A 144,179-nucleotide genomic window follows, 5' to 3' on the forward strand; every position below is an offset into this window, starting at 1 on the left:
CTCCTCCCACTTCTCTCATCCCCTAGTCATTCTGCCGATGAACAAGGAACAGTAGAAGAAAGACCGGGTGAAAAGGTGCCAGAAGAATAAATTAACAAATGCCGCACTAAAAAACACATGCGGGAGCTGTGGACTCTTTCCATCTGAAAAAAAGAAAATTATCAGGTAAGGATCATTTAAGTTTTTGTTAATAAATGTAAAGAATCCACAGCTGCATTCATTACTTTTGGGAAAACAATACCCAAGCTATAGAGGACACTGAATGCAAAAACAGGAGGGTATAAAAGGTGGCCCATTCTGAGGGCACCAGGCCTGAAAAAAATACAACCCAAAAAAGCCCTGCTTCATCCAAAGCCAAGAAAAAAACTAGAAGGAAAAGATTGCCAAAGGAGGACAACCAGCCCCCCAAGAGGGATAGTATTGATAAGGATAGAGACCCTGCCCATAAGACAGGGAGCCAAGGCGGAACCAAGAAACTCAAGGACCCGTCAATGACGAACACGAAAGACCCCTTAAAAGCCAGCGTGCTAGCACACAATCAAGGCGCTATAGTGACAGCTGTGCAACAGCAACCTACCGCATGCTAGGGAGGAAGCCAACCGCAGGATACATCAGTAGGCTGTCCCAAGGGAAACCGTAACGCCCCAAAAAGCCTCTGCTTTCAGGAAAACTGGCCATGTTTAAAACAGAGCAGCCAGACAGAACAAGGGCAAACCCAAGTACCCTGAAACTGGAACACCCGGAACCCGCCCTAGGAGCATAAAGGTCCAGAAGCAACAGACAGCAGGGGTCCACAAGAGAAAATGCTGAGTAGAAAAACTCGACAACTGGATGATCCAGGACTAGAAGTCCGAGCCCCACAATTGTTAGGATACAACAAAATTCCAGGAAATCTCCAGAGTAACCCATATAAGAGGAAGATTCCCTTGCAAGTCCTGACCCAAAGGGATGAGCCCACCCCTTACAGGAGCCCAACACTCTAAAAGAGCTAAAGCCTCACAAGGCCATATAAAGACTCTAGAGCTGTACAAGCATACATCCAAGAACAAGGAGGGGTAGACAAAGGCACCAGAACAGAGCCTAGTCTCAACATCAACTCAGATATAAAATCAGAGGGCAGGAAAAACATGGATAAAAATGCCACAAATAGATGGCAATACCTGAACCATGTGAGTGTGGAAAGTCCACTATGAACTCTTCTACCCAGGAAGAGATGCAGAGCATACCCAATTCCAGGAAGGGAACCCTAAAGGGAGCCCAGAGAGACCACACAGTGAAACATCCATATCAGGGAACAACCACTCTTGAAGGGAAAACCGGGTCCCCAGAGGAAGACCAAACCCACAAGGATAACGGACATAGTCCAAAAGGTCTCAATGAAGAGAGGAATAATAAAGGAACAAGTCCCAGATAAGACAATTTTCCTAGCTTCCGACAAGGAAAACCACCCTACCTGCGGGAAGGAGGTGCTAAACCCTCCAACCTTCTAACCACATGGGAAGGAAAACTCTAGTTCCCAAGAACATCGGGAGCAACAGAGAGTGACGCAGCAGAAATACACTGACCCAGTCACCCGAAAATGGCTATTAAGGTCCGAAACAATCCCGTGAGCCACACGGACCCGCAAGTCCTCTTTGGAATGCTTAGCTGAAACAGATAAAATAAAATAATAAGAAAGACAAATAATATTATGAGCAGTCGGCACCTCAACCTGACTAGGCAGGGAGACAGTGCCACATGTTTGAATAAGCGGCTAAAAAGGACTGAACCAATCCCGTGAATCACACGGACCCGCAAGTCTTATTCAGAGTGCTTAGCTGAAAACTTGTAAGAGAAAATGACAAGAAACACAAATATTGTGAGCACTCAGCGCCTCAACCTGACCAGCCAGGTAGAACCAGCGTCATGTGTCTGAATAAGCCTCGAGACAGACGACCTGACCCAAACAGGACCAGCCTGCAACCAGGGCCATAACTGTCAAGCTGTCTAAATCCATCCTCAGGGAGAGAGGAAGAAAAACAGACAAACATGGGATGAACATGTCCCTAGCAGCTTCCTTAGGAGTATGCATCGAGCATCGATCCCAGATAGAGTTCCCAAAGGAAACTTATAATGAAAATAAAAATCATCCTAGCCCGATAAAATAAAATGAAAGGCAACCCGAACGGTAACGCCCAAGAAAAAACAGAAATACCCCAAAATACCCGCAGGACCAGCCAAACAGAAACTCTGTTCTTCCAATAAAACTGGGAAGGATCTCGAAAACAAGACTATAAGGAGAGAATGTCATTCCCTCATGTCTGATGAGATGAGCCATTTGAAGTAGAAGACTAAGGAATCCCGTAGCTGTTACGGATGGGGTCTCCTAACAACTCAAAAATGTGTCTGAGTAGAACACGGAGGCGAGCTAGTCTGTAAAGAAAACCACAACACTCAGGATTAGCCACACCCGCAGGGAACTGTACATGCCCTCCCCTGACCTGGAGACCCAGGGACGATAGGGCACAAGCACAATCGCAGACAAACATCAGGACTTTGTAAGCAAGGTAAATAGTACTGAATAGAAGATACCAAACTACACTCTAACAACTATCTCCTGAAGTGGATAGTTAAAAACTTAAACTAAAAAACCTTACAGAGTGAGCGCTAATAAATATCAGCTAAAGGTAAATATGGAATAATTGACATAATCACTGCTTGCTAAATTCAACGTATACAACAGTATTTAATCGGTTCTTTTAAAACCTGTTTAAAACCTATTTGCTACAAAAGGCAGTATTTAAAACACAAGTTATTTTATCTTCTAAAAATACAATCATAAAATCACAATACATATAGGATAACAGTATAGAGTGTGCACTCTTAAAAACATGTAAAACTAAAAAAAAGGGTGGGTCTTTCCTCTGTGGTTTAAATTAAGTGGGGCTGTAGCCACAACTAAGTAATGTTCCTTATTGGAGAATCGCAAAAAGATATGGCTCACGTTTATACTTGCACTGTGTTTTAGCATCCGACACTTTAACCTCTTAAGGACATATGACGGAATTTTTCCGTCATAAAGCAATTGAGCAAACTGAAAGCTGTGTCCTTAAAGGGTTAAACTCTCCTGTATGCAGCTTGTTGTCTGTGTTTTCTGTTACCTCTTTCCCCATGTTCCTTTATGCAGTCAGAATCTCCTTAGGACTGAAATGTTACTGTGTTAGCAGCTTTTTTCATCCGGTCCCTAATTGAGTAGGTGATCCGGTCTGTAATCACAGTTTAGGGGTCATTCCAGAAAGACACAATAGTTTTCTTTAAGCAGTATTCTTTCTTTTTTGCAGTCTTGGAGTCTCTAGCACTGTTAAACTAGTGCCTTAAAGGAGTTCAATCAGAATGTTGTTTTTTGCTCCTTGTAGCTCCTTGTAACAAACAGTAGGCCAGATTACGAGTTTTGCGTTATGAGGGGTGCGGTGCTAACCCGGCGTTAAAAGGCAAGAAGTGAGCGTAGAGCAAAATTGAGCTCCATACCACACTCCCATACCAGCGCTGCATAGACATCAATGGGGAGAGCCGGCTGAGAAAAAGTCTAACACCTGCAAAAAAGCAGCGTAAAGCTCCGTAATGCAGCCTCATTGATTCCTATGGGGAAGCTAAATTTATGTTTACACCTAACATGAACCCCAAGTCTAAACATTCCTAATCTTACACTTATTAACCCCTAATCTGCCGCCCCCGACATCGCCAACACCTGCATTATAATTATTAACCCCTAATCTGCCGCCCCCGACATCGCCAACACCTGCATTATAATTATTAACCACTAATCTGCCGCTCCGGACACCGCCGCCACCTACATTATACTTATTAACCCCTAATCTGCCGCCCCCGACATCGCCAACACCTGCATTATAATTATTAACCACTAATCTGCCGCTCCGGACACCGCCGACACCTACATTATACTTATTAACCACTAATCTGCCGCCCCCGACATCGCCAACACCTGCATTATAATTATTAACCCCTAATCTGCCGCCCCCGACATCGCCAACACCTGCATTATAATTATTAACCCCTAATCTGCCGCTCCGGACACCGCCGCCACCTACATTATACTTATTAACCCCTAATCTGCCGCCCCCGACATCGCCAACACCTGCATTATACTTATTAACCCCTAATCTGCCGCTCCGGACACCGCCGCCACCTACATTATACTTATTAACCCCTAATCTGCCGCCCCCGACATCGCCAACACCTGCATTATAATTATTAACCACTAATCTGCCGCTCCGGACACCGCCGACACCTACATTATACTTATTAACCCCTAATCTGCCGCCCCCGACATCGCCAACACCTGCATTATAATTATTAACCACTAATCTGCCGCTCCGGACACCGCCGACACCTACATTATACTTATTAACCCCTAATCTGCCGCCCCCGACATCGCCAACACCTGCATTATAATTATTAACCACTAATCTGCCGCTCCGGACACCGCCGCCACCTACATTATACTTATTAACCCCTAATCTGCCGCCCCCGACATCGCCAACACCTGCATTATACTTATTAACCCCTAATCTGCCGCTCCGGACACCGCCGCCACCTACATTATACTTATTAACCCCTAATCTGCCGCCCCCGACATCGCCAACACCTGCATTATAATTATTAACCACTAATCTGCCGCTCCGGACACCGCCGACACCTACATTATACTTATTAACCCCTAATCTGCCGCCCCCGACATCGCCAACACCTGCATTATACTTATTAACCACTAATCTGCCGCTCCGGACACCGCCGACACCTACATTATACTTATTAACCCCTAATCTGCCGCCCCCGACATCGCCAACACCTGCATTATAATTATTAACCACTAATCTGCCGCTCCGGACACCGCCGCCACCTACATTATACTTATTAACCCCTAATCTGCCGCCCCCGACATCGCCAACACCTGCATTATAATTATTAACCACTAATCTGCCGCTCCGGACACCGCCGCCACCTACATTATACTTATTAACCCCTAATCTGCCGCCCCCGACATCGCCAACACCTGCATTATACTTATTAACCCCTAATCTGCCGCTCCGGACACCGCCGCCACCTACATTATACTTATTAACCCCTAATCTGCCGCCCCCGACATCGCCAACACCTGCATTATAATTATTAACCACTAATCTGCCGCTCCGGACACCGCCGACACCTACATTATACTTATTAACCCCTAATCTGCCGCCCCCGACATCGCCAACACCTGCATTATAATTATTAACCACTAATCTGCCGCTCCGGACACCGCCGACACCTACATTATACTTATTAACCCCTAATCTGCCGCCCCCGACATCGCCAACACCTGCATTATAATTATTAACCACTAATCTGCCGCTCCGGACACCGCCGACACCTACATTATACTTATTAACCACTAATCTGCCGCCCCCGACATCGCCAACACCTGCATTATAATTATTAACCACTAATCTGCCGCTCCGGACACCGCCGACACCTACATTATACTTATTAACCCCTAATCTGCCGCCCCCGACATCGCCAACACCTGCATTATACTTATTAACCCCTAATCTGCTGCCCACAACATCGCCGATACCTACAATCAGCGCACTCTACATTGTTATCCTATTTAAATTGTGACTTTATGATTGTATTTTTAGAAGATAAAATAACTTGTGTTTTAAATACTGCCTTTTTTAGCAAATAGGTTTTAAACAGGTTTTAAAAGAACCAATTAAATACTGTTGTATACGTTGAATTTAGCAAGCAGTGATTGTGTCAATTATTCCAAACATCAGGACTTTGTAGACGAGCAATCGCCAGAAGTATATGAAAGCAAAAACTTGCCGTTACCTCCGGGGGGAACAATCCACCCACCAAGGTGGAATAGACATAACCTGGGTTACCCGCATGTGTAGTAGTAGGGAGCGGCAGGAAACTCGCCTCCTGGAGTACAGGGCCCCCCCCAAGGCAGATGGCTCAGCAGTCCCTTGAATCCCCGAGCCCGAGGAACAAGGTGCTCTAGTACGGCCTACAGAACATAACTGACTGACCTGAGTCAATGGGGCCAATTCGCATTCTTCACAGGACAAAGAATCTGAATCAGAAAGTTGAACAATCTCAACATCAGAATCCTCCATAACTGGATAAAGAATACCAAAAGATGGACTATCTAAAAAAAAAATTAAACGGCACCTGACACCCACAATGGCTGGGGCACTCACCACCTCCTATGAACCAGACACCAGCGGACCAGATTTCTCCGTCGCCACAGAGTCAGGAATGCGGAAATCGGAAACCAAAATTTAAACACGCCTGGTCACAAGGTGAACCATACAGTCCAACCGCAAGGTCGCGTCACTTCGAAAGGCCGTTATGTTCCAAAAAGCCATGAGCCCAGTTAACACTACACAGAAGCAGGATGAATCACATAAACATTATTAAAAACTCCTGTTCAATAATCCCCCTCAGGAGATATTAACCCTTGATTCCAAGATTAGAAGTCCGACAAACGCAGATTGCGGAGTTGTTAATATGAGTCGAGATGGTTTTGCAGAAAGACTCTCCCTGCATCTCTGGACTCTAACTTTCTTCCAAGCCCTCAATGAGAGACTGACAGGACTACTTAAAACTCCCATCCCATGTCGAAGAGTACTACCCTCCATAAGAGACAAAAACAAACTTCTGACACTTCTCTGCCAACCTCCTGGGACGAAAGACAATTAATGACTGGGGGATGAGGGAAGTGGGAGGAGTATTTAAGCCTTTGGCTGGGGTGTCTTTGCCTCCTCCTGATGGCCAGGTTCTTAATTCCCAAAAGTAATGAATGCAGCTGTGGACTCTTTCCATTTATGAAGAAAAAGTGTATTATTATAATTGTTGGTTATGCAAAACTGGGGAATGGGTCATAAAAGGATTATCTATCTTTTTAAATAAAAATTAAATAAAAATTCTGGTGTTGACTGTCCCTTTAACATGTTTTTTTCCAGTATGTTTAGGATCTACAGGAATTTTTTATTTCTTATAAAATAAGTTAGTTGTGGACTTATCTGCAAATTTCTTTAAAATCTGTCTTTCAGATTTTTGTTTTAGATATAGTCTAAGCCTAATATTTAAGAGATTTGCCATTCTTGAGAACCTTGTGTTTAATATTTTAAATTCAGTTTTGAACCTATTAACAGTTTAGACATTCAGCTTATTTGAAAGTGATTGTTTATTGCAATATTTCTCCACAGGAGAATTGTGGGAATCCTTATCTTATTTTAAAAGAGGATAAGGTATTTTCTTCCCTTTACAAATTTAAAATACTCTCTAAAATTTGACTCATCCTGCATAAGATTTTAGAAATCTTTTTTCCCCACATTTATTTATTAATTTCGAGGTCTTCAGTTATCTTAACTTGTTCGTTAGAGTTCTTTACTTAAGTATGGCTTTATTGGAAGTAGGACCATTTAATTTGACTCATCCTGCATAAGATTTTAGAAATCTTTTTTCCCCACATTTATTTATTAATTTCGAGGTCTTCAGTTATCTTAACTTGTTCGTTAGAGTTCTTTACTTAAGTATGGCTTTATTGGAAGTAGGACCATTTTAGAGTCCATTCTACTAGATTAGTTTCATTTGCGATATTTTTAGGCCGGAAAGTTCTTTACTTAGTGGCTCATTAATAAGTGTCTGCTTTAATCTTATCGCCTCACTTTTTATCGTGGACACAGCTCGGGTATTAGATCTCAGGAGTAACGGCTTGTGGACTCACCACCTTATGACTAATTTATTTCATGGTAGCGAGAGTCCACAAGACCCACCCTCATTTTTTTCAATTGGTGGCAATTTTTAGTATTCACTTCATTTACCCTGCTTTGTCCTTTCTTACTTTTCTCAGCTATACGTTATACAAGGCTACCAGAGCGGTTGGAGTGATTACAAGCTTGTGGAAAGTTGGGATTCTTTTCCTCCTAGTGGTCAGGAGTAATGTCTTGGCAACTCAACACCATGAAACACTTTATAAAGGTACGCATACATCTTATCTTGTTTATTCTATAACCATTGTGGATTTCAACCATTTGAAAATAGCGGCATTTGTACAAAGTAATTGTAAGATATACAAGTGAGTGCTAGCGGTAGCTTTCTCTAAATAAGCTAGATGTGGTGAAAAGGTTTTGTCTTTAAAAATATACAGAGAAATAGCAGGTTTATTAAACTTGTACTTCCAATGCAGGGAAGAGTAGCCGCAGTTTTTAAACTGTTCTCTGTAAATGTACCATATTTATTGTGATTATTATGCAAGTGTCTAATACAGATAGTTTGCTCAAAATTGAGTATATATAAATATAAATAATCCAAAGTAGAAAGTATCCCAGAGGCAAAGTTCCGTAAATAAAAAGTATATCTTTATTTTGTCATAACGTAAAACATTCCACGAGGGTCTTCAGTATATTCAGTAAAACAGCAATAGTACTTCACAAGCACTGAACGTTAACATGTTTTGTCTGAAAAGCCGTAATCATAACTAAAACAGAACCTATGTGAAACCTATTTAAAGGAATTACTTGAGGCTGATTGGCCATTTGTGAGCCAATGTCTGCATGTTGAACTGAAAGGGTAAGATTAACCCTATGTTTACTCTAATAGTTGTTAATCATTAATCAGTTCTGCCTATTACCAAAATGAATGTTAAATGTAACATAAAAAAAATAATATAAATTATTAAATATATTAACATAACATGCAAAGCAAAATACTAAAGTTAATGTAAACACATATACATATATATATTTTATAATCATTATATTTAAAACTTTGGCAGGGGGTATCTATGTGTGTGTGTATGTATGTATGTATATGTGTATATATATATATATGTATATATATATACGTCCCAAATTACAATCCATTGTCTACATAAAAGAAAAACACTCATATGGAATGAAACCAAAATTATGGAAAATATTGGTCCTCAGGCATAGAAACATAGAAATGAATGGAAAAATATGTGTGTGTAAACAATGAGCATATAAAGGTCAATATGGTAACAAATGATGTAGATACTATTAAGTATAATTTTATATTATTATCTCCAAAAACATTGCACAGAAGCATTACCATTAGCTCAAAAGGGCTATACTGTATACTTCATCAGTTAATATATATATATATATATATATATATATATACACACACACAGCAGGTATTGGCAGGTGCACTCTCACTAACACTTTAGTTCCAAATGCCAGGGTGCTAGAATATGGTGTAGAATATGGAAATCAGGAGACAGCACTCACTGGTCTTGACAATACTGGATTTATTCAGTGACGTTTCGGGGAATACACCCAGGGGTCTGATGAAGGGGTGTATTCCCCGAAACGTCACTGAATAAATCCAGTATTGTCAAGACCAGTGAGTGCTGTCTCCTGATTTCCATATATATATAGGTTTGTTTCTTAGAACCCAAGTAAATACTTCTTGTTATCCATATCAGATTATACATATAGATAATTAATATAATAAAATATAATATTCGGTAAATATACCAAAGTATAATTGACACATACTGTTAATTCAGAGTGGTAATTCTGAAATCATTACACGATAGATGTAGGGCTAGATAAGAACAAGAGCAAAAAGTAGAACGTGTTTGTTTATTTCCAATAATCGATGAGAGCATACTCAGAATTCAAACCCCTGGGTACTCTGGTTTGTAATTTTAAAACCCAGAACATTTCTCTTTTACCCAGTGCTTTATTTCTATCTCCACCTCTAGGAGGGGATTTTGCTCTATTGCCTGCCACCTAAACGTGTCATTCTTTTTGGAGTGTACATATTTAAAATGTTTAACCAGGGGAGTAGTTGCCTCTCCTATCTTAATAGTTGAGAGATGGTTACGTATCCTTGTATTCACATCATTGGTAGTAAGTTCAATATATTGTATAGTCTCCCCATTACACTTGCATCCATTTCTCCCCCTGCAGCTAGTCTCCTTATTTCACTTGCATCCATTTCTCCCCCTGCAGCTAGTCTCCTTATTATACTTGCATCCATTTCCCCCCCTGCAGCTAGTCTCCTTATTACACTTGCATCCATTTCTCCCCCTGCAGCTAGTCTCCTTATTACACTTGCATCCATTTCACCCCCTGCAGCTAGTCTCCCCATTACACTTGCATCCATTTCTCCCCCTGCAGCTAGTCTCCCCATTACACTTGCATCCATTTCTCCCCCTGCAGCTAGTCTCCTTATTACACTTGCCTGTGCTCTAACAGCAATTAACTGTGCCCACTTACCACTCTTCATTCAGGAAAGGAATCAATGTCTCTTGGCTTCCAGAGAACCAGAGAGTGTCAGTGACACGGTGAGGTAGTAGCCAATCGCTGATCTGGAAAAGCGATATTCTCAGCTATGGAAGTGTGTGATAACTCCCTTAACCCTGGGAAGCCTGGATAATAGATAATCCAAGTAGAAAGTATCCCAGAGGCAAAGTTCCGTAAATAAAAAGTATATCTTTATTTTCTCATAACGTAAAACATTCCACGAGGGTCTTCAGTATATTCAGTAAAACAGCAACAGTACTTCACAAGCACTGAACGTTAACATGTTTTGTCTGAAAAGCCGTAATCATAACTAAAACAGAACCTATGTGAAACCTATTTAAAGGAATTACTTGAGGCTGATTGGCCATTTGTGAGCCAATGTCTGCAGGTTGAACTGAAAGGGTAAGATTAACCCTATATTTACTCTAATAGTTGTTAATCATTAATCAGTTCTGCCTATTACCAAAATAAATGTTAAATGTAACATAAAAAATATAAATTATTAAATATATTAACATAACATGCAAAGCAAAATACTAAAGTTAATGTAAACACATATGTGAACATATATATTTTATAATCATTCTAATATTTTAAACTTTGGCAGGGGGTATATATATATATATATATATATATCCCAAATTACAATCCATGATCTACATAAAAGAACCACCCCTGGGTTCTCTGGTTTGTAATTTGAAAACCCAGTGATTTATTTCTATCTCCACCTCTAGGGGGGATTTTGACCTGCTCTTTTGCCTATCTAAAAGTGTCATTCTTTTTAACCAGGGGAGTAGTTGCCTCTCCTATCTTAATAGTTGAGAGATGGTTACGTATCCTTGTATTCACATCATTGGTAGTAAGAACAATATATTGTAGATGGCATTCAGTACAAACAATCTGGTAGACGACATAGGACGTACAGTTAAGGCAAGAGGTGATTTGAAAATCTTCACCAATAACTTCTGAACAAAAAGTGTCAGATGATGCAAAACTCACATTGTCCGTATCTTCTCCTGCCACATCTGTACATCCCCCTACATCTCAACCATGAGCTAGTCTCCCCATTACACTTGCATCCATTTCACCCCCCTGCAGCTAGTCTTCCCATTACACTTGCATCCATTTCATCCCCTGAAGCTAGTATCCCCATTACACTTGCATCCATTTCACCCCCTGAAGCTAGTATCCCCATTACACTTGCATCCATTTCACCCCCTGCAGCTTGTGTAATGGGGATACTAGCTTCAGGGGGTGAAATGAATGCAAGTGTAATAAGGAGACTAGCTGCAGGGGGGTAAAATGGATGCAAGTGTAATGGGGAGACTAGCTGCAGGGGGTGAAATGGATGCTAGTGTAATGGGGAGACTAGCTGCAGGAGGTGAAATGGATGCAAGTGTAATAAGGAGACTAGCTGCAGGGGAGAGAAATGGATGCTTGTGTAATGAGACTAGCTGCAGGGGGTGAAATGGATGCAAGTGTAATAAGGAGACTAGCTGCAGGGCGTGAAATAGATGCAAATAAAATATCACTACCTCGCAGACTTGGAACACCTGCAAGATTTAGGGGGTGCTAGAGTATATAATGGACCACTACTAAATCCCTAGGGAGGCTCCAATTCTGCAAATTGGATTGACAGACCGGACACACTAGTCTGGGCTACAAAATGTTTTGCAGCAATCATACAGGACTAGCAGGTTCTTCATTAGATTACACAGGATCAGGCTGAATAACCAATAGGAACAAAAGTGAGCACATGGGGTAACCCTATTACAAAATGCATCATAAAAACAGGTGTTAATCATTGTAATGGTTTTCAAATATTCAATTTTATTTACGTAATCTTTTCCAGTTGGTAAAACCACTTCAGGGGTGGGGAGGAATTCTGCCAATATCTTCCAGTTGGTGACACGTAAATCCAGTGTAAGCAGAAACCAGCTTTTATATAAATTTATAGGATGCTTTCTATTGTGGGGGGGGTCTGACTCAGTTATGTAAAGAAGTATTGCTGCTGTCTCTGGAGATGCGCGTGTAATTTATAGATTATATATTTACATGCTGGGTTTTGTACAAAAGATAAGATGCAGTTTTGTTAAAAAAAAAGTTTATTTTCCTTTGGATCAGACTGACAGATGGTAAATGGAGACAAATTGCGCAGACACGGCAAATGAATATACGGAGCACAGGCAGGAAGGGATCATATGGACTCGGCACATAAAGTGAACAGATGTAGCATTGTGCAGATCATGTTCAAGTGTTCCATATCAGAGGCTTCAGTGCAGTTCCATTATTGTCTCCTGTAGACCAGTGAGTCAGTGTTCTGTTAGCAGCATACTTTAGTATCCCGGACGACAATTCCTATGGGGGGAAAATAAATATTCTTTAATTTACATTTGTCATTATCACCTATGACATTCACTTTACACAATGAACTGATGGGATATGCTAAATAGACGATTCCTAATGATTAGTTTGTGGAGAACTTTTGGATTAGTTTTAGTGGTAAATTACAGAAACAGGCAAAACATTTTTTCTTTTTCCCCCCCAGAGTATGAAAGATTAAGGTAGATCCAGAACAATTAGACAATGAAGAAAGCTACAGACTATGCCTTATGGTCAAGTTGTACTTACCTTAGTCCTGAGCTACACAGGGATGTCTGTATTTGGCTGCACCGTTTTCATCTGAATAGAAAATAAATACAAATAAGAAGCAGAGAATGTGCCCATCCTATAGCATCTCAGCTGTGTCAGACAATATAGGTTAGAGGCATAAAACCCCAAATTTGTCTCTTGATTAAGATAGAACATATATTTATTTATTTTTATTTTAAACAACTTTCCAATGTACTTCCATGAACAAATTTTACAGGGATATAAGCTCAGGAGTGAGCACGTGTCTGCAGCACTATGTCAGCGGTTTTATATAGATGACAGGAAATAGTGCTGCCATGTGCATGATATAACTATCTAGGTATCTCTTCAACAAAGAAAAGAATGAAGCAAATTTGAGTCAGACAGAATAAACATTTTAAAAGGTTTCCAAGAACTGAGTTTCATGACCCTTTAAGGCACCGTCACATGAACAGGTCTATGTAAATAACCTTACTGTGCTAACTGAGGAATCAAACACTTTCTGTAGAACTACACAATCTAACGGTTGAGCACGATGCAGGAGGATATCAATTTGCTTACCTGATACATTTATTTATTTCCGGATACAGTGAGTCCACGGAATCATCAATTACTGTTGAGAATATCACTCCTGGCCAGCAGGAGGAGGCAAAGAGCACCACACTTCCCTTCCCACAACTCCCAGTCATTCGACCGAAGGTAATGGAGGGGAAAAAAAAAAAAAAAAAAGGAATGCAAAAGGTGTAGAGGTGCCTGAGGTTAAGGTTAAAAATAACGGTCTTAAAATAAAGTGTGGCCCGTGGACTCCCCGTATCCGGAAATAAATTTATCAGGTAAGCATAAATTTTGTTTTCTTTCCTAAGATATGGCGAGTCCATGGAATTACTGTTGGGAACCAATACCCAAGCTAGAGGATACCGATTAGGGAGGGACAAAACAGGTAACCTAAACAGAAGGCTCCATCGCTTGAAGAACTTTTCCTCCAAAAGAAACCTTGTTTGAGGCATAAAAAATTCAAATTGATAAAAGTTGGAAAAAGTATGCAAAGAAGACTGTTGTAGCCTTGCAAAACCGATCAACAGAAGCCTCATCTGTGAAAGCCCAAGAAGAAGAGACAGCCCTCGTCCAAATTCATCACACACACACACACACGTTACTCAAGAGATAAGAATGAGGACAGAGGGAACAATAAAATTCCCCAACAATAGTTCCACTTAGGATAGATAACCGCCTTATCCTGAAATAAGAAAGCGAATCATACTGCAATGCCCGAGAGTACCTAACCTCTCCAAGCAGAAGATATACAAAAAAAAAAAAAAAAAGAAAAATTCCAAGATAAAAATTTAAAAATCTTTGGAATGCTATGGCTCAAACTGAGCCTGCAGCAAAACCTTAAAATCCAAGGTTAAAAGCTCCAAGAGGAGCAACAGACTTAAACACAGGCCTGATACTTACCAGGGTCTGACAAAATGATTACACATCTGGCACATCCGCCAGACACTTGTGTAAAAGGATAACGCAGAAATCTGACCCTTCAGAAAACTGACTGGCCGTCCTCCAGACCTTCCAGGAAAAAAGTGCAAAACCCCTAGAAATCCTGACCCTACTTCCAAGAGTAGTCCTGGGATTCACAACAATCAGGGAATTCGCCATACCTTATGGTAAAAAAAAAAAAAAAAAAAAAAAAGTTACCAGTAGCAGGCTTATGAGCCTGAATGATAGGCTCAATGATTGATTCATAAAAAATATTTAGACTTAACTAAGCATTCAATCTCCAAGCAGAAAGCCTCAGAGAAAATCAAAGTTGGATGAAAGAATGGACCCTGAATTAGAAGGTCCTTTCACTGGAACAACCACCAAGATGGAAGAAATACATCTCTGCTAGGTCTGTATACCAGATTCTGCAAAAATACAGAACTATCAAAATACCAATGCTCAATCCCATTTGATACGAACAATGACTCATGGACAAAGAGTAAACTGAGGAACAGGGATATCAGACTGAAATCCCAAGAAAACGCCATTGTATTTAACAGAGCAGCCTGCTGATCTCTTGACCTTTAACATAACTTGAGATCTTGGCGTACTGCCATCTCCAAATCCAGCAGGGTTAACCTGGAGACCACCTCCGGAAAAATCTGACTTCTCAAGAAGAGATGAAATTGTTCAACTAAAACCTGAAAAGCCAGATAAGGCGACTGCTCTCCCCCTAACCATTTGGATTTGAGAGTGATCTTCAATGCTCTGATGGCATGGTTTCAGACTCCTCCCAAGTCCATAGTCACCAACCCAACAGGCTAGCGACCGTGGACACTATTACTTAGGAAGGTTTCCGGAAGCATGTGACACCCGAGACAGATGTTCCTGAGAAAACCAAAAGATTCTGGAGAATGTGGCAATGATCCCACTACCTCTCGCAAGTTAAGTGAGCGTTCTACACTCATTTCACTCTCTGATCCACAGGGAAGAATCTCATGTCGACAGATCAAGATCCATCCTCCGAGACAGAGCCACAAGGCCTCCGCTCCACTATCTGAACTGCGTAACAGTAGACTCTCAGAAGGAATTGAGCAAAGGAATGATGTCCAATGAAGCAACTATCATACCAATTACCTCCATACATTGAGCCACTGAAGGGCTAAACAGTAGAGAGCAAAAAAAGGAGGAAAGAATCCTCTAGTTTGACCTCTGTCAAAAATAATTTTCAGAGATAGCGAAAACGAATATGGTCCATAAGAAAACCAACCCTGTAGCTGGAACAAGGGAACTCACTTTAGATTCACTTCCATCCGTGGAATGAAGAAAAAAAAAAACACAAAACAATAATAATATCTCTGTATGAGAGTTGGCTTGTTGAATAGATGGTGCCTGAACCTGAAACCCGATCACTGGCAATATAGCCCCCTCTGAGAGCTATGGTAAGGCCAAAGTGAAGAGCCACACACTGAAAGTGTTTGTTCAAGTTCCTGAGTTTTGCCTTTCTGTCATTCACTTCCTCCAGGTCTATTAACTGTCCCTCTTGGACCAAAGGAAGAATGGAACAACTGGTTTCCATTTTGAAGGACAGCACCCTGAAAACTTGTTGTGACACTTAGATCTATCATAGGATAAAACGTCAGTTAAGGCCATGCAAGAATAACTCACAGCATCCAGAGGGATTCAAACTCAACCGCCAGGCTGAGAAGCTTTGAAGCCGCTGGTTTATCTAGTGGTTAGCTTAGCAAAGTCCTTTTTCGGGAACCACGAATGAAAAGAATTCTAGACCCCGTTACCTTATAGGAACTGTAACTATCCCTCACAGGGAAGAGGTCCCAAACTCACATTAAAAAAAAAAAAAAAAAAAAAAGCCTCACTTATCTGGCCTGCAGATAAAATTGAGGAGGAACCTGCCTCTGGGAGGAAGGTATGAATTCTATGGAGACAACCTGAGATACTATGTCTGCAGTCAGACATCTCGTATCCATGCTTGAAGACAGATTCCGCCCCCACCTGGACCAATCCCGAATTGGGGGCAAACTCCATTTGGTCTATTCTTCTCGTCTTGAGGAAGAAAAGACCCTTAAAAAAAAAAAAAAAAAAAAAAAAAAAAGACACAGAACCCAAAACTTTTCTTTCGTGATTCAGACCAAGCATGCAATTTTAAGCAACTTTCTAATTTACTCCTATTAAATTTTCTTCATTCTCTTGGTATCTTTATTTGAAATGCAAGAATACAAGTTTAGATGCCGGCCCATTTTTGGTGAACCTGGGTTGTTCTTGCTGATTGGTGAATAAATTCATCCACCAATAAAAAAAAAAAAAAAATTAAATAAAAAAAAAAAAAAAAAAAAAAGGCTGTCCAGAGTGCTGAACCCCCCCCAAAAAAATCTAGATGCCTTCTTTTTCAAATAAAGATAAAGAAAACCAAGAGAAAAAAAAAAAAATAGTATTAGTTGCATGCTCTGAATCACAAAAGAAAAAACAAAATTTGGGTTCAGTGTCCCTTTAACCTGAAATATCAGAAATATTCCTGACAAATCAGGACCGAACAAGGTCTTACCCTTGTAAGGAAGTGTCAGAAGCTTGGGCTCAGAGGAAAATTCCACTGACCAAGAATATAGCCACCACGTCCCACGGGCTAGCACAGCGAATCCCGAGATCTTTGCTCCCAGCTTAAAAACTTGTATAGTAGCATTAGAAATAAAAGAATTGGCTTAAGAGCCCTGATTCTGTTCAGGATCACCTCCATAGGAGTCCGTACTAAATTGGATCAAACAAAGCATCGCACAAATAAGATGCCGCACTTGACAGTGGGGGAAAAAAAAACAAAAAAAAAACAACTTCCCTATAAGCAGTCAGCTTAGTCCGTAGATCCTGAAAAGAACAGCTATCCTCACTAGGAATCGTCGTTCTTAGGCAGAGTGGAAAAGCCCTACTACTTTAGGCACTGTGCACCATGATATTTAATGGAGATAGCAACAGGAAACATCTTTCCAAGCAAAGGAGACTGGGAAAAAGGGAATCTGACTTCCCCCAATCCTGTTAAAAATCTCCTAACACTGTCAGGAACAGGAAAAACCTCCACAGAGAATCCAAGTATTTACAAAGTTCACTAGATTCTCTAGGGTTGACAACATACGTATCGGAGCCACTCCAAATTAGCCAAAACCTCCTTTAACCATACACAAAAGGTGTTCAAGATTAAATCTGAAGAATACTACAGCATCAGATGAAGGAATTATACTGTCTGAATCTGAGATTTTACCCTCAGAGGCTACCGACGTATCCTCCTCATCAAACCTATGAGGAAGGGAACCCAAGTATCAGCAGGCAGACCAGAAACCTCACTATTAAAGTCTCTAATTTTCCTCTTGCGATTTCCCCTTTAGAAAAGATAAAGCAGATAATGCCACAGATACCTCTGAAGATAGCCGAGCATAAATTTCTGCAGGCAATTAAACTCCTCCAGGAGATTAAGAACCACAGTGCACTGCATGTGACGCCATAGCGGCTTGGGACATTCAAGGAGAAAACTGCGGCATTGCCTGAACAGCATCATCCTGGGAGACATGAGGCTCAAAGTGCAACAAGCAATGTGTACATTAAATAGCATTGTTTATATAAACAGCACAGAATGACAGAACAAATAAATTGTCTAAAATGATGTCCGAGGAACAGGCTCTTAAAGTATTTATTCTAAAATAAAGGACTTAAATGTTTTGTCCTCAAGAGTCTAAAAGGTAATCGCCCTGTTCCAGAACCAGGCCAAATGAATGTTAACACGAAACAAAGTGGTATCTAACATTCTTATAAATTTAAGTGATGAAACGTTTTAACATAGGTTTCAGTGTTAATGTGCCATATAATTAAACAATGTTCTCTGTAACAAAGTACAAAACCACATTTTCATAGAAATAGAGAGACATCACCCGAACGCTGCTCCGTTCTCATACCAGAGAGCAAAGCGGAGTTAAATACATAAAAACATGGAACGCCCAAAATGGCGCCGCTCCGCTGTGAAGGAGGCGGGACAGACACACACTGGGCAAGGAAATGAAGCAGCAATGGTTGCAGGATGAATTAGGGCAAACCAGCTCCCGTTACATACCAAATTAAAAGTAAACAACCCATACAAGAAACATCTAAAAAAAAAAAAAAAAAGTGCATCCTCTTAACAGACTCCGTGCAGGAACACTGAAAAGCTGCCATACTGCACGAATGCATTAAATGGCATTGGAGTAAGTGCAGCTAAAACTAACAAAATAAAGTAAGATTTTACTATAAACATGTTGAAATGAATTTTAAAAAAAAACTAAATGTTTGAGCCCACATAAAAGGTTAACCCCTCCCTTGCCGTGAAGAGGTTCAACCTTAAAGGACCAGTCAACACAGTAGATTTGCATAATCAACAAATGCAAGATAAGACAATGCAATAGCACTTAGTCTAAACTTCAAATGACTACTCAATTTTTTCTGACAATTTTACAAGTTATGTCTTTTTCCACTCCCCCTGTACCATGTGACAGCCATCAGCCAATTACAAATGCATACACACTTATTCTTGCACATGCTCAGTAGGAGCTGGTGACTCAAAAAGTTTAAATATAAAAAGACTGTGCATATTTAGTTAATGGAAGTAAATTGGAATGTTTAAAATTGCATGCTCTGATTAATGAAAGTTTAATTTTGATTGAGTGTCCCTTTAAGTCTCCATGTCACATAACCTTGTAGTGCCTGCCCCTGCCATTAAACATCCTTACCCAAGGATGCAGGGTCCCACATTTAGTACAGAGGGTCTTTAACCCCTTCAGTGCCAGGCTCCTCCCAGAAGACAAAAAGGCACTTACCTGCATATCCAGCTGTCCGGCAGGAGGACAGACCACTCGGCATGAGAGGATACCACTCCTCACAGAGACCTGTGTAAGAACAGAGTAAGCCTACTCTGACTTTCTATACTAGGGCAGCAACACGTTGGGAAAACGCAGTGAGGCCCACCCCACAAGTTTCTAACCTGCTCGAAAGCCACCACTGCCCTACTGAAGAGACTAACAAGGAGTATGGCTAGACTCCAATTTGAAAGGAAAGATCAGAGCAAACCTACTCTGGCTTTCAAAATAACAAAATCTTGATTTAAGAGAAAAATCTTCAGACACCAAAACTTCACCTCCTCCTTGCACTGAAGGCAAAGAGAATGACTAGGGGTTGCGGAAAGGGAAGTGATAATTAACTGTTTGTCTGTGGTGCTCTTTGCCTCCTCCTGCTGGCCAGGGGTAATATTGCCAACAGTAATTGATGATTCCGTGGACTCACCATATTTTAGGAAAGAAATAGGTTTAGTGCAGAACTACACAACCTTATGGTTGTGCAACATGCAGGAGGATATAGGTGTGAGGTTGCATATGGTACTTTATATCTAGCTTATTGGCAATTACATAAGGTATGATGGATTTTATTATTTTTACCTGGCTCATAGTAATCATACACCAAGACTGTAGCTTCTTGCACATTGAGGACACGATTACCCATCTCGACCTTCAAGGACATGGAGATCGGCTGCTTAGAAACCTGAGAGAGTTGTTAAAAGGAAAAAGACGTTAGAGTGATCCAATGAGTTGGTTTCCTGTTCTTCAGTGAACTACTTTCTCTTAACCTTCACAGACTAGAGAAAGTAGTGCATGGGACTAAGGGGGTAATAGCAGAATAGCACACAGGTGTAATACCCCACTTGTTTATTCACAGTAAAACCTAAAGAGGCCAAAAAGCTTTAGATATTTGGATCAGTCTTTATTCAGCATCAATGAGCAGACCCCAGGGCTACAAAGAGCTAGGCATTCATCTGGGGTTTGTATGGGAAACACACTGTCCTTACTGGTCATTAAAGTAATAAAATATAATCTGCCTGAAGATTTTCATCTCTAAACAAACCAAATGGCTTTATCATGAAACTATAAAATCAAGGCATGACCAGAGAACTGCAAACGTCTGTGTGCAGTAAGATCAACCTGTTCTGTCTGAAACAGACTATTACGAGGTCAACATGAGAGCGTTGCACCAAACTAGCAAAGTACTTCCCAAAAATACAAATGTTTGTGGGGGGGGGGGGGGGGGGGGAAGAGAGAAACACACAGGGAGGTGCAGCAGCTTTACAGGTTTAAGACTACAGAGAAGAGTTTGTACACGTCTCACTCACAGAGTTCAGGTACAGGATCACATGACCATTCTGAGATTCAGTTTTGGAGACCACTTTGGAATTCACCAGCTGTGAATAGAAAACAAAAAGAAATTATATATTCTCAGCTCTGTGTTAGACCCTGCAGCACTGAGCTAATTGTGTCAAGTCTGATCTACTTTTCTTACAATTACAGAGATTAATTTGGCTCTGAAGAACGGACTCCGTTTAAGGTGTCATCTTCATACATTGTTACATTTTGTGTCACTGGAGATTTGGTTAGTGAGCCTATCATGGTAATGACCTAGGGAAAGTCTATAGCTGTTGGGATACATATAATGGATATCACAGAAGGTGTATAGAGAGAGACATACTGATGCACCTTTGCCCAATGCCTCTTTCTACAGAGACATGCAGCAAGTAGCACTTACTTCTCTGAGAGAGGAGTAGTCTGGGGTGTATCCAGACTGCATTTTAAGGTCAATAATCGCCATGTTTGATTGTTCTCTACTTCCTTGATAGCTGGAAATGGAGGGGTGAAAATGTACAAGTCAGGAAAATAACTTAAGTATAAATGGCAGAAAGCAGCTTTACATGTAACAGAAAATTGTGGCAATTTAATTCACTTTTAGAGATCGAAGACAAAAACCACAGATGAGCACACTGTATACTAGAGATACATTTACTTCATACCTGACGGAGATGCCAATAGTAAAAGTATACGCCACACCGTTTACACAACTCTCAGCGGATGAGTTTACAGATAAGGAGAAGGCAGCGTTTTGTTGGGACACAGGGAGGTAGTATCTCAAAGTGCTCTGCAGAGAGAGGAGGAAGAGGAGCTGGTACCAAAGTACAAACACAGTAACCAATAGAGCGCATGCTGTAGGATCTAGTTTGTAAAATTCTGCTACATGCTGTAGGATCTAGTTTGTAAAATTCTGCTACATGCTGTAGGATCTAGTTTGTAAAGTTCTGCTACATGCTGTAGGATCTAGTTTGTAAAATTCTGCTACATGCTGTAGGATCTAGTTTGTAAAATTCTGCTACATGCTGTAGGATCTAGTTTGTAAAGTTCTGTTACATTCTGTAGGATCTAGTTTGCAAAATTGTTACATTCTGTAGGATCTAGTTTGTAAAGTTCTGTTACATTCTGTAGGATCTAGTAGAGACCCTAGAATCCCCATCAGTAAAATAACCCTGCAGCAGGTGATTCAGCGCTGAATGTGACATGATTACCTGCACCAAGCAGCATCCGTTCCCACTGACATCAACACTATACTCCCCAGGGACGGTAGGTAAGGGCTGTCTTTGGACCAGCAGCCTGTTGTCCTGATTCAGAGATAGCTGGTAAAGCTGACCATTTCCTTGTTTCACAATCACATTGTGCTGAGCATTGGGGGTAAATATGAGTGCAGCGTAAGCAGAGAGAGCCTGTAGCGCCACTGTTGTGTCCTGAAAGGGAAAGGGGTTAATAGTTTAATGACCCCATCTGGTTTGATGTTGTACAAAGCATGATCTGATAGACACATCCTGTCCTGAGTCTCAGCTGCACTAACATATTGTACAATAAAGTGATGATGGTTCTAGCCAGAGTCTCTATCATACGCCTTACATGACACCGATAGAGTAAACCCGGAACATATCGCTAAGCTACCCCAGTTCATTCACGTTAGTCAGGCCCAGTTATAAAAGAAAAACTCCCAATCTTAAGGATATTTACAGGAGACTATTTTCCTTTTTATCAGCAGTAGGAATTTACAACTGAGCTCCATTTCCTACTATAAGTTTGTCTGTTCTGATGCATTGAGAGATAGGCATATTGTATTACCGTCACATACAAATGGCCTCAGTGCCTGTAGGAATGATCCAATTTACAGGGGGAACCATCATCTAGATCTGAACACAGAAGCATTTGGGCTTTATCTGCTCCTTAATTACCTGTGTGGTCCGGAACCCTCCATATGAATTCTGTTGCCGGACAAGCCACAATGCTACTGTAGCCATATAGGTCAGATCAGCTTCAAGGACATTGGGTCCCTTGGCGACGCTGAGCAGGACATATGAAGACATTTCCACTTCCAGTGGTGTGAACCAGGAGGAGAAGTAAGGAGAAGCTTGTCTGTCTGGCCTCTCCCAGTGCACAGCGCCCGCTGCAGAGGAAAATAATGTAAACATAACACCAAACTAGAGTAGTGCATTTGTTTTTAAAATCCTATATTGCTTCCTTCTTGGTTGGTGTATGTGGCAGTTTATAACTTTTTTTACATTTTGTTAAAACGTGACAGTATTGAGCCATGTTTGTAACTATGGAATTAATAAAATTGTCTTCCTGTACTCTGTATTCATGCAAAGCTTAGTTCTGGGAAGCTTTTTGTATTTAGGCTTTCTGGACTTTTAGAACTTGCTGTTCAAAGGGTCAGGTGAGGTCAGGTTACCTTGAGTGACAGCCTTTTGTTTCAGTATGTTCAGCAGGTTGTCCCTCTCATTTGACTTCTCAGCCAATGTGAAGACGTAAAGCATCATGGTCTGGATATAGGTGCTCTGTTCGGACTTTGAGGCTTCCACCACACATGCCAGGGCACCTTCCAACATGGTCTTCTGCAACAAGAAAATAGACCGGGAATGCTGTCAAAGAGTCAGCCAGGCAACATATGGATATGTAAATGGCATTTGCAGCTTTCATTTCAGGTGGTGAGGCAGCGTCCTCTGTCTCCAACAGTTGGAGCCGTCTCCTGAATGACCACAGCCTTACCCTTAAACAGTCAGCAATTATTTACTAGCCTCATTATCAGATATATCTGCATCTGTCTGATTCACCACTCTTGAGGCCAGGAAGAAAAAAAAAAAAAAAAAAAAAAAAATACACCCCCCCAATAACTACTGCAGCTTGATCTCACTTACCCCAGAGCTGTAGTCAGACTCCAGCAGAGCAATAGTGAGCAGTATTGTATAGATCAGGTCATCTTCCTTGTCTCCCTGTGAAACAAAAAGTTTTAAAAAAGTGGCAATATGTTAGTTATCCTTTACTTTTTTCTTAATTAGATGCAGAAAAGTCTGAATTAAGAATCTGTCAAGATATGCATTGTGGGCAGTGAATGTAAAGCAGAAATGTATGTACTGTAGTTGCCCTCTAAAGGGGACATGCACAGAAAATCTGAAATAGTCGACATGAACCCAATACTTTTATTGTAAGGACATTTAACTGCAAAAATAAAATGCTCAAATTCATTAGAGTATGTAATATGAGCACTATTGTCCTTGCTAGTTGTGAATTAAGCTATGCATTTCACACATTTGCAGACTTTAAAGTCCCACTTAGGAATGCAAGATATTGAAGCTCTTGAGCAGGAAACAGTAGTGAGACAATTAGGAACAGCATGCACATGCATCAGCAGCTGTGTACCGCTAAGGAGACTCCATGGCCAAGAGAGGTAAACAGTCACTTTAGAAAGTTAAAACCTAATTTTTTGACCACTACATTTGTTGGAAGGGGGGGGGGGGGGAGAAGGGGGGCTGGAGTACATTACTTCAGTAGCATTAAAGACAGAAGACTAAAATTGCTTTCCTGTTACATTTAATACTGTAGTTGGTATAAAAAGTATGAGGAAACCACTTTCTGTATAAAATAGCTGGAACTGCACTCCATTGTTCTGAAGACCATGCCCATTTAAATATACTGAGTTTGGCTTTTGTATATAGAGATAAGATAAGTGTGTCGGATTTTCCTTCAATCGTTAGACCTGAAACGGTCATTTTAGTTGGTTTTGCTCATTTAAAAAACACCTATTTCAATTGTACAAATAAATCCTAAAAAGGAGCAAAAGTCTTAATATTCTGCAGCTCAAACAAGTCATCAGCAACAGGAGGGAACATTTTCAGTAATATTTTTCAACAAAAAATATGTGTCCCCCCCCCCCAATAACTAGGTTTTCAGCTGTAATGTAACCAACTCCTTTGCAGTTCCTGGACCACTCTGTAGCATATAGTTGTAATCATTTTACCTGCGGCATAAACAGGTCCCCTCTTCTCTTGAAGCAGCCGGTTTCCAATGTCTGGAGCTCGGACAGATAGAGCAGAGTTTGCTCTTGGACGTTCTTGTCAATATAAATAAACTTCTTGGCTCTTTCAAAGATCTTGAAGGTGTTTGCTGTGAGTCTGGAGCAAAAAACCATCAATATGAATCTTGTCAGACCTGCAAACCCTGATCACATCACCCACTGTTTAGAACCCCAATTGCTTCACATATGTCTAAGGAACAATGTGCAGCCCATTCACTGCAAGATGAACTGGCCCAGTTTACATAGGATCAAAAAAAATATATTGAATTTCTAAATCTATGCTTTACACAACAGGAACCTCATATTTCCTTGCATACAATGTTATGAGGCATTCTTTATGCTCAAATAGTAAACGTTAAGGTTTCACTGGAAGAATTTTTATTCATGAATCCCAGAAGTTCATGAGTAAAGGATTTATGACAGATCAGAGTGGTATTTGGCATCTTAGTGAACTTTAATTTAGGCTCATGTTGCCAAAAGCAAACAAATGCTTGAACAGTTCTATGTCTTATATAACCATTAAACGCATAACCCATAAGCTTCCTAGATAACAGTTCTCACCAGTTCTATGTCTTATATAACCATTAAACGCATAACCCATAAGCTTCCTAGATAACAGTTCTCACCAGTTCTATGTCTTATATAACCATTAAACGCATAACCCATAAGCTTCCTAGATAACAGCTCTCACCAGTTCTATGTCTTATATAACCATTAAACGCATAACCCATAAGCTTCCTAGATAACAGCTCTCACCAGTTCTATGTCTTATATAACCATTAAACGCATAACCCGTAAGCTTCCTAGATAACAGTTCTCACCAGTTCTATGTCTTATATAACCATTAAACGCATAACCCATAAGCTTCCTAGATAACAGTTCTCACCAGTTCTATGTCTTATATAACCATTAAACGCATAACCCATAAGCTTCCTAGATAACAGCTCTCACCAGTTCTATGTCTTATATAACCATTAAATGCATAACCCATAAGCTTCCTAGATAACATTTCTCACCAGTTCTATGTCTTATATAACCATTAAACGCATAACCCATAAGCTTCCTAGATAACAGCTCTCACCAGTTCTATGTCTTATATAACCATTAAACGCATAACCCATAAGCTTCCTAGATAACAGCTCTCACCAGTTCTATGTCTTATATAACCATTAAACGCATAACCCATAAGCTTCCTAGATAACAGCTCTCACCAGTTCTATGTCTTATATAACCATTAAACGCATAACCCATAAGCTTCCTAGATAACAGCTCTCACCAGTTCCATGTCTTATATAACCATTAAACACATAACCCATAAGCTTCCTAGATAACATTTCTCACCAGTTCTATGTCTTATATAACCATTAAACGCATAACCCATAAGCTTCCTAGATAACAGCTCTCACCAGTTCTATGTCTTATATAACCATTAAACGCATAACCCGGAGCAGATCTCATTCAGTCCTATAGACAGCTTCCTAGATAACATTTCTCACCCAGAATTTGCTTGTTGACCAATTCCAGCAAAGGTGACATAACCGTTGTTCCAGCGAAATCCTAATTGCCGTATATATCCTGAAATAAGAGCAAAAGATTTGTAAAAACTGCAGCTCCTGCTCAGAGAGCAAAAAGGGCAGCTGTGAGCTACTGTGCAAGGAACAGTAACGATCTAGGTCAGTGATGGCAAACAATGGCCCTTCAGATGTTTCATAACTACATTTCCCATGAGGCTTAGGCTATTTGCAGTACAGTTGAGCATCATGGGAAATTCAGTTCTGAAACATCTGGAGTGCAAAGGTTTCCCATCAGTGACCTAGGTCTATCTTAAATCACAGTACATACTAGTAAGACCGGAAACCCAGAAAAAAAAAAAAATTATATATATATATATAACTGTTCTCACAGATACAGTAAAAAAAATAAAATAAAATAAATAAATAGATGGTATTATGAAGCAAGCAACAAGGTTGTTAGACTGAGGAATTACATAGTGCAACAAGTGGATTTTACATGGAACCAAAATAAGTTATGGAGCTAAACTGCTGTATTCTGTATATAGTGAGATCTAGCAGAACGTAAACAAAAAGGCAGAGAGGGAAGAATTATGCTGGTCAGGTGTGAGGAACAATATTGACAGACATTTGCTGGTAACTTATACAGATCTATAGAGAAGCCTATAGCTGGGTATAATGGGTCCTGCTCACCCTCTGCAAGGAATCGCTTTCCTTTCTCAAGTATCTCAGGGGTCAGCTGTCCTGTGGCGTTGAGATATTCCAGCACATATACAATGGTTGCTATACGGGCAAGGTTCTGCTCAGCACAACCGTGTGGCATCTGGATGAGATTCTCAAGATTCTGTAATGGGAGACCCAGAGGGTCGGCTGCAAGAAGGAAAAGGTGAAATGGTTGAGAAAAGCACAGGATGAGTGCTCAGATAGCGCTGGTGTTGTGGGGTGACTTCCTATTGAGAAGAGGTCAGTGATGGCTGTATGTGGGGGAGGCAGAGGTGATATTGGGTAGGTGACACGTTTGATTCTGTAGGGTTTACATACTGGAATAAATGCACTTACGCACAACGGTGACAAAAGCCAATTGGGAATCTGGCACTGCACTTTCTGGAGCAGATAAGGTTATTGGCGTCTGGGAGTTTGAGTCTGAAGAAAAATAAAAAATATTTTGTTTTATATAAAGTAAAAACACAGTTCTTAATCATTCCCCAGCAATAGCCCCAAAGCAAAATAAGAACTGCCTTACTTATTGGAACTTGTGGCCCCACAAGATTGACCCCGGATTGCCTTTCTAAACATGCACATTAGGGTCAGCTAAACACAGCCACTAATCAGGCCTCAGCTACTAACCTTGTACACAGATCAGGTTGCTGCTAGTGGCTTCTTTCTTGATCCCCTCAGGCTGAGAGAGAGAAGGGAGAAACCACAAACACTTGATTAATGCTTGCTCATACACTGTAATGTGTGTACATTTATATTAATTATGAGTGCCCCTGGGTATTCTAATTGAGAAATAAAATGTCACCTCTACAAGAAGTTTCTGTATCACGGTGTCCTTGCGGGATGGCTGGGAAGAGTCACTGGGGCCATCACATGTTGCTCCAATGTGAGAGGTCTCAGCACTCAGCTTTAAAGTGACATCACCTGTGAATGTAATTAAAGATGAGGAGGGAAAAAAAAAAAAAAAAAAAACGACAACAGGCACAGTAGAGATCCAGTGGATGATAGACAGAGCCACAGGACACATGAGGCTGGCACAGTAAAAGATTCAGTGGAGGACTGAGCAGCAGGACACACATGAGACTGGCACAGTAGAGATCTAGTGAAGGACAGACAGAGTTGCAGGACACATGAGACTGGCACAGTAAAAGATTCAGTGGAGGACTGAGCAGCAGGACACATGAGACTGGCACAGTAGAGATCTAGTGAAGGACAGACAGAGCTGCAGGACACATGAGACTGGCACAGTAGAGATCTAGTGAAGGACAGACAGAGCAGGACACATGAGACTGGCACAGTAGAGATCTAGTGAAGGACAGACAGAGTTGCAGGACACATGAGACTGGCACAGCATGTTAGCTGAGATGAGCACCTATTTTCTTAGGAACCAGATTCCAGGTGTAAGAGGCTCTCTCTCTGGGACAAATGCAGACATCCTGTGGCACATCCTGGGGCTCGGCATCAAAGTCAGGTGAACTTTCCATGGTCACATGAACCTGCATAGAGCACAAGTTTGTGAGGAGAATGAGCCAAGGATGGTTCTTGTTTTTGGGGTGCACTAATTTGACTACAAAGTTACATATTGAGGCCCGTCTGTACTTTTATCTTCTCACCTATTCATAGCATTTTTATATATTAACTCACCCTGCAGCTCTTCATCTTGCGCACAGCTCTGACATTGCATATAAGGCACTAGCTAGCAATTTCAGGGCAGCTGTGAAATTTAGGGGCTTCAGTGATTATACGCTGCATAGCAGCTTCCAGGACCCACTAGATCAGCAGAGCGCATATCAAGCGTGTGTACATTTTGGTGGTTGTAAAAAGAGCACTACACAGGGAAATGCAAGCAGTATACACCGTGCTACATAGTGAGATGTCAGCATTATATACGCTAATACCGAGTGAGAGGTCAGCAGTTTACACGGTACTACAAAAGGAAGATGTCAGCAGTAAGCACAGCACTGGTTACCTTGATGCACTGCACCAGGTAGTTTGGTACAAAGGCTCTGAGTACCAGGGTCTCTCCTCTGACAATGGAATAAGGCAAAGATAATTCCACAAAGAATGGCAAGAAGGATGTGAATTTTGCTGGATCTGGGATCATCCCAAACCCTTCCTTATCAGATACACAGAACATGGAGCCTTCCCAGGAAGTTATAGAGTCAGGTACCACCAGTGTTACACTACCGGTGCCGTCCGAGCTGTGAGAGAGGAAATGTAACATTATGTCAGGTGAGGTGTAAGTACGTTATTGACAGCTAATATCAACTAACACACATGTACACAATCATATTTAGCTAGTGACACATGTACACAATCATGTTTAGTAAGACATGAAAATAAAAAAAATAAATAAAAAGAATTGTGTTTCATGACCCTTTAACTGTGGCATATCAGGACATTTTTTATTGTTGGTTTCAACTTATTCCCTCCAAAAAAACAAAAAAAAACAAAAAAAAAAACAAAAAAAAAAACACACAACCACACACACCACAAGAAAACGTGCAGTTGTGCAAATTTTTTTAAATAAAAATGGTGAAATAAAGAAGCAAACTTATGTTACATCACTGCTCTATCAGGGGGTACAACATGGAACCACACATGCTTTCTGCATTGAACCCTGATCATCACAAACTGTACAGCCTCAGAAGTCTATGCATTTATCTGTGTGTGATAATGTCAGGACAAATTTCAGTGTGGCCCCTCATATCAGGGGTTACACAGCCTGACAACATATTACCGGTACTACAGATATTTAATAAGTTAACCCTACCAAGTGACTAGGAATTATATTTCTCCTGAACATTATTAGTTTCAACTCACGCAGCTGACGACGTCCCCCAAAACCAAATATCTGAGAAATTTTTCCGAACAGTTTCAATAGAGCCACCACCTCCACCTGCTACGGAACCTAGTCTGTCAGCTGACAGCAAAAAAAGAGAAAGATTGATTTAGATTTAGTCTGTGAAGGACAATAAATGATCACAAAAAATGTCAGAAGTCTTTTTTTACAATGTCCCTTAACTCCTCTAAATTGCACAGTTAATATTCTGAGAATATCCAGTCAGTTGTGCATACACAGAAAACACAGCAACTGCACTGTCTGGACTGGGTACCCAGTGCAGGTCACATGCTGTCAGTAAATCTGCACACAGCTGTCAAACACCCAGGTTTATAGACAATCATTTAATGACTGCTGGGTCCCACCAAGTGTAAGTCATACAATAGAATACAATTACACTCACCCCCATCTTTTGAGATTTCTATTTATTCTTTCATCAAAACAGGCTTAATTTTAATGTGACTGCCATAAAGTGAGCTCAATATGTAAAATAAAGTAAACATGGTGCATTATCCTGAGCCATATACAGCTATTAGACCTAGATAATCAAGCCATTGAATAAATCAGCACACATTGGTCTCCACTTTAGCCACACTCCTAGGCCAGGTGAGACACAGTGGCGGGGTTGACATCTTACTCTCCCCCTCCTGCTCCTATCAGTACCGATCCCCATTTCCATCTCTTCTTCCTTTGAAGTCCACTGCATTCGCCTTTTCTCGCCCCTCTCTCGCAGAGTAGCAGTTATCTATCACCCCCCCCCTGGACCAACCTCCCAATTCCTTGACAACTTTTCTGCCTGGCTTCCTTACTTTCTCTCTACAAATACACCTGCTCTAATCTTAGGGGGACTTCAACATCCCCATTGACATACCATCTGCCCTGCTGCACTCTAAACTTCTCACCCATCAACTCCTTCGGCTTCTCAATCCACCCTATTCCTTACCCACCACGATGGACACTCGATTGATCTGGTATTCTATCTCTGCTCTCTCTGATGTTGCCTGTCGCCCATTTCCCATTTCATACCACCATCTGCTTACCTTTAATCCTAATATAGATGCTAAACCTACTTCCCCCTCTCGCCCCCGCACCAGTAGAAATCTGCACACTGTGTACCCTCCAATTGTATTCAAATACGCCTCTCCCCCACTTCCACGATATCCTGCCCTGACCTTGCTATAACTATACTCTCTCCGCTGCACTTGACACTCTCGCTCTGCCCCAACCTTGCAAAGCCCCACGTCGTCAGCTCCAGACCTGGCACTCCCAACAAACACGCCACCTACAAAAATGCTCCCGCACTGCTGAACGTGCCTGGAGGAAATCTAGCTCTGAACCGAATTTCATGCACTATAAGTTAATTCTTTACTCTTACACCTCTGCCTTTCACCTAGCTAAGCAAACCTACTTCTCTTCTATCCACTCACTCCTCAAACCCTAAAAGACTCTTCTCTACCCACCTTCACAACGTCCCTCATCTGTATTCAGTGCTCAAGACCTTTCTGACTATTTTTTCAATAAAACACTTGCAATCCGAGGAAACATCCCAACACAAACCTGCAATCTCCCAACTCCGCTCCCAGTCACCCCCTCTGCACCATCCTCCCAACCAGAGTGAAGTTGCTTCCCTTTTGTCTTCCTCACACCTCACTACCTGCCCACTTGACCCTATTCTGTCGCATCTAATACCTTCTCTGTCTCCTACTCTCACTCACATATTCAACCTATCCCTTTCTACGGGCTAATTTTCTGCCTCCTTCAAACATGCAAAGTTCACCCCCATCCTCAAAACCCTCCCTTGGCCCTAACTCCCCTGCAAACTACCGCCCCATATCATTGCTCCCACTAGCTTCAATCGCCTAACCCACTTCCTGTCCTCCAACTAATTGCTCGACCCCCTGCAATCTGGCTTCCGTCCCCAACACTCAACTGAGACTGCACTCACCAAGGTTAGTAATGATCTTTCTGCTAAAAACAAAGGCTACTACTCTATACTCATCTTACTTGACCTCTCTGCTGCCTTTGACACCGTTGACCATCCCCTTCTCCTATGGACTCTCAGCTCTCTTTGTCTCTCTGACACTGCCCTCTCCTGGATTCACTCTTATCTCTCTAACAGAGCCTTCTCCGTCTCTTGCTGGTGACAACTCCTTTCTATTGCCTCTGTCTGTTGGAGTACCTCAAGGCTCTGTCCTGGGTCCTCTACTCTTCTCTATTTACACCTCTTCACTGGGTATTCTTAACAGCTATGGCTTCAGCTATCACCTCTATGCCGATACCCAGATCTACCTTTACCCTCCTGCACTTACATCAGCGACTGCTTATCTGGCATTTCCTCCTGGATGGCCTCTCCCCGCCTAAAAATAAACATGTCCAAGACCAAACTACTTCCAATTCCCCCCCTCTAACTACTCCAGTTTCTAATTTTTCCACCACTGTTGGCGGCACCACTATCTCCCCATGTCCACTGCTTCAGAATCACGCTTGACTCAAATCTGTCCTTCATTCTCCACATCCAACTGCTCTCTTCATCCTGCTGCAACCACCAAATATCTCCAAAATTCATCCCTGGTAATTTCCCGACTTGACTACTGTAACAACTTACTAATTGGCCTCCCTCTCTCCCCTCCATCCTAAATGCATCTGCCAGGCTAATCCACCTCTCTCGACTGTTTCTGCTGCACCTCTGAGTCCCTTCACTTGCTCCCCATTCACAGCAGAATTAAATTCAAAATTCTCACCCTGACCTACAAAGCCCTCACCAACGCTGCCCCATCCTACCTGTCCTCACTCAACAAATACTCCTACTCACCCCCTAAGATCCATCAATGACTTGCTTCTTGCGTCCTCTACCATCACCTCATGTTAGACTACAGGACTTCTCTCGTGCTGCACCAACCCTCTGGAACACACTTCCTCGAGCTGTCAGACTTGCCCCTAACTTCTCCTCCTTTAAATGTTCCCTAAAGACCTTTCTGTTCAGGGAAGATTATCACCCGACTTATTAAACTAACGTCACTTAACACAGTTGCCCTCTATCTCCTAACTAATATTCTCACCTTTGCAGTCCCCACCTCTTGTTTCCCATCCTCTTACCCATCTAGAATGTAAATTCCCACGAGAATAGGGCCCTCAATCCCCACTGTATTAGTTTGTAAAATTGTCTTTTATCGTATTGTTTAATAATAATACTAATAATACTAATAAGAGATTTTGGAAATGTTTCAGTCTTTCATAAATTTAGCCAAAGACCCTCTAAATAGATTAATCCACAATGTTTTTTGCTTCAGATACATGGAGCAGCACTTCGTTGGCGCTAGTTTACCAACCATTTTATGAAGGATTGTGGGTGCTTATTACCCCTTGTGCAGCAACAAATAATTTCAGGTGAACCCTTAACGAATATTCAGAAAAAAATTGAATCAGAATCTTTTATTTCCTGAACTATTTTGGTATTTAAGAAATACTGAATATTCATTAAATTTACATTCATTCCTTACTGAAGATGTCTGATCACGGCAGAGCACAAATTAAATGCCTTGGCCAAGTATACTTTTGTGCCGTCTTGGGATACATTCTATGGGCTCTTCTAATCAGTTTGCTAAACATACTAGCTAGAGCTGCCCTCTATGGCATTGCAGGTTTCCCTGGATGTTTTAACATTTGCAGCTTATAGTGTTTTGCCACCATAACAAGTTTCCTAATAAATTTGCAAAAGTGCATGGACCCTTAGTGTTTATATCATAAAACAGGATTAAAAGATTACTGTAAAATATTGTTGTGAAACTAGATCAGATTTTTAATGACTAACAAGGTGGAGCAGAACAAGCATTTGTTTGTACAACTTTAAACATAAGTCATGGATTCAACTCAATTGCACCAGACCTGGAAGGACCAGTTCACTAGCTGGGAAAGTTGTCTGTGCCTCACTTGATAAATATCCCCCTAATTATTAAACATGCACAACAATGGTGTATTTTTATGTAGTAACCCCACATTACCTGCATTTCATACATGTGAGGCAATTACTAGACAGCTGACAGCGTTCTGAGCTCTTAACCAACTGCTCTCGTCTTTACTCCTAACGAATGAGCATACAACTACTACTCATAAGCCATTTAAGAAGCTATCAAAGTTACAACATACTCTGACTTCGCCATTTCCCCTACAGGAATTCACCAGTATAAAATCTTGCTCACTGATCTTTAAGGGATGAGAGCAGAGCGTAGTGTCATTTACAGAAAGTACTTTACAGGATTGTCCTCTTATGCTTATTTAGATCTGCACCCATTCTATGTAATGCCTCTCTGTGCTCGGTTAGACTTGCATCCAGCATTCCCTAAAGACACATCTGTTCAGAGTTACGTACAACCTACACTAAAATTTACAAAGTATAAGGTTACATCCCTGGGGGGGCACAAGTGCAGTGACACTTAGCACTAGCCTATGGAAATCACAAACAGTAGCTGACTTTAGCAACACAGAAAAGGTTTAAGGGACAACACTTGCCATGTCCCGGCAGAGGTCAAAGTCACCCAGACTAGATCAGTAACTTGCATTTAACCCAAGAGTAACAAAGTGCAAATTGAAATGTGCAGAAAGCACTGTTGGTTAGGCAGAATCAGCGAGAGCTGTGTGTGAATGGAGCAGATGTAAATTACACAAATAAAACTATTACAATTTTCTTTGAAGAGGAAAATGCAATAAAAACCATCTTTTAGAGGGTGGGGGTCATCTTGTAAATTGTCAGAGGGGAGACCTACAACTTTGAAAACTCTTGACTCCAACTGGATTCTCAGATTTCAGCAACTTTCTTTCTCTCCTATAGATCACCTTGTGCCAAGGCGCTACACAGCTTTCCACCCCATTTCACTTGTGCAATAGTAACTGTAGCATAACCTCACACACAAACATCCTTCAGTTTCCTCTTTTAGGGCATCACATGCTCAGTGGGGGGGGGGGGGGGGTAAAGGAAGAACTATACAAAGCTAATACAAACTAATAATGAAGTGGAAGCACAAAGTAGTATCAACTATAATGTGATTGATAATGTCAGTGAGCTGTATCAGCAATAACAGTTCTAAATAAGCCCTCTATATAGTACATATGTACTATATGGAGGGCTTATTTATGATTTTAATTAGGATTTTTATATGAAATACACCCATTTGCATATGGCATCTATCTGACTTCATTTATACCACTTATTAGGAAAGAACTGATATTGCTGATACAGCTCTGACATCAATCACATTACAGTTGATACTACTTTGTGCTGACTTCCACGTCTCTATTAGTTTGTATAGCGCTTCCTTTACCTATACCTCTCGATCCTGCTTTGACCCTACAGTACCTGAGAGGAACCTTTGGTTTAGGGAACATACAATAACCCAGTACAGGAAGTATAAATCTTAGTCTCAGTCTAAGGACCTTTATTATCCTAGAGGTGTGTGCGCTAGCTCCTTGCCCTAAAAACTCTTCATAAAGTGTAGTGTGTTCTGGATGAACTTACAGGCTGAAGATTCTAAAGCAATCTCCTTAAGTAATGGTCTAACGTCTTGATCTTCCATTCCACAAACCACAGGCTTCCTCAGTCTGGTCTCAGTCCCAAAAACTAAACCGATTGCCTAAAAAATAAATAAAGTGGTTTTATTCCATCCATTTTATGCACCTACTAAATGCTCAGGATTTACATACACATTTTTATAAACAAGAGTATTGCAGTAATAATTAGACTAACATTATATAGTAAGAGACAATCTTTCACTTGTTTTACTATATAATGTTAGTCCAAATTAAATAAAAAAGGCAATACTAGTTAGAGATATGTTTATTGCATGTGACCATGAGGTCCATATTCCCCAGCACTCACTTTGATTTTGCTGTATGAGTCTCCTTCATTCCAGCTGCTCACTGGAACATAGTAATGTCCATTATAAAACACTTGTTTGTTGGGATCATCACAGGGGGGTGCAGGGTCCTCCAAATTAACCCCACCGACATAGTACCCATAGAGGGAGGTGTAACGCATGGAGTTGTAAATCTGTAATGACATTAGTGTGACATGATTTGCTATGCCAGGCTGACTAAATCTTGTAACACACACAGCACCGTACTACTATTTATCACGTGCTTGTATGTGGGTCACAATACACATTTGGAAGAACGTGCACACAAGACGGTATGTTTTGCATATCCTATCATTCTAAAAAGGTTCCGTCAGAACCCCGATATTAACGTATTGTTAGTATGAATTTCTTCTCACCAGTATGGGGGGTGACTTCTAACAATTAGGTTCTTTAGACGTTGTCATGTTAAAGAATCTTAGTTTGAAAGTGGCTTTTCTCTTTCTTTGTGGGTCTGAAACATACTTAGCAATATAAAGCGTAAAAAAGACCAAGAGATTAAAGTGGGATTTGTACACCCTTAGAGAGGCTGGGGTTTGGTAACTGGGTGATTATTTCATTTATATGACCATCAAATGATCAGTATACATAAAAATAAGTCAATTTATATTCTCAAATTCTGTCTCTTGGTATCTTTCAACAAAAAAAAAAATGAATGTGCGCACGTGTCTGGAACACAATATGGCAGCACTATTTCCGGTCATGTAGTGCTCTAGATGCCTACCTAGTTCTCTCTTCAACAAAGAATACCATGAGAAAAACAAACCACCACTAGATCTACCATAAAGAGCGTCTTTTTAAGCTTAGCATGCAGCAGATTGTCAGTGTCTGTTTAAGCTTAGCATGAGGCAGATTGTCAGTGTCTGTTTAACCCCTTAACGACCAAGGATGTACGCCACACGTCCTCAAAAAAAATACAGTTAATGACCGAGGACGTGTGGCGTACGTCCTTGGTCTGGAAAGCAGCTGGAAGCGATCCTGCTCACTTCCAGCTGCTTTCCGGTTATTGCAGTGATGCCTCAACATCGAGGCATCCTGCAATAACCCCCCTTGGCCATCCGATGCAGAGAGAGCCACTCTGTGGCCCTCTCTGTACCGGACATCGATGGCCGGTTTCGTTGGTGGGTGGGAGGCCATCGATGGGCCGTATGATGTGGAGGGGGGCGGGATCGTGGGCGGGAACGCCGGGTGCGCGCGCGTGCACGGGGGTAGGAAGCGGGTGGGAACCGCTACACTGCAGAAAAATGATGGGAGAAAAGTGGCAGTGATTGCCAAATATATTTAAATATATGTAGATCTGAGAGATCTGGGAGGGGTGGTGGGTTGGTCTTTTGGGGGGGCAAGCTACACTACAGAAAATTATTTTAAAAAAAAATAATAAAACATGTTTTACTATAAACTGGGTACTGGCAGACAGCTGCCAGTACCAAAGATGGCTACTAATAAGTTAGAGGGGGATGGGTAAAGAGCTTTTTGGGGGGTATCAGGGAGGTTGTGGGCTAAGGGGGGATCCTCCAGAGCAGCATATGTAAATATGCCTTTTTTTTTATTTAATTTTTTTATCAAGGATAGCTTTTTTTTTTTAGTACTGGCAGACTTTCTGCCAGTACTTAACATGGCGGGGACAATTGTGGGGTGGGGGAGGGAAGAGAGCTGTTTGGGAGGGATCAGGGGGTGTAATGTGTCAGGTGGGAGGCTGATCTCTACACTAAAGCTAAAATTAACCCTGCAAGCTCCTTACATGCTACCTAATTAACCCCTTCACTGCTAGCCATAATACACGTGTGATGCGCAGTGGCATTTAGCGGCCTTCTAATTACCAAAAAGCAACGCCAAAGCCATGTATGTCTGCTATTTCTCAACAAAGGGGATCCCAGAGAAGCATTTACAACCATTTGTGCCATAATTGCACAAGCTGTTTGTAAATGATTTCAGTGAGAAACCTAAAATTGGGAAAAATTTTACTTTTTTTTTTTTTTTATTTAATCGCATTTGGCGTTGAAATGGTGGCATGAAATATACCAAAATGGGCCTAGATCAATACTTAGGGTTGTCTACTACACTACAATAAAGCTAAAATTAACCCTACAAGCTCCCTACATGCTCCCTAATTAACCCCTTCATTGCTGGGCATAATGCATGTGTGGTGCGCAGTGGCATTTAGCGGCCTTCTAATTACCAAAAAGCAACACCAAATCCATATATGTCTGCTATTTATGAAAAAAGGGGATTCCAGAGAAGCATTTACAATCATTTGTGCCATAATTGCACGAGCTGTTTGTAAATAAATTCAGTGAGAAACCTAAAGTTTATAACAAAATGTGTGAAAAAGTGAACATTTTTTTTTATTTGATCGCATTTAGCGGTAAAATGGTGGCATGAAATATACCAAAATGGGCCTAGATCAATACTTTGGGATGTCTTCTAAAAAAAAAATATATACATGTCAATGGCTATTCAGGGATTCCTGAAAGATATCAGTGTTCTAATGTAACTAGCGCTAAGTTTGAAAAAAAGTGGTTTGGAAATAGCAAAGTGCTACTTGTATTTATGGCCCTATAACTTGCAAAAAAAGCAAAGAACATGTAAACATTGGGTATTTCTAAACTCAGGACAAAATTTAGAAACTATTTAGCATGAGTGTTTTTTGGTGGTTGCAGATATGTAACAGATTTTGGGGGTCAAAGTTAGAAAAAGTGTGTTTTTTTTCCCATTTTTTCCTCATATTTTATATTTTTTTTATAGTAAATTATAAGATATGATGAAAATAATGGTATCTTAAGAAAGTCCATTTAATGGCGAGAAAAACGGTATATAATATGTGTGGGTACAGTAAATGAGTAAGAGGAAAATTACAGCTAAACACAAACACTGCAGAAATGTAAAAATAGCCTTGGTCCCAAACGGTCAGAAAATGGAAAAGTGCTGTGGTCATTAAGGGGTTAAGCTTAGCATGAGGCAGATTGTCAGTGTCTGTTTAAGCTTAGCATGCGGCAGATTGTCAGTGTCTGTTTAAGCTTAGCATGAGGCAGATTGTCAGTGTCTGTTTAAGCTTAGCATGCGGCAGATTGTCAGTGTCTGTTTAAGCTTAGCATGAGGCAGATTGTCAGTGTCTGTTTAAGCTTAGCATGAGGCAGATTGTCAGTGTCTGTTTAAGCTTAGCATGAGGCAGATTGTCAGTGTCTTTTTAAGCTTAGCATGAGGCAGATTGTCAGTGTCTTTTTAAGCTTAGCATGAGGCAGATTGTCAGTGTCTTTTTAAGCTTAGCATGAGGCAGATTGTCAGTGTCTGTTTAAGCTTAGCATGCGGCAGATTGTCAGTGTCTGTTTAAGCTTAGCATGAGGCAGATTGTCAGTGTCTTTTTAAGCTTAGCATGAGGCAGATTGTCAGTGTCTGTTTAAGCTTAGCATGCGGCAGATTGTCAGTGTCTTTTTAAGCTTAGCATGCGGCAGATTGTCAGTGTCTTTTTAAGCTTAGCATGAGGCAGATTGTCAGTGTCTGTTTAAGCTTAGCATGCGGCAGATTGTCAGTGTCTGTTTAAGCTTAGCATGCGGCAGATTGTCAGTGTCTGTTTAAGCTTAGCATGCGGCAGATTGTCAGTGTCTTTTTAAGCTTAGCATGCGGCAGATTGTCAGTGTCTGTTTAAGCTTAGCATGAGGCAGATTGTCAGTGTCTGTTTAAGCTTAGCATGCGGCAGATTGTCAGTGTCTGTTTAAGCTTAGCATGCGGCAGATTGTCAGTGTCTTTTTAAGCTTAGCATGCGGCAGATTATCAGTGTCTGTTTAAGCTTAGCATGAGGCAGATTGTCAGTGTCTTTTTAAGCTTAGCATGAGGCAGATTGTCAGTGTCTTTTTAAGCTTAGCATGAGGCAGATTGTCAGTGTCTGTTTAAGCTTAGCATGAGGCAGATTGTCAGTGTCTGTTTAAGCTTAGCATGCGGCAGATTGTCAGTGTCTGTTTAAGCTTAGCATGCGGCAGATTGTCAGTGTCTGTTTAAGCTTAGCATGAGGCAGATTGTCAGTGTCTTTTTAAGCTTAGCATGAGGCAGATTGTCAGTGTCTTTTTAAGCTTAGCATGAGGCAGATTGTCAGTGTCTGTTTAAGCTTAGCATGAGGCAGATTGTCAGTGTCTGTTTAAGCTTAGCATGAGGCAGATTGTCAGTGTCTGTTTAAGCTTAGCATGCGGCAGATTGTCAGTGTCTGTTTAAGCTTAGCATGCGGCAGATTGTCAGTGTCTTTTTAAGCTTAGCATGAGGCAGATTGTCAGTGTCTTTTTAAGCTTAGCATGAGGCAGATTGTCAGTGTCTTTTTAAGCTTAGCATGCGGCAGATTGTCAGTGTCTGTTTAAGCTTAGCATGAGGCAGATTGTCAGTGTCTGTTTAAGCTTAGCATGAGGCAGATTGTCAGTGTCTGTTTAAGCTTAGCATGCGGCAGATTGTCAGTGTCTGTTTAAGCTTAGCATGCGGCAGATTGTCAGTGTCTGTTTAAGCTTAGCATGAGGCAGATTGTCAGTGTCTGTTTAAGCTTAGCATGCAGCAGATTGTCAGTGTCTGTTTAAGCTTAGCATGCGGCAGATTGTCAGTGTCTGTTTAAGCTTAGCATGCGGCAGATTGTCAGTGTCTGTTTAAGCTTAGCATGCGGCAGATTGTCAGTGTCATTAAACCCAAAAAAATTCTCACGATTCAGAAAGAGAATAAAATTTTAAACATTCCAATTTACTTCGATTATCTAATTTGCTGAAATCTTTAGATATCCTTTGTTAAAGAAATAGCAATGCACATTGGTGAGCCAATCACATGAGGCATATGTGCAGCCACCAATCAGAAGCTACTGAGCCTATCTAGATATGCTTTTCAGGAAAGAATATTAAGAGAATGAAGCAAATTAGAAAGTTGTTTAAAATGGTATTCTCTATCTGAATCATGAAAGAAAAAATGTGGGTTTAATGTCCCTTTAAGCTTAGCATGAGGCAGATTGTCAGTGTCTGTTTAAGCTTAGCATGCGGCAGATTGTCAGTGTCTGTTTAAGCTTAGCATGAGGCAGATTGTCAGTGTCTGTTTAAGCTTAGCATGAGGCAGATTGTCAGTGTCTGTTTAAGCTTAGCATGAAGCAGATTGTCAGTGTCTTTTTAAGCTTAGCATGAGGCAGATTGTCAGTGTCTGTTTAAGCTTAGCATGCGGCAGATTGTCAGTGTCTGTTTAAGCTTAGCATGAAGCAGATTGTCAGTGTCTGTTTAAGCTTAGCATGAAGCAGATTGTCAGTGTCTGTTTAAGCTTAGCATGAGGCAGATTGTCAGTGTCTGTTTAAGCTTAGCATGAGGCAGTTTGTCAGTGGCTTTTTCAAGGCTACAGAGTGAAGTCAGATCTAGCACTTGTCACCAGGATTGATAAGTCACATGACCCATGACATTTAGCAGTTGGTATGATCATGCTCGCTCCATTAACATTTATATGGTGGTTGTAAATCTTTTGGAGAACAATTCCAGCATTGACCGTTTTACACAGAGCTAGCAAAGCTTTGGATTGGGCGAGCCAGCACTTATTACCATACTGAAACCGTGCTGTACTAGGTCTCGTTCTGAGGTGTCCATTGTGGATCGTTTATGATGATCACTACATATTGCTATGAACTTGAACGTTTGTATTTTTGGAGCTTTGCACATAGTTGTTTAAGTACAGATATAATGCAACTAATACCAATTACATACATACTTTGTTTCTAACAAAACACTGAACAGGAAGAACACTGTAGAGGAGTTGACAGCGAGTGCCAATATTTTCCAACAATTTTTACTTACTGGAGCATATTTTTTTACAAATAGCTCCTTCACATTTATAATTATGATTTTTGTATCCCCACCTATGCTGAACTTAATTACTGGTAACAAATAAAAACATGCAAAAGTTTTAAATAAAATAATGATAGTGGGGCTGTGAAAGGGGTACTAGAATGTTAGTTTTTCACTCATCTCTTAAGTTTAAACTTTAAGTAAACAGTAATAAAGATAAGGAGAGCTTGGTTTAAATAATTAGATAAGATATTCAAGATCAGCCTATTGTATCAGGTTATGGGTTCATTTAGCAGAAACAGCTATTTCATATACAAAAATATACCCAAATGAACCATTTTCCATACCATTTAAAGGTTTGCAGCTGGCATAGACAAGTAATTGAAAACACAAGAAATCTATTTTATACTACACAGTCCCATTAACAGGATAATATTGGGGTGGAGTACAATCATATGGGTAGCTTAGCTACATTACCGACTCTCTAAACCAAATTTAGCTTGTGGAACCAGAAGATTACCCGTACAGTAGAGATTACCTGTGGTTACCAGTACTGACTAAAGACTTTACAGTAGATTAGCCGTGGTTACCAGTACAGATTATCTGGAGTGGTCAGTAGGGATTACCTGCAGTTATCAGTACTCACACTTTCTGCAGTAAACGGCTCATAGGGTCTGAGAAGTCGGAGGCTCTCGTCAATAACTCTGAATGCGCAGAGAGATTCAGGAGCCGCAGAGAACAGCAGGTCTACATTTGAGGAAGGAGCTCCTTGTTCTTCAGAGAAATTCAAAGAAACCTAAGAAGAAGAAAAAAAGAAAGAAAATGGAGTTTAACCCATCATCTCTTTAGCAATCTGGATGAGAAAGTTTAGGCGTCATTAGTTATTGGATGTAGCAATTCTTCAGCATTTACTATCAAGTCTAGGTTTGGAATAAGCAGTGTAACCCCACCAAGATCTTCAATTGTAATACAACAACTTTTATTAGAGTTTTTTCTAATGCGAACGTCAGATATTGAGAGAAGGATTTGTCTTTCAGCATAGAGATGGTTCTAGGGGGATGCCAAGTACTCTTTACTGTAGCATCCACAAACTTGCCAACCACACAGATTATAGGGTGCCGATTTTCTATTGCACTAAGCAATAAGTCAGTTAAATAAAGATAGAAGCAGGTATTTCACTGAGGAAGTTCACATCTGTACTTCCGGATTCCTTACTATTTAGCTTTAGAACACTTTTGCACCACACGTTGTCAGGATTCTCTCAATAAGTTGCCAGAACTGCCAAGTACTCAGGTATAAAAAGGTCACTAAATGTGTTGGGCAATACCTGACAGATTGCTATATGGTATTGCACAATATTAATCCCCTTAATTGGTCAACACTCCATAAAAAGTACATTTAAATGATGGCCATATCAAACCTTACACTTAATACAGCTCACAGCATGTCCCATCTTACCAGATTTCTGAAACAGGTCTCTATGTTCAGGCTCACAGTTTCCACAATAATCTCTTTCTCCAAAATGCTGTATATGATGATGGTAGCGCTGGGGGCCATGTCTGAGCTTACGGAAAGGTCAATAGTCACTGTGCCGTTCCTACCTGTAGCGAGAGCAGAATCATGTCAGACCCTGGACTTGTGGCTACTTCCTGTATACTGCACAACAGAGCCTGTATATAAGAATGAAATACTCACTGCCGCTCACGTCAACATCCTTCTGACCATTTGCAACAATCTCTGACCTTGCCATAACCTGAAGGGATGAGGGAGAAGTTAATCACAGTTATGGTGACTGTACAATTCTCATGCACTATTTATATATAACTATAGCAGTGTTTCCCAACCATGGTCCTCTAGTACCCCCAAAAGTCCTGGTTTTCATTATAGCTGAACTAAAGCACAGGTGAAATAATCAGCTGATGGGTGAGAGCGGGTTAGTAACCATGGTTACTGATCAGCCGATTACTTCACCTGTGCACTGGTTCAGCTATAATGAAAACCAGGCCTGTTGGGGTACTTGAGGACTGCGGTTGGGAAACAGTGAGCTAGAGGGGAAAAAAATTAGGGATTCTGGTAGAAAAATGTTAAAGCAAAGATCTGAAGCCTTAAACCAGATTCTGATGTCTCAAACAGAAGTAATGGGCTAAATTAGTTTATATCAAATTACTTCTAGAGCAAGTGAGAAGATGATCCCAGAACCCTCAGACAGCTCTACACCACAAGGTCTCCTAGTGATAGGGACAGATGTGGCTCCAGGATAAACCAACTGTAACTAAGTAACAGACTTTACTACTACAACATGTGAGTCTGTATGTAGCAGTTTAACAACAATCTGTGTATAATTATATAATAATTATGTGCGTTTGCATTAGCACCTTGGATCTAAGGATTTAGGAAACAAAACAGGGTTATTACAGGACATATTAAAAGGGACAGTATACACTCATTTTCATATAATTGCATGTAAGAGACACTACTATAAAAAATAAGATGCAGATACGGTTATAAAAATCCAGTATAAAAATGTTTAAAAACTTACTTAGAAGATCAGTTTAGCTCTGTTGAAAAGGCAGCTGGAAAGCCCACTGCAAGTGGGAAATAAGACACTCCCCCCTCCCCCTTTTGCATATGAAAAGACCCTTTACACAAACAGAAGGAAGCTGGAGTAGGTATACATCGGTATTCTCATAAAACTTTGGGGCTTGGTTAGGAGTCTAAAAATCAGAGCAATGTTATTTAAAAATAAGCAAAACTATACATTTATGCAAAAAAAAAAAAAAGTGTATAATGTCCCTTTAAGTTTACCAGTGGCTGCTGATAAGTTGTATTGAAGGCTACAGATACTTTATACCCCTCTATGTCCTACAGATAAAAATTCCTGTTCGTATTCCATCCCATCATCTCCACCCCCTACCCACTCACCAGGTAGTAGAAGGTGGCTTTAGTTGCCTCTGCGCCAACCCCTTCAGCGGTCAGAATGTATTTAACATCAATGCTGTAGCTCTGCCCACACTTCAGACGCTCTTTGGGGGGCTGTCCCTGCACGAAGCTCCCACTCTGGGAATAGAATCTCTGGACTGTGAATTCAGCTGTAGGATAGTCAGGGTAGTCTCTCCAGGATGGGTAATAGCATTGGTCAGGATTCAGATAATTAGCCTGTGGGACAGACAATTTGTATAAACGCAGAGCAACAAGACTGTATAGACGTTATGTCTACTGCTGTTTCACATGACTAACCAGCTGCAGTATGGCCAGACCTAAATGGTTTCATGCACAGAGGTATAACATTAAATGTATAAAGGCTGTAGGTAGTAAACAATGGGTCCTTTCGGTCACTTGGGGCTAGTTTCCAGAGCCAGTTGTAGGCTTTTATTAATAATTTTAGACCAACTTTGGAACATTATACTAAAATGTACTATTCACAATGTCAACTTTTGCACAAAACACAAAGATATGATATGCTGAAATGTAGTAAAAAAAAAAAAAAAAAACTTATCTGCAGCATAGGAAGTCTGCAAGAGACTTCTCACTATCATTTACTATACATGTACTTTAAACAATATTACTATAGCTACAAATACATAAAGGTGTATTTTTTATCATACTCTAAGCAAATAATTGTGTACTTAGTAGCTGTTTTGCATGAGCACATTACTCTGTATAAAGAGCTGCCATAAAACCATCACTCACCTTGATTGTAAAATTAGGTGCTGCAAAGCTTGACGTATCAATTTCATATTTTGCCTTCCCAACAGCATCTGTCATTAGTTTAATTGTATTCACATCAACTTCCAGCTCAATCTCTTCATTAGCCATAGGCTGATCACTCTGATCCTTTAAGATCACCTGAAACAAGAGTGATGTGTATATCTGTAGATTTGGGTAACCAAAGTAGGACCTAGAGAGATAAAAGCAGGGACCCAAGACAGTCTTTTGGAACTCCAACTGAGACAGGCAAAAGATTAGAATATATTCTGTTAAAGGAAACGGAAAACTAGCTATTTGAGAAATATGAAGCAAACCAGGAGAGGGCTGTGTCTCGGATGCCAAATGAATGTAAGATTTTTGCGAGGAGAGGATGGTCAACTGTGTCAAACGCAGCAGATAGGTTAAGAAGAGTTAGTAAGGAGTAGTAGCCCTTTGCTTTAGCTGATAACAGATAATTTGTTACTTTAGTGAGAGCGGTTTCTGTTGAATGTTTAGGGCGGAAACCAGATTGTAATGGATCAAATAAGGAGTTATTTGTGAGAAACTGAGTTAGGTGACTATAGACCAGTCGTTCCAATAATTTGGAAGCAAAGGGAAGGAGATGTGTCGATCGTTAGGAGTGAAGTGGTCAAGTGAGGGCTTTTTTTAGCATTGGTGTGATTGACACATGATTGGATGTATCAAGATATGTGCGAGAGCGAATCATTTGTAAAGGAATAGGATCAAGTGGCAGGTTGTGATATGAGCTGAATATAGGAGTATTGAGACTTCCTCTGTTACAAGAGGAAAGTAAAAGTTTTGTTAATAGAAGCGGTGGATTTGAGGTGTAGGATGTCTATTATTGCTTTGATCAGCAATAATCTGAGCAGTGAATTTGGTAGTGGGCGAAGGTGCAGGCATACGTAGAAGGGAGTTAAAGGTTGAGAACAGTTTTCTGGATTTGGATGCACGAGTTAACACAAGGAAGGAGAATGACTTGTTTGGCCAGGCTGATTGAGTTTTACGACTTAAGAACGAATGTATAGTTTGAAATCAGCATGGGTGATTCCTCCACTGCTTTTCAGCAGTCTGAAAATCAATGAAGATTTTGGGTTAGTTTTGTTTGCCACAGTTGAGTGAATGATGTATGGAGAACAGTGAAGGGTGCAACTTTGTCAAGTGTTTATTTTCTATTGTAAAGCTACAAGTCATTTAAATTTCTTTAACTGCTGCATCTTTGCAAGCCCCCAGAGTAAGAGAAAGTTAGATGATGAAAGGGGAAGCTAGAGAAGTTGGAATTGGCACAGTGCTTTGTGAAGACCGGGTCAGGCCAAAATAGGTGGCAAGAGGTTTTTAGCGGCAGCAGGCTGTAGTTTCCTTGTCCATTATTATAGGTGTACTTACCTTTCCAATACAGAAGCTATGAAAATGTTGATTACTTTGAGTCATGGATTCAATTTAGACATTTGTGTTATAACTGCAAGTTTTGAGACTCACCACAACCGTATAAGGAATCCCTCGTCTGTAATGTGGATTCATGGCCTCATAGTCAAACTGGACACTTGCGAGTTCGCTTGTGACTGACACATAGCGTGTCTCTCTGACTTGGTTGCCTGTAGCAGAAATAGTAAATAGAAAAAGTTAACCTCTTGTCAGACATGGATACAAACTTATCAGGAAACCTCCAACACACTAGAGAAAATACAGGGCTTAAAAACACTCATCAAGTAACTGTCACGGCTGCAGCAAGTTAACATATACACTGGCAAGTTACTCTATAACATATAGACAGGCAAGTTCCTCCAATAGAAGGAGGCTGTAAGGGGTTTGAGTTACCTGTTCCTTCCTCAGTCACAACAAGGTCCAGGTTGAAGCTCGTCTGAAATTTTGATAACTCCAGACTGAAGAGACTGAGGTCAACTACTCCCCTGAAAGTCCCATCTGGACCCAACTGCAGAGTAAAGAATAATATTGACTTGTTAGTGATTCTGACAGCATTTAGTGGTCTTTAGATTGTATTTATATTAACAAAAAGCAAATAAGTTAACACTAGTGACACTTTAGCACCTTTTTAGGTTTATAAACCAACTGTGCTTGTCCCAAGCTCCCTAGATAAGCACAAAGCAAATCTAATAACTAGGCTTTTTTCTAAATGCTGTAAATTACATAAGCCAGCTACTGTTTTGTGGCAGGTAACCTAAGCTACAGGTTTGCTTTGTAGCCTCTCTAGGGAGGCATTTATTGAGTGTGCGCAGAAGGTCTGCAGTACTAGTGCAATTGGTCATCATGGGACAAGTAAGTTGTCAATGCATAGAATTACTGTACATACCGTTATAAATGGGATTTATTTTCTTATATTCAATTTTAACATGACTTGAAAGTATGCTGCCATAGTGATTACTTTATCATGTAAAGGGCTTTTGCTGCTTTTTAAATGTTCAACCCTATACGTGAGATGTTAAAGGAATAGATTATTCCTCCATTGATGACAATTTAGATCACCAACAGATGACAAACACCTATTAAAAAAAAACTGTCTGGGGGCTCTCAAATTATAAACTAATTAAGGCACTGTAGTGTGGTATGAAACACGTCAGTACATAATTAGTCCCGTTATATACACTTTGCTTTTTAGGATAACAAAATAAAACTGAGTTTATCAGGGGGCGGAGCCTGCACTCATTGAGGCAAGACACGTCTCAGTGAAGCTCTCTGAGCCTAAATCTCTTTTTATAAGCCAATTATAGCAAAACTTCAATATTTGCTGACCTGAAACAGAAATCTGTTAAAGAGAACTGATGTGCACTAGGAGTGGATGTTTTGACGGACCTTTAGCCTAATGTTCCTTGAGTCAGCTACACTTCAGGCCTATTTTCAGGACAGGAGGCCATTTCTGTAGCTACGCAGCATTGTGTGGATCTGGAGTGGACCCTGTATAGGTTTTGGAGAGTAGGTCTGGGGCTGCCGAGATATTACCCCCCCCCCCCCCCGAACTCCAGGGTTACGGTATCCTCTGGTAGGATAATAAATCTGTGCTACCAAAGCAGTTGCAGACTGCCACTTTGTATTCAGACCTATTTCATCTTATACCAACACTATCTACGCTTATGCAATACCATCCTTGCTATACGAGATAGATAGCAGGGGATTTTAGTGCCACCCTCATCAGCACATATCTAATAAAGATGGCATCAGGCGCTGAGATGATGCTTGCAGCCGTGACAAGACTGCTGCATGACCACCATGAGCGACTACAACAAGCTTGGGATGCCAAGTGGGTTGGCCTCCATGAGTTGGCGGGACAAGTTGGACACCGCCACAAGAAACCAGGAGACTGGGTAGAGAAAGCTAATGCAGCTACAAATTTTCAGGAGCCTACTCTAGCCTTGTCGAGCCCAGTATCTATAGCCCTGTCTGCGGCAGCACTGCACTTGATTATACTTGATTGGAACCCCCCATCCGGGGATGACTACCCAGAGGATGTAATGGGCATGAGCGGACTACAACTCCGAGTCTCCAGGTCACAGCTGACCGCAACTGATGTGACTCCCGCATCCCCACCCCTGGAAACAGCTCACCTTGCATATGCCGTTACTGACGCCAGCAAGATGCCTATGGAACACTGTGAGGGTAAGGTGACAGTGGGTGAATTACAGGAACAATCCGGGATGACACCCGCTAATCGTGGGAAGATCCCTGCAATGGAACATCTGGCTTTAGCGGCGGGACTTGCAGCTGCACTTTATCGTCTTCCTCCAGTAAGAATGAGACTGAGGGACCGACTTTCAGTGTGGGACACTTTTCAGGACACCTGTCATCAGCCCATGGTTTATGCAGACACACTTCGCTATTGCCGGCCTTTTGACCCTGGGGGCTAATAGACTTGTGCTTATACTATAGTGAGCCTGCCATTTGACTGGACACGATATGGGCAAAGGAAAGAGAACTTTCTCACATTGATTTATGGGCCGCCTGTGTGCTGCACTTTTTGAACTGGTGCGACCCGCTTACACGCTTATCTGATGGATAGGATGTTAGGTAACTTTAGGGGAGAGTGGTTTTTACATATTCCTTTGAATACCTGTATTGCTCCACAATAGGGAGTTTGGACTGTCTCTCTTGATATATTCTCTGCCTCCGGTTAGACTGTACGTTTATGTTACTGCATGCACCTATTTGTCAGTATTTTAATATGCATATTGTGACCAGTACTAGTCCCTCCATGTTTTTTCTCCACATGGCAGATATTGTAATGGAGTCTATCCTGTTCCAATTCTTCTCAGACAAAGTTTAAAGTTTATTTAATCCCCCCCCTTTTTTTATATACGTATATATCGCTATTTTAACTAATATGCTCTACCCTGCATTAATAGTATAACTTTACTACTATACATAGATGCCAGGTCTCTCCACTTTAAAATTTACCAACACAACAATGCCTATTTGGCCCATTGAAATATTAAATGTGTAGATTTATAGTAGACATGCCTCTACCTCCTCACCCAGCCTTTCCTATAAACCTGTATTACTTGGCAAAATCCATGCAAGCGACTAAATAGCTAAGGGTGCACGATTCAATATCCCTATGTACCTAAGTGTTGGTTATATATTTCCTTCAATTACATCTCGGGTCCAAGAGTGGCCCATTCTATTGTTCTCCCTTCCCCTGAATACAACCGTTATAATTTTCTAATATCTCAGGGGGCCCAAGAGCGGCCTCCATGTTTCACTAGGGGTAAATGTTATGTTTTTATCATATGCTAATGGGGACTCACTATATTAGAAAATAGGAGGTTGAAAAATGTCTCTTTATTTGTAAGCCTAGATAATATTGGTTTCCTTTTTGTGGCATGACTGTCTCTGGAACCTCGGTGGACGTTAATGCTAGAATATTCTCTCTTTTTCCAGTATCGTAATTTGCTTTATATTGGTATGTCATGCAAATTATTGCTTAATTGTCATGTAATGTATTTCACCTCAATAAAAATTAAAAAACAAAACAAAAAAACAAACAAACACTGAGTTTATCCCCTTCTGTGGACGTTTCCATTGCCTTTTCTGCGTGAGTGGGTGGGGAGGTTACTGGTGCGTCTTTCAATCTACAGGAGTTGGTTGCATAATCTACAGACCAGATATACAGCACTATCACTTGTACACTTTTCTACAACTTTATGTCAAGTAATCTCATGCACAAGCTGTTTTTTGTTACAATTTGCCTTTAACAAGCCCTCACCTGCCCTGTGATATTAGCGCAGAAGCCATCCTTGTTTCTGTAGCAGTTTTGCTTTCTGCCATAACGAAAACCTGGATTCCTGCAACATCTGACTGTGACAGAGCCAGGTACTGGTTGACCATACGTGTACCTGGGAGAGGACAATAGAAAGGAAGTATTTATAGAAATAGTTTTATATAAAAAAACACCAACTTTAGTATTTATACAAATGACAAAAGGTTACGTACATGGCAGTGACATTAAACGTCAGAGTCTCGTCTAAAATACTGAGGGTGCTTGGTGAAGAAACAGAGATGCTGTATCTGGGTAACACTGTAATAGATTAATCAAACAGGAAAATGAGTCAGAATGGTATGAAGTTCATATACAGAAGTTACAAGTGGCACCAGGAAAGCTCCTTTGTCTAGTTAGTTTTATTTCCCACAACGTGTGAAGCAACGCATTTACATTTAAGTGTTTTTTTATGCAAAGAGACCATTTAATTCCATTTTTATCATGATTATTTCTACTCTAGTTGTAAAGGTCTCACAATCATTTGGCACCAATTACAGTAATGTTGGACCAGTGGCTCAGATGCATGAATTGATGTGTTGGATAGGACTAAATAGTTTTCAAAAGCAGAGAAGGCTGATTAACATTCAATTTCTATTTGTTTTGATTAAATTAATTTTGTTATGACCCAAGTTAATGTTCGATTTAATGTCATATCTGCAGAAGATGGGAAGCTTTCCAGGGTCCTAGAAATAGAACGTACCAATTTCCTCTACAGAAAACCCATGATATACTGGATACCCAGATTCTCTCTCAGCTGTGATTCTGTAGTAACCAATAGTGGCATCAGGAATTAACTGGATTTCCAGTGACACAATACCATGCTCAGACTCCTGATCCAACCACTGGGCAATGCGACTTCCTGAAGGATCCTACAATAGAAGATGGCAGATTAAGATCAGCAGCAAATCAAACAGCTATTGGAGACACTCCAGAAATACTGTGCCCCCTGGCACACGCAGTAGGGAGAGAGGAGGATGGATATTAAAATGGTAGAAAGGTCTGTATTTTGCCATAATAGAAGGAGACCAAGTGAGAGGGGAAAAAAAAAAAAAGGGGGGGTGGAGAAATGGTTGAGGGGATGACTAGACTGAAAATGAGCTCTGAAGAGTAGTACACATCAAAAGAGAAAAGGAGGTTTCACCCATGATATGGTGTAAAGGGGAACTGAATAACTCAATTGTGGGTCAAACACCACTTTATAATTAAGAAACAATAGATTTAATTACCCTTTTAAGTGGTTTTATTTAATCTGAGGTTCTATATCTTAAGAAAATGATGGTTTATTTAGTAGAGCAGTGATCAGCTGATCACTTCACCTGTGCACTGCTTTAGCTATGAAAGAAAACCTGGCCTGTTGGGGGTACTTGAGGACCCCGGTTGAGAAAAAAAAAAATGCAGTAAAGGATCAGGCATTTTGCAAAGTTTGTAGAGGCTTTTCCCTCTCCACCAACAGAGCTGTGAATTTTGTACCAATAAGCATTAGTAGAAAGTGTTTATCAGCTAATTAACATGATTTGGTAACTTCACAGCTACAAAATAATCTGGAAACCAGCTAGCTACAGCCCCCCTTAAGTATTTGAGGTCATCATCATCATGTATTTGAAGAGCGCCAACAGATTCTGCAGCACTATACACATAGGCAGTATACAAGATAACATTTAAGGAATCAAATGGGAGGGCCTTGCCAAGAGTTGCACTGTTGTAGTTGGCTTCTATGAAGGCAACCTACAAACAGCTGGGCTCATAGGCTTACATGCTAAGGGTTTCAAGGGGTAGCAATGGAATGAGGAAAGGTTGGTGTAGGTGGTATGCATCCCTGAACAGTAGAGTCTTTCGGGAGCGCTTAAAGTTTTCAAAACTAGGGGGAAAAAAAGTCTTATGGAGCGGGGCAGAGAGTTCCACAAGATGGGAGCCAGTCGGGAGAAGTCCGGTAAATGGGAATGTGAGGAGGAGAGTAGGAGATCGTGAGCAGAGTGAAGGGGGTGAGAGGGAGAGTATCTGGAGACAAGGTCTGAGAAGTAGGGAGGAGCAGTGCAGTTGAGGGCTTTGTACGTCAGTGAGATTTTGTGTTTAATCCTGGAAACAAGAGGAAGTCAGTGAAGGGATTGGCAGAGAGGTGCAGCAGATGGAGAGCGACGAGTAAGGAAGATGAGCCTGGCAGAGGCATCAATTATGGATTGTAAAGGAGCTAGGGAGACCAGAGGATGAAGTTGCAGTAGTTGAGGCAGAAAAGGATGAGAGAATGGATTAAAATTTTAGTTGTGTCTTCTGTAAGGAAATGTCTAGTTTTAGAGATTTTTTAAAGGTGGAAGCAGTAGGCTTTAGCCAAGGACTGAAAGTGAGGAGGGAAAAGAAAGATCTGAGTCAAGTGTGACTCAGACATCAGGCATGCAGGGTAGTGTTAATTGAGTTAGATAGAGAAATGGGGGGGTGGATATTTTGTAAATAAGGGGGGATAATAAGGAGTTTATTTTTGGAGAGATTTAGCTTAAGCTAGAGATAGGACATCTAAGATGAGATTTGAGAAAGACAGTTAGTGACACAGGTTAGCAAGGAAGGAGATAGGTCTGATGCAGAGACATTTGGTTGTCATCAGTATACAAATTATATGGAAACCCATGGGACCTTATTAAGGAACCTAATGTGTTGTGACGGACCAAGGGCTACTGAGGTACCAGCTTTCTACCGGAATGTTGGGGCAGTTTAAGCAGCTGAGGCACGGCCCCGATGGAGACTCCATGGAACTATTTTCAGACCCTTTTGTTCACTTGAGTCGGTTCTAGGGAATGGTACAGTTGTGCACCACAATTGCCTATTTTTCCACCAGCAATTGGACCCTTCGAGACACTGTGGTATGGGGTTATTGTTAGGACATGTTTCCTTTAGGGCCGGAATCCGCCCCACACGTAGCCAGACCTGTAGAACCATTTTCGGCAACCTGCCAGCCACACCTGGTTGGCTTATTCTTTGTTTAAAGAAAAGATGCTTCCTCCTCCCTAGACATGTAGACTCCACTAAGTCTAATCCTATTAGTGATAAGAAGCCTGCACGTTCAGGTGCAGGGTGGAGCAATAGTCTGTTTATACAACAGCTTAAGACCCTTCTATTGTTCTACCCCCCCCCCCCCCCAACAGGGGGATTGTCCCTGGAGCAGTATAAAAATGTGTGTTTTATTTCAATAAAGAGGTTCATTCTGTTTTTACTCCAAAACCAGTCTTGCCTGATTATAGCTTTTAGGAAGCAGTGTCTGGCAGGGTACCAGTGAGATCCGTCACATCTAGATTGAGAAGTGGACCGAGCCTTGTGGTACCCCAATAGAAAGTGGTAGCAGGGCAGAGGATGCCCCAGAGAAGGCTACACTAAAAAGGTATGGTTAGATAGGAAGAGAAGAACAATGAGAGCTGTGTCACAAATGCTGAAGAATTGGAGCAATAGAGGGTGGCCGACAGTATCAAAGGCTGCAGATAGATTGAGGATAAGCAGAGAGAAATCGGCCTTTGGATTTTGCTATAAGTAGGTCATTGGTAACCTTAACGATTGCTGTCTGAAGCAATGGGGGCAAAATCCAGATTGCAGTGGGTCAAGGATGGAGTTTAATGTAAGGAAATGGGATAGACGTGCATATACTAGCTTTTCAAGGAGCTTAAGTCAATATTTGTTTTTAAAGTGGCTTGCAAAATCTTGAGCTGAGAGAAGTTGTATTAGGAGGTGGTGTAGGGCGAAGAAGAGTATTGAACATGGAGAACAGAAATTTTAGGTTTGAGGAAAGAGTTGAGAAGTAATGTTGCTTATAAAGATTAAGGGCAGAATAGTAGGAGTTGCACTTGCAGTGAAGGAAGTCAGTTAAACTCAGATTCTCTCCAGTGTTGCTCAGCAGTATGAGAACATTTGCTTAGGTACAGTGAGAGGAGTATGCCAGGGCTAAGGATGAGTAGGATTTCCAAGCTATGGTAGGAGGGGCCAGATTGTCAAGGACCAATGGAAGGGTGGAGTTAGTGGCAGATTGGTTAGGGTAGGAAAATGGAGATGAGAGGTTTGAGAGAGCTAGCAAACTGTTGCTGATTTAATGACAGTGTTTCTGTGAAGTGTGGTGTGAGGGGTAGGAGGGAGAGATGTGATGTTGCAAGTGAGAAAGAGGAAAAAGGGGAGTTTGTGAAGTTTGAGATAGTGCAGCTAAAGCTGAAAATTAGATCAAGGTAATGATCTTTGTGAGTGGGAGAGTCAGTCAATTGTGACAGGCCGAAAGAGGATGTGAGTTGCAGAAGTTGTTTTGCAGGAGGCAGTGAGATTGTCAACAGGGAATAAGGTAGCAAAGTAATCTAGAAATTGAGTTGAGGAGCCAAGGGGGTGGTATATGACTAAGCTAATCATACAGGATTCAATGAAGGAAAATGTGAGGGAAGAGAAGGGCTGTATTTGTTGAAAGCTGCAATGAGAGGAAAGTAAAAAAGACAGACACAGAATGTGTGGAGCTCATGAATACAAAAAGGAGAGGTTGAGAGAGAGGGGCTAATAAGGTTATTCTAAATATAAACCAAGGATAGTTATATATAATATGCATATTATGTCAGTTATATTTTTTTGCTTACCTTCAGATAGATTACAGGGTACTGAAAGGAAAAAAAAAAAAAAATAAAAAAAAAATAATTAGTATTGTGGATCTTTTCATCACATTTTCGATTCAATCTACAGTGAGAATAAAGTCCAGTAGTTTCAATGTTTTAGTCTTAAAGATTAATTATTTTATTGGCAATTCAAAATAAGTTTCACAAATGTATAAAGCAAATGCAATGTAAAGCCATATCTTACACATTCCAATGCAGATCCCCATGTCACCCAATACTACATAGGTTATAAAAAGCGGTTTCCCAAAGGAAGGTGCAATAGTATAGTTATTAAATTAACTGTATCTACTACAATTATCTTGTGATGCGTTGCTTAGTACCATTTTATTTTGAAGAGCTTTCTTTAGCATAACTGATGTGGCCACAAGGATCTTTGGGAGAAGGGGGGGGGATGGGAACAATGCCCCCCTTCCAGCATCAGTGGGGATGCTATGCACGTGTAGCACCTCCGATGAGGGCTCCATATTTGTTAGCCCACCCCCAATCAGACCCCCTAATTGGTTCCAGAACTGCAAGGCACAATGGCTACCCCTTGTGCCTCCCATCATTGTGGTGTGTGCACAAATATAGGTGAATGCTGCATTATTTGGTTCGGTAATTAGTTACCATTTTAATATATTTGCGTGTCCTCCTACATATTCTAGATTAGAATAAAATAAATTGTGTGGTCCCTGAGCCACTTTATATCCTGTACAAATAGTTTGCGGTTATGTTCTATGTCCCAAGGCTTCTGCACTAGATAAACAAGATTATGCATTCAAGGCAGATACCGATCAGTCAGACACAGATTGTAGTACAGGCAGTCTGATCGCATCTGCAGAGCATTACTACACAACGCAGAGGATTCTGCCAATAGAGCACTGAGTGTTCATATTAATCTCTCCAGAACTCACTCCCCGTGCAGACCAGTCAAACCCCCATCACCAGAAAAGACTGCAGGGTGTTCACTACTATTCCAGCACACATACAATAGCATCCCTGCCTAGTTTAAGAATATTACTACCACAGGGACAGGTTAACTCAACAGTAGAAGCCATAAAAACCTCCATAGTTACAAGATGATAAAATCCTAGGTTTGGATGTGCTAAATAAGTATAAAAAAATAAAAGATAAATACAGCCTGAGTGATCTAACCAGAAGTTATTTCAGAATAAAGTTACCTAAATGAGTAAAGCTCTAAATTAAAAATCAAGAGGCAGACAAGTCAGTATGAAGCTATAGAGGTTTAGGGGAGTTCAAGTCTAAGTTTACATGATTTTTGGACACCATGGTGGAACAATTTATGTAAGAACCACCTGATAAATTCATTTTTCTTATTGGCAAAAGTCCATGAGCTAGCGACGTATGGGATATACAATCCTACCAGGAGGGGCAAAGTTTCCCAAACCTCAAAATGCCTATAAATACACCCCTCACTACACCCACAATTCAGTTTAATGAATAGCCAAGTAGTGAGGTGATTTAAAAAAAAAAAAAAAAAAAAAAGTGGGTCTCATGGACTCTTGCCAATATGAAAGAAATGAAGTTATCAGGTAAGTTCTTACGTAAATTAGGTTTTCTTTCATGTAATTGGCAAGAGTCCATGAGCTAGTGATGTATGGGATAATACCCAAGATGTGGAACTCCACAGAAGAGTCAGAAAGGGAGGGATAAAAATAAAAGAATTCACAACAACATTAGGTAAAAATTTAAATGAAGTCCGCAAAACTGCCTTATCCTGATGGAAAATCAGGAAAGGAGACTCACAAGAAAGAGTAGATAATTTGGAAACTTCTAGCAGAAGAGATAGCCAAAAGGAACAACACTTTCCAAGAAAGTTTAATAGCCAAAGAATGAATAGGCTCAAAAGGAGGAGCGCAAAGGCTCCGGAGCAGCTTTTGCTGCTTCGTACATGGAGCCCTAAGACTCCAAGGAGAAGAGATTGTTTTAATGACAGGCTTGATACAGACCAAAGCCTGCACAAAACAGTGAATATCAGGAAGCTTAGCAATCTTTCTGTGAAATGAAACAGAAAGAACAGAAATTTGTCCCTTCAAAAGGAACTTGCAGACAAACATTTAACCAAACTATCCTGAAAGAACTGTAAAAAAAATTCTAGGAATTCTAAAAGAATGCCAGGAGAATTTATGAGAACACCACCATGAAATATAAGTCTTCCAAAATTGATAATAAATCTTCCTAGAAACAGATTTACAAGCCTGTAACATAGTATTAATCACCGAGTCATTGAAACCTCTATGACTAAGCGTTCAATTTCCATACCTTCAAATTTAACGATTTGAGATCCTGATGGAAAAATGGTCCTTGAGACAGAAGGTCTAGTCTTCAAAGAAGTGGCCAAGGTTGGCAACTGGACATCCAGACAGGATCTGCATACCAGAACCTGTGAGGCCATGCTGGTGCTACCAGAAACACAAACGATTGTTCCATGATGATCTTGGAGATCACTCTTGGCAGAACTAAAAGGTGGGAAGATATAAGCAGATTGGTAAAATCAAGGAACTGCTAACGCATCCACCAACTCCGCCCGAGTATCCCTGGACAAGTACCTGGGAAGCCATCAGATTTCTGGAAGACCCCACATCTGGATGGAGAGACCACACTCCTGGATGTAAAGGCTGACGGATGAGATAATCCGCTTCCCAATTGTCTACACCTAGGATATGTACTGCAGAAATTAGACAAGAGCTGGATTCCGCCCAAGAAAGTATCCGAGATACTTCTTTCATAGCTAGGGGACTGAGTCCCACCCTGATAATTGACATATGCCACAGTTGTGATATTGTCTGTCTGAAAACAAATGAACGGTTCTCTCCAATAGAGGCCAAACCTGAAGAGCCCTGAAAATAGCACAAAGTTCTAAAATATTGATTGGTAACCTCGCCTCTTGAGGTTTCCAAACCACTTGTGCTGTCAGATCCCCAGACAGCTCCCCAACCTGAAATACTTGCATCTGTTGTGATTACAGTCCAGGTTGGACTAACAGAGGCCCCTTGAACTATACGATTGTGGTCTAACCACAAAGTCAGAGAGAGAGTGTCTTACTTATAATCCCTGCACCATTGTTTCAGCATCCAGAGCTGGAGAGGTCTCATAGGAAAATGAGCAAAGAGGATCGCAAGACTGAAGGTTCCGACAAGCTGAAACCAATTTTATTTATTTGTCTCTTGTCTGTTAGAGACAGTCATGGACACTGAATCTATCTGGAAACCTAAAAAGGTGACCCTTGTCTGAGGAGTCAAACTTTTTGGTAAATTGATCCTCCAACCATGTCTGAAGAAACACTAGTTGATTCGTGTGAGAGTCGGCAGAATGTAAATACTAAGCCAGTACCAAGATATTGTCCAAATAAGGAAACGCTGCAATACCCTGTTCTCTGATTAGAGAGTAGGGCACCGAGAACCTTTGAAAAATTCTTGGAGCTGTTGCTAGGCCAAATGTAAGAGCGACAAATTGGTAATGCTTATCTAGAAGAGTATCTCAGAAACCGATAGACTTACAGGATGCACATCTTCATATTCCAATTCATCCAGATCACTATCGTGGACATATGACCTTGATGAACAAAAGGCAGAATAGTTTGTATAGCCACCATTTTGAAAGTTGGCACTCTTACATAACGATTCAAAATTTTCAGATCCAGAACTGGCCTGAATGAATTTTGTCTCTTTGGGACAATGAATAGATTTGAATAAAACCCCAGATCCTGTTCCTGAAACGGAACTGGTATGATTACCCCTGAAAACGCTAGATCTGAAACACACTTCAGAAAAGCCAGAGCCTTCACTGGATTTGCTGGAATGCGTGAGAAAAAAAAAAAAAAAAAAAAAAAAACACCCCTTCACAGGAGGTCTTACTCTGAATCCTATTCGATACCCGAGAGACAATACTCTGAATCCTATGATTTTGGACAGAATCTGCCCAATTGTTTTGGAATTTTTTTAATCTGCCCCCACCTTCATGCAGACTTGGGGGCTGGCTTTGGTTTCTTAAAAGTCTTGGATTTATTCAAACTTGAAGATTTCCAATTGGAACCAGATTCTTTGGGGGAAGGATTTGGTTTCTGTGACAGTTGGAATAATTGAATCCAACTGAGAACCAATAAATTGTTACCTTGGAAAGATAGTAATCTAGATTACATGTCAGCATTCCACTATTTGAGCCACAAAGCTCTTCTAGCTAAAATAGCTAAAGACAGATTTAACATCAATTTTGATGATATAAAAAATAGCATCACAGATAAAATTAGCATGTTGAAGCAAGCAAACAATGCTAGAAAAATCAGGATCTGTTTCCTGTTGCGCTAAGCTTTCCAACCAGAAAGTTGATGCAGCTGCAACATCAGCCATAGAAATGACAGGCCTGAGTAAATAGCCAGAATATAAATAGGCTTTCTTTAGATAAGATTCAAGTTTCCCATCTAAAGGATCCTTAAAGGAAGTACTATCTTCCATAGGGATAGTAGTAGGTTTGGCAAGAGTAGAAATAGCCATCAACTTTGGGGATTTTTCCCCAAAACTCCAATCTGACTGCTGGCAAAGGATACAACTTTTAAACCTAGGAGGAATAAAAGTACCAGGCCTATTCAATTCCTTTGAAATCAATTTAGAAATAGCATCAGGAACTGGAAAAACCTCTATAGTAATCACAGGAGGTTTATAAACAGAATTTAAATGTTTACTAGTTTTAGTATCGAGGACTAGTTTCCTCAGTATCCAAAGTAATCAACACCTCTTAACAAGGAATGAATATACTCCATCTTAAAGAGATAAGTAGACTTGTCAGTGTCACAATCGGAGGTAGGATCTTCTGAATCAGATAGATCCTCAGGAGGAGGATAATTCAGTATATTGTCGGTCATTTGAAATTTCATCAACTTTGAGAAGCTTTAAAATACCTTTTACGTTTATTAGAAGGTGGAATAGCAGACAGACTTCTGAATCGCATCAGCAATAAAACCTTATATTCACAGGGATATCATGTACATTAGATGTTGAAAGAACAGGCATTGTACTAGTACTGATGGATACATTCTCTGCATGTAAAAGCTTATCATGACACCTGTTACATACTACAGCTGGCAATATAATCTCTGCTAACTTACAACAGATTCACTTTATTTATGGTAGAACTGTTATCAGGCAGCAGGGATCCAACAGTGGTTTCTGAGACCGGATCAGATTGAAACATCTTGCAAATGTAAGAGAAAAAAAATAAAATAAAGCAAAATTATCAATTTCCTTATATGGCAGTTTCAGGAATGGGGAAAAAAAAAAAATTCAAACCGCATAGCCCTCTGAGCATAGAAAAAAAGACAAGAGGCATATCGGAAGTGGGGTTTAAATAATTAAATTATTTGACGCCAAGTATGACACGCAACATGACGTTTTTTGATGCTAACATCTGGAAATGACGCAACTTGCTTCATGGCAGACGCAACCTTGTGCAAGGAGACCTGGCGTCAACTAAGATGCCGGAAATTACGAATTTGCGTCACCGAAGTACTTTCATGCCAAAAAAGTTCTTGCGCCAAGAATGACGCAATAAATAGCAGCATTTTGCGGCCTCACAAGCCTAATTTTGCCTGCAAAAATTAATGAAAAACAGTCAATTTTGAAGAAAAGACTATACCCCAGGTAAGAAAAAAAAAAAAAAAAAAAAAAAAACCAACCACCACCCACCTTCCTAAATATGTTTTCCCCAATTTTGAAACTGAAAGTCTGCAAAATGAAATATACATAAACCTGACTCATGGCAAATATAAGTACAATACATATATTTAGAACTTTACATACAAGTGCCAAACCATAGCTGAGAGTGTCTTAAGTAATGAAAACATACTTACCGAAAGACACCCATCCACATATAGCAGATAACCTTTTCAGAACTGGTTTGGCTATCAGTAGAGGTAATGGAATATGAGAGCATATTGTCGAGCTGAAAAGGGAGGTAGTAGATGAATCTCTACAACCGATAACAGAGAACCTATGAAATAGATCCCCAGTGAGGAAAACCATTGCATTCAATAGGTGATACTCCCTTCACATCCCTCTGAAATTCACTGTACTCTGAGAGGAATTGGGCTTCAAAATGCTGAGAAGCGCATATCAACGTAGAAATCTTAGAACAAACTTACTTCACCACCTGCATAAGAGGCAAAGTTTGTAAAACTGAATTGTGGGTATGAAGAGGGGTGTTTTTATAGGCATTTTGAAGTTTGGGAAACTTTGCCCCTCCTGGTAAGATTGCATATCCCATACGTCACTAGCTCTTGGACTCTTGCCAATTACATGAAAGAAATAGCCAGTTGCACACAGGGCAGGGACCAGTAATGTCAGACAGAAGATCACATCCGCATGATCAAACAGTAATCCTAAAGACAGATGCCCTTACCTTGGTTTTCACTGGTTTTATTTCAGAGTTTAGTGAAAGAATTCGAAACAGCACTATGGAGAAAAAAAAAAGAAAAGTTCACAGGAAGTTTGTGACAAATTTTATTGTCATATAGCACACTGGTTTATATAAAAGGGACAAGTACAGCAGATTGTCACACGGTAATACAGCAGAATAATTTATTTTATGGTAAAGTAGTGATTGGGGAGGGGGGGGGGGTTAGGGTCAGAGCCACGTATTGTGTCACTGATGTTATTCGTGTGGCTACACTGGGCATATACCAATGCCCCTGAGAAAGTAAGAACTCCTTGTATTGGTTAATATATTGGCAAAAAAGCTCCTGTTTAAAACTCAGATGTTTATATCCTTTAAAACTTATTCTACCCCACACCCTGTAGGATATTACAGGGCTGGATTTAGGACATTCTCTGCTTAAGCTTGAATAATTCTCAGATGGAAATGCAAATAAAAAATAAACAAAAAAACAAACATTAACAGTATTTTTTTTTAACACAGGAGCAGAGACACCCATGGATTTTGTATTTACATGTGCTATATTCAGACATTTAGTCTCATACAAGGTTGAGTTTTGCCTATATATAGTCCCCCTCACCTTTATTCCCAGGCTTGTATATGGGTTTGTCCATTTGTATCTTGTAGATATCTTCCATTTTATCAATCCCCACTGACTTGCGCCCCAGCAATTTGACAGTCTCACCAGCTGCAGAAAATATCACAAAGACGGGTCCAGAGTCTTGGATAATAGGAACCTAGGCAGAAGTAGAGGAGAGATGAGGAACGTGTGATGGTTCTGCATGCACATTACTATATTCTGGCTAGGGAGGAAATGTCACTACAGGGGTTTCTCATTATGTCTTCCCACTAGCAGATAAAACATTCAGTATTTGATCTAAACCATGGGACTTTGCACTGTCCTCCTCAGAGTTAAGAAAAAAAATAAATCTGTCTATGACCACAGTATGTCTAATCCGTGTTCTATCTGCCCAAGTCTATGATCAATACTCACTGAGAATTTATTACACTGGTAGTAGTTTGTAGCTGGGACATCCTCATCAAATATGGTGGTGTTGACCCCGTTAAGTTGTAGCACAACATCAAGGGAAAGGGCTTCCTCATGTCCCACAAGGTTGACACAGACCTTCTCTGTCTGCCCGCTCTTCAATACAGCTGGGAGGATCAGAGCGTACTGTCTATAAAGGAAAACAAACGTTTGTCAGAAGTTACATAGGGGCAGGGGCGGTTCTACACAGGGGCCCATGCCCCTGTAAAAATGTCCCTGGCCCCCCTGAGCTGACTGAAAAAATACAGGACAAGATCAAGGCTATTTATCTGCTTCCTTGTCCCTGAAACGCTGTTTAGTTAAAGCGTGGGTGGGTATATATATATATTATATATATATATATATATATATAAAATGTGTTTCCATTTTTAATGTGCCCCCCTGATTATACACTGGCCCCCCCAGTAAAATTTGTCTAGAACCGCCACTGCACAGGGGTCAGTTATCTGTAGCAGTCAGCAATAGATAGAATAGCTGTCACAGAGTTTTATGGCACAGTAGAATGTGGCCTTGAAAAGGACGAGGTTCTGGGACACCCTGCAGGAATATAACCTCGTTATGAGCCATGATTACTACACGTGTTACAGTTTATCCTACAGCCATGTCATTTTTTAGCTGCAGCTGGACCTCACGATAACACAACCTCTTTAAAGCATCTCAAAACCTCAGATTGTGAAGATCTGGTTGTACTTGACGGATGGTTGCATTTTAATACAGATGTCCATTCTTTTCAGTAATATGACAGCCAAGTCTTCATCAGAAAACACTGCCATCAATTCTGGGTCCCATGTTCGGCTTTTCCCTTCCTTGTGCTTATTGTGGCATTATCACCATCATGTTTCTAGATTCACATGCATTGCACTTCATTAAACCTGTATTTTGTCATTTATATATATCAGACTTTGCTTTCTATTTCGTAAAAGTACCAACCTTGTTTGCAGATCGCTGCCACCTGATTTAATGGCACATGAAACTCAATTTCTCTCATGTATCAGCTAGAGCATATAAAACAACTCTCATGTATCAGCTAGAGCATATAAAACAACTCTCTCATGTATCAGCTAGAGCATATAAAACAACTCTCTCATGTATCAGCTAGAGCATATAAAACAACTCTCTCATGTATCAGCTAGAGCATATAAAACAACTCTCTCATGTATCAGCTAGAGCATATAAAACAACTCTCTCATGTATCAGCTAGAGCATATAAAACAACTCTCGTGTATCAGCTAGAGCATATAAAACAACTCTCATGTATCAGCTAGAGCATATAAAACAACTCTCTCATGTATCAGCTAGAGCATATAAAACAACTCTCTCATGTATCAGCTAGAGCATATAAAACAACTCTCTCATGTATCAGCTAGAGCATATAAAACAACTCTCTCATGTATCAGCTAGCGCATATAAAACAACTCTCTCATGTATCAGCTAGAGCATATAAAACAACTCTCTCATGTATCAGCTAGAGCATATAAAACAACTCTCGTATGTATCAGCTAGAGCATATATAACAACTCTCGTGTATCAGCTAGAGCATATAAAACAACTCTCGTGTATCAGCTAGAGCATATAAAACAACTCTCGTGTATCAGCTAGAGCATATAAAACAACTCTCGTGTATCAGCTAGAGCATATAAAACAACTCTCTCATGTATCAGCTAGAGCATATAAAACAACTCTCTCATGTATCAGCTAGAGCATATAAAACAACTCTCTCATGTATCAGCTAGAGCATATAAAAACAACTCTCTCATGTATCAGCTAGAGCATATAAAAACAACTCTCTCGTATCAGCTAGAGCATATAAAAACAACTCTCATGTATCAGCTAGAGCATATAAAAACAACTCTCGTGTATCAGCTAGAGCATATAAAAACAACTCTCGTGTATCAGCTAGAGCATAAAAAAACAACTCGTGTATCAGCTAGAGCATATAAAAACAACTCTCGTGTATCAGCTAGAGCATATAAAAACAACTCTCGTGTATCAGCTAGAGCATATAAAAACAACTCTCGTGTATCAGCTAGAGCATATAAAAACAACTCTCTCATGTATCAGCTAGCGCATATAAAACAACTCTCTCATGTATCAGCTAGCGCATATAAAACAACTCTCTCATGTATCAGCTAGCGCATATAAAACAACTCTCATGTATCAGCTAGCGCATATAAAACAACTCTCTCATGTATCAGCTAGAGCATATAAAACAACTCTCTCATGTATCAGCTAGAGCATATAAAACAACTCTCTCATGTATCAGCTAGAGCATATAAAACAACTCTCTCGTATCAGCTAGAGCATATAAAAACAACTCTCGTGTATCAGCTAGAGCATATAAAAACAACTCTCATGTATCAGCTAGAGCATATAAAAACAACTCTCGTGTATCAGCTAGAGCATATAAAAACAACTCTCGTGTATCAGCTAGAGCATATAAAAACAACTCTCGTGTATCAGCTAGCGCATATAAAAACAACTCTCGTGTATCAGCTAGCGCATATAAAAACAACTCTCGTGTATCAGCTAGCGCATATAAAAACAACTCTCGTGTATCAGCTAGCGCATATAAAACAACTCTCTCATGTATCAGCTAGCGCATATAAAACAACTCTCTCATGTATCAGCTAGCGCATATAAAACAACTCTCTCATGTATCAGCTAGCGCATATAAAACAACTCTCTCATGTATCAGCTAGCGCATATAAAACAACTCTCTCATGTATCAGCTAGCGCATATAAAACAACTCTCTCATGTATCAGCTAGAGCATATAAAACAACTCTCTCGTGTATCAGCTAGAGCATATAAAACAACTCTCTCATGTATCAGCTAGAGCATATAAAACAACTCTCTCATGTATCAGCTAGAGCATATTAAACAACTCTCTCATGTATCAGCTAGAGCATATAAAAACAACTCTCTCATATATCAGCTAGAGCATATAAAAACAACTCTCTCATATATCAGCTAGAGCATATAAAAACAACTCTCATGTATCAGCTAGAGCATATAAAACAACTCTCATGTATCAGCTAGAGCATATAAAACAACTCTCATGTATCAGCTAGCGCATATAAAACAACTCTCTCATGTATCAGCTAGCGCATATAAAACAACTCTCTCATGTATCAGCTAGAGCATATAAAACAACTCTCATGTATCAGCTAGAGCATATAAAACAACTCTCTCATGTATCAGCTAGAGCATATAAAACAACTCTCTCATGTATCAGCTAGAGCATATTAAACAACTCTCTCATGTATCAGCTAGAGCATATAAAAACAACTCTCTCATATATCAGCTAGAGCATATAAAACAACTCTCATGTATCAGCTAGAGCATATAAAACAACTCTCATGTATCAGCTAGAGCATATAAAACAACTCTCATGTATCAGCTAGCGCATATAAAACAACTCTCTCATGTATCAGCTAGAGCATATAAAACAACTCTCATGTATCAGCTAGCGCATATAAAACAACTCTCTCGTATCAGCTAGAGCATATAAAACAACTCTCTCATGTATCAGCTAGAGCATATAAAACAACTCTCTCGTATCAGCTAGCGCATATAAAACAACTCTCTCATGTATCAGCTAGAGCATATAAAACAACTCTCATGTATCAGCTAGAGCATATAAAAACAACTCTCATGTATCAGCTAGAGCATATAAAAACAACTCTTATGTATCAGCTAGAGCATATAAAACAACTCTCTCATGTATCAGCTAGCGCATATAAAACAACTCTCTCATGTATCAGCTAGAGCATATAAAACAACTCTCATGTATCAGCTAGAGCATATAAAAACAACTCTCATGTATCAGCTAGAGCATATAAAAACAACTCTCATGTATCAGCTAGAGCATATAAAACAACTCTTATGTATCAGCTAGCGCATATAAAACAACTCTCTCATGTATCAGCTAGAGCAGTGTTTTTCAACCAGTGTGACATGGCACACTAGTGTGCCGTGAGAGATCCTCAGGTGTGCCGCGGCAGACTGACAACAGTGTGACATATTTTTAAAATTTTGCTTGTTTTTTATTCTGGGCCGTTTTTTTATTTTGAGTGAGATGATGACTGAGGGTAACTGCAGCTCGCCTCCCCGACCCGTGTTCACACTTGGAAGGAACCCCCACAACACGTGTCTAGTGCCGGCTCTACACGCAGCACAACGCAACACTTCAATCACCCATGCTTTACTCCTCCTCCAGAACAGTTCCAGCCAGGTCACGTCACTCACGTTCCTTCTCAGCACAAGGAACATGACCGGAGGACGGGGGTGTCCCTCTCAAATTTTGAAATATTGGGAGGTATGTGACAGGCTCATCAGGCATCATTTACAACCATGAGATTGACATTCATTCACAGACAATCATGATTGTTTGTAGGAGTCATGGCATGACAGCACAGTACAGTGTGTATGTATATATATGTGCTGTATTAGGCTATAATGTGTGATTCTGTAAAATTTTGGGATGGTGGTGTGCCACAGGATTTTTATAATGTAAAAAAGTGTGCCACGGCAAGAAAATGGTTGCAAATCACTGAGCTAGAGCATATATAATAAAACAACTCATTTACTTTTATTATCAAATTGTCTTTGTTTCCTTGGCATCTTATTGCTAAGCAGAGACAAAAGCTCAGGAGTGTGCACGTCTGGAGCACTATATGCCAGTAGCATTGCAAGATCGCTAGGTCTACCTAGGTATCTTCACCAAAGAATACCGTCAGAACTAAACACATTTGATAATACACGGAAATTGGAAACTTTTTTAAATTGTATTATGTTCTGATTTACAAATGAAAATCTGTGTTTCACATCCCTTTATAAGGTCTCTCTCTAATGCTGTTGTGTGTTTATTTATTAGCGTTTTATTATCTGTTATTTAGTGTTATGTAGTTATTGCATCTGATGGGGCATATCACTTATGTTATTACAGCTCGTGCACCTAATCCCACAAGTAGATTACAGTATACAGCGTGTGCACCTAATCCCACAAGTAGATTACAGTATACAGCGTGTGCACCTAATCCCACAAGTAGATTACAGTATACAGCTTGTGCACCTAATCCCACAAGTAGATTACGTTATACAGCTTCAGACAAGCGTCTACAACAGGGGTGTCCAACCTTTTACAATGAGGGGTTACGCTGGACCTTCTGTCTCACAGAGGAAGAATAATCACATTTTATACAATTACTTTAAGTAGATCAATAAATAATTCAAAACTTCAAAGTATTAACGGTTAAGATACTGAACAAAAACTAATGTACATTTGGCTCACAGAGATAAGTGATAGCAATCCCTTTGCAAAGAAGGATTTTCTGTGTTGTAACTGGGGATAACTAGAGTAGGAATATAATCAGATGCCTCAATTGTATTCAAGTATGTGCAGCACAAGTCTACAAGTCCCCAGTGTATAGAGCTAAACAAGTCCCCAGTGTATAGCGCTAAACAAGTCCCCAGTGTATAGAGCTAAACAAGTCCCCAGTGTATAGAGCTAAACAAGTCCCCAGTGTATAGAGCTAAACAAGTCCCCAGTGTATAGCGCTAAACAAGTCCCCAGTGTATAGCGCTAAACAAGTCCCCAGTGTATAGCGCTAAACAAGTCCCCAGTGTATAGCGCTAAACAAGTCCCCAGTGTATAGCGCTAAACAAGTCCCCAGTGTATAGAGCTAAACAAGTCCCCAGTGTATAGAGCTAAACAAGTCTACAAGTCCCCAGTGTATAGAGCTAAACAAGTCTACAAGCCCCCAGTGTATAGAGCTAAACAAGTCTACAAGTCCCCAGTGTATAGAGCTAAACAAGTCTACAAGTCCCCAGTGTTTACAGCTAAACAAGTCTACAAGTCCCCAGTGTATACAGCTAAACAATTAAAGTTTAAGAAAATACAGAGCAATATAAAATGGTACACACAGCGCGGGCGACAGAGCAGTGTATATATAATATAAATGTTACACACAGCGCGGCGACAGAGCAGTGTGTATATATAATATAAATGTTACACACAGCGCAGCGTGTATATAATATAAATGGTAAATACATTGCAGTGACAGAGCAGTGTGTATATAATATAAATGCTACACACAGTGCAGTGACAGAGCAGTGCGTATATAATATAAATGGTACATACAGTGCAGAGAGTGAACAGTGTGTATATAATATAAATGATACACACAGTGAAGTGACAGAGCAGTGTATATATATATAATATAAATGCTACACACAGTGCAGTGACAGAGCAGTGTGTAAATAATATAAATGGTACACACAGAGCAGTGTGTATATAATATAAATGGTACACATAGCGCAGTGACAGAGCAGTGTGTATACAATATAAATGGTACACACAGAGAAGTGACAGAGCAGTGTGTATATAATATAAATGGTACACATAGCGCAGTGACAGAGTAGTGTGTATATAATATAAATGGTACATACAGTGCAAAGAGTGAACAGTACGTATATAATATAAATAGTACACACAATGCAGTGACAGAGCAGTGTGTATATAATATAAATGGTACACACAGTGCTGTACCAGAGCAGTGTATATATAATATAAATGGTACACATAGCGCAGTGCGTATATAATATAAATAGTAGACACAGAAGTGACAGAGCAGTGTGTATATAATATAAATAGTACATACAGTGCAGTGACAGAGCAGTGTGTATATAATATAAATGGTACATACAGTGCAGTGCGTATATAATATAAATGGTACACATAGCGCAGTGACAGAGCAGTGTGTATAAAATATAAATGGTACACACAGAGCAGTGACAGCAGTATGTATATATAATATAAATGGTACACATAGTGCAGTGACAGCAGTGTGTATATAATATAAATAGTACACACAATACAGTGATAGAGCAGTGTGTATATAATATAAATGGTACATACAGTGCAGTGACAGAGCAGTGTGTATATAATATAAACGGTACACACAATACAGTGATAGAGCAGTGTGTATATAATATAAATGGTACACACAGTGCAGTGACAGAGTAGTGTGTATATAATATAAATGGTACACACAGTGCAGTGACAGAGCAGTGTGTATATAATATAAATGGTACATACAGTGCAGTGACAGAGTAGTGTGTATATAATATAAATGGTACACACAATACAGTGACAGAGCAGTGTGTTTATAATATAAATTGTACACACAGTGCAGTTACAGAGCACTGTGTATATAATATAAATGGTACACACAATACAGTGACAGAGCAGTGTGTATATAATATAAATTGTACACACAGTGCAGTGACAGAGCAGTGGGTATATAATATAAATGGTACAGACAGTGCAGTGACAGAGCAGTGTGTATATAATATAAATGGTACACACAGTGCAGTGACAGAGCAGTGTGTATATAATATAAATGGTACACACAGAGCAGTGACAGAGCAGTGTGTATATAATATAAATGGTACACACAATACAGTGACAGAGCAGTGTGTATATAATATAAATGGTACATACAGTGCAGTGACAGAGCAGTGTGTATATAATATAAGTGGTACACACAGTGCAGTGACAGAGCAGTGTGTATATAATATAAATGGTACACTCAGTGCAGTGACAGAGCAGTGTGTATATAATATAAATTGTACACTCAGTGCAGTGACAGAGCAGTGTGTATATAATATAAATAGTCACAGAAAAAGGTAGATACAAAGCTGTGTAAAAAAACATATGTATAAGATATTGCCAAATCAATATTCTCAGGAACTCCAACTCTTATTAACACTGGGGTTTCTCCATTGCAATGTTTTTATAGCATTGGGTTTGTTCCAATAATAATTATTACTTTTGCATAGTTGTAAATAGTAATGTTACCCCTACAATTACCAGAAAAGATATTTTGTCATTAGGTAATGCATATATTATATTACAATTTATCTCTATATGCACTGTTCCTCTTGAATTACTTAGTCTCACTATTTACAAGTAAAGGTTGATATCTATAGTGTGTAATATGACAGTGTATCCAAGCTCCTATTTTAGTGATAGGGAATGTCTTTGTACATTCTTGCTCTGTCCCTATGTTAATCTTTTCTCTTGTATACAGGGGAGAAGTTATTCACTATCAAAATAATATGTCCATGTTTGAAATTATGGTATCTGAGCTATTTAAGCTAAGTACATAGTGAACTTTTGATTTGATGCATTTAACATGGTATTAGGTGCTGGTTTCAGATTTAGGATGATTGTGTTTCCTTGTTCCTGTTTCTATTTAGCTCAATCTTAAAGGGACAGTATACACTCATTTTCATATAACTGCATGTAATAGACACTACTATAAAGAATAATGTGCACAGATACTGATATAAAAATCCAGTATAAAACTGTTTAAAAACTTACTTAGAAGCTGTCAGTTTGGCTCTGTTGAAAAGGAAGCTGGAAAGCCCACTGCAAGTGGCAAATAAGACACCCCCCCTCCCCCTTCTTTTGCATATGAAAAGACCCTTTACACAAACAGGAGCAAGCTGGAGAAGGTAGCTGACGGTATTCAAATAAAACCTTGGGGCTTGGTTAGAAGTCTGAAAATCAGAGCAATGTTATTTAAAAATAAGCAAAACTATACATTTATTAAAAAAAAAAAAAACAAAAAACTTTATGGGCCATATAAACAGATCATCTACAAAACATTTATGCAAAGAAAAAATGAGTGTATAATGTCCCTTTAACACAGCCTTTCAGGTGTTTTGTGTGCATAGGGTTAAAAGTACCTGTACAAACTTTATGGGCGTGTTTTGTAATTTTATCCAATCACATGTTATCACATTTGTTTTAAAGCTGATGTTTGTAATTAGACCTTTATGCTATGATTACGGCCAACAAGGCCGAAACATGTTAGCTATCCTGTCCGCCTTTTTGTTTGGGATGCTATCCGTTTTTAAATAAATTTATTTGCTTTTAATACAGCGGTTCCTTTCCAGTTTTTTGCATATAATATAAATAGTACATACAGAGCAGTGTGTATATAATATAAATGGTACACACTGTGCAGTGACAGAGCAGTGTGTACATAATATAAATGGTACAGACAGTGCAATGAGTATATAATATAAATGGTACAGACAGTGCAGTGACAGAGCAGTGTGTATATAATATAAATGGTACAGACAGTGCAGTGACAGAGCAGTGTGTATATAATATAAATGGTACAGACAGTGCAGTGACAGATCAGTGTGTATATAATATAAATGGTACACTCAGTGCAGTGACAGAGCAGTGTGTATATAATATAAATGGTACACTCAGTGCAGTGACAGAGCAGTGTGTATATAATATAAATGGTACACTCAGTGCAGTGACAGAGCAGTGTGTATATAATATAAATGGTACAGACAGTGCAGTGACAGAGCAGTGTGTATATAATATAAATGGTACACTCAGTGCAGTGGCAGAGCAGTGTGTATATAATATAAATGGTACACTCAGTGCAGTGACAGAGCAGTGTGTATATAATATAAATGGTACACTCAGTGCAGTGACAGAGCAGTGTGTATATAATATAAATGGTACACTCAGTGCAGTGACAGAGCAGTGTGTATATAATATAAATGGTACACTCAGTGCAGTGGCAGAGCAGTGTGTATATAATATAAATGGTACAGACAGTGCAGTGGCAGAGCAGTGTGTATATAATATAAATGGTACAGACAGTGCAGTGGCAGAGCAGTGTGTACATAATATAAATGGTACAGACAGTGCAGTGTGTATATAATATAAATGGTACATACAGTGCAGTGACAGAGCAGTGTGTATATAATATAAATAGTACACACAGTGCAGTGACATAGCAGTGTGTATATAATATAAATGGTACAGACAGTGCAGTGTATATGAGAGTAAATGGTACAGACAGTGCAGTGTGTATATAATATAAATAGTACACTCAGTGCAGTGACAGAGCAGAGTGTATATAATATAAATGATACACACAGTGCAGTGACAGAGCAGTGTGTACATAATATAAATGGTACATACAGTGCAGTGACGGAGTAATGTGTATATAATATAAATGGTACACACAGTGCAGTGACAGAGCAGTGTGTACATAATATAAATGGCACACACAGTGCAGTGACAGAGCAGTGTGTACATAATATAAATGGTACATACAGTGCAGTGACAGAGTAATGTGTATATAATATAAATGGTACATACAGTGCAGTGACAGAGTAATGTGTATATAATATAAATGGTACACCCAGTGGATTAATATAACAATTAATAAACAAATCACTTACGGCTCTGATCTCCCTCCAGGTATGAGACTCAGGAGGAAAACACTCAGCAGGCTTCTACACAGATACATAGTAACAGGCCGTGCAGGTTACAGAGAGCCTCTGGATACTGCACCTTCCTGAGGTCTGCTCTCTCACTTTATTCACCTGGGAGGGGGCGGGAGTTTGTTATGTGACTAATACAATCACTGAGCCTGAAGCTAAATCCCACTCAGGCTATGATGCTGGTATTTGGCTCAGATGGACATTTGATGCAATGTATGGTGTTTGGTAATATTGTAGAGGAAGAGTCCCATGTCTGTTGCTTCCCTGTCTTGTCCCCTTCCCAGCACTGGGCAACAGTAACTGTGTTCCTAACTGACTGTCCTATGTGGTGACATTGATGTGACTGTATAACAGTGCTGCGTCTGATAAATGTTATTGTCTGTCACTAATGCTGTAATCTGTAAGCCTATAGAGCAGAGCAGTCCAGTTATGTGTTCACTTATTGTGACACATTATCTAATAATGTCTGTTCTCCAGATCACACCATGGATCACACTATAAAACAAAGAGATATATTTGTGCATATGTTCCTGACCCACAAATACCAAGATTACATTTTTCATATTCAACAAATATTGTGTTTCTGCCACTTTAATAAGATAATGAAATTGTTCAATTACTCAACAATAATTTATAAGCTGCTCTTTTTTATATACAATGTGTTTAAGTTTATACAGAGTTTGCAATTTGTTATAATAGTTTATTTACATATTAACACAAATGTTTATATAAATATTTAGATTGTGTATGTTCCTAAATCATCTCATTCTAAATATGTATTTATTAAAAGCTAATCTGCAATGACTTATCTTTAAATGAAAATAGGGAGGAACCATTGAATAGTTTACATTAGATGTTTTTATGACATCAAGCAGATATGCAAATGAGAAGTCATTTGTTAGTTGGCAGCTTTTAATTAAAGGGACAGTATACACTCATTTTCATACAACTGCATGTAATAGACACTACTATAAAGAATAAGATGCACAGATACTGATATAAAAAATACATTATAAAACTGTTTAAAAGCTTACTTAGAAGCTTCCAGTTTAGCTAGGTTTAAAAGGTTACAGGAACACCCACTCCCCGCCCCCTTCCTTTGCATATGAAAAGACCCTTTACACAAACAGGAGCAAGCTGGAGTAGGTATCTGTCGGTATTCTCCTAGAACTTTGGGGCTTGGTTAGGAGTCTGAAAATCAGAGCAATGTTATTTAAAAATAAGCAAAAGTGTATTTTTTTTTTAACTTATGGGCTATATAAATGGATCTCCTACAAAACATTTATGTAAAGAAAAATCTAGTGTAAAATGTCCCTTTAAGGCTATTGTTGAAACCAGTTGTGAGCTGGTCTGTGAATGAACCTAAAGCAAACTGATGGTTGTGCAACTATTGTTACTTAATATTTACATTTTACCAGGGTCAGCAATGCATGGAAATGTCTTCCAGCTGTTGGGCCAACGTTTTATTTGCTGAAGTGAAAACAAATATCTTGCAACAAGTAACTCTTTCACTGCCTGTCACTCGGTGCCCAGCTGCTCTGCTGTACCTTAAAGGGATAGACAATCAACATTATACTTTAATAGATCAGCTGGAATTTATGTCAGTTATCAAATTTAAAGAGACGGTGCACTGTGATTGTATTTTTCTCTCCCTTTTCTTATTCTGATTACCCATTTTATCTTCTGGCGTTTATTAAACAGTTTACCTGTATTCTGCCATTTTCAATAGTTCCCTTTGCCTGCTGTATCCTCACCTATACTGAACATTTCTTACTATGAAAACAAGATCGTTTAGTGGACATCACAGTGTGCGCGTGTGTGTAGGGGGTAGGGTCCGGTGGATATGATAGACAGATATTAAAATGTTAATTTTCTATTGTTCTCTCAGAGAGCCTGAAGATCTAATCCTCCCCGGTCAGACAAGATGATCTAAAGTGATCCTCCAGCACGCAAGATATCTAGTGAAATTCTAAACAGGCAGATTTTGCTATAATTCCCTGAATTTCTGTATGTGAAGGAGAGACAAGCCCAGTGCAATATAGCACTGCATGATATGAGAGTTCTGCTGTATTTACACATTGTGCTTTGTATTTTCTACTACTTTATACTTCAGATTACATTTTATTAAATTTAAACTTTGCACTTTCAATTTTTGTATAGATTCTGTATACAGTGGTGTATTTAGATTTAGATATTTGTGATTTCACAGCTTCTAATTATGCATTGAAGTTTCTGTGTAACTAACAAATTAGGGTCATACTTTGTGTATCTTTTACAAATTAGAATGCACTTTGCATTCTTTTTTCTATTTTAAAATAAGATTGGCAACTTCAGTTCCCCAGAGAGCTTTATTACTTTCTATTGACCGATGATCAAAGATTCTCTACTTTGGAGAGATATTATAGTACAGACTTCAGAGGGGCTGAGCACAACAAATTCTATAAGAAAAAGGGCGGAACCTGGAGGTCCCAGAGAGATGTGATGCCCTCCATAAAATGGTATCTTCCCAAGTGATAAGGCTCCCTGCGATACGGAATGTCACATGGGAAGAGTGAAGTTAACAGCTGAACACCTGGGACTGATATAAAGTTTGTAATAAATACAAATTAAACTGAAATGTTTTCACTTCAATTTAACTTGTATATATTGTGATTTTGAGCAAACTTCACCTGCATACAACTGGTGAGATAATTCAGTGAGACCAACTTGTGTAAAATGCCTACAGCATTTTATGACCATTGTGAGAGAGTTTCAGACATACCCTGGGAACTTCCCTGTCCTTCCCACTTTTTGAAGCTGTCACTTTTAGTTTACAATGTGCAATGTAATTTGTAAAATATACACAAAAAGTATGATCCTTATTTAATGTAACACAACATTTATATAATCAGAATTTGTAAAATCACTGCCATATATAGAATCTAAATGCATTCAAATACAAAAGAGAAAATAACTGTAGTAATACTAAAAGGACCCAATCTGAAGTCTAAATTAATATAAAATGCCCCTTAGAGAATTATAGCAAATTCTGCCTGTCTAGAAGCTTTATACGGAGGCATCTTTCATCTCCATAGGAGGTTCCACCCTTTTTCTTTTATCAATCAGTGAGTTCAGCTTCTGAGAAGTCTCCAAGCAGAACATTTTATCTTCAGGCCCTTAGTATTGGTGCTGTGTATATAGGAAGAAATGCGATAAGAATGATTGTGTGTATATATAGAGGAGGTAATTAGGTGGTCTGCTTCTTGCAAGCTCAGTCTATTAGATTTTGTTGTTTCCATTAACATAAACAGCTATTTTATATGCTAAAATAAACCTAAAGGAGCACTTTCCAAAACATTTTACACTCTGTAGCTGGTGCAAGTCATAAACACATTATGGGGAAACCAATGTTACAGTACTTTGTCCCTTTTTAATTTTCTTGGTATCATTTAAGAGCATACTTAGGTAGGCTCAAGAGGCCTGCACTACTGGAAACTAGCTGGTGATTGATGGCTACATATTTACTCTTTGTTATTGGCTCACCAGATGTGTTTAGCTAGCTCCCAGTAGACATTGCTGTTGTGAAGCTGATTTTACCTATACAGGTATACCCCACTCATACAGCGGGTTAGGGACCGGAACCCCGCTGTAAAGTAAAAACCGCCTTAAAGTGAAACAAGGCAGTTTTAGCTTTCTTTTCACTTGCCAGTGTGTTTAAAAACTTGAAAACATGTTTGAACTAACTTATATTAGGGGTGCAGTAGTGCTAAGTTTAGTTTAACACTAGCACAGCACAGTATTCAATTAGTATTCAATCAATACTGTACCTGTAAAATAGTGACAATTACTGCAGTAACATGTGCCAGACTATAGCACTGAGACACAGATTGTACTGTAATGCTGCAAACAGAGTGAACTGCGCATAACAAAATGGTGCCAGTCACTTTTCTCGCAATATCACGATTACGGCACTGTTTCAAAATCCTTGGAGGTTGAACTTCATCTCCACAAAGCACTGTATTAGCGAAGTGCTGTAAAGTGAGGCGCTGTAAAGTGAGGCACTGTAAAGTGAAGCGCTGTAAAGTGAGTTATACCTGTATGTTAAACCATTGCAGGAGATAAACACCGTTCTATGCAAACAACAAAGCAATAATAAAGTGCATATTAGATCATTTTCTCTTGAATGTTAATTTGATATCATCTGTGGAAGTGTAGACGCTGCTCTGGGTCTATGCGCATAGCACCACATTGTCTTTTTTATGTCTATGAATAGAAGAGGACTTGTGCTTCTCAACTGAAGTATTTAACTGGGGTTTGCCCTGTGCACCTCCTGATATGCTGCCTACTAATGTAAATGTCACTGTCACCCTATGCTCGGCATTATGGGTAATGTTGCACCACAAACAGACATCTACTTGCTGGGCAGGGGTAGTGGTGTGGCAGGAAGAAAAAATTAAGCCGTGGTCCTATGTCTGACTATGAAACTGTGTGCCCATGGTTACACTCTGTACAATATTGTACGGGAGTTTGTCTTAAATAATGAATTATGGGTCTATGCCTTGTATCATTTTTATATAGGGATTATGTTTTCAAAAATGGCTGTGTGAGCCTTGTGTATAATGGCTGTGTGAGCCTTGTGTGTAATGGCTGTGTGAGCCTTGTGTGTAATGGCTGTGTGAGCCTTGTGTATAATGGCTGTGTGAGCCTTGTGTGTAATGGCTGTGTGAGCCTTGTGTATAATGACTGTGTGAGCCTTGTGTATAATGACTGTGTGAGCCTTGTGTATAATGGCTGTGTGAGCCTTGTGTATAATGACTGTGTGAGCCTTGTGTATAATGACTGTGTGAGCCTTGTGTATAATGGCTGTGTGAGCCTTGTGTATAATGGCTGTGTGAGCCTTGTGTGTAATGACTGTGTGAGCCTTGTGTATAATGACTGTGCGAGCCTTGTGTATAATGGCTGTGTGAGCCTTGTGTATAATGACTGTGTGAGCCTTGTGTATAATGACTGTGTGAGCCTTGTGTATAATGACTGTGTGAGCCTTGTGTATAATGGCTGTGTGAGCCTTGTGTATAATGGTTGTGTGAGCCTTGTGTGTAATGACTGTGTGAGCCTTGTGTATAATGGTGTGGGCATGCTAGCCTTGTGTGTAATGGTTGTATGGGCATATAAGCCTTGTGTGTAATGACTGTGTGAGCCTTGTGTATAATGGTGTGGGCATGCTAGCCTTGTGTGTAATGGTTGTATGGGCATATAAGCCTTGTGTGTAATGACTGTGTGAGCCTTGTGTATAATGGTGTGGGCATGCTAGCCTTGTGTGTAATGGTTGTATGGGCATATAAGCCTTGTGTGTAATGGTTGTATGGGTATATAGGCCTTGTGTGTAATGGTTGTATGGGTATATAGGCCTTGTGTGTAATGGTTGTATGGGTATATAGGCCTTGTGTGTAATGGTTGTATGGGTATATAGGCCTTGTGTGTAATGGTTGTATGGGTATATAGGCCTTGTGTGTAATGGCTGTGTAACCATGCTAGCCTTGTGTGTAATGGTTGTATGGGTATATAGGCCTTGTATGTAATGACTGTGTGGGCATGCTACCCTTGTGTGTAATGGCTGTGTGGGCATGCGAGCCTTGTGTGTAATGGCTGTGTAACCATGCTAGCCTTGTGTGTAATGACTGTGTAACCATGCTACCCTTGTGTGTAATGACTGTGTGGGCATGCTAGCCTTGTGTGTAATGACTGTGTGGGCATGCTAGCCTTGTGTGTAATGACTGTGTGGGCATGCTACCCTTGTGTGTAATGACTGTGTGGGCATGCTACCCTTGTGTGTAATGACTGTGTGGGCATGCTAGCCTTGTGTGTAATGACTGTGTGGGCATGCTAGCCTTGTATGTAATGACTGTGTGGGCATGCTAGCCTTGTGTGTAATGGCTGTGTGGGCATGCTAGCCTTGTGTGCAATGGCTGTGTGGGCATGCTAGCCTTGTGTGTAATGGCTGTGTGGGCATGCGAGCCTTGTGTGTAATGGCTGTGTGGGCATGCGAGCCTTGTGTGTAATGGCTGTGTGGGCATGCGAGCCTTGTGTGTAATGGCTGTGTTGGCATGTGAGCCTTGTGTGTAATGGCTGTGTGGGCATGCAAGTCTTGTGTGTAATGGCTGTGTGGGCATGCGAGCCTTGTGTGTAATGGCTGTGTGGTTATGTGAGCCTTGTGTGTAATGGCTGTGTGGGTATGTGAGCCTTTTTTTATATTGACTGTATGAGAGTTGTGGTATGGCTTTTACTGCTGAAAAAAATGTCCATTCCAGCGTAATGTCCAGGAGCGCATATTATGAGTCGTATTGGTAGAGCTATAATGCAAGCATTTTAGCCTGTAACGCAACGTCCATTACGCACTCAAAAAAAATCAGATTTTCATAGCGCTGGTATTACAGGTTGTGCGTTCAGGCTAAAAATCTTGCGTTACAGCCTATACCAACACGATCCATACCGCCATCTGAGCAGTAGTTATGGATTTTGCGAAACAAATGTTTCACAAAACTCATAACTAAAGTGTTACAAAATACACTAACACCCATAAACTACCTATTAAACGAGTTTTGCGTTATGAGTAAAAAATAAAAAATTGATAGGGTAAAGCGCTAGACCAATCCTACTTAGGCCTAACTATATTAACTATCTCCTCCCTAGATAGTCCAATAACAAATAAACAAAACAATAGGTGTAGAAGGCGCTAAAGAGCTGTAGGATTTATAGATAGGTATATACAACCTTATGTGTAAAGGACTAGTAAACCCAAGGTAACATAAAATCACAGTTTAATATTCTTTTTAAAATCACAGTAAAAGTGTAAAATCTATGCCTCAGAATAGCTAAAAAATAATAACCAAAAACACATTCACACTAAATCAATCAAAACACCATATGAATTGATTTTAAAACTAGGTTTTTTTTAACTAGGTTTTAAATTTGATCAGACTTGAATTCTCTTGATATGAATTAATTTTAAATAATTTTAAAAAATTTTGATTGAATCCTTATAGTCATACTATTTCCCTTATGTCTATTTAATTAAATAGTGGTTTTATCCATAGAATGGTTAATATTTATGGGTTTTTAGAATTTTATATGAACTTAAAATTGATTTGAGGTTTACCCTGCACTCTTTACCCTTTAAGTCATTTATTGAATTCCCCATCTGTTTAATCCAATTTTGTACATACATTAATTTTTTAGTCCTAGTTTAGAATGTTTTAGAGTAGATTTATATTCATTTGGAATCGCTCTTTATGAAATTATGGTTTGGAGTTATGTCTATCAATATGTGTGGAAGTAATGTATGATTGGGTTAGATTATTGTAAGAATTCTAAAGAATTCTAACATAGCTGGTCCAGAAATATGGGTTTACATAAAGTTTATCAAGGATAGCTGATTAAGGAAAGAACTACATGTGCGGCTACCTTTTTCCCCCAGAAATATGTACCTGTCAAAAGGAAGTGGAGCGCCGACGAATCACCTGGGTAAACAGGATATTTAAGGATTGAAGATGCAGGAAATAGTATCTTGACAAAGACCCTGAAAGGGGTTGAAACGCGTAGAGGACTATCCTGCTCTTTTAAATTGTGTATAATACTGAACTCTGCATACCCTGGTGTACTCAAGTGCAGAGGATCGTCTGGATACATCCGTGGTAATACTTGCGCAAGTAGTCACCTAGGATCCGGAAAACGGGTGACGTCACTAACGGAATTTGGAAGCCGATACCAGAGGAGAAGCCGCAGTGTCGAGTCAGCTGAGAAGGCCGACAAGAAGACACTAAGAGGAGGTAAGAAAGCCTCCCTGCTCCATCCAGTATTAGAGACTTTTATCATCGCTGATACAGCGAGAGGGGAAGAGGAGGTAAGCCGCTCTAAAATTGCAGCTGCATTATACCGAAGCTATCAAACGTTAAGCGAGGACGCTGACAGCTGGGGGCACACAAAATAGTTTTGTTTGGAGGACTATAAAGTCATTTAATCAATTGGCCCTAAGATTTCAGGATTCTTATTTGGGGATCCCCAAAAGAGACATTAACAGCTGGACATTTATGATCATTAGCATTGAACATATTGTCGCTAAACGTATCTGAGAGTGTTATGTGTTTAACGAATCTGAGAGACTGGTGTTTTGATTGATTTAGTGTGAATGTGTTTTTGGTTATTATTTTTTAGCTATTCTGAGGCATAGATTTTACACTTTTACTGTGATTTTAAAAAGAATATTAAACTGTGATTTTATGTTACCTTGGGTTTACTAGTCCTTTACACATAAGGTTGTATATACCTATCTATAAATCCTACAGCTCTTTGGCGCCTTCTACACCTATTGTTTTGTTTATTTGTTATGAGTAAAAAAGCCTCATAACGCTGCTTTTTCCCTACCGCTGGTATTACGAGTTTCCGTAATGCAACAAAAATAACCATCTATGCTCAAATCCATAACGCAATACCAGACCCAATAGTTAATGATCTATCGATAACAAAAACATCCACAAATCACTTCAAAAACATTACACAAAGTACACTTACACTCATACAAACACTCCACTATTTTTTTTTTTTTGATTTTACATTTTCATGTCAAAATAGAACGGATCAAAGTTATGAGATCTCGGGTGTTTGAAAAAAAAGGCACACAAATCCATTTTCCATTGACTTACATAGACAGGCGGGAACATACACTCATATAACTACAAATATCAAATACATACACAAAATCACAAATCGATACATACAAACAATATACAGCACATTACCTACACAAAACAGATTTTTATTATGAAATTAAAACGATTTAGCTACTTTTTCCACACAAAAACATGACGTCACTCACTTTACGCTCAACACACGTGTTGGATTTTATTTCTCTTCAAATTTTTCTTGTCCATTGACTTCTATGGGGAAGACCTGCTCGTGCACGCAACCGGCATATTTACCTAACGCACGCAAAATGCATAGACTTGAAAACTTGTAATACCAGCGTTACAATTGTGGCACTCATTCTTTCTTGCGTTAGTCCCGCTATGACAAATAGATCAAGAAATTACTATTTCCCTATGGAGTTATGGCTTTTACTTGTGTGAACATCACTACAACAACAAATTCTTAAATGAAATTACATTAACATCAACTACAAATCACCATCACCAATACGAAATTGGTTTTAAAAATTACATCATATTTAAACGGACAGAAAATTAATTTTTGCATTTCATTATTCCAAACAGTAGCCAATTGTAAACACGTCTCATTTACGTCTGATATAACATTTCATTTATTCAACTCATATGCTTGGATGAACAGCATATCTACATAGGCTCACCAGATGATGATGGATGCACATACATGTCTTTTGCCATTGACTCATACATGAGCATTGATATTCAGGCAAAAAAACAAATTAGAAACAATGAACATATTTACATCATACAACTACATTGGAAGGTTGCTCAACATTGGATTCTCTCTCGTAATCACGAAACATCAATTATGGATTTAGTGTCCCTTTAACATCACAATGTACTCATAATATACCATTAGGAATTACGTACAATAAGAACATATCATTAGAACATATTAGAGCTGTCACATTTTTGTAAGGAACAACAATGCTATAGTGCTTTATAGAAATCCGCATATGTGGGAGCGAATCACAATGTCATGAATTCTCCGTTCATCGCCGTGTCACCGCGGCTCCCGGAGCTTCTCAGTGTGGATGACGTCACGTCGCTTAGCAACGTGACGCATCCTCTGACACACCCCTCTGTATTCGTCACCGCTCCTGCCTTTAAACTCCGGCGGGAGATCGTACTCGGGGCCTGTTTGTTTGATTCCCCGGCATCTGTGAGTACTTGAATATATTGCTTCTCTTGTGTACCGACTTCTGCCTGCCTGACCTAGCTCTTGTCTAATCCCTTCTACTGTTGTTTGAATACCGACTCCTGCCTGCCTGACCAAGCTTTTGCCTTACCCTATTACTGTTATTTGGATATCGACTACTGCCTGCCTGACCTAGCTTTTGCCTGATCTCTGCTTCTGATTTTTGGATACCGACTTCTGCCTGCCTGACCTTGCTTATGCCTTATCCTTAAACCTTCTCTTGGATATATATCTTTTTGTTTGTTACAAGCCTGCTTAAAGGGACATTTACTTTTACAAGCTGCAAAAGAGAACTTTGTCTTTTTGTTTGTTACAAGCCTGCTTAAAGGGACATTTACTTTTACAAGCTGCAAAAGAGAACTTTGTCTTTTTGTTTGTTACAAGCCTGCTTAAAGGGACATTTACTTTTACAAGCTGCAAAAGAGAACTTTGTCTTTTTGTTTGTTACAAGCCTGCTTAAAGGGACATTTACTTTTACAAGCTGCAAAAGAGAACTTTGTCTTTTTGTTTGTTACAAACCTGCTTAAAGGGACATTTACTTTTACAAGCTGCAAAAGAGAACTTTGTCTTTTTGTTTGTTACAAACCTGCTTAAAGGGACATTTACTTTTACAAGCTGCAAAAGAGAACTTTGTCTTTTTGTTTGTTACAAGCCTGCTTAAAGGAACAATTATTATTTCTTGAAACCTATCTTGTCTGTTTCCTGAGTGGGTCACGTCCTGGTTATTTCTCAGTGTGCTAGCGTGTGTTTTTCTATTCACACTAGCAGTTGGGTTACACCCCGGACTGATTCCTATACGGCTGACATTACAAACAGGCCATAAATGGACCCCACTGAATTATCCATGGCCGTGGCCCACCAGGGACAGTTACTAGGATCTCATGCCACTCACTTACAATCCCTGGACACTAAACTTGATCAAATAACTGCTTTATTACAAGATTTGGTTGCTACTACACCTCCCAATCCTAATCCCAATCCTAATCCTAATGAGGCATTACCCCCTTCGATTTCAAACAACCAGTCTCAGGTACAACTGAGTCCCAGGATACCCCTTCCAGATAAATATGATGGGAATCCTGAAGAATGTAGGGGCTTTCTCAATCAATGTCGTCTCCATTTCCGAAATAGCCCTACTCTGTTTGCTACTCCCTCTTCTAGAATAACATTTCTTATATCCTTAATGAAAGGAAAAGCTTTGGCTTGGGTATCACCTTTGCTTGAAAAGAATGACCCTATACTTCTGGATGTTGATACTTTTCTCTCTGTATTTTCAAATGTATTTGATAAACCTGGAAGGTCATCCGCTGCTGAAGCTACTCTCTTGGATTTACGTCAAGGTAGTCAACCAGTTTCTCAATATGCAATTGAGTTCCGTACCCTGGCCTCTGAAACTACCTGGAATCAGGGAGCTCTTAGAGCCGCTTTTCGTAAAGGACTTTCGGAGCGTCTCAAGGATGAATTGGTGTATCGGGAGCTTCCAGAATCCTTGGAAGCCTTAATAAATCTTTGTATCAGTCTCGACGCCAGATTTCGTGAACGCCAACAAGAAAAGGATAGAACACAGAGGTCATCATCTCGAACTCCTTTTCGTTTGGCTCCTCGTTTTTCTAATCCAGTCACTCCTGCCTCTCCTACTCCAGATCAGGCTGAACCCATGGAAGTGGGAAGTATAAAATTAACAGAGACTGAACGCTTGAGAAGACGTTCTCTTGGCTTGTGTTTGTACTGTGGCCTTAAAGGGCATTTATTAAGGGATTGTCCTACCAGGCCAGTAAAAGCCAGGGCTTAACTCTAGTCCAGGGAACTGGGTTAAGCCAAAACAGTAGTCATTCCCTATACAAGAAACTTTTTGTTCCAGTAACCCTTCAAACCGGACATAGTAAGATTCATACCCAAGCTCTTATCGACTCTGGTGCTGGAGGAGTGTTCATTGATTCCACATTCGTCTCTACTCACTCTATACCTTTACTAAAGAAAGAGTATTCAATTTCAGTTTCTACGGTCAGTGGAGATCCATTGGGTTCCGGATACATTCAGTTTGCTACTCAACCTTTACTTCTCACTGTAGGAATACTTCATTCCGAGACAATCTGTTTCGATGTCATTCCCACTCCTCAATTTCCCATTATCTTGGGACTACCTTGGCTCCAAGTGCATAATCCTACTTTTTCTTGGACTTGTGGCGAACTCACCTCCTGGGGATCTACATGCCTGACTAAATGTCTTCAAAAGATCACCAAGTTACCACTCACTATTGCTCTCACAATCGAAACTCCCGATTCTCTACCTATGCCTTATCATGACTTTGTGGATGTTTTCTCCAAAAAGGAAGCTGAACGTCTTCCTCCTCACCGCCCTTTTGATTGCCCCATTGATCTCCTTCCTGGGGCTACCTATCCTCGAGGCAAGACATATCCACTTTCTAAACCTGAAAACGTGGCTTTGGAAGAATATATTAAGGACAATCTGGCTAGAGGATTTATTCGACCCTCCTCTTCCCCTGTAGGGGCTGGTTTCTTTTTTGTAGGAAAGAAGGATGGTGGATTACGACCCTGTATTGATTACAGAGGATTAAATCAGATTACCATCAAGAACAGTTATCCTCTACCCCTTATTCCTGAACTTTTTACTTATCTTCAGGGAGCTACTATATTTACTAAACTTGATCTACGTGGTGCATACAATCTTATCCGTATACGACAAGGAGATGAATGGAAGACTGCTTTTAACACTCGATTTGGGCATTACGAGTATTTGGTCATGCCTTTTGGGCTATGCAATGCTCCAGCGGTTTTTCAACATTTTGTGAACGAGATCTTTCGTGATTTTTTGAATATTTTTGTCATCATATACCTTGACGATATCTTGATTTTTTCTCAAAGTCACCAAGATCATGTGCACCACGTCAGGAAAGTACTTCAACGTTTAAGAGATTACCATCTGTTTGCTAAACTGGAGAAATGTTCTTTCCATCAAAAATCCATACCCTTTCTGGGTTATGTAATATCGGCATCTGGATTTGAAATGGATCCTACTAAACTTTCTGCCATCTTGGAGTGGCCTAGACCTGATTCTCTGAAGGCTTTGCAACGTTTTCTGGGCTTCGCCAACTATTACAGGAAGTTCATCAAGAATTTTGCTACTATTACTTCTCCCCTTACTTCTCTCACTAGAAAGGGGCAAAATTGCAAAAAATGGCCTCCTGAGGCTATAGAGGCTTTTGAGTCTCTCAAAGAAGCTTTTTCTTCTGCACCTATTCTCCGTCACCCAAATCCAGATTTTCAGTTTATCCTGGAAGTTGATGCTTCTTCTGTTGCTGCTGGAGCTGTTCTCTCTCAACGAATACCAGAGACTGGAATGATTCATCCTGTTGGATTTTTCTCTAAAAAATTCACTCCTTCTGAATTTAACTATGACGTAGGCAATAAAGAGTTGCTTGCCATTAAAATGGCCTTGGACGAATGGAGGCATTGGCTGGAGGGTACTTCTTTGCCGTTTACCATACTCACTGATCATAAAAACCTTCTTTATCTCCAAACGGCCAAACGATTGAATTCCAGGCAAGCACGCTGGTCGTTATTTTTCTCCCGGTTTCACTATAATTTGTCTTACATACCTGGTTCAAAAAATATTAAGGCAGACGCCCTTTCCAGACAATTTCAAGATACCCCAATTCCTGAATCTGGTACCATTCTCCAACCTCATGAAGTCATAGCCCAGCTAACAACTTCTTGGTTACAAGAATTACAGTCCGCTCAAAGGAATCTTCCTTTGTCCTGTAAACCTCCTGATGGTTTACTCTTTGTTCCTGAACGCCTTCGTTCCAAGCTTCTATTTTGGGCTCATGATAGTCCCCTTTCTGGACATCCTGGTATCAGTATCACCATTCGAAATCTCAAACAGCATGTCTGGTGGCCTACTCTCTCTCAAGATGTTAAAGATTACGTCTCAGTATGCACACAATGTGCCATAAATAAGACTCCTCACCAACTTCCTTCTGGGTTGCTCCAACCGTTGCCCATACCTCATCAGCCTTGGACGCATATATCCATGGACTTCATTACCGACCTTCCTTTGTCATCTGGAAACAACACTATTTGGGTAGTGGTCGACAGGTTCACTAAGACTGCTCATTTTGTTCCCTTACCAGGATTACCGTCTGCTAAAAGACTTTCTGAACTTTTTATTTTGCATATTGTAAGAATCCATGGATTTCCTCTGGATATTGTTTCAGATAGAGGGGTACAGTTCGTTTCCCGATTTTGGAGGTCACTTTGTAAACATTTTGGAACTTCAATTTCCCTGTCTACTTCTCATCATCCACAATCTAACGGCCAGACTGAAAGGGTAAATCAGTGTCTTGAAACATATCTCAGACATTATGTGGATCATTTTCACTCTAACTGGACTTTTTACCTTCCTTTGGCTGAATTGGCTCATAACGCCCGGTATAATTCCTCCCTTCAGACATCTCCTTTTCAGGCGGCTTACGGATTTCAGCCCAGAACATTTCCTTTGCATACTTCTTCCACAGAAAATCCTGCTTCTGATCTTTCTGCCCGAAGATTAACCCGACATTGGCGAAGAATACATCGTATCCTCTCTGTAACTTCTAAACGTTACAAGTTCTTTTCAGATCTTCGACGGAAGAAGGCTCCCAAGTATCGTCCTGGCGATAAAGTTTGGATTTCCTCTCGTTTTCTTCGCCTGAAACAACCTTCTACCAAACTGGGACCACGATACGTGGGTCCTTTCCGAATACTGGGTCAAGTGTGTTCCACTGCTTACCGAGTGGCTTTACCTAAGACTCTCAAAGTCCATCCGGTATTCCACGTTTCTCTTCTAAAACCCATGATGTCCAACAGGTATTCTAAACCCCTTTCTAAACCTCCACCTCTGTTTGTCCATGGACATCCTGAGTTTGAGATCAGTCATATTCTGGATTCCAAACTCCGTGGCAAGAAATTGTATTATCTCATTCATTGGAGAGGTTATCCAGTCACGGAACGTTCCTGGGAGCCAGCTCATCAAGTAAATGCTCCTGCTTTAATAAAGGCCTTCCACAAGTCTCATCCTGCTAAACCTGGTCCTATTCCCCGGAGGGGTTCTTGAGGAGGGGGGTGCTGTCATGAATTCTCCGTTCATCGCCGTGTCACCGCGGCTCCCGGAGCTTCTCAGTGTGGATGACGTCACGTCGCTTAGCAACGTGACGCATCCTCTGACACACCCCTCTGTATTCGTCACCGCTCCTGCCTTTAAACTCCGGCGGGAGATCGTACTCGGGGCCTGTTTGTTTGATTCCCCGGCATCTGTGAGTACTTGAATATATTGCTTCTCTTGTGTACCGACTTCTGCCTGCCTGACCTAGCTCTTGTCTAATCCCTTCTACTGTTGTTTGAATACCGACTCCTGCCTGCCTGACCAAGCTTTTGCCTTACCCTATTACTGTTATTTGGATATCGACTACTGCCTGCCTGACCTAGCTTTTGCCTGATCTCTGCTTCTGATTTTTGGATACCGACTTCTGCCTGCCTGACCTTGCTTATGCCTTATCCTTAAACCTTCTCTTGGATATATATCTTTTTGTTTGTTACAAGCCTGCTTAAAGGGACATTTACTTTTACAAGCTGCAAAAGAGAACTTTGTCTTTTTGTTTGTTACAAACCTGCTTAAAGGGACATTTACTTTTACAAGCTGCAAAAGAGAACTTTGTCTTTTTGTTTGTTACAAGCCTGCTTAAAGGGACATTTACTTTTACAAGCTGCAAAAGAGAACTTTGTCTTTTTGTTTGTTACAAGCCTGCTTAAAGGGACATTTACTTTTACAAGCTGCAAAAGAGAACTTTGTCTTTTTGTTTGTTACAAACCTGCTTAAAGGGACATTTACTTTTACAAGCTGCAAAAGAGAACTTTGTCTTTTTGTTTGTTACAAACCTGCTTAAAGGGACATTTACTTTTACAAGCTGCAAAAGAGAACTTTGTCTTTTTGTTTGTTACAAGCCTGCTTAAAGGAACAATTATTATTTCTTGAAACCTATCTTGTCTGTTTCCTGAGTGGGTCACGTCCTGGTTATTTCTCAGTGTGCTAGCGTGTGTTTTTCTATTCACACTAGCAGTTGGGTTACACCCCGGACTGATTCCTATACGGCTGACACACAATACATACATAGATGTACATAACACGCATAACACAACAACAAAGCACACATTTATCTTTTTAATCAGCACATAATAAGAATGTTGCAAACTGCAACACAATGAAGATTTGCTAACTAGACAGGCAGGTTGCTAATATGACGTCATTATAAGCTTCAACCATACAGATTACAGCATTGGGACTGTACCGCCCCTTTCAGAAGTTTCTCACTCAATACTACAATATTACATATACGTAAACGAGAGTTTGGAAGATCTTCATTATTATAGCGATTTCAATGGGACATTTACAATATTGACATCTCGCATATCACTTATATATAGAATATTATAGATGTCAGCCGGAAGATCTTAATTTTTATTGCGATTACAATGGGACGCGTAAAATATTGACATCTCGCCAATCACTTATATATAGAATATTATAGATGTCAGCAGTTACTTTATTGTTTAGAAACAATATTGCAGCAACATTGATCGATCATATTCTATGCCATGTCTATGCACATTATACACAAGTATGCACTTTCATTCATGTTAGCGTGGACGTGTGCTTTTTACTATAAGATCGCGTTTAATAAGTATTTATTACGCATATGGAAAAACATTACAAAGGTGCACTGTATATGTTATATTTTTACACTTTCACATTACGATTCATTGGGGGGAAACAAAATTTTAGCGAACACTTACAAAAACGCCCACTTTGAAAGCATTCCCGACGCTCGCATACAATCAAGTGTATACAATCAGCAATGATTACGAACACGCTACCATTAGACATATTGCACTATAAATCCCCCAAACAACATGGAAAAAGCGTCCCTTGTGATCGACATTGTATCAAATCGCTTTTGTGTTTTTGCATACCTTGTTACCCATTGTGTGTTTGCTCTGCTGTTTGGCTTTGTGCTGCTTAGCTTGGCAAATATGGATGATCTGCAGTTAGTTGTTGCTGGTGCTGTTTCACAAGTTGTGTTCAACCGAATCAGGTGTGCTCGGCATCTCCAAGAGAGACGAAGGGCTCGTCTGGTTAGGGGTCCTCCTGTTCAAAGGGTGAAGCCCACCTTGGATAACATGAGCGACTTCGAGGTTTATGACAAGTATAGGCTCAATCGCGAACAGCTCATTAGCCTTTATGATGTACTTAAACCTATTATGGAGCCACGTAGACGTATGCGGACTGCAATCCCTGGCATGACCAAGATGCTAAGTTGCATACACATCCTGGCCTCCGGAAGTTTTCAGTCTGGAGAGGGGTACATGCATGGGCTGTCTCCAGGTACCTTCTCTGTGGTTTTTGACAACTTTCTGGATGCCATGGTACGAGTCAGTAAGCATTACATAGGATTCCCTCAAAATGATGGCGATTGGAGGCGCCTGAAGAGGGAATTCTATGCAATAGCTCGAATGCCCAATGTCTTGGGAGCAATAGATTGCACCCACATTGCGCTGCCTGCTCCTGCAGATGACCTGCCCTTCCGAAATTGCAAACACTTCCATAGTCTGAACGTGCAGTTTGTTTGCAACGCATGGATGTGGATTATGCAGGTGTGTGCGAATTTCGGCGGGACTTGTCATGATGCCCGCATCCTCAGACAGTCGTCCCTGTGGCGGCAGTTTGAGGGCAGACAGTTTCCCCATGGGTGGTTCGTTGGTGAGTTCTTGTGCACAACATGGTTAATTAGTTAGACAATTGCCACTGTAATCTTCATAAACAGTTGTGTTTGTGTAATGTGCAAAATTTGCAGCTCTAGGATGCGCTTTAACCATTTAATTGTCTCTTTTAGCAAATGTCTAGTTTTAGCTCCAGATATTTAGCAGGATTTTGCAAACAGATATGTAGCAGGTCCTAGCTTAAATGTGCAGCTCTAGGATGCAATTTAACCATTTCTGTCTCTTTTAGCAAATGTCTCGTTTATGCGAAATACGCATATGTAGCATGTCCTAGCTTAAATGTGCAGCTATAGGATGCAATTTAACCATTTTTTTTTTTTTAACAATTTAAACATTTAATTGTCTTTCAGCAAATGCCTAGTTTTAGCTCCAAACAGATATGTAGCATGTCCTAGCTTAAATATGCAGCTATAGGACGCAATTTAACCATTTAATTGTCTTTCAGCAAATGTCTAGTTTTAGTTCCAAACAGATATGTAGCAGGTCATAGCTTAAATGTGCTGATATAGGATGCGCTTCAACCATGTAATTGTCTTTCAGCAAATGTCTAATTTAGGCGATTTTCGTGTACACAAATTAATTGTATGTTAATATAATAATTTTAACGAAATTTTTAATATTTTACATTTTGTTATGTTCATTATTTATAGGTGATTTGGGTTACATCAGCTGGCCTTGGCTCATTACGCCTATACGTAACCCCACAGACGAGGCCCAGGAGTGCTATAATCGGGCGCACAAGCGGACTAGGGTTGTAGTGGAGAGGATGTTTGGGCTCCTCAAAATGCGCTTAAGATGCCTGGACAGGTCTGGAGGAGCCCTCCAATAAAGCCCTAGTAAGGTGGCAAAGATCGTTATAGCCTGCAGCGTCCTGCATAACATTGCTCAGCAGGCTGGGATGCTGCAGGCCGTCCAGGTGCCCCAAGATCTCCTCCAAGATGAGGACAACCCTGTTCTAGAGGGGCCATAATGGGACGAGGGGCTCAATGTCAGAGACAAAATCATCAACCGCAACTTCAGACGGTAAATACTAGAAGTTATATAGGAGCATTGCGAATATGTGTGCATTTTAGGGAAATGAGAAGTAAAGAATTGTGCAAACATGTTAGGATTGTTCAACAAATGATTATCAAAATTTAATTTGTATATTTTTATTATCATAGGTAATTTAGACATCAGATGATTCTGACATTGGCTCCTGTAATGACTTCGCCACCTGATTTTCAAAGACAACATCAGATGGTAAGTATACACAATGTATGGACTGGGGGGGGGGATTTGCACAATGATCCATCATATGGCATACAATGTTAAATGTAGTATTTAGTTTACACATTACTAGATTTTTAGATAATCAGAAAGGGATACTCTAGCAATACTATGTGATTCTAAGTCATGCATCAGTGGTTAGGTCTGCACAATGTATGACTCAGCTTCACACTTGATTGATAGAACAGAAAACAAGCTGATACACACGCTTAGTAAGCTATTGATAAAAATCAATGTTGGGGGGGGTGCAGAGCCAAGTCACACATTTTTATTAATAATTTTATTTACACTTAATCTTCAATTAGGGAGATTACTTCATCTCCAGACTGAAAGTGAAGAATCTCATACTGAAAGTGAAGAATCCCATACTGAAAGTGAAGAATTCCATACTGAAAGTGAAGAATACCAATGTGATCATGTCTGTGGCATTGTCTTTCAACTGTGCTGACTTTAAAAACATACTAACACACGTTCACATGGTAAGTGGTAACAAATCTCTGGAACAAGACTGGGGATGCAGGATGTATCTTATGGGAGACACTTATGGTTGATATTTTTTAAAATCTTTAGATGGTATTTCACAATCCTCTATTTTGAAAATGATGAATATGACACGTAATGAAGATAAACTGATATTTTGAAGAGAATTGCCTTTCAAAGACCATACATCCAGGTTAGTTTGCACAATGCATGCTATGTACAAATCATAGGAGGAAGAATGTTCAAAGAATTCAGAATATATACATGTCCTATTTTAGAATATGTTTATTTTATATACATTACCCCTACTTTGTGCTATAGAAGACTCAGTTTCTGACCAATCAGACAAAGGGATACATTTTAGAGTTGACATTTAGGAATATTATTATTTTAATGGACATGAAATATTACATTCAATTATGTCCCTCATACAATAGAATAATTTTATATTTTCAAAATTTGATATGCATTATTTTGTCTAATTGTAAATGCTAATATGTGTAATTAAAATATTGATTACACAATTTTATGTGATTATTTGCAAATTATGGATAGAAATAGATTTCAAGACTGAACCTGTTTTTAATATCAAGATAAAAAATACATGTTAGAGCATAGACAGAAGATTAATTTTCAATTATTAGATTTAAGGAATATTTTAAGACATGTGTTCATAAAATAACCTAAATGACTAATGTTTTTAATATGTCTTTTCTTTCTTTTTCAGATTTTCATTTTTGATGAATTCCAATTTTTTTTTTTTTAAATAAATTTATTTACATACAATATTTTTCAGTTTTATTTTATTTAAATACATATTATTTGAGACATCTCTATCACAGTAAGATAAGAAGAAATACATCCATCTAATATTCTGACATGTAAACAAAATATTAGTCACATGACGATTAAAGTATCTATTTTTCAAGCACATGCCTCATATCAAATAGACTCATTTAGATTAATTTATACAATGTGAAAATATCAACGCAGCTTAAGCAGATAATTTTAAAGTCAAGTATATTACAAAATTTAAGGTGGAGTTAGATACAGCCATCTATGATTTGATTGTGTGATTTATAGATGTTAAAATCATAAAATGTTTATGACGAGGATATGTAGTATAGATTATACATAAAAACTTTGATCATTTCACTTTTAAGAAATGAAAGTGTTTAAACTACACTGTCATGTTAATGTTATATTTACATTATAATCTCTATAATCTTTCTTAGTTCTCCAAAAACATCATTTAAATAAATATAGGTTATGATGCTTTAATTATTAGCAAGGTAATGTATTTGACATTATCTTTAAATAAAACGTAAGTTAATTTCCCATTTCTACCAAGCTAGTTATTGTATGCCATATTGATGACTTTTCAGCTCTAGTGGAGTTATTTGAAGGGTCAGTTAACTATAGATATATCAAAAGATAATTTCTAACAATTATACTCTGTACCTGTTGGAGTGTATCACATTTCTATAGGTATTTCCGTTACCCTTTATTTTAGTTTATTTCTTTAATGTTAACTCCACATATTCATAATGTGTTTAATGTCCCTTTAAGGACAAAACCAACATTTTATTTCATGATTCAGACAGAGAATACAATTTTAAATAACATTCAAATGTAATTCTATTATCTAATTATATTAATTCTTTAGAAAACCTTTGTTAAAGAAATAGCAATGCACATGGGTGAGCCAATTACACAAGGCATCTATGTGCAGCCACCAATCAGCAGCACCTGAGCCTATCTAGATATGCTTTTCAGGAAAGAATATCAAGAGATAAAAGCAAATGAGATAATAGACGTAAATAAGAAAGTTGTTTAGCATTGTATTATCCATCTAAATCAGGAAAGAAAATATTCTTGTTTAATGTCCCTTTAAGGTAAAGCTGTATAAATACAGCCATTGTAAGATACTTCATTCACAGTGGGGCATACAATACATAAGGTAATACAAATATGCTTTCTTCTCATGTTATCATAAGTTTGCACAAACGAGATGCATAGGTTTATGATCAGCAAAGCATTACTGGGAAATATCTACTTATTTGTGGGTGGGCAACAAGGCATATTTACAATGTTTACACAGATGTCTTTAGATAAATTTAAAGAATGCATATTAGCTCATTAAATGGACATTAAAGGGACAGTCTAGGTCAAAATAAACTTTTATGATCCAGATAGAGCATGTTATTTTAAACAATTTTCCAATTTACTTTTATCACCAATTTTGCTTTGTTCTCTTGGTATTCTTAGTTGAACGTTTAACCTAGGAGGTTCATATGCTAATTTCTTAGACCTTGAAGCCCACCTCTTTCAGATTGCATTTTAACAGTTTTTCACCACTAGAGGGTGTTCACGTATTTCATATAGTTAACACTGTGCTCGTGCACGTGAAGTTATCTGGGAGCAGGCACTGATTGGCTAGACTGCAAGTCTGTCAAAAGAACTGAAAAAAGGGGCAGTTTGCAGAGGCTTAGATACAAGATTATCACAGAGGTTAAAAGTATATTATTATAACTGTGTTGGTTATGCAAAACTGGGGAATGGGTAATAAAGGGATTATCTGTCTTTATAAACAATAACAATTCTGGTGTAGACTGTCCCTTTAATTCAAAAGCGTTTCTTTCATGATTCATCACGAAAATATATTTTTAAACATTAAAATGTACTTAAATTATTTCATTTCCTTCATTATTTTGATAGATTTTCCTTTACAACCATATCTAGATCTAGATATACTCAGTAGCAGAAGTTTGGTGGATGCACAGAGATGCCTTGTGTGATTGGCTCAACCATGTGCATTGCTATTTCTTCTGTAAAGCTTATGTAAAGAATAAGCTAAATAGATCGAGTTACATTTTAATATTTAAATTTGTATTTTCTCTCCGGATCCGGAAATCAAATATTTGGGTGTAATGTCCCTTTTAAAAATAAAGACGCCGTTGCCCAATAAAATGTGAGCAGTTCAGACCAATACAAGCTTGAGGTTTATTTACTAATAATGAACAAACATGGATTTTAAAATCTATAAATATTTTATCCAAGTTACGTCCATTATAAATAAAAATTATGCATTTCAGAAATATAGCGTGGTAAACGTATCTTGCAACACGAGATTTGCATCTTTAAAAATTCTATTCTAATGTCACGCACTAGCACACAATTGATGTGCATTGTTGGGATTGTAAATACATTTAATAGAGCAATGTCAATACTTCACAATGAGTCACGATATTTATTTAATAAACAAAGAATACATACAATGTTTACGTTTTACAATAAAATATATTCATATTAAATAACATGATCAATATTAAACATCCAAATGGGTAAAACATTTACTAATGTGACTGGATTATATTTACTATCGTGAGTAAAAATAAAATTGAGATCAAATGTAAACAATATATTAATATTTAACGGATCACGTATATTAAATCTGTGTCACACATATACGCATAACAGTCCCATAAATTACATATAAGTCTACATGCCTAATGTAGTAACAGCGCCCCCAGGAGGTATGTGTATGGAAGTTACAAAGATATGAAACATTAAGGAACGGCCAATCAGAGTTCATCACACAAACATAACTTGAGTCAGTATGGCTTTACAGACATGATAACAAAATTTCAATATTTTATCCAATCAGATGTACAGATACCATGTCCCATGGTGCATATCATGTTTACTTCACCATATAAAAGTCCATTACACGTTGCCATTTTTATCAGTTCTCTAATGCCTGCTGGCAGATATATATATATATTTATATATTATATTTATTAGGACTAGCAGGCATGACCTCTCCCAGGTTTACACGGGCGGAGAGTGCAGCACTGGTCAACACGGTCGAGGACTTCTATCCGCAACTGTTTGGGAACAAGAAGAAGTCGACGAAGCAGAAAATTAGGAGTGCCCTCTGTCTGTCACCAATGATGTTAAATTGTTGTGTGACATCCAGAGGACCCCGGAGCAAATCATGCAGAGATTCGGGGATATGAGGTTGTGGCTCCACAAAAAAGTCTGCCTCATGAGGGAGTGGGTAAAAGACCATCGGAGGGATGGAAAAAAGTATCCACCCCCACAGAAACTATACCTGCAACCTTATGAGGAGACTTTATGCACCCTCCTCAATCTCCGTTTCCCCAGCAGATTTGCATCCGCACGCTCGTTGAGTTATTCTCCTTCCCCAGCTGCTGGATCTGAAACTCCCAACCCGGAAGTCAGTGAAGCAGCTTCTCTGATCGGTGACCTGGGAGAAGAAGGAAGAGAATCTGAACCAGGTAAATATCAGACTTCATAAAATATATTAATATTCGAGTATATATTTTAGCAATGTGTATATAGTCATATATTCAACCTATATAGATCTCACAACACACGTTACATATGATGTTTAGATATCTGAATTAAGATTTGTCGCACATGAAATAGGAATGATGTTTCTTGCTCTCTATAGAATATGCGTCACAGAGCGAAAATGGTATTGCGCATCCGTGAAATCAAGATCATCCGCCATTTCATACATTGAATATCCAATCATACCAAAGTTATAAATATTTATTGGTATCATTCAATATCAAAAAATATCTGATTTAAATATTGTAATACACCCAATTGCAAATATATTTGAAGTCTTTATAAATGATACTCATCACACTACTATATCCAAATCAATTCTGAATCACAGATGCGCAATTACACTTTGAAGAATTGCACAATGATCACGAAAGATATAATTGTGCACACACGTGAACATGTGTTTGCTGTAACTGGCATTACTTTAGACATGTTGGACAAATCACGGATGCGCAATTATGCTTTGAAGAATTGCACAATGATCACGAAAGATATAATTGTGCTGACACGTGAACATGTTTGCTTTAACAGTGGCATTACCTTACACATGTTGGTCAAATCACGGATGCGCAATTCCGCTATGAATCATTGTGCAATGATCACAAAAGATATAATTGCGGAGAGACGTGAACATGTGTTTGCTGTAACAGTGACATTGCTTTAGACATGTTGGTCAAATGTATACGTGAATTATTATATATGTGAAGAATACAGTATCCTTATGTACAATCTTCTACATTAGAAAAGCTATACTAGCAAGATATAAATAAAAATTGAACAATGTCTAACAATTGATGACAATGCAAGAAGACAAAAAATGACTTAAAGCGACCGTCAACAACATACAAGATTGAAACTAAGAATACATTATGTCTTTATTTGTACATTAATTTATAAAAAAAATAAACTCACGTGAATACAAATATAATTTTACTTTGTCAATTAGAAAAAAAAATCTGATTGTTCGTGTCCATGGCCTGATTTGAATTAATAATATCCAATCCTGATTGAATATTTTACAGATATGGATGTTGGTGTTGGAACCTCAAGCTCGTGTTCGTCACAGCATAGTGTGTCTCATTTTAATTTACCTTTCTCTTACAAACTTTTACGTAACATTACATAATCCATTCACATTGATCTATATTAATATGGATACTCAAATTCTCTTTTCTTATTATTTTAAAATAAGAATGACAAATCAGAGTTTGGATTCCATTGTAATACAAATCTCGATTTATGAGTATTTTAAGACATTCCTTCTATTCTTGATATCTTCATTTTTATGTAATCATGGCCATTTTTTATTCTGCCCCTGGGTAGTGCTTTACATTTTTTTGGCTACATTTAGGCAACACTAACACATTTTTACATATGTGCAGATTATATAAATATACATCTCATATGCTTTGATATTTTCTTCTTATCATTAAAGGGACATGAAACCCAACATTTTAATTTTAGGATTTAGATACAACATGTGATTTTAAACAACTTTAAAATTTGGTTCTATAATCTAAATTGATTCAGTATATTGTTATCCTTAGTTGAAAAGCATATCTAGGTATGCTCAGGAGCAGCTATGCATTACTGGGAGTAACGAGTCAACACATGTCTTCAGATAACAGTAGTGCATAGCTGCTCCTCTAAAACACAAACAAATCTAAGACAATAAAGAAAAATAGATGAAATAAAGTATATTTGAAAGCTTTTTTAAATCAGAGGCTGGATTTGAATCATGAAAATTAATACATTTACAGATTTTTATTTTCATGTCCCTTTAAGAGAGAGAAGGATAATTAAAGATTCTTGATGATATCCTTAAATTATATATTTGATTGTAATTGTATGCTCAATCCTATTTATGACAACAACATATGGACTAGACAATTCATTAACAGTGACATTGTCCCAAAAAAATGTTTATAATATTAAAGGGACACTGAACACAAAATTTGTATTTTGTGATTCAGATAGAGCATGCAATATTACTAAACTTTATCATTTACTCCTCTAATCAAATTGTCTTAATTCTCTTGTTATCTTTATTTGAAATGCAACTATGTAAGTTTAGATGCCGGACCATTTTTGGGGAACAACCTGTGTTGTTATTGCTGATTGGTTGATACATTCACCCACCAATAAACAAGTGCTTTCCATGGTTCAGAACAAAAAAGTGCTTAGCTGCATTATTTTTCAAAGAAAGAACGCAAGAGAACGAGGACAAATTGATAATAGGAGTAAATTAGAAAGTTTAATAAAAGTGCATGCTCTATCTGAATCAAAATAGTGCTAGGAGGGAGCACTACAACACCCCTGCTATGGGATGGGTTGTTTAAGGTGGATCCAAGAGATGAGACTATAATGGTGTTACAAAGTGGATCTGGATGAGATTATATAAAGTTTATATGATTTTAATATACCACAAATTAAAATATAATTTAATTGCTAAAAATCACAAGGTATCACAAATAAAAATATAAAATATCACAAATTAAAATTTAGCAAAACAATGTATCACAAATAGACTATAAGGAGTATAAAAAGTTTTATACTCCTTATAGTCTATCCAATTTAGTCCTTGGAGCACTTTGTGTATATTTTTATTAATCTGTTTTTAATCTAGTTTGATAACTATGTTTGGGGTGCAGATCCAGAATTTAAGAGGTGGTATATATACCTATAAGTGTGTGTTACGATATTTAAATGACATCTGATATAGGATGTCCTTTTCTACACACTTTGGATCCTGCCCCCTGACATTGTTATCCATTCGGTACTTCTGTGTTATGGTATCATTTTGATACTTTGCCTTGTATTCTGCCCAGATTGATTCTCTATTAGTTATGATGGTTAAAATCTTATAATGTGGGGGCGTGATCAAGCAGCGGCCATGATAAGTCGCATCATCTGGAGCTCCCTGCATGCAACCAATATTCTACTATTTATCTGCTCAATCCTATACTTCTTAGCTACATAATACGCTATATCAGATGGAGCAAGAAAGGTGAAGCCAGATAATACTCAATATCCTACAACTAGCGACTATAGGATGAAGAACTAGGCCAATAAGTATTCCAGAGGCCGCTTTCCAAAGCAGTTTCTACACTCTCTTCCCCCCCCCCGCGGCATCGGGTAATCCTGCCAATTATAAGCTAACTGCATTCTTTGTGGATATCCCCAGTGAGAGCTATCTCTTAGTTATCTACTAAAGTGCCTTTCATAGGTGTTCTCATCTTCTGAGCGGCTAATGACCCCATAGAGATAACAGCATACGGGACCCGACGCCTGGATTACAAAATGGCAGTGACTACCGCTAAATCAGAGACAGTGCTTCAGCTACTCAACTTTTGTTTTGCCGATTTCAAGCACAGCCTGACCCAGATCGCACTACTAGTTAGTGAGACATCGCTACCTCCTGAAATCGACGATAAAGCCCAATGGGTCGGGCATATCAAAGCCGCGCACACTCAGAGGGGTAAGGTCCAAACCATGGGGTCATGCTATAGAGGACACAAGAAACCGCAGCCATTGCGGACCTCACGGAAACCAAGGTGGGGGAACATGAAGTACCTCGGTCCCTTACTATCCAGCTTCCTAACACAGAAGACTGGAGCCAAGCTGGTAAGAGTGCCTGTTCTTGCCTGGGGAAGGCGCCCTCCGGGTGCGAGGCAGTCACTAGCTAATGGGAGAAAAAAATTGAGCCACCGGCAGGCAAAAGCCTCAGAGAGCCATAAGAGAACTAGAGGTCCTCAGACCTATCTCCTACAAAGACGAACACCAGTGAAGGAGAGCAACGCTGGCGACCTAGACTTCATTAGCTCTGCTGCTCACCAGGCTCATCTCGGAGTGCGAGGCTTACCAAAATGGATACCACGGAGCCCAAAGTATCTGCAAGGGCTGAGATTGATAAGATAGGTGTTGGCTAACTTTCCCATACCGATCTCCCCACTCACTTGCCCTTAGTGAAAGCATCTGGAACTGACTCTTATATCTACACCCTTATCTATACACTTCAGCTCCTATACAGCCCCCTACCTATAGGACCTCAGTTTGGGTCACCCATCTATATGACGCTGTTAAGCTGATGCAGTGAACTATTCTATATAAGGTAGCCAATAGGCTGAATCTCAACCCCCCTGGTCCACATAGAAATGTTCATGATGGGTATTATGTATGTCTGTGCATAAAATTATAAATGAGGTCATATGTTGCTTAATGAGTATTGTGTTCTCCATAGCAGACAAAGGTATATTGTATTTAATTACACTTGAAGAGCTGCTTAAATTAACATTATACTACTCTGATCTAGGTACTATAGACAAACGTCGGCAATGTTTATATATATATAAAAAACATATATATATATATATATATTTTCTTATTTTTATTTTTTTTGGCGTTATGAGTTTACCTGGGGGCCTTAATCAGGTTACACTTTGTAATGGAGTCTACTATTATGCACTAGCATGTTTATGATCATTTTTGTATTTATATACATATATAATAGATTTTGCTCTGGATTCCTTGGTCCCCACAAAACTGTGCTGGATGGGTTTTGTTTATGTATTTAAATAAGTTCATAGATATTGATATAACTCGCTCAATGAGGGTTGTTCTCCCAATTGCAGGTAATAGTATACTAGGTCTTGCTACAAGTAAGGAACTGTCTCATTTAATATAATGTTGCTTCACTTTATATATTTCAGACAATTATTTGCAATAGCTATATTACACACCATAACTTTCAGTTTCTCGTTTCCTAAAGTAAGTCTCATGATGTAGCTTTCCATAACTTAGTATATATTACCTCATATGTAAATAAGTGGCATTTAAATAGCCTGAGAGGTTAGAACTGCAATGCCACTTCTTAGTGTCCCATCATCCCTTCCCCTAGGATATATAGAGATCTCAACTATATTTTATACCCCCTTGGGTGGGTTATCCCTATCTTTTAAACTTAATCCATGACTTATGTACTCTAGGAGGCCTGCATGACTAGTACACCTCATATGTCTCCTAAACATCTGTAAACAAAAGGTCACAGCATACTGCTCTTTGACATCTCTCACTGGGGCTAAAGAATGCACATTATTACTATACTATATACTCAATTTTACTTTTTACTCACCCTTTTTGGTGATTATTTAGCGGTATTCACCCGCTCATGGTATTAACTTTATTTCATAACTAGCTCATGACTGCTCATAGCATAGTTGATATCTTATACAGTACCCTTCAGGGGAAAATTTACTTTTCATTCATGATAAGTTCTTTATGCTTGCCAAGTTAAAATATCATTCTAATAGGTGGGCACTGTAGATGATAGGGTACCACAGTAGCATTATATAAAAAATAAAATCATAAGGTATCAATGTAAACCCTGCGATGTATATATCTATGATAGGCCAACATTGTAATATGATATGCTGGATGTTTGAAGGTTGTCTTGTTCTACTCTCATTGTCAGACATGTTTATTTTGATGTATCTCATTTTTATGTATATTGCCTTGCTAAATACCTTAATAAAAAACTTTGATTTAAAAAAAAAAAAAAAAATCTTATAATGTGTTCCCATTTGCAAGGGGCCTTTATAACACTGCTCATAGTGTTAACCATGATACGTTGCTATATCACTTGCGCTTTTAAGGATCTAATCTGTATCATAGCACTCACAATGTCTTTCTTGTTTAGTATATCTCTATACAGTGGACACTTGTAACGACGGTTGCCATGGCTACGTTGATACTCGGCTATACTGCGTATGATGTATATAACGTGATGACGTCATGAGTCCCTTGTTTTCCATGTGTAACCTTGGCAACTGTAGTTTGGCCTCCATCACCATGCATGCACACTACGAGCGCATCGCGGTTTGATGACGTAGTATACGACTGATCACACTTGACGTTATTGAGGTCCCTTGACGCATGCGCGCCCCATGCGTGTCATAGTCGGATGTTACTTCCTGTTTTTATTGATCCTGATTGTACGCATTAACCTCAGCTGTTTCAATTCTGTATGTTTGGCGTTTTTTCAGGGCAGATATCATTATGTTAGAAGGTATTTAAGGAGCACTTATGGGTTTGTGTGTTATGCTTGTCTGGGGTGACTTGTTTTCATGTGATCAAGGCCTCCTTGCTGGGGCCGAAACGTTATGTATTTATCAAATAAAGGTGATTAAACTATCCTCTGGTGCTGGCTATTCATGCTGCTGTGGATCCATTGGGATTTTCACCGGAATCCTTCTCTACATGCTGCTTCTGTTCTGGATTGATTCTTATGGCCGTGCACAGAGTGGTTGGTGATGCTGGTGAGTGCTGATCTTATTGTAATTTTATATACAGGGAGTGCAGAATTATTAGGCAAGTTGTATTTTTGAGGATTAATTTTATTATTGAACAACAACCATGTTCTCAATGAACCCAAAAAACTCATTAATATCAAAGCTGAATATTTTTGGATGTAGTTTTTAGTTTGTTTTTAGTTTTAGCTATTTTAGGGGGATATCTGTGTGTGCAGGTGACTATTACTGTGCATAATTATTAGGCAACTTAACAAAAAACAAATATATACCCATTTCAATTATTTATTTTTACCAGTGAAACCAATATAACATCTCAACATTCACAAATATACATTTCTGACATTCAAAAACAAAACAAAAACAAATCAGTGACCAATATAGCCACCTTTCTTTGCAAGGACACTCAAAAGCCTGCCATCCATGGATTCTGTCAGTGTTTTGATCTATTCACCATCAACATTGCGTGCAGCAGCAACCACAGCCTCCCAGACACTGTTCAGAGAGGTGTACTGTTTTCCCTCCTTGTAAATCTCACATTTGATGATGGACCACAGGTTCTCAATGGGGTTCAGATCAGGTGAACAAGGAGGCCATGTCATTAGATTTTCTTCTTTTATACCCTTTCTTGCCAGCCACGCTGAGGAGTACTTGGACGCGTGTGATGGAGCATTGTCCTGCATGAAAATCATGTTTTTCTTGAAGAATGCAGACTTCTTCCTGTACCACTGCTTGAAGAAGGTGTCTTCCAGAAACTGGCAGTAGGACTGGGAGTTGAGCTTGACTCCATCCTCAACCCGAAAAGGCCCCACAAGCTCATCTTTGATGATACCAGCCCAAACCAGTACTCCACCTCCACCTTGCTGGCGTCTGAGTCGGACTGGAGCTCTCTGCCCTTTACCAATCCAGCCACGGGCCCATCCATCTGGCCCATCAAGACTCACTCTCATTTCATCAGTCCATAAAACCTTAGAAAAATCAGTCTTGAGATATTTCTTGGCCCAGTCTTGACGTTTCAGCTTGTGTGTCTTGTTCAGTGGTGGTCGTCTTTCAGCCTTTCTTACCTTGGCCATGTCTCTGAGTATTGCACACCTTGTGCTTTTGGGCACTCCAGTGATGTTGCAGCTCTGAAATATGGCCAAACTGGTGGCAAGTGGCATCTTGGCAGCTGCACGCTTGACTTTTCTCAGTTCATGGGCAGTTATTTTGCGCCTTGGTTTTTCCACACGCTTCTTGCGACCCTGTTGACTATTTTGAATGAAACGCTTGATTGTTCGAGGATCACGCTTCAGAAGCTTTGCAATTTTAAGAGTGCTGCATCCCTCTGCAAGATATCTCACTATTTTTGACTTTTCTGAGCCTGTCAAGTCCTTCTTTTGACCCATTTTGCCAAAGGAAAGGAAGTTGCCTAATAATTATGCACACCTGATATAGGGTGTTGATGTCATTAGACCACACCCCTTCTCATTACAGAGATGCACATCACCTAATATGCTTAATTGGTAGTAGGCTTGCGAGCCTATACAGCTTGGAGCAAGACAACATGCATAAAGAGGATGATGTGGTCAAAATACTCATTTGCCTAATAATTCTGCACTCCCTGTATATATATATATATATATATATATATATATATATATATATATATATATATAAATAAGAAAGAGATCAATACATGCACTCTCACCACCTTTCCACAGCTGCCAGGGTGCTCTCAAAGAGTATGTAGTTGCAAATGATTCCAAGCACTCACTGGACTTCTGACAACAGATACCCAAATAAAATTGTATCTGTTGTCATAAGTCCAGTGAGTGCTTGGAATCATTTGCTACTATATATATAAAAAGCATATTCTAACCGCAGCATGATGACATAGTTTTACAAATATATTTTGCATTGTGATCAATATGTGTTGTGTCCTAAAAAAGATTACTGTACATTGCACAAATGGATCTGTGACACATGGATTATGTTCTATTGGTCAACAGTTGTTATTCAAAGTGTTGTGTGTGTGTGTGTATTATTTTTAAAACTGGGATTAATAGTTATATTTAGATATGCCATAGATTCATATGATAAGAATTGACTGTCTAATATAGTAAGAATTATAATATGTGAAAGACATCATTTTCCTTCCAATCACCTTGATGAACTCATAAATGTATTGTTCATATTATTGCTCTAATCTTTACATTTCAAAGTAGATTCTTTTGAATAATTTAGACTAATGTGATTTAGTGATGTCCAAACTGTGTTCAATAATATTTTTTTATATTATTAATAGAAGTAGTTCTTGTGGCAAGCACAGAGGGATCCAGCACTGATGGGGACCTGCCTTTGCAGGCTTCTGGTAAGTACATTGATTCATTCATGTCATTAAAGGTGTATTTTTCAAAAATATTAAGATCATGATTCTGATGAAGCATTTCATTTGAATTAAAAATAATATATACTCCTCTGATGATTTATATTATCTTTTTATTATTTTAAGATTAAGATTTCAAAGCTTCTAAGTCTACACCTTTGTGCTTCTGAACATGGCTAGCACATGTTTATATTTAGTATATATTTAGACAACAATCATCAAGTGATACACACACGAGAACTCTTAAATGTTCCAGGTACTCAGATTTTGTGAATATTTTCAAAATACAGACCTCTAAAATCAAATTATTACTAAGCGATAATTACAAATCTTATTTCATTTGCATGTTCCATCAAAATGATGTAATTGCTAACTTTGGTTCACTATCTCTTTAATGCAACATTGATGTGTGTCCTTGAGCACCAGTAACATATGTTATAATATTTGATTTTAACATGTACTCAACATATTATGTTTTACAGAGATTGCTGTAACGTGAGATGGAAGAGGAAGTGGCTTCCTCTGAGTCTGATGGTACGTCAAATATATATAACATGTATCTAACATGTATTATTGTTTACAAATCATACTCTTGACAAAAAATAAAGTCTACAGCTTTGTCCCTTTAAAATATATTCTTCCATTATTTTTAAATACCCTACTGCCCCCCCCCCTTTTATATATCATGCAGCATGAACATATGTTTTTAATTTTGATTACATTTATGTATAATTTGTAAATAATGACAGACATCATGCAAACTCCCAATAATCATCTTCTGATTGTACACAGTCATTTCTATTCATCTGAGTGCATAGATGCAGACCATATCATTATGTCATCATTGTTTATAACTTCAAAACCACTTCTAAGTATATGTCAAACATAATCATATTGAAATTAATTAATTTAATTTCATGATGTATGATATGTAAATGTTTTTTTTCACAAATCTTATGTGTAGACTGTCCATTTCAATCAAACAAACATTATATTCCTCAGAAATAAAGCATGCATTTCAGAATGTGTCTAGTAATATTGGGATGACATACATTTAATCCTAATATAAAAGATAGATTACAATAACAAAAAGAAAAATTAAGATCAGATATAGAAGATTATATTCTTAATATTTTATATGAACGGTAGTATCTACTGTGTATATATTCAGAATAGTAATTGTTTGAAGGATCAAGCTTCAAATTAGTCAATTTAAAATTACAAAGGCAATCACCTAAATAGATATGTAAATCAGGGTTTACCTGGTTTCAAAGGCTATGTGCAGTGGCCATTTAAATTTGATCATATTACACACTCCCATATTATTCAATTGTTGGATTTTTCAAAAACAAACCCAAAAGAACTTACTCCTGCCCCTACCCAGCCAGAAGCCACTCCCGCCCCTCACCAGCCAGAAGCCACTCCGGCCCCTCAACAGCCAGAAGCCACTCCAGCCCCTCACCAGCCAGAAGCTACTCCCACCCCTCACCAGCCAGAAGCCACTCCCGCCCCTCACCAGCCAGAAGCCACTCCCGCCCCTCACCAGCCAGAAGCCACTCCCGCCTCTACCCAGCCAGAAGCCACTCCCGCCCCTCCACAGCCAGAACCCACTCCCGGCCCTTCCTACTCCTGTCCTGTCCCTCTCAAAAAAAGAGCCCTTGCCCCCCCTTGCTGCTCTCCCCGTTTTGCCGCCCATCCAGCTCCCCCACCTGCACAGCCACCAACTCCCCAGGCCCCTAACTCCCCAGCTGTGCAGGCTCCCCCGGAGTGGCAGCACAATCCCCCACCTCGCACAATCCATATCCCCACCTTCATTGTCCTGGGTGTTGGATTGTCCTTCCCAGCCACCGATGTAAGTATCATTAAAAATCAACATTATAACATACTTTCTTAAAGGGACATTATACTGATCTAATTATACATAAATTGAATTTGAATTGAAAATATTTTTTATAAACATCTTCTTTATTTGATTAATGTAAATGTTTCCGATCTTCATTTTGGTAAATCAACATCCACATTTTCTAATATCTAAATGATATTGACTAGATGTTGGATATCTATTTTGTATCACTGTCATTTTCACAGTGTGTCATAAACCAAAGAAATATATTTTTCAAGATTGATAGGGTTTTGATTTGTCTTAATATCTTAATAGTTTATCTCTGAAGAACATATTTAATGTGTCAATCTTATATCTAGCATATTTAATTATACTGATTTTTATTGTAATTATTACAATATCTCTTTGCTCTCTTTTTATTATGTTCTGTAATTATTATTACATTTTATTTTTGAATTTTGTTTAGGTTGTGACTCAGCATGGTTAACGCTAGAGGCTCTAACATGCATAGAGCAGACAATGCTGAGTAACACTCAGTTGCTGGGAAGGATCCATGACACCGTGCGTCTCCAGCTGCATCTTCTTAGCTTGCTTATAGAACGCACAACGCATGAAGCCGCAGCTGGAAATGCACAGGACGATGAGGGTGATGCTGATGCCCCATAAGTGGAGGATCCGGAGATGACCCGAGAGAGCACTACTAACTCCTCCATCCACATGTTGTTCTATGTTTGTTGTTATTTGTGCCATTTGCCCTTTTTTTGGTTTGTTGTTGTGCCTGTTGCACTATTTCACCTTGTCAGATGGCTCCAATGGGGCTGTGTTGGTTGTTGGCCCTTGTCAACTTCCTCCAAGGACTGTGATGCACTATTTCACCTTGTTAGATGGTTCCAATGGGGCTGTGTTGGTTGTTGGCTTTTGTCAACTTCCTCCAAGGACTGTGATGCACTATTTCACCTTGTTAGATGGTTCCAATGGGGCTGTGTTGGCCTTTGTTGGCCCTTGTCAACTTCCTCCAAGGACTGTGATGCACTATTTCACCTTGTTAGATGGTTCCAATGGGGCTGTGTTGGTTGTTGGCTTTTGTCAACTTCCTCCAAGGACTGTGATGCACTATTTCACCTTGTCAGATGGCTCCAATGGGCCGATTTATCAATATGACTTTTTGTAACGTTATCTTATTTCTTTATGTTTATTGACATGCAAAGCTGTAAAATGAGTTCTTGGATTGGATGCTGTTTTTAAGCAATCTCGGATGCACCATGTTGCTTAAGACGTCACATGCCAAGCTGTAAAATGAGTTCTTGGATTGGATGACGTTTTTACACGATCTCGGATGCGCCTTTGATTGGATGATGTTTTTGCGCGATCTCGGATGTGCCATGTTGCTTTAGACATCACATGCCAAGGTGTTAAATCCGTCTGATTCGATTACGTTGTCCCACAATATTTGATTTTCCACGTAACCCATGTTTGTGAATGAGAAGACAAGTTTAAAACCAGGACTTTCTTGGATTATGGATTGTGTCAATCATGTACATTGTTGAACCATAGCTGATAAAGAACACAAAAATCTCTTTTGATGGCTGTCTCATTGAAGAAACGAATGAAGGCAATATGTTTTCATGCATAATATATTTTGAGGCAAGTGCAAATCCATGAATATACTCCATCTTGTTTAATATGTTTGTCAACAATATTTTCCTTTTTATAAATAATTGTACCTAGATTACGAGTTCTGCGTTAGTTTTAAAAAGCAGCATTAAGGGGTCCTAACGCAGCTTTTTAACTCCCGCTAGTATTACGAGTATGGCAAGTACAAGTGTACCGCTCACTTTTCTTCCGCGACTTTTGGCTACCGCAAATCCCCTTACGTCAATTGCGTATCCTATCTTTTTAATGGGATTTGCCTAACGCTGGTATTACAAGTCTTGGAGAAAGTGAGCGGTACAGCCTCTACCTCCAAGACTCTTACCGCATATAAAAGTCAGTAGTTAAGAGTTTTATGGGCTAACGCCGGAACATAAAGCTCTTAACTACAGTGCTACAAAGTACACTAACACCCATAAACTACCTATAAACTCCTAAACCTAGGCCCCCCCACATAGCAAACACTATAATAAAATTATTTAACCCCTAATCTGCCGACCGGACATCGCCGCCACTATAATAAATGTATTAACCCCTAAACCGCCGCAGTCCCGCCTCGCAAACACTATAATAAATTTTATTAACCCCTAATCTGCCCCCCAACGTCGCCGCCACCTACCTACAATTATTAACCCCTAATCTCCCGCCCCCAACATCACTGCTACTATTATAAAGTTATTAACCCCTAAACCTAAGTCTAACCCTAACCCTAACACCCCCTAAGTTAAATCTATTTTTAATAATTCTAAATAAAATTTTTAAAATTAAATAAATTAATCCTATTTAAAACTAAATACTTACCGATAAAATAAACCCTAATATAGCTACAATATAACTAATAGTTACATGGTAGCTATTTTAGGATTTATATTTATTTTACAGGCAACTTTGTATTTATTTTAACTAGGTACAATAGCTATTAAATAGTCAATAACTATTTAATAGCTACCTAGTTAAAATAATTACAAAATTACCTGTAAAATAAATCCTAACCTAAGTTACAAATACACCTAACACTACACTATCAATAAATTAATTAAATAAATTAACTACAATTATCTAACATAAAATACAATTAAATAAACTAAACTATATTACAAAAACCCCCACTAAATTACAAAAAATAAAAAAATATTACAAGAATTTTAAATTAATTAACCTAATCTAAGCCCCCAAATAAAATAAAAAAGCCCCCAAAATAATAAAATTCCCTACCTCAAACTAAATTACAAAGTAATCAGCTCTTTTACCAGCCCTTAAAAGGGCTTTTTGCGGGGCATTGCCCCAAAGTAATCAGCTCTTTTACCTGTAAAAAAAACCCAAATACAATACCCACCCAACATTACAACCCACAGCCCACACACCCCTACTTTAAAACCCACCCGATCCCCCCTTAACAAAAACTAACACTACCCAATTGAAGATCACCCTACCTTGAGCTGTGTTCACCCAGTCGGGCAACGATGGGCCAGAAGAGGACATCCGGACCGGCAGAAGTCTTCATCCTATCCGGGCAGAAGAGGACATCCGGACCGGCAGACATCTTCATCCAGGCGGCATCTTCTATCTTCATCCTTCCGGAGCGGAGCGGAGCCATCTTCTATCCATCCGACGCAGAGCCATCCTCTTCTTACGATGTCCTAACGACGAATGAAGTTTCCTTTAAATGACGTCATCCAAGATGGCGTCCTTCGAATTCCGATTGGCTGATAGGATTCTATCAGCCAATCGGAATTAAGGTAGGAAAAATCTGATTGGTTGATTTAATCAGCCAATCGGATTGACGTTCAATCCAATTGGCTGATTGGATGAGCCAATAGAATTGACCTCGCATTCTATTAAATAAAAAAGCATGTGATTAAGGCTGTCAATAGAGCCTTTGAAAGAGGCAGAAATGTAGAGGTTTTAAATGTTATAAAGTATATTAATCTAACAATGTTGGTTGTGCAAAGCTGGGGAATAGATAATTCCTTTACTACTCATCATTTAAACAATAACAATTTTTGTTTAGACTTTCCCTTTAAATAAAACAATGAATCTTGTAAGAGACAAGATGACATTTGACAAATACAGGAGGAATTGAGGGCCCTATTCCAATGGGAATAAACAATCTTGAAGGGTAGGAGGGAAAGAAACAGGAGGTGAGGGCTGCAAGGGCGAGAATGATGTTACTACAGAGTTAGATGAGGGCAAATATTAGATAAGTGGAATTCATTTGTTACTGAGTTGGATGGTGGCTTCCTTGAGCAAAAATGTCTTTAGGGAGCATTTAAAAGACAAATTCGGGGGAAATTCTTTGGAACTGAGCCTTTAAGGGTTTGTGAATTTGTCTTTCAGAGAATATGGGCCTGAGGCTTATAGGAGTGAGAAACTAGGGGTATTGGCTATTTTTTTTAACATTTGGCTCAGGTGTGGGCATAAGATTCTTCTGCTTGTAAGGCTGTGTAAACCTAGCTCTATGCGTTCATATGTTAGAGGCTCTTGCAATATCATTTTATGGACATTTGTTTGAACTTCCAAAATGAAAGTGCTGGTTAGATGGGAAGATACTTGTCACCATGTCAGTAAGAAGTTGTTCGGGATGAAGGGGACATTGCTAATGTGTTACCTCTTCATAAGAAGGGCAATAGGGACACCTGGTAACTAGAAGCCTGTGAATTTAACTTCAGCTGTGCAATTAATGAAAATTCCTTAAAAGATTTTGGTCTAGATTACAAGTAAGACGTGGCATGAGAACTAGTGCAGCAAAGGGGATAAGTAGTGCAGCGATGGCAGCAAATTGTAAATATATATGTATATACACATAGTAACACATAAATATATATGTATATACACATAGTAACACATAAATATATATGTATATACACATAATAACACATAAATATATATGTATATACACATACTAACACATAAATATATATGTATATACACATAGTAACACATAAATATATATGTATATACACATAGTAACACATAAATATATATGTATATACACATAGTAACACATAAATATATATGTATATACATACAGTAACACATAAATATATATGTATATACACATAATAACACATAAATATATATGTATATACACATAATAACACATAAATATATATGTATATACACATAATAACACATAAATATATATGTATATACACATAATAACACATAAATATATATGTATATACACATAATAACACATAAATATATATGTATATACACATAATAACACATAAATATATATGTATATACACATAGTAGCACATAAATATATATGTATATACACATAGTAACACATAAATATATATGTATATACACATAATAACACATAAATATATATGTATATACACATAGTAACACATAAATATATATGTATATACACATAGTAACACATAAATATATATGTATATACACATAATAACACATAAATATATATGTATATACACACAGTAACACATAAATATATATGTATATACACATACTAACACATAAATATATATGTATATACACACAGTAACACATAAATATATATGTATATACACATACTAACACATAAATATATATGTATATACACATAGTAACACATAAATATATATGTATATACACACAGTAACACATAAATATATATGTATATACACATAGTAACACATAAATATATATGTATATACACATAATAACACATAAATATATATGTATATACACATACTAACACATAAATATATATGTATATACACATAATAACACATAAATATATATGTATATACACATACTAACACATAAATATATATGTATATACACATAATAACACATAAATATATATGTATATACACATACTAACACATAAATATATATGTATATACACATAATAACACATAAATATATATGTATATACACATAGTAACACATAAATATATATGTATATACACATAGTAACACATAAATATATATGTATATACACATAGTAACACATAAATATGTATGTATATACACATACTAACACATAAATATATCTGTATATACACATAGTAACACATAAATATATATGTATATACACATACTAACACATAAATATATATGTATATACACATAGTAACACATAAATATATATGTATATACACATAGTAACACATAAATATATATGTATATACACATAGTAACACATAAATATATATGTATATACACATAGTAACACATAAATATATATGTATATACACATAGTAACACATAAATATATATGTATATACACACAGTAACACATAAATATATATGTATATACACATAGTAACACATAAATATATATGTATATACACATAGTAACACATAAATATATATGTATATACACATAGTAACACATAAATATATATGTATATACACATAATAACACATAAATATATATGTATAAACACATAGTAACACATAAATATATATGTATATACACATAGTAACACATAAATATATATGTATATACACATAATAACACATAAATATATATGTATATACACATAGTAACACATAAATATATCTGTATATACACATAGTAACACATAAATATATATGTATATACACATAGTAACACATAAATATATATGTATATACACATAGTAACACATAAATATATATGTATATACACATAGTAACACATAAATATATATGTATATACACATAGTAACACATAAATATATATGTATATACACATAGTAACACATAAATACATATGTATATATACACATAGTAACACATAAATATATATGTATATACACATAGTAACACATAAATATATATGTATATACACATAGTAACACATAAATATATATGTATATACACATAGTAACACATAAATATATATGTATATACACATAGTAACACATAAATATATATGTATGTACACATAATAACACATAAATATATATGTATATAGACATAGTAACACATAAATATATATGTATATACACATAGTAACACATAAATATATATGTATATACACATAGTAACACATAAATATATATGTATATACACATAATAACACATAAATATATATGTATATAGACATAGTAACACATAAATATATATGTATATACACATAGTAACACATAAATATATATGTATATACACATAATAACACATAAATATATATGTATATACACATAATAACACATAAATATATATGTATATACACATAGTAACACATAAATATATATGTATATACACATAGTAACACATAAATATATATGTATATAGACATAGTAACACATAAATATATATGTATATACACATAGTAACACATAAATATATATGTATATACACATAGTAACACATAAATATATATGTATATACACATAGTAACACATAAATATATATGTATATACACATAGTAACACATAAATATATATGTATATACACATAGTAACACATAAATATATATGTATGTACACATAGTAACACATAAATATATATGTATATACACATAGTAACACATAAATATATATGTATATACACATAGTAACACATAAATATATATGTATATACACATATTAACACATAAATATATATGTATATACACATAGTAACACATAAATATATATGTATATACACATAGTAACACATAAATATATATGTATATACACATAGTAACACATAAATATATATGTATATACACATAGTAACACATAAATATATATGTATATACACATAGTAACACATAAATATATATGTATATACACAAAGTAACACATAAATATATATGTATATACACATATTAACACATAAATATATATGTATATACACATAGTAACGCATAAATATATATGTATATACACATACTAACACATAAATATATATGTATATACACATAGCAACACATAAATATATATGTATATACACATAGTAACACATAAATATATATGTATATACACATAGTAACACATAAATATATATGTATATACACATACTAACACATAAATATATATGTATATACACATAGCAACACATAAATATATATGTATATACACATAGTAACACATAAATATATATGTATATACACATAGTAACACATAAATATATATGTATATACACATAGTAACGCATAAATATATATGTATATACACATAACACATAAATATATATGTATATACACATAGTAACACATAAATATATATGTATATACACATAGTAACACATAAATATATATGTATATACACATAGTAACACATAAATATATATGTATATACACATAGTAACACATAAATATATATGTATATACACATAGTAACACATAAATATATATGTATATACACATAGTAACACATAAATATATATGTATATACACATACTAACACATAAATATATATGTATATACACATAGTAACACATAAATATATATGTATATACACATAGTAACACATAAATATATATGTATATACACATACTAACACATAATTATATATGTATATACACATAGTAACACATAAATATATATGTATATACACATAGTAACACATAAATATATATGTATATACACATAGTAACACATAAATATATATGTATAAACACATAGTAACACATAAATATATATGTATATACACATACTAACACATAATTATATATGTATATACACATAGTAACACATAAATATATATGTATATACACATAGTAACACATAAATATATATGTATATACACATAGTAACACATAAATATATATGTATATACACATAGTAACACATAAATATATATGTATATACACATATTAACACATAAATATATATGTATATACACATAGTAACACATAAATATATATGTATATACACATAGTAACACATAAATATATATGTATATACACGTAGTAACACATAAATATATATGTATATACACATACTAACACATAAATATATATGTATATACACATAGTAACACATAAATATATATGTATATACACATAGTAACACATAAATATATATGTATATACACATAGTAACACATAAATATATATGTATATACACATAGTAGCACATAAATATATATGTATATACACATAGTAACACATAAATATATATGTATATACACACAGTAACACATAAATATATATGTATATACAGATAGTAACACATAAATATATATGTATATACACATAGTAACACATAAATATATATGTATATACACATAGTAGCACATAAATATATATGTATATACACACAGTAACACATAAATATATCTGTATATACACATAGTAACACATAAATATATATGTATATACACATACTAACACATAAATATATATGTATATACACATAGTAACACATAAATATATATGTATATACACATAGTAACACATAAATATATATGTATATACACACATACTAACACATAAATATATATGTATATACACATAGTAACACATAAATATATATGTATATACACATAGTAACACATACATATATATGTATATACACATAGTAACACATAAATATATATGTATATACACATAATAACACATAAATATATATGTATATACACATACTAACACATAAATATATATGTATATACACATAATAACACATAAATATATATGTATATACACATAATAACACATAAATATATATGTATATACACATAGTAACACATAAATATATATGTATATACACATAGTAACACATAAATATATATGTATATACACATACTAACACATAAATATATATGTATATACACATATTAACACATAAATATATATGTATATACACATAGTAACACATAAATATATATGTATATACACATAATAACACATAAATATATATGTATATACACATAGTAACACATAAATATATATGTATATACACATAGTAACACATAAATATATATGTATATAGACATAGTAACACATAAATATATATGTATATACACATAGTAACACATAAATATATATGTATATACACATAGTAACACATAAATATATATGTATATACACATAGTAACACATAAATATATATGTATATACACATAGTAACACATAAATATATATGTATATACACATAGTAACACATAAATATATATGTATGTACACATAGTAACACATAAATATATATGTATATACACATAGTAACACATAAATATATATGTATATACACATAGTAACACATAAATATATATGTATATACACATATTAACACATAAATATATATGTATATACACATAGTAACACATAAATATATATGTATATACACATAGTAACACATAAATATATATGTATATACACATAGTAACACATAAATATATATGTATATACACATAGTAACACATAAATATATATGTATATACACATAGTAACACATAAATATATATGTATATACACAAAGTAACACATAAATATATATGTATATACACATATTAACACATAAATATATATGTATATACACATAGTAACGCATAAATATATATGTATATACACATACTAACACATAAATATATATGTATATACACATAGCAACACATAAATATATATGTATATACACATAGTAACACATAAATATATATGTATATACACATAGTAACACATAAATATATATGTATATACACATACTAACACATAAATATATATGTATATACACATAGCAACACATAAATATATATGTATATACACATAGTAACACATAAATATATATGTATATACACATAGTAACACATAAATATATATGTATATACACATAGTAACGCATAAATATATATGTATATACACATAACACATAAATATATATGTATATACACATAGTAACACATAAATATATATGTATATACACATAGTAACACATAAATATATATGTATATACACACAGTAACACATAAATATATATGTATATACACATAGTAACACATAAATATATATGTATATACACACAGTAACACATAAATATATATGTATATACACATAGTAACACATAAATATATATGTATATACACACAGTAACACATAAATATATATGTATATACACATAGTAACACATAAATATATATGTATATACACATACTAACACATAAATATATATGTATATACACATAATAACACATAAATATATATGTATATACACATAGTAACACATAAATATATATGTATATACACATAGTAACACATAAATATATATGTATATACACATAGTAACACATAAATATGTATGTATATACACATACTAACACATAAATATATCTGTATATACACATAGTAACACATAAATATATATGTATATACACATACTAACACATAAATATATATGTATATACACATAGTAACACATAAATATATATGTATATACACATAGTAACACATAAATATATATGTATATACACATAGTAACACATAAATATATATGTATATACACATAGTAACACATAAATATATATGTATATACACATAGTAACACATAAATATATATGTATATACACACAGTAACACATAAATATATATGTATATACACATAGTAACACATAAATATATATGTATATACACATAGTAACACATAAATATATATGTATATACACATAGTAACACATAAATATATATGTATATACACATAATAACACATAAATATATATGTATAAACACATAGTAACACATAAATATATATGTATATACACATAGTAACACATAAATATATATGTATATACACATAATAACACATAAATATATATGTATATACACATAGTAACACATAAATATATCTGTATATACACATAGTAACACATAAATATATATGTATATACACATAGTAACACATAAATATATATGTATATACACATAGTAACACATAAATATATATGTATATACACATAGTAACACATAAATATATATGTATATACACATAGTAACACATAAATATATATGTATATACACATAGTAACACATAAATACATATGTATATATACACATAGTAACACATAAATATATATGTATATACACATAGTAACACATAAATATATATGTATATACACATAGTAACACATAAATATATCTGTATATACACATAGTAACACATAAATATATATGTATGTACACATAATAACACATAAATATATATGTATATAGACATAGTAACACATAAATATATATGTATATACACATAGTAACACATAAATATATATGTATATACACATAGTAACACATAAATATATATGTATATACACATAATAACACATAAATATATATGTATATAGACATAGTAACACATAAATATATATGTATATACACATAGTAACACATAAATATATATGTATATACACATAATAACACATAAATATATATGTATATACACATAATAACACATAAATATATATGTATATACACATAGTAACACATAAATATATATGTATATACACATAGTAACACATAAATATATATGTATATAGACATAGTAACACATAAATATATATGTATATACACATAGTAACACATAAATATATATGTATATACACATAGTAACACATAAATATATATGTATATACACATAGTAACACATAAATATATATGTATATACACATAGTAACACATAAATATCTATGTATATACACATAGTAACACATAAATATATATGTATGTATACATAGTAACACATAAATATATATGTATATACACATAGTAACACATAAATATATATGTATATACACATAGTAACACATAAATATATATGTATATACACATATTAACACATAAATATATATGTATATACACATAGTAACACATAAATATATATGTATATACACATAGTAACACATAAATATATATGTATATACACATAGTAACACATAAATATATATGTATATACACATAGTAACACATAAATATATATGTATATACACATAGTAACACATAAATATATATGTATATACACAAAGTAACACATAAATATATATGTATATACACATATTAACACATAAATATATATGTATATACACATAGTAACGCATAAATATATATGTATATACACATACTAACACATAAATATATATGTATATACACATAGCAACACATAAATATATATGTATATACACATAGTAACACATAAATATATATGTATATACACATAGTAACACATAAATATATATGTATATACACATACTAACACATAAATATATATGTATATACACATAGCAACACATAAATATATATGTATATACACATAGTAACACATAAATATATATGTATATACACATAGTAACACATAAATATATATGTATATACACATAGTAACGCATAAATATATATGTATATACACATAACACATAAATATATATGTATATACACATAGTAACACATAAATATATATGTATATACACATAGTAACACATAAATATATATGTATATACACATAGTAACACATAAATATATATGTATATACACATAGTAACACATAAATATATATGTATATACACATAGTAACACATAAATATATATGTATATACACATAGTAACACATAAATATATATGTATATACACATACTAACACATAAATATATATGTATATACACATAGTAACACATAAATATATATGTATAAACACATAGTAACACATAAATATATATGTATATACACATACTAACACATAATTATATATGTATATACACATAGTAACACATAAATATATATGTATATACACATAGTAACACATAAATATATATGTATATACACATAGTAACACATAAATATATATGTATAAACACATAGTAACACATAAATATATATGTATATACACATAGTAACACATAATTATATATGTATATACACATAGTAACACATAAATATATATGTATATACACATAGTAACACATAAATATATATGTATATACACATAGTAACACATAAATATATATGTATATACACATAGTAACACATAAATATATATGTATATACACATATTAACACATAAATATATATGTATATACACATAGTAACACATAAATATATATGTATATACACATAGTAACACATAAATATATATGTATATACACGTAGTAACACATAAATATATATGTATATACACATACTAACACATAAATATATATGTATATACACATAGTAACACATAAATATATATGTATATACACATAGTAACACATAAATATATATGTATATACACATAGTAACACATAAATATATATGTATATACACATAGTAGCACATAAATATATATGTATATACACATAGTAACACATAAATATATATGTATATACACACAGTAACACATAAATATATATGTATATACAGATCGTAACACATAAATATATATGTATATACACATAGTAACACATAAATATATATGTATATACACATAGTAGCACATAAATATATATGTATATACACACAGTAACACATAAATATATCTGTATATACACATAGTAACACATAAATATATATGTATATACACATACTAACACATAAATATATATGTATATACACATAGTAACACATAAATATATATGTATATACACATAGTAACACATAAATATATATGTATATACACACATAATAACACATAAATATATATGTATATACACATAGTAACACATAAATATATATGTATATACACATAGTAACACATACATATATATGTATATACACATAGTAACACATAAATATATATGTATATACACATAATAACACATAAATATATATGTATATACACATACTAACACATAAATATATATGTATATACACATAATAACACATAAATATATATGTATATACACATAATAACACATAAATATATATGTATATACACATAGTAACACATAAATATATATGTATATACACATAGTAACACATAAATATATATGTATATACACATACTAACACATAAATATATATGTATATACACATATTAACACATAAATATATATGTATATACACATAGTAACACATAAATATATATGTATATACACATAATAACACATAAATATATATGTATATACACATTGTAACACATAAATATATATGTATATACACATAGTAACACATAAATATATATGTATATAGACATAGTAACACATAAATATATATGTATATACACATAGTAACACATAAATATATATGTATATACACATAGTAACACATAAATATATATGTATATACACATAGTAACACATAAATATATATGTATATACACATAGTAACACATAAATATATATGTATATACACATAGTAACACATAAATATATATGTATGTACACATAGTAACACATAAATATATATGTATATACACATAGTAACACATAAATATATATGTATATACACATAGTAACACATAAATATATATGTATATACACATATTAACACATAAATATATATGTATATACACATAGTAACACATAAATATATATGTATATACACATAGTAACACATAAATATATATGTATATACACATAGTAACACATAAATATATATGTATATACACATAGTAACACATAAATATATATGTATATACACATAGTAACACATAAATATATATGTATATACACAAAGTAACACATAAATATATATGTATATACACATATTAACACATAAATATATATGTATATACACATAGTAACGCATAAATATATATGTATATACACATACTAACACATAAATATATATGTATATACACATAGCAACACATAAATATATATGTATATACACATAGTAACACATAAATATATATGTATATACACATAGTAACACATAAATATATATGTATATACACATACTAACACATAAATATATATGTATATACACATAGCAACACATAAATATATATGTATATACACATAGTAACACATAAATATATATGTATATACACATAGTAACACATAAATATATATGTATATACACATAGTAACGCATAAATATATATGTATATACACATAACACATAAATATATATGTATATACACATAGTAACACATAAATATATATGTATATACACATAGTAACACATAAATATATATGTATATACACATAGTAACACATAAATATATATGTATATACACATAGTAACACATAAATATATATGTATATACACATAGTAACACATAAATATATATGTATATACACATAGTAACACATAAATATATATGTATATACACATACTAACACATAAATATATATGTATATACACATAGTAACACATAAATATATATGTATAAACACATAGTAACACATAAATATATATGTATATACACATACTAACACATAATTATATATGTATATACACATAGTAACACATAAATATATATGTATATACACATAGTAACACATAAATATATATGTATATACACATAGTAACACATAAATATATATGTATAAACACATAGTAACACATAAATATATATGTATATACACATACTAACACATAATTATATATGTATATACACATAGTAACACATAAATATATATGTATATACACATAGTAACACATAAATATATATGTATATACACATAGTAACACATAAATATATATGTATATACACATAGTAACACATAAATATATATGTATATACACATATTAACACATAAATATATATGTATATACACATAGTAACACATAAATATATATGTATATACACATAGTAACACATAAATATATATGTATATACACGTAGTAACACATAAATATATATGTATATACACATACTAACACATAAATATATATGTATATACACATAGTAACACATAAATATATATGTATATACACATAGTAACACATAAATATATATGTATATACACATAGTAACACATAAATATATATGTATATACACATAGTAGCACATAAATATATATGTATATACACATAGTAACACATAAATATATATGTATATACACACAGTAACACATAAATATATATGTATATACAGATCGTAACACATAAATATATATGTATATACACATAGTAACACATAAATATATATGTATATACACATAGTAGCACATAAATATATATGTATATACACACAGTAACACATAAATATATCTGTATATACACATAGTAACACATAAATATATATGTATATACACATACTAACACATAAATATATATGTATATACACATAGTAACACATAAATATATATGTATATACACATAGTAACACATAAATATATATGTATATACACACATACTAACACATAAATATATATGTATATACACATAGTAACACATAAATATATATGTATATACACATAGTAACACATACATATATATGTATATACACATAGTAACACATAAATATATATGTATATACACATAATAACACATAAATATATATGTATATACACATACTAACACATAAATATATATGTATATACACATAATAACACATAAATATATATGTATATACACATAATAACACATAAATATATATGTATATACACATAGTAACACATAAATATATATGTATATACACATAGTAACACATAAATATATATGTATATACACATACTAACACATAAATATATATGTATATACACATAGTAACACATAAATATATATGTATAAACACATAGTAACACATAAATATATATGTATATACACATAGTAACACATAAATATATATGTATATACACATAGTAACACATAAATATATATGTATATACACATAGTAACACATAAATATATATGTATATACACATAGTAACACATAAATATATATGTACATACACATACTAACACATAAATATATATGTATATACACATAATAACACATAAATATATATGTATATACACATATTAACAAATAAATATATATGTATATACACACAGTAACACATAAATATATATGTATATACACATACTAACACATAAATATATATGTATATACACATAGTAACACATAAATTTATATGTATATACACATAGTAACACATAAATATATATGTACATACACATACTAACACATAAATATATATGTATATACACATAATAACACATAAATATATATGTATATACACATATTAACAAATAAATATATATGTATATACACACAGTAACACATAAATATATATGTATATACACATACTAACACATAAATATATATGTATATACACATAGTAACACATAAATATATATGTATATACACATAGTAACACATAAATATATATGTATATACACATAGTAACACATAAATATATATGTATATACACATAGTAACACATAAATTTATATGTATATACACATAGTAACACATAAATATATATGTATATACACATAATAACACATAAATATATATGTATATAAACATACTAACACATAAATATATATGTATATACACATACTAACACATAATTATATATGTATATACACATAGTAACACATAAATATATATGTATATACACATAGTAACACATAAATATATATGTATATACACAAAGTAACACATAAATATATATGTATATACACATAGTAAAACATAAATATATATGTATATACACATAATAACACATAAATATATATGTATATACACATAATAACACATAAATATATATGTATATACACATAATAACACATAAATATATATGTATATACACATAGTAACACATAAATATATATGTATATACACATAGTAACACATAAATATATATGTATATACACATACTAACACATAAATATATATGTATATAAACATACTAACACATAAATATATATATATATACACATAGTAACACATAAATATATATGTATATACACATAGTAACACATAAATATATATGTATATACAAATACTAACACATAAATATATATGTATATACACATAGTAACACATAAATATATATGTATATACACATAGTAACACATAAATATATATGTATATACACATAGTAACACATAAATATATATGTATATAAACATACTAACACATAAATATATATATATATACACATAGTAACACATAAATATATATGTATATACACATAGTAACACATAAATATATATGTATATACACATAGTAACACATAAATATATATGTATATACATACAGTAACACATAAATATATATGTATATACACATAGTAACACATAAATATATATGTATATACACATAGTAACACATAAATATATATGTATATACACATAATAACACATAAATATATATGTATATACACATAGTAACATATAAATATATATGTATATACACATAGTAACACATAAATATATATGTATATACACATAGTAACACATAAATATATATGTATATACACATAGTAACACATAAATATATATGTATATACACACAATAACACATAAATATATATGTATATACACATAGTAACACATAAATATATATGTATATACACATAATAACACATAAATATATATGTATATACACATAATAACACATAAATATATATGTATATACACATAGTAACACATAAATATATATGTATAAACACATAATAACACATAAATATATATGTATATACATATAGTAACACATAAATATATATGTATATACACATACTAACACATAAATATATATGTATATACACATAGTAACACATAAATATATATGTATATACACATAGTAACACATAAATATATATGTATATACACATAATAACACATAAATATATATGTATATACACATAGTAACACATAAATATATATGTATATACACATAGTAACATGTAAATATATATGTATATACACACAGTAACACATAAATATATATGTATATACACATAGTAACACATACATATATATGTATATACACATAGTAACACATAAATATATATGTATATACACACAGTAACACATAAATATATATGTATATACACATAGTAACACATAAATATATATGTATATACACATAGTAACACATACATATATATGTATATACTCATACTAACACATAAATATATATGTATATACACATAGTAACATGTAAATATATATGTATATACACACATTAACACATAAATATATATGTATATACACATAATAACACATAAATATATCTGTATATACTCATACTAACACATAAATATATATGTATACACACATAGTAACACATAAATATATATGTATATACACATACTAACACATAAATATATATGTATATACACATAGTAACACATAAATTTATATGTATATACACATAGTAACACATAAATATATATGTACATACACATACTAACACATAAATATATATGTATATACACATAATAACACATAAATATATATGTATATACACATATTAACAAATAAATATATATGTATATACACACAGTAACACATAAATATATATGTATATACACATACTAACACATAAATATATATGTATATACACATAGTAACACATAAATATAGCACAATTCTCGAATATAAGTACGAGTAGCTAAACAATAACAGATAGAAGTAGTTACTGAAAGAGTGATAGGGTTAAGTACACAGCTGTAGGTGTTTAGCATTACCTGGGCATTAGAAGGAGGAATAGCGCATAATGTTTTTAACCAATTAGAAAAGATTCAGGTGTTCTTAAAGGCAGGGAACACAGACACACAACAGGCTATGATTACGGCTAACAGCCGAAACGCGTAAGCCCGTGTGCTGCGCTCTTTCCCCATACAAGTGGCTAGGCTGTCACATATTACTATTTTTGAATTTTTAAAAATATTCAATAAATCATCAAATTTTTATGGAGTGTGGTTTTGTCTCTTTTCTTTGGAATATACACATAATAACACATAAATATATATGTATATACACATACTAACACATAAATATATATGTATACACACATAGTAACACATAAATCTATATGTATATACACATAGTAACACATAAATATATATGTATATACACATAATAACACATAAATCTATATGTATATGCACATAGTAACACATAAATATATATGTATATACACATAATAACAAATAAATCTATATGTATATACACATAATAACACATAAATCTATATGTATATGCACATAGTAACACATAAATATATATGTATATACACATAATAACACATAAATCTATATGTATATACACATAATAACACATAAATCTATATGTATATGCACATAGTAACACATAAATATATATGTATATACACATAATAACACATAAATCTATATGTATATACACATAGTAACACATAAATATATATGTATATACACATAGTAACATGTAAATATATATGTATATACACACAGTAACACATAAATATATATGTATATACACATAGTAACACATAAATATATATGTATATACACATACTAACACATAAATATATATGTATATACACATAGTAACACATAAATATATATGTATATACACATAGTAACACATAAATATATATGTATATACACATAGTAACACATAAATATATATGTATATACACACACTAACACATAAATATATATGTATATACACATAGTAACACATAAATATATATGTATATACACATAGTAACACATAAATATATATGTATATACACATAGTAACAAATAAATATATATGTATATACACATAGTAACACATAAATATATATGTATATACACATACTAACACATAAATATATATGTATATACACATAGTAACAAATAAATATATATGTATATACACATAATAACACATAAATATATATGTATATACACATAGTAACACATAAATATATATGTATATACACATAGTAACAAATAAATATATAATTATATACACATAATAACACATAAATATATATGTATATACACATATTAACACATAAATATATATGTATATACACATAGTAACACATAAATATATATGTATATACACATAATAACACATAAATATATATGTATATACACATAGTAACACATAAATATATATGTATATACACATAATAACACATAAATATATATGTATATACACATAGTAACACATAAATATATATGTATATACACATAATAACACATAAATATATATGTATATACACATAGTAACAAATAAATATATATGTATATACACATACTAACACATAAATATATATGTATATACACATAATAACACATAAATATATATGTATATACACATACTAACACATAAATATATATGTATATACACATAATAACACATAAATATATATGTATATACACATAGTAACACATAAATATATATGTATATACACATAGTAACACATAAATATATATGTATATACACATACTAACACATAAATATATATGTATATACACACAGTAACACATAAATATATATGTATATACACATAATAACACATAAATATATATGTATATACACATAGTAACACATAAATATATATGTATATACACATAGTAACACATAAATCTATATGTATATACACATAGTAACACATAAATATATATGTATATACACATAGTAACACATAAATATATATGTATATACACATAGTAACACATAAATCTATATGTATATACACATAGTAACACATAAATATATATGTATATACACATACTAACACATAAATTTATATGTATATACACATAGTAACACATAAATACATATGTATATACACATAGTAACACATAAATATAGCTGTATATACACATAGTAATACATAAATCTATATGTATATACACATACTAACACATAAATATATATGTATATAAGCATATGCAAATATATATTTACAGGGAACACAGTTACCATAGACCTGCTAGTGCAGTTATTTTATTAAAAATGCTACAATTTTATTTTTTTAAAGAAAAACATACCACTGTATTTAGGGGGCATTTGAGGCACATTTATCAAGTTAACCAGAGATCTGGCAGATTATTTATCGCACGCCCGCAAATAGTCAAATGTGGGATCCTGATAAATTAGCGCTTAACTTGTAATCTAGCACATTATTTTTCTTTACTGTAGCCTAACCACTTAAAAGATAAAAAGCAACACTGTCTTAGAGCAGAAAGATCACACCAGGCTATAGATTTGATTTATTTAAATACGTTGCTAAAGTGGAAGAACAGGGTGGAGAAGGACACACAGTTTAAACTGTAGTAAAGCTACTGAGACTGTACACAAAGCAAACTAAACCATTAGCTTGGGCTATGCTGAAGTATAGTCAGATGGGTAGAATGTTAGCCTGCAGGTGGTATGTTAATTAGCACATTATGTTAAACAGACGAAGCATTTAATGATGCCTCAAGGGTCAGTGCTTAGTAAAGAGCTCCAGGGGAAGGTAACTGTCTGCAGATGGTACAAAACTTGTAATAGTGTTGGAGTACATCTGGTAAATAGTAATATTAGAGGCCACCGAGTGCAAAATGCTGCCTTTAGGATTCCTCAGAGATTAAAGGGACGGTACACTGTAAAACATTTTTTTATATGAATGTATTTTCAATGCCAACTGCAGAGTATAAAATGTATGAGAAATACATTTGTGTATATGAAGTAGCTGGTTTTGTGCTTTTAAACCATAGCCTATTACAATGGGTTGAGCTTCAGGTATTATCAGATCTCATTATGTTATCACTTTGTGTACACACACTTGCTTCCTTATCTTGTACATGTCTGGAAAACTAAAGCTCATTACATAGAGAACAATTGAAAATTATCATTTTATTACTTAAAGGGACAGTAAAAATACAGAATAATGTTATATAATTCGGCACATAGTGCAGACTTATATAATATTGTTTTAGCGGAAACTTCATAAATTACAATTACACTTTTTTTTAGTTTAAAGTTAGACACCACTCCAGGATCTATAGAGCGGGTCTTGGATTTTCAAAGCGCTATTCACAGGTATGCTGGCTAGTCACAGCGCGCCCGATCGCGCCATTGGATTGAACGTAGCTCGCTCCCGCTACCAGACCAGAGCGGGAGCGAGCTACATTCAATCCAATGGCGTGATCGGGCGCGCTGTGACTAGCCAGCATACCTGTGAATAGCGCTTTAAAAATCCAAGACCCACTCAGCAGATCCTAGAGCGGAGTCCAACTTTAAAATAGCAATACTTGTAATTTATGCAGTTTATGCTAAAATAATGTTGTATAATAATGCACTATGTGCAGAATTATATAACCTTATTCTGTACGTTTACTGTCCCCACTGGGAGTGTCATTTCTTCTGCTGGCTGGGTTTACTTAGGCTATTCAATAGCTGAAACTCCAATATCAAAACTTTCAGTATAGGTTGGGATACCACAAGATAAATCAGCTATTTCAAAAGCCAAAATAGGGGTAAAGGAGCTACTTGTAAACAATTGAATACACTCCAGCAGGTAAAATGGATCATTGGGAACAATTTAAATGGGAGACAAGTTTTGGGTGAACTGTCCCTTTAATTATAAATCTAATGATTCTTAAAATGTAATGATTTTCTTAAAAAAGTGCAGCAGATAAGGTCAGTAGGATACTACCGTGTATTTAATATTGTGGTATAATCAAACGCTCATTACTCTAAACATCATTTTCAGTTGATTTGTATTTGAAAATAAAGGAACCAATAATAACTGATAAAATACAGAGTTTCATTTCATAAGTATCAGATGCAAAATTCTAATGAACCAGAAGCACCATAATATGTTCTTAAAGGAACACTAAGCCCAAAAAAATCTTTCATGATTCAGAAAAAGAATACAATTTTAAACATTCCAATTTACTTTTATTATCTAATTTGCTTCTTTCTTTAGATATCCTTTGTTGAAAAAATTGCAATGCACATGGGTGAGCCAATCACACGAAGCAAATATGTGCAGCAACCAATCAGCAGCTACTGAGCCTATCTACATATGCTTTTAAGCAAAGTATATGAAGAGATTGAAGAAAATTAGGTAAAAGAAGTAACATAGTAACATAGTAGATGAGGTTGAAAAAAGACCGAAGTCCATCAAGTTCAACCTACACAAATCTAAAATATATACAAAAAGCTCCAGTTAAGCTTAAATAATCCCACTAAAAGGTGACCCATTTAATACTAGCAATCAAATCCACGAATTTTGTTTATAGACAGAAATGTATCCAAATCATTTTTAAATGTATCTAGGGTTTTGGCATTCACTACCTCCTTTGGTAATGAGTTTCACAATTGTATTGCTCTTACAGTGAAAAAACGTTTCCGTTGCAGGAGATTAAATCTCCTTTCCTCCAACCTTAAATTGTGACCTCTGGTCACAAACAATTTTCTTGGAATAAACAGAGCTTCTGCCATCTCTGTATATGGGCCTTGAATATATTTATATAAAGTAATCATGTCACCTCTTAAGCGCCTTTTTTCTAAAGAAAACAGACCCAGTTTGGCTAGCCTCTCCTCATATTATTAGGGGGCTTAGGTTAGGTGTAATTAGCTTAAAAATCTTGTAACTTATTTTTTATTTTTTGTACTTTAGTTAGTTTATTTAATTGTAGGTATTTGTAGATAATTAATTTTATTTATTTAATGATAGTGTAGTGTTAGGTTTAATTGTAACTTAGGTTAGGATTTATTTTACAGGTAATTTTGTATTTCTTTTAGCTAGGTAGTTATTAAATAGTTAATAACTATTTAATAACTATTCTACCTAGTTAAAATAAATACAAAGTTACCTGTAAAATAAATATAAATCCTAAAATAGCTACAATGTAATTATTAATTACATTGTAGCTATTAGTAGGGTTTGTAGAGAGGAGCGCCAATTAAGTCAAGGTCTAGTGTGTGTGTGTGAGTGATGTGTTCACACTGGAACAGAAGAAATCCCTTATGATGGGGGTTATTTCTAATGTTAATTATAAATGCTGATATAGTAAAAAATGGATATGAAATGTATAGTTTTACACAATTTATTACAAATACAATATATGATTCATAGACATGGATCCATGGTACAAAAAGACGTATGTTAAAAATATAAAAATATATAAGGGTGATAAAAATGAGTTAAAAAATTAAATAGTCAATAACTGATTGGTGGATTGGTGTCCACTAAATTTAAGACTGGTTTGGGGCAAGATAAAAAATGTCCTATATAAACATAATCTTATACATATATATGCAGAACTAAACTCTAAACAATGTGTCGATGAGGGTCATATGTGAAAAATAGTATGCAGTGAAATATATGAAAAATAAAAAATTATAAACAAAAATACAAAAATTGAAAAATAGTGTTGAAAAGCAAACTAGTGTGTACACATCTAGAAAACTGTGATATCCAAAAACAATGTGATATCAAAATATGATTAAAGTGATTTTAATCTCAAAAATATATAAAAAATAGAAAAATAGAAAATTTAAAAATGGAAAAATAAAAATTAAAAATCCAGGTGAGTGAGAATATGTGTCAACAAAAATGTGACAATATGTGTCAACAAAAATGTGAAACAATACACACTAAATCGACAATAATAGCTAAAATACGGCAGTTAACAATGTTTTAGCATAGATAATGAACAGATATATGGATAAACAGATAAATATGCAATCAAAAAATTATACAGAATGTTCTACAAAATCATAACAGTGTGGTATATGTCCTAGTAACTGTATGTCCTAAAAAGTCCTTATGAAATGTCTCTTTTCTTCCAATGAGTCCTATTTATCTAATGTTAGGGTGTAAAAAATATATTTCAGATGCCTCAATTCCTGGGCATTAGAGATAAAAAATGGCTTTTGCAAATAGAGATGTATAAAAATATAAAAATGTAACGATAAAGATAGCAATGAAAGGGCTGGGATATCCTCAAAGCCTAAAAATAAAGAAAAATAACATAGTATAATACTGTTAAAATGTAAATAAATCAAGAAATATAGCTCACCATATAGATGTCAACGCGTTTCGGCCCATCGCTTGGGCCTTTCTCAAGACTAGTATCATATCATATCCCAGCCCTTTCATTGCTATCTTTATCGTTACATTTTTATATTTTTATACATCTCTATTTGCAAAAGCCACTTTTTATCTCTAATGCCCAGGAATTGAGGCATCTGAAATATATTTTTTACACCCTAACATTAGATAAATAGGACTCATTGGAAGAAAAGAGACATTTCATAAGGACTTTTTAGGACATACAGTTACTAGGACATATACCACACTGTTATGATTTTGTAGAACATTCTGTATAATTTTTTGATTGCATATTTATCTGTTTATCCATATATCTGTTCATTATCTATGCTAAAACATTGTTAACTGCCGTATTTTAGCTATTATTGTCGATTTAGTGTGTATTGTTTCACATTTTTGTTGACACATATTGTCACATTTTTGTTGACACATATTCTCACTCACCTGGATTTTTAATTTTTATTTTTCCATTTTTAAATTTTCTATTTTTCTATTTTTTATATATTTTTGAGATTAAAATCACTTTAATCATATTTTGATATCACATTGTTTTTGGATATCACAGTTTTCTAGATGTGTACACACTAGTTTGCTTTTCAACACTATTTTTCAATTTTTGTATTTTTGTTTATAATTTTTTATTTTTCATATATTTCACTGCATACTATTTTTCACATATGACCCTCATCGACACATTGTTTAGAGTTTAGTTCTGCATATATATGTATAAGATTATGTTTATATAGGACATTTTTTATCTTGCCCCAAACCAGTCTTAAATTTAGTGGACACCAATCCACCAATCAGTTATTGACTATTTAATTTTTTAACTCATTTTTATCACCCTTATATATTTTTATATTTTTAACATACGTCTTTTTGTACCATGGATCCATGTCTATGAATCATATATTGTATTTGTAATAAATTGTGTAAAACTATACATTTCATATCCATTTTTTACTATATCAGCATTTATAATTAACATTAGAAATAACCCCCATCATAAGGGATTTCTTCTGTTCCAGTGTGAACACATCACTCACACACACACACTAGACCTTGACTTAATTGGCGCTCCTCTCTACAAACCCTACTAACAGTATTCTTTTGTGGGCAGTGGGGGCCCACTCCAGATAGGAGCTACAGGTCCTTCTAGCGCTGTGAGTACAACATATATCTGATATTACATTGTAGCTATCTTAGGGTTTATTTTACTGGTAAGTATTTAGTTTTAAATAGGAATAATTTATTTAATGATAGTGTAGTGTTAGGTGTAATTGTAACTTAGGTTAGTTTTTATTTTACAGGTAAATTTGTCTTTATTTTAACTAGGTAGCTATTAAATAGTTAATAACTATTTAATAGCTATTGTACCTAGTTAAAATAAATTGAAATTTGCCTGTAAAATAAAAATAAATCCTAAAATAGCTACAATATAATTATTAGTTATATTGTAGCTATATTAGGGTTTATTTTATAGGTAAGTATTTAGTTTTAAATAGGATTAATTTAGTTAATAAGGGTAATATTTATTTAGATTTATTTAATTAATATTTAAGTTAGGAGGGTGTTAGGGTTAGACTTAGGTTTAGGGGTTAATAATTTTATTATAGGTTGCGGCTGTATAGGGGGGGCAGGATAGGGGTTAATAAATTTATTATAGGTGGTGACGGTGTAGGGGGGGCAGATTAGGGGTTAATAAGTTTAATATAGGATGCGGCGGTTTAGGGGTTAAACAATTTATTTAGTTGCGGCGGGGTACGGGATCAGCAGGATAGGGGTTAATAAATTTATTATAGGTGGCAGTGGTATAGGGGGGCAGGATAGGGGTTAATAGGTATTATGTAGGTGGCGGCGGGGTCAGGGAGTGGCGGATTAGGGGTTAATACATTTATTATAGTTGCGGCGGGGTCTAGGAGTGGCGGTTTAGGGGTTAATAACCATTTCATTGTGGGGTGCGCTGGTATAGGGGGTAGAACAGTGTAGTTTAGTGTGGGTGCTTAGTGACAGCTTATCAATAAAGCTGGGAAAAAGCCGAAGAGCAGCAAGATCGGATAAGTGATAACTATCACAGTCCGCTGCTCATCGCCCCGTACTTGGTGTGCAGCTTTTTGACAGCTTTATTGATAACTTTGGCGAGCGTATTCAGGTCCACGGCGGCGATGTGAGGCGAGCTTAGGCGGGCGTATTGGGGCCAGTGATGGCAGGTAAGTAGACACGTTGATAACTAGTAGACTTGTTGATAACTAGAGGCCTATGTCTTCCTTGACACTTAAGTAGCAAATTTGATGTTATGTTTTATATGCAGTTCTATAGTTTCAGTTGTTTTACTCAATGTTTTTCTGTCTTAAATAGAGGTGCCCTGTTATAGATACTTAGGCCTAGATTTGGAGTTTGGCGTTAGCCATGAAAACCAGCGTTAGAGGCCCCTAACGCTGGTTTCTTACGGACTCTGGTATTTAGAGTTCAGTTACCGACACTCAAAAATCACTCAACGCTCAAATTTCTACCGACACCTCAGACCCAGTAGTAAACATATACCGACAAAATAAACATTCTCGAATCACAAAACAAATATTACACAAAGTACACTTACAGTCATACAAACACTACACTATGTTTATTTTTAAGATTTAATAATTTTTAATCAAAATACAAATGATCAAAGTTGCGAGATCTCAGGTGTTAGAAAAAAAAATACACAAATCCATTTTCCCATTGACTTACATTGACACACGGGAAAAGACCCTCATATACCTACATCTAACTAATAACATTATCACAAATATACACTCATCGATGCATACAAACAATATACACCACATGACTTACAAAAAATATTTATTTATTACAAAAAGAACACGATTTAGTTACTTTTTCACACAAGCTCATGACGTCACTCACTTTACGAGGAAAACCAGTCTTAGAAAAAAAAATTACCAAATTTTAGAGCCTCCATTGACTTCTATTGGGAAGACGTGCTCGTGCACGCGAAACCCACATTTCCCTAACGCACGCAAAAAACGAAAAACTCCAAATACCAGCGCTAGAAAATACATACTTTTATGCGTTAGACCCAGCTATGATAAATAGATCAAGAAATTACTATTTCCCTATGGTGGATTTATGGATTTTAATTATTGAATATTCACAACACCATTAAATTGTTTCAGACTTTTCTATTACATCAACTACAAATCAACATCACTAGTAACAAACTTTTTTTTACAAAATATTACATTTAAACGGACACCAAAATAATGTAAACTTTTCAGGATTCACAAACACTACACAATGGGAAACAATTCTCATTTACCTTTATTATTGCATTTCAGTTATTCAACTCATATGCTTGCAGCAACAGCATATCTACATAGGCTTAACACATGATCAGTCATGGATGCACATACATTACTTTTACCATTCACTCATACATGTGCATTCAAATGAAGGGGGAAAAACACATTACATTCTCTCTAGGAATCACAAAACAGAACATATGGATTTTACTGTACTTTTAACATCATGATTCCATCACAATAAACCATTAGGAATTACGTACAAGAAGGACATCATTACACAAGATTACAGATGTCACTTTATGGGAAGGAACAACAATGCCACACCGCTATATAGAAGTCAGCATATGTGGGACACAATCACAATATATACGTACATGTACATAACACGCATCACCCATCACGCAACCACAAAGCACACATTTAGATTTTATTCAGCACACAATAACAATGTAGCACAATACAACAACACAATGAGGATTTCAGAACTACATAGGCAGGTTAATAATATGATTACGTCATTAGAAGATTCAACCATACACATTACAGATTCACGACTGTACCGCCCCTTTCTGAACTTTAACACTCACTACTACAATACAACATATACGTAAAGAACAGTTTGGAACAGCATTATTAGGGAGATTTGAATGGGACAATTAATAAATATTGTCAGATCGCAAATCACTTATATATATAATACTACAGATGACAGCCGGAAGTTATTCAGCATTAGTGCGATTTGAAAGGGACGCATACAATATTGACATCTCGGCAATCACTTATATATACAATACTACAAATGACAGCCGGAAGTTCTTCAGTATTAGTGCGATTTGAAAGGGACGCATACAATATTGACAGCTCGGCAATCACTTATATATACAATACTACAGATGACAGCCGGAAGTTATTCAGTATTAGTGCCATTTGAATGGGACGCATACAATATTGACAGCTCGGCAATCACTTATATATACAATACTACAGATGACAGCCGGAAGTTATTCAGTATTAGTGCCATTTGAATGGGACGCATACAATATTGACAGCTCGGCAATCACTTATATATACAATACTACAAATGACAGCCGGAAGTTATTCAGTATTAGTGCGATTTTAATGGGACGCATACAATATTGACAGCTCGGCAATCACTTATATATACAATACTACAAATGACAGCCGGAAGTTATTCAGTATTATTGCGATTTTAATGGGACGCATACAATATTGACAGCTCGGCAATCACTTATATATACAATACTACAGATGACAGCCGGAAGTTATTCAGTATTAGTGAAATTTGAATGGGACGCATACAATATTGACATCTTGGCAATCACTTATATATACAATACTACAGATGGCAGACGGGAAGTTCTGAATTCTTATTGCGATTTGAAAGGGACGCATACAATATTGACATCTCGCCAATCACTTATATATACAATACTACAGATGACAGCCGGAAGTTATTCAGTATTAGTGCGATTTGAAAGGGACGCATACAATATTTACAGCTCGGCAATCACTTATATATACAATACTACAGATGACAGCCGGAAGTTATTCAGTATTAGTGCGATTTGAAAGGGACGCATACAATATTTACAGCTCGGCAATCACTTATATATATAATACTACAGATGGCAGACGGGAAGTTTGGAATTATTATTGCGATTTTAAAGGGACGCATACAATATTGACTGCTCGGCAATCACACATATATATACAATACTACAGATGGCAGATGTTACTTTATCGTTTACAAACAATATTGCAGCAACATTGATCGATCACATTCGATGCACATTATACACAACTATGCACTTTCATTCATGTTAGCCTGGACGTGTGCTTGTTACTATAAGATCGCGTTTAAGAAATATTGATTACGCATATGATCAAACATTACAAACATGCACTGTATGTGTGATATTTGACACTTTCACATTGAGATTCAATGCTGGAAAACAACATTTCAGCAAACAACCAAAAAACGCCCACTGTGAAAGCATTCGCGCCGCTCACATACAAACAGGTGAATACAATCAGCAATCATTACAAACTCACTACCATTGGACTAATCGTACTATAAATCCCCCAAACAACATGGCCAAAGCATCACTTGTGATCCACATCAGATCAAGTGCATACCTTGTTACGCTGTTTTGAAAGATGGATGATGATGACATGGTAGACGCTGCTGGTGCTGCTATTGGCGAACTAGCTGTTGGTCAAATCAGGCAGCCTTGGCGGCTCAGACTGAGACGAAGGGGTCGCCTGGTTCGAGGTCCTCCTGTCTACAGGGTGAGACCCACCTTGGAAAACATGAGCGACTTTGAGGTTTATGATAAGTATCGGCTCAATCGCGAACAGCTCATTGGCCTTTACGATCTTCTTAAACCTCATTTGGAGCCACGTATAAGAATAAGGACTGCTGTTCCCGCCATGAGTAAGATGCTAAGCTGTCTATACGTCCTGGCCTCCGGGAGTTTTCAATCCGGAGAACTGTACATGCATGGCCTGGCTCAAGGTACATTCTCTGTGGTGTTTGATAACTTTCTGGACGCCATGGTACGTATCAGTAAGCAATACATAGGATTCCCACAGAATGATGGTGATTGGAGGCGCCTGAAGCGGGAATTCTTTGATATTGCTCAATTGCCCAATGTCTTGGGAGCCATTGATTGTACCCACATTGCGCTGCGTGCTCCAATTGATGACTTGCCCTTCAGAAATCGCAAACATTTTCATAGCCTCAACGTGCAGTATGTTTGTGACGCACAGATGAGGATTATGCATGTGTGTGCGAATTTTGGAGGGGCTAGTCATGATGCCCGCATCCTCTCTCTGTCGTCCCTGTGGAGACCGTTTGAGGAAAGACAAATGCCCCCTGGTTATCTCGTTGGTGAGTATTTGTGCACAACATGGTTAATTAGTTTGACAATTGCCACTGTAGTTTAAAATGTTAGCGTAATGTTCAGCTACAGGATGCAATTTAACCATTTATTTTTTTTCCCCGCTAATGTCTACTTTTAGTTCAATGCAGATATGTAGCATGTCTTACCTTAAATGCTCAGATAGAGAATGCAATGTAACCATGAAATTTGCATTTTACACATGGTTTGGTTTAGGAGAAATACGCATATGTAGCATGTCTTAGTTGAAATGGCAAGATATTAGCTAATGCAATTTAACCATGTCATTGTCTCTTTCCGCTAATGTCTACTTTTAGTTCAATGCAGATATGTAGCATGTCTTACCTTAAATGCTCAGATAGAGAATGCAATGTAACCATGTAGTTTGCATTTTACACAAGGTTTGGTTTAGGAGAAATATGTATATGTAGCATGTCTTAGCTGAAATGGGAAGATATTAGCGAATGCAATTTAACCATGTAATTGTCTCTTTCTGCTAATGTCTTTTAGTTCAATGCAGATATGTAGCATGTCTTACCTTAAATGCTCAGATAGAGAATGCAATGTAACCATGTAGTTTGCATTTTACACAAGGTTTGGTTTAGGAGAAATATGCATATGTAGCATGTCTTAGCTGAAATGGGAAGATATTAGCGAATGCAATTTAACCATGTCATTGTCTCTTTCCGCTAATGTCTTTTAGTTCAATGCAGATATGTAGCATGTCTTACCTTAAATGCTCTGATAGAGAATGCAATGTAACCATGTAGTTTGCATTTTACACAAGGTTTGGTTTAGGAGAAATATGCATATGTAGCATGTCTTAGCTGAAATGGGAAGATATTAGCGAATGCAATTTAACCATGTCATTGTCTCTTTCCGCTAATGTCTTTTAGTTCAATGCAGATATGTAGCATGTCTTACCTTAAATGCTCAGATAGAGAATGCAATGTAACCATGTAGTTTGCATTTTACACAAGGTTTGGTTTAGGAGAAATATGCATATGTAGCATGTCTTAGCTGAAATGGGAAGATATTAGCTAATGCAATTTAACCATGTCATTGTCTCTTTCCGCTAATGTCTTTTAGTTCAATGCAGATATGTAGCATGTCTTACCTTAAATGCTCAGATAGAGAATGCAATGTAACCATGTAGTTTGCATTTTACACAAGGTTTGATTTAGGAGAAATATGCATATGTAGCATGTCTTAGATGAAATGGGAAGATAGAGAATAATATTGAACTAGATTTTTTTTTTTTAAATAAACATTTGTTAGTGGATTATCGTGTACAAAACTTTTTATTGGACTCCAAATAATATTTTGAGGATTTTGTTAGAATTATGTTCTGTTCATAATTTATAGGTGATTCTGGGTACATGAGCCAGCCTTGGCTCATTACCCCCTTGCGTAGCCCGACTGATGTGTCTGAGGAGCGCTACAATAGGGCTCATAAGAGAACCAGGGCGGTGGTTGAACGGATGTTCGGGCTCCTGAAGATGAGGTTCAGGTGCCTGGACAGGTCGGGAGGAGCCCTCCAGTACAACCCAAAGAAGGTGGCTAAGATCGTTGTAGCCTGTAGCGTCCTGCATAATATTGCACAGCGGGCTGGGATGCTGCAGGGCGTCCTGGAGGACCGAAACCTCCTCAGAGATGAGGAGGATGATCCTGTTCTAGAGGGGCCATTCCGGGACGAGGGGCTCAATGTCAGAGCAGACATCATCAACCGCCACTTTAGACGGTAAATAATAGAAGTTAGACTGGAGTATTGTCAATAGATGTGAACTCTAGGGAAATGACAAGTAGAGAATTGTGCAAACATGTTAGGATTGTTCATCAAATGCTAAAAATGTGTTTCATTTATTAATATAGGTGATGCTCTGGCCATTGGGTCCTGTAGCGAGTCTTTGCCACCTGGTTTTTAAAGAGGACATCAGCTGGTAAGTATAAATGTCTGGACTGTTGCTGGCATGAATTGTACACAAATACATCATATGGCATACATTTTCTAAACTAGTATTTAGTTTACACATTACTTAAAATGTAAATACTCAGAAAGGGATCCTCTAGCATAACTATCCTCTAGCATGACTATGGTTCAATGTCACACATTAGAGGTTCGTCCTGCTCAATATGACTCATCTTCACACTTGATAGAACATAACACAAGATGCTACACACGCTTAGTAAGCTAGTGACAGAAATTTATTCTGAAATGGGGGGTGGGAGAGGGGTACAGAACTGATTCACACACTTGTAGTAATTTTTATTAAACTTTTTCTGCCATTAGGGAGCTGACTTAATCTAAAGACTGAAAGGGAAGAATTAGAAGCCTGACAGTGAAGATTGCCCAGACTGACAGTGGAAAAAGCCAAGATTGAAATTGAAGTATACCAATGGGATCATGTCTGGCATTATCTTTCCAATCTGCTGACCTTGAAAACCATACAAAGACATGTTCACATGGTAAGTGCCAACTATTTGATAGAATAAGGCAGTGGAGGCATCCTATTGGAGACACTTAGATTATTTTCTAATTTTTAGATGGTATTTCGCAGTCCTCTATTTTGGAAATGATGAATAACACACCTATTGAAGATCAACTGTTTACCCCTGAATTGACTTTCAAAAACCATGCATTATCCAGGTTGGTGTACCAATGCATGCTAGTTAAGAATCAGAGGAAGAATGTTGAATATTAGTAGCTTACATACATTAGTCATATTTAGTTCATAATTAGATATTTAGGGATCACAATCAGACACTTAGATGATTTTACTTTTTTAGATGGTATTTCACAGTCCTCTATTTTATGAACTGATGAATAAGACACCTATTGAAGATCAACTGTTTACCCCTGAATTGACTTTCAAAGACCATGCATTATCCAGGTTGGTGTACCAATGCATGCTAGTTAAGAATCACAGGAAAAATGTTGAATATTGGTAGCTTACATACATTAGTCATACTTATTTCATAATTAGATATTTAGGGATCACAATCCGAAAAAGGAATACATATTATAGTTGATATAGAGGTATTTGAATGGACATGAAATATTACATTTATGTTCAGCATACATATATATTATTGAAATGTGATATACATTATTATGTAGAATTAGAAATTCAGATATTTAAATTTATTTTTTATTACACAATAGAATGGTGTATGTTTTTTTTTTTAAATTTAATTAATAAATATCTTGGTAAAATGTTGAACAAAGTTAGAGCATAGACACAAGATGATTGTAAATGTATTTTATGAATATTTGACAACGTGTGTATTAACTTTGTTAAAAAAAAATTTTTTTATTTCAGATTGTCATCTGATGACTTCCAGGAATATTTTTTTGTTTTTGTTTCAGAAACTTTTAATTTTTTTAAATGGTAATAATAAACATTTTAGTATTAAATACACTCTTTTGAACAGATTATAATAAATATCCAGATAATCTGTCAATAAAAAACAATTTGACTCCCATGACTGGTAGTTGGCTATTTGACAAGCACATGCATAAGATCAAATAATGCATTAATTTTAGAAAATCCACTGATTCAGAGAATATTACATTAAACTATCTTTTTTTTAAATTAATTGGGGAGTGAGATCCATCGATGCTTTTCTTTTGAAATTCTTAGATGTTAAAATAATTTCGGATATGTAGTCAAAATTTGACATAAATTATTTGTTTTCACTTTTAAGAAGGGGAAGTGGTTCAATTACATTAAAGTGACAGTGTTGTTGAATGTAAAATTAATTTTATAAGATCTTGTATCTTCCTTAGGTATCTCAAAACATTATTTTCTAAATTCTTTTAATTTTTACATTTATAAATGTTAGGTCATTTAACTTGATATTTTTCACAAGCTAGTTATTGGATGCCAGGTTTATCGATTTAATTTTCTAGTGGAGTCATTTAACTATAGTTATTAATATTATGTAGTTTTTAAAATCTTACCTCTTGGGTTAGACATCACATATCTATATATAATTTTCATTCCCCTTTAGTTTATTTTGACAATGTTAAATCAACATTCCAAATGTTTTTGTCCTTAAAGGGACATTCACAAAGTATATTGTGTATTGATTTTTCAATAATTCATAAAAGAATTTAAACATATTTAGAAAGTACTATAGAATTACATTCAGTCTTTAAATATACTTTTAAAAAGATACATCAATGCACATATCTTAGTCAATTACATAAGGCATCTATGTGCAACCAACAATCAGCATCAAAATAGCCTATGTAGATATGTATTTAATCCAAGAATATATAATTACAATCTAATGATTGAATACCAAAACATATTAAGTTGTTCAAATATTATAATCTTATCCAAAATGCATACATAA

The 144,179-nt window shown here is 36.3% G+C and overlaps 1 protein-coding gene across 1 annotated transcript; it reads right to left on the minus strand.

Annotated features, from left to right (window-relative positions):
• Positions 1-12,409: 12,409 nt before the first annotated feature.
• LOC128640311 (ovostatin) lies at positions 12,410-72,924 on the minus strand. The gene is made up of 36 exons (XM_053692801.1): positions 72,778-72,924; positions 62,444-62,627; positions 62,030-62,186; positions 61,417-61,469; positions 54,988-55,008; positions 51,099-51,267; positions 50,572-50,656; positions 50,345-50,474; positions 46,948-47,062; positions 46,609-46,724; positions 45,115-45,270; positions 44,347-44,580; positions 43,120-43,177; positions 42,883-43,025; positions 42,071-42,220; positions 35,605-35,775; positions 35,245-35,359; positions 29,714-29,813; positions 28,860-29,091; positions 28,263-28,386; positions 27,696-27,814; positions 27,521-27,572; positions 27,233-27,316; positions 26,867-27,043; positions 26,159-26,237; positions 24,606-24,759; positions 23,506-23,580; positions 23,040-23,202; positions 22,543-22,754; positions 21,841-22,056; positions 21,295-21,419; positions 21,033-21,123; positions 20,623-20,691; positions 19,895-19,997; positions 12,954-13,004; positions 12,410-12,680 (listed from the first exon to the last, which is right to left on the minus strand). The coding sequence occupies exons 1-35, from the start codon at positions 72,843-72,845 to the stop codon at positions 12,955-12,957; spliced, it is 4,350 nt and encodes a 1,449-aa protein (XP_053548776.1). The 5' UTR covers positions 72,846-72,924; the 3' UTR covers positions 12,410-12,680; position 12,954.
• Between the last annotated feature and the right edge of the window lie 71,255 nt (positions 72,925-144,179).

Source organism: Bombina bombina, chromosome 9, assembly GCF_027579735.1.
Source record: "Bombina bombina isolate aBomBom1 chromosome 9, aBomBom1.pri, whole genome shotgun sequence".
In the NCBI taxonomy this organism is placed as follows: Eukaryota; Metazoa; Chordata; class Amphibia; order Anura; family Bombinatoridae; genus Bombina; species Bombina bombina.

Bases quoted from the DNA above. Each gene is read 5' to 3' on its own strand.
- LOC128640311 (XM_053692801.1), bottom strand. From the start codon at position 72,845: ATGTATCTGTGTAGAAGCCTGCTGAGTGTTTTCCTCCTGAGTCTCATA. The intron at 46,725-46,947 runs GTAACTCAAACC...TTTCTGCTACAG, and splicing joins TGTGACTGAGGAAGGAACAG to GCAACCAAGTCAGAGAGACA. The intron at 42,221-42,882 runs GTAAGATGGGAC...TCTTCTTCTTAG, and splicing joins AGACCTGTTTCAGAAATCTG to GTTTCTTTGAATTTCTCTGA.